This window comes from Uloborus diversus, chromosome 10, assembly GCF_026930045.1.
Source record: "Uloborus diversus isolate 005 chromosome 10, Udiv.v.3.1, whole genome shotgun sequence".
Taxonomy (NCBI): Eukaryota; Metazoa; Arthropoda; class Arachnida; order Araneae; family Uloboridae; genus Uloborus; species Uloborus diversus.
The window spans coordinates 1,333,388-1,434,787 of record NC_072740.1 but is presented as its reverse complement, the minus strand read 5'-3'; the positions used below and the strand labels follow the sequence as shown (position 1 = coordinate 1,434,787).

Genomic DNA, 101,400 nt, shown 5'->3' with positions numbered 1-101,400 from the left:
AAAATTCAGTAAAGAAAGTGGTATTAAAAATACAATCTTAGGTGTTAATGCTCGAGCGTTTGAAGAGAACAGAATGCATGAGCTTAGAAAGAAAATTAAATAATATATATTGAAACAAATTTTCTGCTTAAAGAAACTTGAAAGATTTAATGCACACAATTGTCAATTAGAATAAACGAATGCAATAGTAGACAAGACTATTTCTCTTATTGAAAAATAGCAGTAAATACTGGGAAAAAAATTATTTTGATACGTATTTAGGCGCATTCTTTTTTGAAACAGTGACAATAATAATATCCATCGATATGTTCAAGCAATGAATGTTGCTGATTATTTATTTACAGTAGACTCTCGATTATCCGGCTCGCGACTATCCTGACTCCGTACTATCCGGCCTGGTTAAGAATGTTTGAAATCGGTCATTTGTAAAACTGGAAGTGCATGGGGAAAATAAAGAATGCTAAAATGTTTTTCATTTTTTACCTCGTCTGCAACTTCCGTGCATTCTGATCCCCCAATAACACAGGTGGCACATTAGTTAGAAGCTGTCTCGCGGTCACTTTTGCACACGACACTTATCTATTAAATAAAACAGTAAGTACTACTTCTGCTTTTGTTTTTTATCTAAAACATGTAATTACATGTGTTTTAAATTAAGTAGGAGATGGAGTTAGAAAATTGAACTCCGTCCTATCCGGATTTTTTGTTATCCGGATTGCCAATCCGCCACATTAGTCCGGATAATCGGGAGTCTACTGTATTTATTTTTCTTTTGAGCAGAAACTCCTAAAATGTTGCGTTACAGTTTCATGTCAAAGATTTTATTTAGTAATTCGAAACATCAGTTCACAAATTTAAATAAACGTTTTACATGTACAGATTGAAACGCCTTGTACTCAACGCAGGTGAATGAAAGCAGAGAGATTTCTCATAACGATGACGTCACGAGTCTCCCTCTTCGATTCCCTCTTTTAGTCGCTCCGTGACACATCCCTTCTATTTTCTACGGCCCCCTTATATTTTATTTTTAAGTTTTTTGGTTTTAAAATTTATTTGAGGTGAAAGTTTTTGAAAGTAAAAATATATTTTCTTGTAACCTATCCTTATTAAGAAAACAGAAAAAAAAAAAAAAAAAAAAAAAACTCTATGGACTTTCAGTTTAATATAAATGTATTACGTATAAAAAAGAATAACTTTTTTTTTTTCATTAATCTATTTTCAGTATTGCGGTTTGTATGCTCGAATTTGAAATTAATTTTGTTCGAGTATAGTGAAAAAAAAAAAGAAAGCTTTTAAAAGCGCCTAAACATACTCGTACATGTAGTACATTGCTTGTTGTACATACTCGTACATTGTTTAAGTTCAGGCTTGAAACTGATCTGTTAAATTTAATGTCAATTCTTTTTTTCATTGTTTATACCAACCTCCTCCAGTCAAGAGTAGCACTTTTGGAAAGTAGCACTGAAATTGATAGAATGGACCTTATTCACGGTTTGGCAACGGTCCCATCAGCTGTCCGTCTGCGGGTATTTTGACCAATTACGTAGTGTCAGTAGTGCTAAAAAAACTCGTTTTATTTAAGGATTACTGGATTTCATGCGCATAATGAACATGTTAAGGGCTTAAAAAGACTTACGAATGCATGGAAAATGCCGAGAAACAGGGAAAATAAAAAGAGAATTCGAGTTTTCACCATGTTTCTGATAAGAAACCAAAAAGCTTAAACCCATGAAAATACGATAATAAACAGAGTATTTCGTATCAAATGAATCGTTCATCATTCTTTTACAACGTTTCTTAGTTAAAAACGTAAAAAACCTCCCATTTTTAAATATAAAGAAGACTTTATAAGCCACACAAAAGCAAGTGTTATTATACGCTGTAGTGCCGGATTTTCGTCTGCTACAGTTCCCACAATGCACTGCAGTGAGGGGTTTTTACCTGCAGTGACGTCAGGTGAATACTGTCCATTAGCCAAAAAAATAACTTGGACCCAGAAAATACTTTCATTTTCCCATCCGTTACTTTTTAATTATTTTTTTTAAATGTCCGGTTTTTCAAACAAGGCGTGGTCTTGATGACGTCACAAATGACGCACTTGCCGCATCTTTCACCACGTTTCCACGTTATGATGATCAAGAAGCGAATTAAAATTGCGCTCTACGCTTACTATCAACCATATCGTTGCCGATAACGTGAGTAAAGATGCGAATTAAATATTTTGCTCTGAGAATGGCAACACGAAATGGCATTTCATCATTTGTGACGTCACACGACAGAAACGTAAACAATGAAAGCGCAGCGATTTACGTATTTTTTTTTAAATATTAAAAATATTAAAAACCCATTCAAAACCGAAAGCAAAATGCAGGATTTGACAGACAATGTAAGTTAAGAAATAACCTTTAAATAAACAAAATATATACATATTACTCTCACATTTATGTACATGAGCGCCAGCAAGGGGCTGTAAGGGGGTGCATTTTCACAACCAAGCTTTTTAAATTAAAACTTAATTAACTTTTAAAAAGCAGTATTAATTTTATACTTGTTGAATATAATAAAAAATATGATATTAAATTCTGAGATTATAAAATAGTGACAACAAAAAGTTTAGAAAATTATCTAATAACTTTTGATTTAGGGGTCAAACCTAATTTTGTTGTTGAAGTTTTGTTTTTTCAGAAATTAATGTTTATTAATTCTACTCGGACGTAAAGCAATTTTCAAAATATTGCGCGAGCGACTCAAAATAGGTTCGAGATCGACCGGTCGAAAAGCAGTTTTAGTGCATCTGTAATGGTGTAAGGCAAAAACGAAAAGTGGGGTGGGGGGGGGGCAGGATCCTCTCCGGAAAAATTTTAGAAATTAACTACAAAATTACTACCCGCCTTGTCTAGAGGTCAGAGGAGTCTGATTGCGATGAGGTGGTCCTGGGTTCAAATAACGGCTCGGACAAAATCCATGGATGTACTTTCTCTCCCATGTCCTTGTCCTTCTTTGTGTGAATGTGTTGTTTTGCCTACCCTGTAAACGGGTCCTTATGACATGTGTGTACTGTGGAAGTCGGATTTCACACCAAATTACTGTACAATTGGAAAAGTGAAGCAGCGCACCCCAATTACCAGCCTAGCTGGCACAAGACAACAACAACCACAAAAATCGTAATTTTCGCAATTTATTTGTAACGTTATAGCAAAGGAAGGGGGGATGGAATAACTTTCTTTTTATTTCTGAATTAAAGTCGATTTTAGACCTATGTTTGGTCAGCTTAGGAGTTCCGGAGATTCATTCGAAAATCAGAAATTTTAAGAATTCGGAAGTTTTTTTTTAGTTTTCTGAAAATTTTAAAAAATACAGTTGACGGGTTTCTGAAATAAACGATTAAAATTTCTTCCCATTTTCTTAAATCTATATTATTTTGCCCATTTTATATTCTTTGTCTCACATTAAAGCTCTCTACAATAAAGATCTAAAGACAATCTACCTAACTAACCCCGACTTTTGATTTAAAAGAGGCAAACGATAGCAATAAGCATTTCTTATACTATGTCTACACTGCTGCTATGTAAAACTTGCTCTTTTATAACTAAGTTTATAAGCAACCTAAAGTTGAGTTTTTTTTTTTTTCTTTTTTTTGAAAATGTACTGTAAAAAAATTTTTTAGAAATCAGCGGAACCTTTCCTATTTAAACACGTCATTAAATATATGGCCAAAAACTCAGTTTTTAAGCTTTAGTGTTGAAATTTTTCCTAAGAAATTCCCGAACCTTCCCTATTTTTAGTCATCAATAAAAAAAAAAAAAAAAATTGAAAAAAAAAAAAAAATAGAACCGATTTCAAAATTGCTCTAAAAAATGAAAAAAAAATTTTTATTCTTTAAACACCATCGATATTACTTTTAAACATAATTTTTGAAGTTGGCGCAAAAACAAAAAGTAAAACCCAGTGTAACCATGCTTCGTTCATATTTTTTTCCAGAAAATCATCCAAAGGTAGGAACGAAACATTTATATCGTTATTCAAATATGCTGTTATCAATGCAAAATGTATGTGGTAGTGAAGAAACTAGGACCCGTTAAATTTATAATTGTAGTTGAGTTATGGTTCTGAATGATCTTATCTATCGTTTTTGCGCCAACTTCAAAAATTATGTTTAAAAGTATTATTGATGTGTTTAAAGAATAAAATTATTTTTCACTTTTTAGAGCAATTTTAAAGTCGGTTCTATTTTTTTTTAAATTTTTTTTCATTTCAATCTTTTTAGTGTAAATGTAGATATTTCAGTAAAAGTAAGAAGTTACCATCCCGAAACTTTACATTATTTTTTTCATAAAAATGTTCCATACTAAAAAAAAACATATAAGCACGCTTTAAACTGTAAGCGATTGGCACTAAAAATTTATCTTTGTTTCTTTCTGGAATTCATTTGTGGGTTAATTTAATTATAAACATTTAAATATCCCTAACTATTTGCATTTCTGTATAGTTGAGGCAAACATAACCTGTTAGTATTGTGAAGGCTAAGCAGATCCTGAGCACTGCATCACCTCGTTTCCAGGTTAGCTTTACCACCACTATGGAGCAATGACACTGATGAAATTTAATGCTTGCTTCAGAGAAGCCTTAATTCAAAATTATCATTACAATTACTATTAATGTTATTGTTATATGGCACCAAACTTTTATAACAATGGGTTCATATAATTTTAATCATATAATAGGGAAATTGCATTAAATTTACTGTTTTTTTGCCCATAACTGTTTTCTGAAGAAGAAATATGGTCAAACAAAGTAATGGGACCTAAGTTAACCCATCGCCTATCCATTAAAAAAAGAATCATCAAAATCGGTTCACTAGGTGAGAGGCTGTAAGTAGACAAACAAAAAAAAAAAAAAAAAAAAAAGAAAGAAAGAAAGAAGAAAAACATACATGTGGTATTAACTAATAACCGCCTCCTTTTTGAAGTCGGTTAAAAATGACCGGAAATTGCATTTTTAAAGGTATGAGAGGATCCAAGACCCCCAATGCGCCCAGATACAGCACTTATTTCCCAAAAGCGACGACCGACGAATTTTTAAAAATGTTGGTTTAGATTTTTAAAAACTTCTTCGTAAAACTATTTGAAGACAGAAGGGAGCATGCTAATTGAGTTATGGGAATATGGGAACGGAGAAATATATGTAGGGGCAAGCTATGGAGTAGGGCCTTGAAAAAGTCATTCGTGATGGGCTCTAAAATTTCTTTGAACGGCCCTGAAAGAAAGGAGTTAAAGAGTTATTTCTCCGGAAATTTATTGAAATCGATGACCTGGAAATGACTTTCAGGCAATCTTTGATGACATTTGGAAAATGGTCAGGATTCAGGGAATATTTACATTTTTTGATATTGTTTAAAAAGCAGCTTTAGGCTACATCTTGAGACGATAATGCAGGGAGTGGTTGCTCTTCCTCGAACATTTTTCTAAATTCAACGCGTAAAAATGTACTTAGCTGTTCTTGGTGAAAATAGTTACTTTCAAAAACTATTATTTCTCGAGATTTTTTTTAATACAACTTTTGAAATAAAGTGGAAGAAAGAAAAAAAAAACTAATTTTTTTTTATTTATAAGTTTTACTGCAACAGTAACGAACATTTTGGAAAGGACCCGGTGGTACCCCCTTGGCTACGTTACCGGCCTCAGGGGGTGTTTAATACCCTCCTTTACTGTGTCACTGGTTTTTGCCTTGTTATTGTACCTCCTGAGGTAAAACTAAGAATATGAACTCCTCAAACTACCACTCTAAGAGGGAGTACTATTCAAGGAGCGAATAACAAAATATTGAATAATATAAATTGATAAATATGAAGAAAGAGCAAAGAAAAAAAATTGTATTTTGATCGCTATTTACCATTTTTGCTCTGCTCACTAACATCTTGAACCTTTCAAACTCTCACTGGGAGGATAGCAACTTAAGAGTTACAGTAATATTATGGAATAAGGCAGATATATATTTACTGTTTATTATAACATAAATTAGTTTTAAATGTAGAACAAGAACAAAAGTAAGTATTTTTCGTTTAAAAAAATAGTAATGTTTGATATCAAAACAGCAAGGATTAAAAATTGTTGCATTACCCAATTACCAATTAGCACTATGCATTACCAATTAGCACGATGTTTGGAATTGTTTAACCTTCTCGAATGTTTGTTGCGTTACTAAAATAACAATTCGGAGGTGTGTGGAATCATTCAATTATGTAAACTATTTTATATGACCCCTTTTATAGCATGAACTTTTAAATTGTATGCATGTGCTTACAACAGCAGACATTTTTGAAGTTTCAAAAAATATTCATTTCACAAAAACATGACTCAATATTGTAATGAAAAATGTAGATTTTTATCATAAAATATGGAATTTAGCTTAGAATCTCGACGGCAAGGTTTCCAAATCCGTAAACAAGGAAAAAGTCGTACAGCGACTTTCAGAGAATAAAAAACACATGTTTTTTACTCTCTGAAAGACGAATGCGTCACTCCACAACTTGTTGCTTTGACCTTTATGAAGGTCAAACCGCTGCCCCCTCAACTGGCCAAAATTCACAGAAACTCTCCAAGACAGATAACATGGAGTAGCTGTGTGATTCCACGAAAAACGGTCCTGGCACAATGAAATATTTTTTTCACATAAAATTAAAAGGAATCTTATTTTGAGACTGAAAAATGTCTCTACTTTTCAATTTTATTATTAGTTTTAAAATTTAAAAAAAATCGTAAGTTATCGTTAATTTCATCTTTAGTTGCTAATTTTACATTTATATGAACAACAAAAAGTCACGTACTGCCGAAACGTCAATTTGCACACGGATAGCCAGTTTTTTCTACTTGTATGTAGATTTTATACTAGTTTCACTGAGTTTCTCTGTTGGATGACTTTCTATGATATTCAAGTTCTATTAATTGTGCCTTTATTTCATTTAATAATCATCATGTAGCACAATCACTAACACATCTTCATAGCTGCAACACATGCCAAATTCATCATTATCTCCTTACAATAAGCAATATTAATGCTTTCTATTGGTAGGTCATTCAGCGGTTCTACCACCACAGTTTTTCCAAAATACTATTTCAGTCGATCAAGCTTTAACAATTGTAAATTACATAACATTTGAATGTTATGTAAAACTTTTTAAGCTAAAAAAGTAGAAAGAAATGCAAGTGTTTAGATCCAACTGAATTGAATTAGAGAAATAAATTACAGAATTACTGAGTTAAATTACAAAAAAACTTCAGAGAGAGAGAAAAAAAAAAAAAAAAACGCTGAACGCCGACTTTCATATTAAAGTAAATTTAAGTCAATTATTTTCTTCATTTGACATATATTTTTTTTCCCAGTGGGAGGGGTTTAACTCATAAAGCCCTCCCCTTGGAAACGGCCCTGTGTCAGTAAGACTAAAAGAACAAACTGAGCTTAAAATTGAAAGGACCATCTTTCCCGCCTTATTCTCAATTGCATTTGAAGTCTGACAGAAAATTTAAAGAAATTTGCTTTAACCATGAATAAGTATATTTGATAAAATACGCTCATTCGGCCGTTCTGCTGTGAGGTTCATTAAAACACAAAAAGATTCCTTTGGTAACGAAATTCATGTATTTTATCAATTTTGAGTTTATTTACGAAAACTGTAGCCATAATGCCCTATATTCTTACAACATTTGGCAGCTGTCTAAAGTTCCTTTCATTTAAAATTTTGTACCTATATGAAGTAAAAAATCATACTTTTTACAAAATGTCTCCAAGTTGAAAACTGATTTTGAAGACAAGTAAGTTTAAATACAACTTCAAATGTAAAATATTTCTTTTATGACACTTAGCCCTTTGTTGGATATTAATTTCAGCAATCCTAACACCTAAGTCTATGTACGCTACTGCATTTCATAATCAAAGATATCTATAGATGAGAGTACGGAGTTGAAATGTATATGCTAATAATGTGTCCATAAACACCCTATTGTAAAATAGACTGAATTCATAATTTTACTAATAGTTCACTTTTAATGCCAATGTTTTCCTCGTTTAACCAGCAATTTGTTGCATTTAATTTTTAAAATACCTCCAAATGAAGCCTTTTTAATGGATAAATGAAAATTAACAAAGAGCAAGTAAATGTAATTGAATATTGTAATGCTTTTAGATCTTTGCATGAAAATTTCTTATTGATGATATTTTCCTAAGGAAATCTGAAAAATGCCAAGTACCATTCTGCAAATTTTGTTTTGAAAATAGGCAGATGTCTCTTTACGAGAACAAAATTTCCTATAAAATAAGACCAGAACAAAGTTTCTAGAATGAAAAGTTTTAGTTTTAAAGAGGTCAAACTACGATTTTTCGCTAAAAATCGCTGTTTTTCGTAACTTAACCTCTTTGCGGCACGCGCGCGTGTTAATATTATCGGATTAAACTGAAACATTGCAAATTGTGTGGCACATTTTAGGGGGGGGGGGTGCAGCGAAAGAAATTCGAAAATTGATTTTTTGGGACTACTTTATCGTACATACTTTAAAATGAACTAAAGATTTTCGAACTGGAACAAAAGACATTAGTTTTCAATGTTTTGCATGAAGAGTGTCGGCTGTAAAATCAGCACATCTTGACGACATTTTGTTAAACTAAACAAAGTCCCTATTCCCAAGGGCTTGCACAGGAAGTTTGAGGCCCATAAATGTAGATTTTTACGGGCCCCTTTCATATCGTTTACTCCTATACGTCCCTACATACATGTCACTCCTCATTTCAACCGATTCTACTTATTACAAATGATGATGTTTTCGCTTCAAGGTCTTCCGCCATCTCTCCGTGGTCAAGCTTTAACGATCATTTAACGGAGAATCTTATATGTACCAGTAAACGTCTCTCTTGGTTACTGCCGCCACGTTATTTTCGGATCGAATGCAACTGAACTTATTTGAATTCGGGCTCCTGAGAAATTAATAAAAGTAATGTTAGGTTACTTAACAAATAATGGTCTGGCTGTAAATTTTAGTAAAACAAAATCAACATCATGAACTATTTCTTATTTAAACAATGTAATGTCAACCCTTCCTATCACACGAAGTTGGAAAATTGAAAATTGAAATAGACAACACAATCTTTTGATCAGTGTAAAATTACTGGTGATTTGATTAAAACGCAAAGGGATATCTTAATTGAACTATCTCACAAAAGATTTCTGAATTCCTTTATAACAGGGGTCGGCAAGTAATTTTAATTCAGATTCGGATACTTTTGACAATTTTCATTGAGGTCCAAGAAAAACAAATGCCTTACAATTCTTTTATTTGAATTTTCAGTCCTAAATTAATATTAAATACAATCATTTACAAATCATTTGTATTCAAAAATTAATGGAAGAATTTATGGTTCTGAGATTTGCAAGCGAGATTCACGCAAAAGCACTTTGTTTATGCAGAGAGTGTTTAAGGTGGGCGCCTAAAGTTTTGAGCAATATTAGATATCCAAACGTTTTTCAAACGTATGTAAACCTTACATGATGATGGTCCAGTAAATGACTCAAATCAGTGAATTAATAAGTTAGAAAACATGATGAACTAGAACTTAGAAAACTTACAGTTGGTGCAAACTTAACCTGGCAACGTAATGTTGTGATTAGGAAATGCGTTGCCTTCACAATGCTGCCAGGTTAGGTTTGCTCCAGCAATAGTATATTAAAAAAAATGGTGAGAGTGGTTCTCAAAGGTATTGTTAGCCACATTAGAATATTTTAAAAAGTACTTTAAGTGCCCAAAGGTATTGTCACCTGAAGACATAATTAACTGTGCAAGTTATACGTCCAAAGTTTTGGTGGTCCAATTTCTGACCGATCGCGTTCTGGATATTGACCGCGGTTCACCAACACTTTATCAATTCCCAATCAGAGTTTAGAATAGAATGGGGGTGGAGAGAGAAAAAGAGAAACAGAAAACTATGATGCGCAATCGAACAAACATGAATGAATTTAACAAAAATCTTTTTTAAAAATTGTTCAGGAACATTTATCTGAACAAGGATTCTAAATCAGGGGTGCGTGAGAGATTAAAAAAATACAATGAAAAAGTAACTCTAGTTACAATTAGCTCGACTAGCCCTGACCCTTTTCTTTTTAAAGTCATTTTGATATCAATACGAATACATCAATTACTGATCTTTTAAAGCAAGTGATATAATGAATAATCATTGGGGCATAGAAATTGTTTGCTCAAATATATTGAACTATATTTTCCCACTAGAAACTAATAAGGAAAAAACAGTATTTTTCTATTTGGAAAATCCCTCCCAAAAAATTCTTCTGGTCTCGCAACTGCGCAGACTGACACAAAAACGGGATCCGGACAAAACGTCCAAATCCAAAACGTCCACGGACATAACATCCATGACCAAAACGTCCAACGGACAAAATATCCGAGGGACAAAACGTCCGACGGACATAACGTCCAGCGGACATAACGTCCAACGGACACAATGTCCGACGGACAAAAGGTCCAAGGACAGAACGTCCACATTTTTGGACAGCTAGGACATAACGTCCAGTTTTCTGAGCAGGCTGGGCAAAACGTCTGGATTTTAAAGTTTTTCCTTTGTCTCATCTAATTTTGTTAAATTATTTGTGTAATACGTCTTTTTAATTAAGATTGAGTCTGTATAGACCCCCCCCCCCGTTTCTCCCCACACACACTGACAAAATGGAAATATAAATTAAGTAATAGGACCCCCCCTTTTTAAAAATAAAATGTGTTTTACTGCAAATGTAGCGTAGAGATGGCCCCCGTATTTTCACGTGATTTTCCTACTTCGCAGATGTGGGTGAGAATTCGGAATTTGCCCTGGGCGGGGATAGTTACTGCGGGAATAGTTACGGATACATCATGAAGGTTTTTTCATCCTTTCTTTCAGGAAGACAGGGCAGTTGAAGGTCATTGATCGGAGTGGGGGAGAAATTTTTGCTGATGAAAGGGGGTTCGCGTTTGCTATGCCTTTTCCAGCGCAGAGGTGGAACCAGTGGAACGGGGGAACAAACCCCTTTCAGTATTTGCTGCTTATGCGCGTTGCTTATCTTCTTTTTTCTGTCTTCTTGTATTTATTATTGTTATTTTTCTTTTATTGTTTTTTCTAAAAAAGGTTTTATTCATTTATTTTCTAGGCAATTTATTACCATTATTGATTTAATTTTTTAATTCGCTTTTTAGTATTCCGTATTTTTTTTATTAATTTTTGTCATGAAATTTATTTGTCACGATTTCTAAAGATAGTAATTTTCTACGAAGAATTTTCCTTTCTTTTTATTTATCACTAGGTCTAATTATTGTAGTTTTCTATACAGATTTTTTTTATTATTATTAAAGAATATTTTCTTTAAAAATTAAATTGATTGGCGTGAACAATGAAGTAATATTACTATAAAAAAAAATAAATAAATAAAACTTTTGTTCTTGTGCGATATCTTAGTTTTCCATATATTACTCAAAAATAAAGATTTTTTTAATGTTAAGGGTAAATTTTTCAATATGAGCAAATTAATTAGGCCGAGAGGCATGAAAAATGCTTCTTACACAATTTCTGCTGGTTCTCCATTGTTTTTGTGTAAAGATTTTATTCATTTTTTTATTCATTTATTTATTGCCATTATTGTTTTAAGTTTTCCAATACCCCATTTAATATTCCGTACTTTTTTATTACTTTTTGTCATGGATTTATTTATCAGGAGGTCTAAAGATTGTAATTTTCTATATAGAACTTTCTTTTTCTGTATGTATTTTCTTTTTATATAAAAGATTTTTTTTTAAATTTAAATTGACTGACGTAAACAATGAAGTAAAACATAACTATTAAAAGAAAAACTTATGTTCTTTTGCGATATTTAGGTTTTCGCATATTTCTCAAAACTAAAGAATTGTTTAAAGTTAAAGTTAAATTTTTCATTGTGAGTAAATTAATTAGATTGAGAGGCATGAAAAATGGTTCTGACACAATTTCTGCTGATTCTTATGTAAAATGACCTCTTGATCCAGAACCAAATATGACAACCATTTCCCCCCACTTCCCACCACTTTTTGGAAATGCCCCCCCCCCCCCGTTTCCACTCTCCTTTTTCTATTTTCAATTTTTTCATTCAAATTCAAATTAATTGCAATGGTAACAATTTATCCCTCTAATAACACAGTGCGAAAAAAAAAAAAGAGACCAAAAATTTTATATTCAGGTGTAACAACTTTTCATTTAAATAAAAAAAAAAAAAAAAAAAAAATAGCGCTTCAAATCTTTTTAGTTTTAGTGCATATTTTAAGTATTTGTAGTGCATATTTGCATGCATATCTTAATAATTTTCAAGTTATATAATCCGGAATGTAAGTACACTAAAAAATTATACAAAAAATGTTCACTTAAGTGAAAACTTTGGGGGAAGGGGTAGGGGCTCTCTTTGCACCCCCTCTAGGTACGCCACGGTCCCACAGTTAGTGTTGAACAAATTTTATCTGATAAAACTTTAAAATCTACATGTTTAATTCATTTTAACTGAATATGCCACTAATACTTAGGGCAATAGTTACTGTTATGTAATAGTGTAGCTTTTAAACTAATTTGGATGAGTTGATATAAAATGTTGTCTAAACTGTTGGATGCTCAGATATAAACATATCCTTAATCGTTCCCCTTAGAGCAAAAACCTATAAAACCCTAATGTTTGCATTAATATGTAAAAAAAACAGGAAATTATTTAATTCTTATAGTATATGTATACATCATGAAAGTTGGTGTCAATGAGACTCACCAGCATGTTTCCACTGCAGTAACAGACCTGAATATCTGTCATCCCATTTATTCGCTTCATGACAGGCAAACTTAAAACATGCACAGGAACTGGGTGATAGAAAAATTCTGATTTGATATTTGAAATCACAGTCAATAATTTCCTTAGGAACACTAACTTTATAAATAAATGTTTCATGTGGGCAAAATCTTTTCTTACCAGTGTAATTAAATGACTAAATAATGCTATTTCAAGATACAATCAGAAATTTAAATATTTAAAGAGCTACCAATCATTTACTCAAAGACGCAAAGTAAAAACATAATCCGAAACACAAAGGAATTTAGTTGGATCTTATGAAAATATTGATAGAGTTAGCCATGTTATACTGTATTTTGAAAGAAACTCTTCGTATGCCTCCAAAGCTTGACCACGTAGAGATGGCGGATGCCTTTGAAGCAAAAACATCATTTGTAATAGGTTGTTTGTTATTATTTCGCAATATCAGCGAGAACACGCACCTCACTGCTCGGCACCTTCTAACTGATTCTACTTATTACAAATGATTTAAAAATTGATGTTTTCGCTTCAAGGTCATCCGCCATCTCTCCGTGGTCAAGCTTTAACAATCATTTAACGGGAAAGCTTATACGAATAAACGTCTCTTTTCGTTACTGCCGCCAGGTTACTTTCGCATCGAATGCAACTAAACTTATTTGATTCAGAGCTCCTGAGAAATTCATAAAAATAATATCAGTTCACTTAACAAATATAGATAGGTCTATTTGTAAATTTTAGTAAAACAAAAAGAAAAAAAAAACATTATGAACTCTTTCTTACTTACTAACAATGTAATGTCAATCTTTCCTATCATACGCTGTTAAAATTTCTTGGAAAATTGAAACTTGAAAAAATAGATAACAAAATCTTTCTGAGTAAAATTACTGATGATTTGATTTAAACGCAAGGGAAGTTCCGTAACTGGTTTTTTGGGGGCCCAAAGGGATAAATTAACTGTACTATCTCACAAAAGATTTTTGAATTCCTTTATAACAGGAGTCGGCAAGTAATTTTAAGTGAGATTCGGATACTTTTGAAAAATAATTTATTGAGGTCCAGGAAAAACAAATGCCTTACAATTCTTTTATTTTAATTTTCGCTCCCAAATTAATATTAAGTACAATCGATAGGTTCATTTGTATTCAAAAATCAGTGGGAGAATTTATGTTTCTCAGATTTTGCAAGTGAGGTTCAAGCAAAAGCAGTTTGTTTATGCAAAGAGCTTTTAAGGTGGACGCCGTAAGTTTTGAGCAATATTTGTTATTCAAAAGTTACCCAAACGCATGTAAGCCTTACATGACGGTCAAGTAAATGGCTCAAATCAGTCAATTAATAAGTTAAAAAACATGATGAATTAGAATTTAGAAAACTTACAGTTTTCTAACCTAACCTGGCAACATAATGTTGTGATAAAAAATGCCTTGCCTTCATAATGCTGCCTGGTTAAGTTTGCTCCAACACTAGTATATTTAAAAAATGGTAAGGGTGGTTCTCGAAGTCATTGTTATCCACAGTAGAATATTTTAAAAAAGTAATTTAAGTACCCGAAGGTATTGTAATCTGAAGACAATTTATTTGTAGAAGTTATACTTCCAAAATAGTTTTGGCGGTACAATTTTTGACCGATCGCGTTTCGGATCTGAACCGCGGTTCGCCAGTTGCCGACCGATATACTATAACATAAATAAAAATTGATAACAGTTATTTTTGAATCTACAAAGCGTAGTGGAATAAAAGAAGTTCTAAGCGTTTCGTTTCACAACACTTTACAAGAGTCAAGCATTGAAATTGAAAAAACGGTGGGAGGGGGGGGGGGGGAGGGGGAGACAGTCGAACAAACTTGAAAGAATTTAACGAAAGTCTTTCTTAAAATTGTTCAGGAACATTTATTTACAGCAGCGATTCTCAACCTGGGCTGCTGTGAACGATTAAAAAAATACAATGAAAAAGTAACACTAACTACAATTTCTTGACTAGTTTATCCCCTTTGCTCCCTTTGAAGTCATTTTGATATCAATACGAATGTATTAATTATTGATCTTTTAAAGCAAGTGATATAATGAATAATTATTGAGGTATAGCAATTGTTTGTTGAAATATATTGAATGATATTTTCACATTAGAAATTAATGAGAAAAAAGCAATATTTTTCGATTTAAAAACCCCTCCCAAAAAACTCCTCTGGGTGCGCCACTGCACGGACCGACGCAAAAACAAGGTAGAGATATTAAAAAAAGATGCTGTGGTGACATGTAAATTATTTCGACATTACCTCGTTTTTTTTTTTTTTTTTTCTTTCTTTTTCTTTTTTTTTTTTTTTTTTTTGAGGTTTTACAGTGTTTATCCCAATAGTCTTTAAATTTAGATTTTCAGAATAAATACCAGTCAAAAAAAGGACATTGAAATTGATTTGAGGAGTGCTTTGTAACAGTTACAATTTAATGTTCATAAACTTGTGAAGGACAAATTGGTAATATTTACTCCACGTACATGTTGTGAAAAATACTGGTATTACAAGCCAATTTCACCTAGATGCTAATTTACTTGCACTTATAGTTCTTTGGCTATTTGATTTCAGTTGCTCTAATAATAATATTATTATTAAAAGTTTAAAAATGCGAATCAGATTTTGTGCACGAACTTATCTATGTTTTCATTTAGTATCTAGCTTCAGTTTTGAAGTCTACCATACACTGTAGTGGTGTGTGCGTGGGGTAGAGAGGGGGGGGGGGGGGTGACCTAACAACAGGGTTCAAAGGGGGCACAGAGCCTGAATGGTTGAGGTTGAGAACCCCTGTACTACGGAACGTACAAAATAATTTTCATTCATTCAAAATTTGATTACGTTATATCGGAGCGATTTGTTTGTCGTAGAAAAAAGTGTCTGAGCTTTGGAAAAAAAGGGGGGAGGGGGGGAGGGGGTCAACGATAACTTCTTGAGACCGTCTGACCGTTTTCAAAAACCAACGCAATTGCCGAAAACAAATGTTTTCAAGCAATTTTACTCTTTTTAAGGCTGTGCCTTTAGCACTATTGCAACATGTATGTAAAAAAATAGACTTAGCGCAAATGAGAGACTTTGCATCTTCCGGAAAAAACGGCAGATTTCTGTCTACATATCTTATTTGATTTGAAGCAAATCACCTGAATCATCACTATACATCATCAGGCAGCTTACTACCAAACGGCACGAACTTGAGGGTCACAGATCTGGACGAAATTTTGGATTTAGGTTAATTCCTACTAGATATGAACCCAGGTGAAGCGGGTTTGACTGCATAGGCTCTAGTTCGGTCGTAATGGGGGTCCAAAGTTTCTGGTTTGGCTCTGGCTCCAGAAAAGCAATGGTTTTTTCTTTGAAATAAATCGTTTCTTGATATTGCATTGCAGCATTGCATAACTGAATGCATTCACAGTACAGAGTAAATTTCACTGCCCCTACGTTGTACTAACAAGAGACGCAACACGCAACAGATGTTAGGAAAACAAATATTGTGCCAAGTTTAAAATTCCGAAGAAAACGCTATCGCAGTTTCGGAGCCAAACAAGCACATTTAGACTCACCTTGGTACCAAACTAGAGCCTATGCACTCAAACTATTTTACCTGGGCTCATATCTAGTACGAATTGACCTAAAACCAGAAGTTTATCCGGATTTGTGACCTTCAAGTTTTTGCCGTCTGAACCACACTAATTGGCAGGAATCCAGAGAATTGCAATGGAGTTTCATTGAAATAGGAAACTTTGGGACAATATCTACCTTCCAAGACATTCGGCGTCTCTTTTCAGTACAACAAAAGAGGGGGAGGGGGAGACTTATTCTGTGTTGTGAAAGCATTTAAATGGCTCATACTGCAATACAAATGCCAGAAAAGACTAAAAAAAAGTTTTAATTTCAAAGGAAAAACCATTGTTTTTCCGTACTCAGATAACAACTTTGGACTCCCGTTGCAGCCAAACTAGGGCCTATGCAGTCAAACCGCTTCACCTGTGAACATATCTAGTGGGGATTAACCTAAATCCAGAATTTCGTCCCAAATCTGTGACCCTCAAGTTCTTGCCGTTTGGTAGTTAGATTCATCAATGTGAATTGGTTTCAATCAGGGGCCGATGATGCCAAATTGATGCCATATGTTATGGTAATAGTTGGTGCCCCTTCACACGAAAATCCGTATATTTTCAGTTGTTATGTACTATCAAACATAAATACTAATTCGTACACTAACCCAAACTAAAAATTAAACTAAAATCGTTATGATGTGAGATATACCGAAAGAAAAAAAACTGAAACACAAGAAAAGAAACCTACTATATTTTTGTGCCCTTAAAAACTGGTGTTATATAATACTTACCAGCTTCATGTGAGCGCAATTATTACCCTTCATCGCCATATCATTGCCCTTCATCGGCGGTTTGAAGTATACATTATAATTGGTGTAAAAAGCCCTACCAAAATAAATAGAAGTAGGGACTTCAGGGCAGCCGAGAGGTTTGGTCGTTTTCCCTCTCCTCTCATACAATGCACATATAAAATTTATACTGCTTCAATTTCGGACCGGGCCCTAGTTTTCGACTAGGCTGACATGGTCTCTCGTTGGGCCTAATTCTATATTTAATAGCTGTAATCAGAGACGTGCACAGGGTGGGGGAGAAGAGACACCTGTTGGACTGGGCCCCAGCCAGAAGGGGCAGAATATTTTTGAAACTAGGGGTGAAATGTAGAAGTAAACAATACGGAGGGGGACATGGAAAAGTCATTTGTGACGAGCCCCAAAATTTCTGTTCACGCCCCTGGCTGTAATAAATAAATTAACGTTTCAAATACACTTACCTGCAAATTAGATGGTGCAGAATTTTATAACATTACTGGAAAATTAACAATGATAATAGCTATATGGAGGTACTAATCGCGAGATTTTATAGCTATTCTATTTAGAGATATTTTGTGTCAAACTGCTGCTGTAGAAAATGTTATCAAAATTTTGAAATTCAATTGATTCAATCAACTAAATACTAGCATTAAGAGTGAAAAATAGTTATAAAACGCTTATGAATGTTTGTGCGTGTGCGTGTTTGAAGAATGTTTAACAGTATGGTTAGTAAAATTAAAAATAACGTTCTGTTGCACAAAACTGGCAGATTACTGCAGTGCGGCATATACGTGTTTCCGTGTTACAAGGAACGCCTTTTTCAATGCAAAAAAACCGAGCTTATGGATAAAGAGATATCCGACAAAAAGCGGCTGATAACTGTTTGCAACAAGCGGTAAGATTTCACTTGGTAACCATGCTTCACCAAACATAAGCAATAAAATCATACTACTTGTACAATTACGATAGGCGTGATAGCTTTTGCTTTACATTAAAAAACGTTTTGCGCGATATTTATTGTAAACTAGCTTACTACCCGGCGTTGCGCGGGCGCTTTTTAATGCAACATATCTTTTGGATAATCAATTGAATGAATTCTATCTAAATGAGCGTAAAAAAATACATTCACAATGCTTTCTAGGCTCAAATCTTCAAAATACTTTAAATAACACAGAAAATCAAGCATTTGCCGAAAAGGTAGCATCAACTTAAAGCAAAAAAGTACGAGGAATATTATTTGGGCTCCGTAGTCTCCACTGGTACGTTGTCTGAGGTTAAATCAGACGGGCGGTACGTAAATTGTCTTAATGCAAAGACAAATGATTGTCTTTTGCAAATCTTGTGGGACAACCTTTTACGCGATGCGTTGAAAGAAAAGCGTTAGGCGGCCTTTGTAGGTTTTGTTTTCCCCAATACATCAAAAAATGCAACAGTACTTTTCACATACATTTTATTCGGAAATAAATCATTGAATGTTTCCTTAGAAATAGTTGTGAGCTTACCAAAAAATGAAAGTCAATCCCTATTATCAGGCACAAAATATATACAAAATAGTCTTCTCGGACACGGTTACAATATTTTCAGATTAATTTGAAATCATCCTCAATGTCCAAAAGCTAAACAAATAGTCCACCGTACAGAAAATAAAGAATTCAGTCAGTGTTTTTAACAGACGATAACACTCCGTTTTGCGGATTTTTTAGCGGTGTTTTTGAGAATGAAGGTATAAAGTGATAGGTTATTTTGTATGTTTTTCAGGCAAGCACATTTTGCAGAAAAAGTTGCTTAGTATAAAAAAACGTTATCAAATGTGTCTGCTCGCTCTTGCCATGGTGATTTAGTGTCATGCCATAGAGTAAAATTGCATAAGTGTAACTTGCCTAAAAAGACGCACGTCAGCTACATTTTATTTTCTTATATTGATGTCAAATTTCTATTTTCGTAAGCAAAAATGACAGTTAGACAGTAATATTAATGTCTTGTAAAGATTTAAAATTTGTCAAGATTTAAGTTCTAGTTCAAATTTTTAAGACCTAATACTTGCCGTGAATGTTATACATGATATTTCACACTGATGCAGGTACAGAGAGCACGTATTTAAGTTTGTTGCTTTAGACAGAGTAATCCTTAGAGAGCAGCAAAATTTTAATTAAAAGGGATACAATCGTCGTGAGGGGTGGGAATGGGTCCACCGACTACATTAGTCATTATTTTAAGGTATGTAAAACATTAAAAATGGAAGTAAGTGGACGTGAAGTTATTGAACGAACTATTTAAAAACCGTCAATTAAACTGCGTTATAGAGAAAAAAGTAGGCGTGTGCATTTTGGTCACTATTCGTGTTAGGTTTTGTTTTTTAATTATTTGCAGGCCGTGAAATTTTTTTGAAAAATAAATGTCTTGTTTGTACTTACAATTGTATAATAGACAAATCTTTTGTTTACATTTTACAGAATCTTGTTGCATATTTTGTTCCCCTTATCCACAGCTGAAAAGCAAACGAAATATATTTCACGTTTCGAAAAGTAGTTTAAAAATTTAAAACTTAAATGATTCAAATTTTCCTAATCCATAAATTTAATTCAAAACTTTCTCCTATATATTGTTCTTAGTCCCCCTCCCAGCAGCTTGAAGAATTACATTTGTGAGTGAAACCAACCTTGAGCAAGTAACATAAAGCTATATATATCGAAAATAGTTACATCTCAAATACATTTAAAGCACTTAATCGTCCAATGTGGTTTCACGTGAGATAGAAAGTGTTTCACCTTATCCCTATACTGTTTAAGTAGGTTTAAGCTATTATAGTAATAATTTTCTATTCATATCTCACAGCACTTCTTCAATGACGGTTGAAATGCTTAACGGTAGCTACAAACTTCCAATATTTTTCGATTGTTTACAATAGCAGTTATCGAACTTAGCTTTTTAATTGGGAATGCAGCTTTTTTCAACTTATTTTACGATGACGAAAAAACTTCATATTGTGGAGTAATATTTCATCATGCCTTTAAATAGTAATCTCTGTGTGTCAAAAGTTGCATCATACCTGCAAACAGATATGAAATTATTGCTAGTCGGCGAAGATGCTTCATCAGATGTACTATTACTCGAGCGTTAAGGCAATATAAAATTTCAAATGAAGAAATTTGTTTATATAGAAAACGTAGCAATTTTTTGCAGTTTAAAACAGTTCAAACATAAATTAATATTTATTTGCATTTTTTTTACAAACTTAAAACTCCAACCCTCCCAAAGTGTATGAATTCCACCGAATTATATTTCCGTGTGGTTTTACGAGTAAAAAAGTGCACAACCTTTAATTTTAGCACATATTGGCAATTCTAGTATGGTAGCTTATGTGCATAAAAGAAACGTCATGACCATCCCCACCCCCTTGACAAACAAATTCCAGATACGCTACTAAGCACAAATATGATTATTTTTCAATTTATTTGCGAAATTAGTATTTTTTACTCTTGTTCTTTGTTAGCCTTCAGCGATTAAACTTAGTTGAACCGAATTAGGTAAAGATCTGACGTAAATCATGGCATAGTATAAATAACATATGCAGATTGGTTTAAAGACCATCCAACATTAAATTGTTGAAGCTTGTACATGAATAATGAATGAATTATTGATACCGAGCTGGTTTTCATATTTTCTGGGCTGTTCATGTGGAAATACTGATCTAAAATTTCGTTCTACCATTACTGCAGCAGAAATACCAAAAGAAAGCATACAAAGTAAGTAGAACCGTCGAAGACCGCAAAGCATTCCTGTTTTGAAGGATGCTATTCAAAAAACGCTAAACATCAGCATTTCGATTTCGTTCGTTTTTCTTGCTAAATATGCTTTACTGTAATCGCGAATCGGCATAAACGGTCAATGTTGAGAATAACCTTTAGTTTTGATAGCATTTAAAATATTTCATGGTGGTTATGAGTTTCAAATCATTTTTATTAGCCTGGAATCAAAGTTCCTAAATTTAACGATAGTAGTTAATCTTTGAAGAAACTTCATCTAGGGCAGTTTATTACGGGCTTTTCATTAAGACCAAATTAATGACTATACACAAATTCGTTCGTGTAGAAAAGAGCTAAAAAAAATTTATGACTCAAAATATGAATTTAGACCATTTTGGGTCTTTTTAAAATTTTAAAAACCTGCCTATATACACTCCTGAGCAACAATTTACCTTTGTGCTAAATTTGGAAGAAATCCGACGAAAACTGGATTTGTAGAAGGAACATACACTCCCACACACCCACAAACATACATGTTCTTTGATAGCCTGGAGCGACTTCTATTTAACCGAATTAGGTTATTGGTTATAGTTGAACTGAATTACTTAAAGATTCGACGTAAATCGAGGAATAGTATACAAAAAATTTACACATTGCAAATTGATTTGGTAAGGATCATATGAATGAAATAGATGTGGTTTTAATAAAAGTATTCTAATGCTGAAACAGTCGAAGATAATACGTCAATCTTGAATGTAATATTAATACCTTACTAAGGTTTGCATTTTCTTTGCTATTAACGCGGAAAACACTGATAAAAAATTACACGCAACCCTAACAGTCGGGGATTTTTTAATTAAACAGTATTAAAAATTTCAATTCAACGGTTGCATCAATGGATCCCTGGGAATACGAAACGATGTACAGCATTATCCCGTATATCTACGGCTCTCTTACCACACATGCGTTTCGCTTGTCGCTAAAAGATATTGCCGGCCGTTGTTTATGATACTTTTTGTGTTTATTGTGTTAAAAATATTTCCTGGTGGTTATAAGTTGCAAATCATTTTTATTAGCTTGGAATCAAAGTTCCTAAATTTAACGACAGTATCTTTGAAGAAACTTCATCTAGGGCAGTTTTTTACGGGTTTTTCATTTAGACTTAATTCATAACTATACAAAAATTTGTTCGTGTCGAAAAGAGCAATTTATGATTAAAAATATGAACTTGAACTTCCTAGGATCTTTTTTAAATTCCAAAAACCCGCCTATATAAATTCCTGAGTAACAATTTACCTCTGTGTCAAATTTGGAAGAAATCCGACGAAAACTGGATTTGTATAAGAAACATACACATATACCCACACACCCACAAACATACATCCATTTTTATATATATAGATTTAAATTTATTTAGCGAGCCTTCTCATTTAGCAGATTTTTTTTACATGTGCCATGCACTATAGAAATCTAATTATATTTTTCTCTTTTAAGCATAATGAATTAATAAAAGTTATTCAAACTTTAAAGTTAGAGATCAAGAAGTTTTGGTTCATTTTAATACTTATCATTAAAGCCAGAAAAAGAAACATGTCAGGAGGAAAAAATCAAATGAAGTTAATATATATTTTTCCAGTGTGGGGTGGGGGGGGGGGGGGATCTTTTACATTATTTTTAGAAATCTCATTAGATCTCTTGAAAATGAAAACAAGCATCTCGTAGCATTTACCGTATATACTCGCGTATAGGTCGATCTCGCGTATAAGTCGACCCCCCCCTTTTTCAGAGAAAAAGTCCAGAAAAATCTAAAACCCGCGTATAAGTCGACCCCCATACTTTCCAAAAACATCGCGAATTATTTTCAAAGAAATTTCAAAATAATGAACACATTTATTTACAAATTAAATAGGAAAACATTTATAAAAGCCTTCAAACTCGGATTCCGAGTCGGACGCAAAAAAAAGTTCATTAAAGTCCGCTTCCGTCACCACCGCGTCATCCTATACATCGGCGGCTGCAGAATCGTCAATGATATCAAAGGATGCGTTCGACGAACCTCACCGGTCAACCGGTAAGTAACCAGTTACTAACCGCGGCGTTCTAACCGGTCGCTCCCGGTCGTGCTCGTCGAACGCACTCTCAGTCTGAATGGCGTGACTGTTGACGATAAATATTTTAATACGTTTCACGATATTTGTTAATTGCTGATTTGATCCTTAATAAAGAGGAATAAAATTATCTTTACTTATGTGTATTATTTAGGTTTTTTTAGTTATTATTTTTGAATAAGTTTACTTTTTCACACTAGCAACTTATCAGCGACTACCTGTAACCGCACATCGGCATTTCTCGTAGCTTCCCAGCTCTCGTTGATCGGAAAAAAATTTTCGGAAAATTTGACCCGCGTATAAGTCGACCCCCCTTCCTTTGATCTCATTTTTTGGACAAAATTTCTCGACTTATACGCGAGTATATACGGTAGATAGTGTGTAGGGGAAACTGGGCATACTTGATACCCACTTTAGTTCTCAATTTTTTTCTCTAACGCAAATTATCAATTAAAAAAAAACATTGCGTGAACAATCGTAGTTGTTCCCTCTATCTGACAGTATTTATTCCAGTTGAAATTAAACATGGTTTTGATAGAATTTTCTTTTTTTTCAATATTTTTATAAAAGGATCATGTGTCCCCACATCAAGGGATACTTGATTCTTTCAAGGGGGATACTTGATCCCACTAAGAAAATACGTAGACGTTTCATTAGATCAGCAATTTACCTATAAATTTTAGTTTTTGCATAATGTTTCTAAAAAAAAAACAACGTTTCTAATTTTCTTTCTAAGATAATAATAATAATATGAACAAGAAAAAAAAAATAACATTGTTTTAAATTCAACTAGGATATTTGTAGAAAAATGTGAACAACTTTAATGAACTCAGATGCTTTTGATCAGTTACTTATTCTCCAATACAATTATGAACAATATATTTCATAAATAAAACTGATAATGCTTTTAAAAGTAGCGTAAAGATACTAAAATTACAACAAGTAATAAAAAAATTGCGATGAAAACTACGAAAATCAACTTATTTGCTTATAATAATAAAATTAAGAGTTTTTCAATTGAATTAATTTTCAAAAAAAAGAAGAAAAAAGTAACTATCTGTATACTTATGAAAAAGAAAAGAAAGCTTAGCATATGTTTTCAAACCCTGAAAAATCAAATGCAAACATTGTAGTTAATGTAGTTCTTAAAGTTCTGCTAAACCTAACTGAATGTGGCACTTAACACATTCATTTTCATGTACTTCACTTTTGTCAATTTTTCAAGAAAAATGGGTTGATTCAGTACATTACATTTTCGTTTTAAAAAACTTATTTCAAATTCTGGAAATCCAATTTTGCATTCTATTTAAATTACACAATGGGCAACTTTTTTTCGTTGTAAATCTAACTGTAGGAAAATCATTTTATTTTTTTAATTCAAACAAGGGTAATCAATTTCAACTTGTTCATGCTCATTCGGCTGATGAGTGGCATAACTCATCAGTAGAGTTAGTTTATTTTCATATGTTTGAGGTGTTATGTGTAAATGAAAACCCTGAAATTGGTAACAAAGTGCGAACTGAGATTTCAATTATTCAGCAGATATACTGCAGCAGATATACTGTTTATACACTCTGTGATAAATATTATTGTGTTAACATGGTTTTGAATCTTTAAAATTAAATTCAACTAAGGAAACTACAGTTATATTGTTTTCATTGTGTTTATATTGTTATACCGATACTCCCTGGGATCATGTATCCCTGAAACCAAAGGTATCAAGATCCCTAATATGTCTTAATTATTAACGACTGTATGTACTTTAAAATTACACTTTGCTATTTTCTCTAAGTTGTATATAATAGATAATGTAAGCTTTAGAATGCTTTTCTTAACAAAAAAAAAGTTTCTTTTGACACATTCAGGCAAACATTTCTTGAGCCAAAAAAAAAAAAGACTGAAAAAGACAAAGTGTTGCCGTTTGTATGTACGAGAGAATTATTATATTGTGGTCAGGTTTCAAAGCTCTACTTAATGAGTTTGGTACGTTTTTGGCTGAGGGATCATGTATCCCCCGGGATCAAGTATCCCTAGTCTCCCCTACAGTACATACCTTCTCCAAACAGTGAATCAATAAGTACTTTAAGAGATGTAGGCAGTATAATAATAATAACAGTAACAATTAGAAAAGTAAAGAAGAGAAAAATTAACGTAAACCTTACAAGTAAGAGATAGAAGCACAGTTAATTCCTGTGAATTATGAAGGAAAATAAGTGCATAACACTAATAAACGCCATATAGCATAGCAGTTGCACAGTAAGAATTTTAAGAAACAACCTATAAGAAGAAGTATCAAAAATAATTGAAAATTTTTATTCTGATCTGTATCACATCATGCATTTCTCTCATATGCCCCAAATTCCCCAGTTGTTATGAAATATTTTTCACTTTTTACAAAAATTTAAATTAATCACAAAAATCGTACTTTTTGTTACTGTTTCGGAGAGGAGACTTCGTATCACACAAAATAAATAAATCTAAAATCATTCTTCTGACTGTTATTAAATTCACTTGCAAAATTTCCCGTAATTTATGACATACTTATTTATAATCCCAGAGAAAAAAAAAGATGAGTTGGAAATTCAAGATAGTTGTCAATTCATAACAGCAAGATATGAAAGAGCCCAATTTCATGTTTTCAATCTATAGAAAATAATATATGCATTGATATAAAGTTGAATTCCAAGAATTAAACAAGTAATTTGATTGTGTTTTTGGTCTCGTTTATTAACTGAAAATTGAGATTTTGAAAATCATAAGTTTGGGACACGTTGCAACAGATGATCAAGGATCAACGTGAGAAAAACGCGAATGTACTCAATACTCCACTACGCGCACGCTAATGTACTCAAGCTTCCGAGCTCTGAAAAACAAGGACAATAAAATGACACTTCACATATGGAATTGGTGTGAATGTCAATAGACATGTCTTGGGGCGACCGCCAAAATCAAAGGAAGTAGCAAATCTCCGTTTCCCTCCCCCTCTCGCCTCTCATTACCTTGCTCAAACCTTTTTCTTGTAAATTGGTCTTTGTATAGGGTGGAGAGGGAGGAAGTATTTAAAAGAGAGATAATGGCGTCGATTAATAAAGGTAGATGCACTGCAGCCAATTTTCTTTTCCCGTACTTGATATTTTTCAGTGACATTTTATTTTAATGATATAGCAAAAATGGTTTTTAACATTTTAAAGTGTTTTTACTTCTTTAAAAACAAAAATCAAACGTTATTCATAAAATCAAGCCTAGGTAAACAATAAAATTTGTAAGGGTTGGTTGAAGTAAGTGGGACCTCTTTTTAGAACAGTTCGTTTTTGAAACCTTATACAAATATTTTGAAGCAATAATAATAATAACTTCCTGACATATTTTTCATCTTAGATATTGGTAATAACCAAAAGTTCATTACTATTTTATTAAAAGGGCTTTAAATTTTCTTAACGATTACATTTTTTTTAAAATCACATAGGTTACTTACACCACATACTTACATACATGCACACTTACCCCATAATAAAGGGACAAGTGGGTCACCCCACTTTTATTTAAATTTAAATCAAGCACATCTGAAAATGTGATAAGGGGGTTTTTCTTTTATAAATTTAACCATTTATGAGATATTTACTACCATTTAAACCTGTATGATGGAGGATTATAAAACGAAAAACAAAACAATTATATCTATGAAATTTATTGAAAGCATATAGGTATATAATTAACTTTTATATGAAAAGTGTGTTAAATGAACATAAAAAAGTTGAATGAGATTAATTTTTGGAAATTGGCCAAAAAAAAAAAAAAAAAAAAAAAAAAAATCGCAAGTAAAAAAAGAAATTGGAGAGACTAAATGGCGACGACAATTTAAAGTTGGATAAGCGTGAACCATTATCACTTCATCCTCAGTAATAATTCCAACGTCATTTGCATCAGGCCAATAAAAAGTTTCACTATTTTTATCCGTTCTTGTAAATTCAGCACTATTTTTTTTTCTTTGAATAACATTAGAGCTATATAATACTTCATGATTTTCTTTGATGGAAGTTTCATTAAATAAATGTTCATTATCTGTAGCAGTTTTTGTAGCTAAACTATCACTTTCTACTAGGTCTTCATAGTTACCTATTATTTAATAAATAGTCTTAATTTAATCAGAATTGTTTTCGATATCAAAATTGTCACTATTAGGGAGAACGCACTCACCTACAGTGAGGGGACCAACTTACCTTTTATAAAAAAAAATTACCGGGTAAGTGGGGCCCCTCCTCTTAAATACTTAATAAAAATATTTGATGCAAAAATTTTGAAAATTGAAATTTGGAGCTTCCTCCTTTTTGCATCAAGCCCTTTAATTGCAATTTCAAGCCATCTCAGCTGACGTTCGGGCTCTGGTGATCTCACAAGAAATTTGTTTGAAGTTAACATCTTACGCTACTCACTGTTTAAATTTTGCAGGCGTTGTACTCAAACCTTTAAAAGAGTCATTTGCATCCCTTTGCTTCTCACTGCCTCATATACTTGTGATAAATATGTATCATAAAATAAGGTGTCGTCAAATTTTGCCTAGTTGCAATAAAAAGTAAACATCAAAAGTATCTATCATTTCAAATGTAATAGTAACGTAAACATACTGTTCAGCTTGGAGTAATATACAAGTTGTTAAAGAGTTTACAATTTTAAAAGTCTTTTACTCTTCTTGATATTTACGCCTTCCTGTAGTGCGATATAAAATTACTTGATTTTTTAAAAATTTAGCTGCAGATTTGGTACACCATGTGCCTATGCCTTCATCTGATAAGGTAGGGAAAGGGCGGGGAGGGGGGGGGGGTGCTTATGATGGCAGTGTAAAACTTTCTTGCTACCAGTCCCTGATGTCTCTCTAGACTGGCAGAGAGGTAGGGTACATATATATTGTGTGAAAAAGGTTTAAAAAATTTTTAAAAAAAGCTTTTTTTTAGAAACATCGAGTTTATTTTATTTTATTTATTTATTTTTTTTTTTTTGTCCAGTTCAAATTTATTGAAATAGTTCTTTTTCACCCTAAAATTCTAATGAGAACTTTAGGCCGTGTAAAGAATTTCAAAGCGAGAAAGTGTCATTTTTTTTTCTTTTATCTTTTCTCGCCCTCGCATTGTAATGAAAACTTCCCGTGTACCAACTAATTCATTCAGAATGTATGGGTGGGATTGTTCGGGGGTTAACCCCTGAAAACGCTTGGTTTTGAACCATATTATTAATCTCATCATAGAGTTATATTTGGTGGAGGGACTGCTTTACCACCCCCTCTCCTTTACTCAGTAAGTTAAATTCTGGCTGCGCTAGTGGCAATATTCAATCATTTAACAGCTACTTTCGAATCAAACCTTTTTAACAAATCATTAAACGGCATACTTCAAAAACTATAAAAAGTTGTTCTTAAATATCTTTTTCTATCATATAACGTCCATCAGGTTTTATGTGACGAAATAATACATAATAAACTAAGCAGAAAGGATTATTGAAGTTAAAAGAGGCAAATTATACACTATGCATTTTCGTCGTAACGACTTTTTTTTTTTTTTTTGAGAAATACCAGACTCATCATAACTTTTATGAAACAACTTCCTCGTGAATCCTTTATATTGTCAGATATCCCCCCCCCCCCTTCCTTCAATGGGAAAAATTTAACCTGTAAAACCGTCCCATTGGCCCGTCTTGTGAATTTAAAATGTTTGTTATTGCAACAACTGATCTTATTGTACTCTATCAGATTTAGGGATTGCAATACCGGACAGAAAATTCAATACCGGTATTCGGTATTTTAAAACGTAATACCGTTATTTGAAATTTCTCAAACAATTCTTGAAAGCATATTGTTCCATTTGCCACACTTCATAATTGTGTGCAAAAGTTATATTATTTACGAAAACGTATTGTGGAAAACATAAAATGAAGGAACAAATGTCATAATAAAAAATCGATAATAGTGAAAATCATAATGCATTTATTGAACTGTCTAAGCATGGAACTCATTTTAGTGCTCAACTTTCATATAGTTAAAAGTACTCTTTCTGATTCACGCAGGTCGGTGGTACTATTAACAATGTGCAATTCATCTCCTCTAATTGTCCTTCATCTTCAAATAATTTGGTATCTTGCTTATCCGTTTGTGTGTGTGTGTGTGTGTTTTGTATTGTGTGCATTATTATTATTGTTAATTACATTTATCTTTATGGCTAGTTGTAATTTCTTTGCGAGAGACAATACGTTTCCAATATTAACATCATTTTCTCTTGAGAAGGAGAGGTTTGTGTTTGCTTTTGAAATTTACGATACGTAACTAAATTAGATCTTGTTATTTTCTCTTATTCGTTTTCGCTTTCTTTTCAAAATTCTTTACAATTATAATTGTGCAAATATATGAAAGTATGTTTCAGTTGGTTAGGTTTTACCTGTATGCAAATTTTCAAGCACTATTCTATAATTTCTAAATATTATCTATCAAGTATAAAGTCAAATAGCGAGACAGGACAACAATACTGATGATGGTGACAACAAATTACCTATTTGTTATGCTAACAAGAAAAAGGTTTTGTCAAAATTTAGTACAGTTGAAACAATTTTTTTGTAAAAAAATCATAAAGTATTACTGCAATTGATAGTTGAAATAAATTTTTCACAGAACATATGCATTCAAAATTACACTCGAAATTTAACTTTCACAGAAGGGAAAGTGATTGATCAGGGAAATAGAAAAAATACAAACATGGTGCACAAAAGCGCACGAAAATACGATTCTGCTCAACATATAGTAATGACAGTATCATTTTGTAATTTTTCCGCTATTTGTGTTAAATGATATTCTATTAGTTCATGCTTTTGAAACCAAATGTTTACATCAATTGATTGGTTTTGGTTGTTGTATCACGGACAAAGAAATATACGTTTAAAATATAAAGTAGATATATTTAATAAGTTGGAAATTCTTTAATTGAAGCTATTGATTATTTTCAACTAATACCGAAAATACCAGTATTTTACCTCCGCAAATACTTGTATTGTAAAATTGTAAAGTTGCTCTTTATACCGGTATTCGGTATACCGGTAATGCAATCACTAATCAGATTCATTACAAGTATAGCGCAGCCTGAACTACCTCCTGAAGGGGTTTTTTTTTTTTTTTTTTGATAAAAACTGTCTGAGAGAGAGAATATATGTATAAAATACTGAATTAAGTTTTACAATATTGTTAAGGTAGGCGAACAACCTAAATATTTTTTTCTTTAATATTCATTGTAACTTTTCTAAACCTTAACGCAACTTAAAAAAGGCGGTTATGAGAAAATCAAGAAAGAAAAAGTAAATTTCAGTTATAAGCAGTGCATTTGAGTTTAGTAAATTTCTTCCAGTTTTCTTAATAATTCAACGTTTACCAATTTAAAAAACAATTGCGGATTTAGAAAGAACTCTCTAAAACACTGGGGGCTCTCTAAATTTTTCAAAATCTCAAAATCGATAATTTTTGAAAATAAGGGTGGTCGCCCACCTTGTAACCAAGGCATCTAACGGAGAGATGACCCCCCCCCCCCCCACACATCCTTCTCGCTGCACCTACAAAGAGGAGATTTGAAGTTTTATATAACAATAGCTTTTTAAGCATTTTAAATAATTCAAAATTACAACTCGAGCGGGGAAAAAAGGAAAGGAGATGGAAATAGAAATTATAAGGAGGATAGATTGGAAAATATTAAGAAAAAAAAAACTGCGAATGATTAAAGGAATTATTTTTACATTGGTTTCGTATTCCGTTAGCGGAAAAAATGTTTTATTTTCGATTATATAAAGTGAAGATTTATGAATTAAACAAACTGTTTGAATAAATTTTCATCTATCTTTCTTTATGTTCAGTATCAGTTTTATTTGAAAGGTTTGTCTGCATTCCGATAAAGAAGGATAGGGGAAAGAACATAGCGATTAGCCATATGGAAGTGCTTGCCACCTGTTTTGACAGGCTTGCGGCGACCGCCAAAAAGCCCCATATTCCCCCCTCCCCCCTTTCTTCTAAACAAATCACAATAAACCGGTCTCAACCCAGAGGGGGTGTTGAGAGAAACATGTACCCTCAAGATTTGTTATCGAAATTGAAAATTGGTGGAATGTTTTTTAAATTATACTTCAGACCGGATAAAATGGCCTAAAATTCATTGTCCTGCAGTGGCGTACTAAGAAATTAATTTTGTGAAGTGCATATATTGTTCTTGTAACAAAATATGGCATTTTTAGAACTACCACTCGCTGAATATAATTTTTTACTACCGTATTATAATTTTTTTCTGTTTAAAACTGACTAAGGATTTTTAAAAATTAAATTATAAAAAAAACAAATATGAATTATTTAGAAATAATAAAACTACCACAAGAACAAAATTTGCACTATAGCCAAAATTTGGGAAATCAATCATTCAATAATTGATAATACAGTCACATGAAAAGATCAAAGCAGTGAATGTGTCGAAAATAAAAATTATGTACACATTTGGTTTTATAAATTTGCATCTATTCGCATTTTTTGTTTTACAAAATTATTAAGATTTCTTCAGCCACGTAGAGACACATCTCCATGTAGTTTTATCCTAATATAAATAATAGCGGATGATCGAGTAACTCGCGTGTTTTAACAGCGAAACTCGCGCCACGGCATGATAATTTGATAATACGTTTTGGTGATGCAGAGAAAGACTAAATGGTTAACAATGAACTCTATCTACTGGAGTTTTGATTTAATCCACTGGAGTTGGGTTTAAAACTTTAACTGTCAAAATATCACCAAACAGGCAATTGCTGAGCTAAAATGTAGGAGCAAATTTCCACCCATCATACCTTGACGGGCGATTTTCTAGTAATATTATAACAAACATTCCGTTCACGCTTCTCAAAAGTACTAAACATTATAATTTTTTTAAAAATAAAATTACGTTGTTGGAAACGATTTTTCAGCAGTGCATTAGGTTAGATCTTAAAAACCGCGATTTTTTTTTTCTGTTTTTTGCAGGCCAGTTTGAATAATGCATTAAATTATTTAGAGGTAAATTAACGGAATCAAAGCTTGGAAGATAACCGAAAACAACGATTTCTCGAAACTTAACAAAATGTGTTTACAATTACCGTATAAATTCCAAAATTTTTAAACATTATTGTACACATCGACTTAACTTTTTATTTGAAATAAAAAATGTATCATTAATGCAAAAACTAAGACTTTTGTCTCTACTAGCAATATACTTTGACTTTCAATAGCTTGTAATAGGAATTGATGTTGGTTTACACCACTGGGGGTTAACCCATTGTCTCCCATAAGAGCAATTTTCACATTTTGTTTATATGGCCATTTACTGTTTCTAGGACTTTAATTATGTCCTTTATCTGAAAGTTATCCTCCTTACTCTGTTAAATCTTCCAGATTACTTCCAAGATATTCAACAGAAGAAAATTCCAACAATGGAAATAATATCATTGACTCATTTGTAACAAAGTCTTCTAAGATTTTGTTTTTAATTAAATTCAACTCAACACTGATTTTTTGGTGTAATTTCTACTTTAGCAGAAACTTAATTTTACATATCATTCACCACCAACATCAGTCTTTTTGTTGATATACTGACAACTATCCGATGAAGTTAAACACACAAGTCCTAATAAATATTGCAAGTGATTTGAAAATTTATTTGAATTTGATTCAGAAATGTTGAATTATTGATGAAAATTCAAGTAGCGATTTCAGAAACAGATAATTGTAAGAAACTCTGGAAGCTTGCAGTGCAGACATCTGAGCTTTCAAATATATACAAACTATGAAAAGGTGCATTGGACATTGTCCTTCTCCTTTTGAATTTAATATAAATTGAGTTTTGGATGTTCGGAGCTTGAGGAAATATACGACTTAAGACCATATATGGTAGAATTGCTCCCTGTGACAATAGCTTATAAATGTAATTATACTAAGCTGGACCAACAAAAAAAGATGTTTATAAGTTCCAGAAATTCATTACAATCTCCTTATCTTTGGTTTATTTTGTTTTAGGTATTTGTTTGCATAGTCGACGAAAACGACCCTTTAAAACGGTGACTCCTTACTTGGACCGAGGTTACCCCCCACCCCCCTTGCTTGAGTGCTAGATCCGCCACTGAAAAAAATCGAATGTTCGGCGTGGCCAAATATTTCAATATTCTGCAGTGGAATAGTAAACAAGTTTAAATGATCCATAATTAGAGAGCAAACACATTTTTTATGCATTGAATAAAACTTAAAACATTGTACCAGAGTATAAAATTTGTTCAAATTGTTACTTTCTAATTTTATCAGATTCGAAGTAATTTTAATGTAAAAGAAAATACTCGGTTGTTGATCTAAATAGTTTTGCTTTTCAATTTTTCTTAAATCTTATGAGAGCACGTTAGCCGTCATATTACAAACTCATTTAAATATGACACAGTAACCAGAAAAAAAAATCATTATCTTAAGTAATATTAAATATATAAAGTCCATTTATTGTTACCTAACATTAACTGCTAATTTTTCATGTAAAATACGTAGTTAAAAAATGGAAAATCACCTGATATTAAATTTAGCAGTAATTTAATTTCTGAAGTTTTACATCAAATGATAGAGTAAATATTGTTTAAAAACAACCTAATTAAACTTAATCGTTGTAATCAAAGTTTGATAATCCTTTGCAATAAAGAGAAAAAATGTAAAATGCGTGGCAGTTTTAAATTCCATTCAACAATCAGATTAACATTTTAGAAACTCACATGAATAAGTCGTAATTTGTAATGATATGCTAAGCAACTCGGGTTTCTTTTTTTATGGAAGAAACACCAGATTCTTTATTTATTACACAAAATGTTATCGTACTTATCAGTTATCGAATCATATATAGGAAAGAAATTAACTATACATTTTTGCAGAGTTTCAGATAAACATATACCACATTAGCCTTTCGCTATATTTGTTTTTTCTTTTGGAATGATTTATTTCAAATTAAGAATTATACTTAATATAGATAAGTTTATGTTGTTAAATGCAAATGTATTTACTTTTCCGAAAAAAAAATCTATTTTAAATTAGTGTAAAATTAAAATCTTGCAGTAAAAAATTTTAAGCAAGTATTCTGCTGAATATTCGGTTTGAATTTTAACCGAATATTTGGGATCCGGAATTCGGGAAAATATGGCATTCGGTGCATCTCTAAAAATAACCATCATATATTGCTGCCAGGAATAATAAGCGAGTTAAAATTTTAATTTGCAAAATTTTAATCCTTTATTATCTAATATTTTATGTATTTTTTCCCAAAATTTGTTCTTGAATTCCCACTTTATTTGCTCTAATAAAACGACTGTTCCCAGCTATGTCGTTTTGGAAATACGTTCCATATAACCAAAAATACGCCTTGATTTGGAAGCCGCAGGACACCCAATGTTTAGTACTCAATGCTAAGAATACTAAAGTTACACCATGTGTCGATTCTTCCACTAAACTTAAACTTCTACTAACACACTAAGAAAAATTCAATAAAATTTTACTTATATTTTTTTATTGCTTTAAAAATTAAACTTTTACATACCAATAAGAACGATACTTGTATTCATTTTTTTTTTTTCTTTTTCTTTTTTTTTTTTTTTTTCGTCAACTTTTATGGGACAAGAATTAAAATGGCTAAACATTTATTTGTTAGAGTTCATTTGCTGAGTTTTACAAGAAATTTGGAGAGAATAACGGATGGATTAAGTTAAGTCCTCGTTCTGCGGTAAAAACGCACATTTGTGTATGAGGTCCTCGTTTACATTGAAAAAAAAAAAAAAGTTTGAAATTTTTTGAAAAATTGAAGTTCTTACGCACTAATCAAATAATTTTAAGCATAAAAATCAAAACGATGTTCTTCTGACATAACGTCTTCAGTAGGTCCTCGTAATTAAAAAAACATGAGCGTTTAATTAAATAAATAAAAAGCCATCACTTTTATATATTAAACGTTCTTTATAAGTGCTGCATATTAAAAGTCAATAAAGAACTGCACTCTGAGGCAGTGGCTTATCTCAAAAATATTCGTAGTGCGCTTAAAATACAGCAATAAAGCGCGCAGACAGATTCATTATTTTGCGAATCGCTGTACGGTTCCGTTTTATTTTTAAAAATTTTTTTCGAATTTCCGAAAGTGATTCGGATAATCGGAGTTCGGATGATTGGAATTCTACTACTTGTTAGAGTTTATTAGCTGAATAACACAAGAAAACCCGAGAGAATAATGAAAGGAGAGCAAAGTCCTCGTTCTCAGGTACAAACGCACATTTGTGTATGAGGTCCTCGTTCTTAGGAACAAACGCACATTTGTGTATGAGGTCCTCGTTCTCAGGTACAAACGCACATTTGTGTATGAGGTCCTCGTTCTCAGGTACAAACGCACATTTGTGTATGAGGTCCTCGTTCTCAGGTACAAACGCACATTTGTGTATGAGGTCCTCGTTCTCAGGTACAAACGCACATTTGTGTATGAGGTCCTCGTTCTCAGGTACAAATGCACATTTGTGTATGAGGTCCTCGTTCTCAGGTACAAACGCACATTTGTGTATGAGGTCCTCGTTTACATTGAAAAAAAAAACATGCTTGGAATTTCTAAAAAAATTAAAAAATTGAGGTTCTTACGCACTAATCAAATGATTTTAAGCATAAAAATCAAAACGATGTTCTTCTGACACAACGCCTTCAGTAGGTCCTCCAAATTAAAAAAACATGAGCGTTCAATTAAATAAAAAGCCATCACTTTTATATATTAAACGTTCTTAATAAGTGCTGTACTTCAGAAGTCAATAAAGAACTGCACTCTGAGGCAGTGGCTTATCATCTCAAAAATATTCGTGGTGCGCTTAAAATACAGCAATAAAGTGCGCAGACAGATTCATTATTTTGCGAATCGCTATACGTTTCCGTCTTGTTTTTTAATTTTTTCCAAAATTTCCGAAAGTGATTCGGATAATCGGAGTTCGGATAACTGGAATTCTACTATTTGTTAGATTTTATTAGTTGAGTAACACAAGAAATCCCAAGAGAATAATAAAAGGAGAGCAAAGTCCTCGCTCTTCAGGTACAAACGCACATTTGTGTATGAGGTCCTCGTTTACATTTAAAAAAAAAACATGCTTGAAATTTTTTTTTAAATTAAAAAATTTAGGTTCTTACGCACTAATTAAATGATTTTAAGTACAAAAATGTAAAAATTGTTCTTCTAACACAACGCCTTCAGTCGGTATGACGTGCGAAAACGTAGGGTCCTCGCTTTGCACCATCCTCACACATTTGTGTATGAGGTCCTCGGTTACATTGAAAAAAAACATGTTTGAAATTTTTTGAAAAATTAAAAAATCTAGGTTGTTACGCACTAATCAAATGATTTTAAGCACAAAAATCTAATAAGTGTTCTTCTGACACAACGCCTTCAGTAGGTCCTCGGTGTGTCGGTGAAAAAGTAGGGTCCTCGCTTTGCACCATTTGCACACAGTGGTGTGTGTGTGTGTGTAATTATTTTTCAAATAATAATATCAAAGATATTGCAATCTGAGTAAATGAATACAGAACACTAGTTCAACCTTGACTTAAAGTAAGTTTGAGAAAAAAGAAATCTTTTGACAGAAAAAAGTTTTAAAAATGATGTTTGCTTGAGCGTTAATCATTTTAAACTAAAGAAAATACAGATAATACTTTAGTAGCTCTTACTTTGAGACATGATGCCCTTAGCTCTTTACAAATTCCAAGAATTTTTGAATGATATAATTTAGCACATCTTTCGTCTTTCAAATAAGTCCACACAACTTGAACTATTTGATGAATAGCTAAAAATTAAAAGAACTTTATAAATGAATCTAGAACAAGAAACTTGGGACAAAATTTCAACAGGGTTATGCAATTAATACTGCATAACAATATACAGCATGTCCCTGTTTAACCACCAACACCTCTATTTTCAGAACCGTTAGTCCTAGATGAATATTTTTAATTACAGAAATGGTCAAAATACTGTGCAGAGTTAAGATATTTAAAAGTTGAAGATAAAAAGCCAATCAGTGAAGAAATATGAAATCTAACAGATTATATTACTAATCTTCTAACTTACATTTAGGGAAATAATCTCCATTTAAAAAATAATTCTAAAACAAAAAAATATTTCACAGTTACAAGCAAACTCAAGGAGATACAAATACAAATGTGACGACCAGCAACAGGCTCTGGGCCCAACAAGGCTGGTCCTCAAGGGAGGATTCAGGGGAGGGTCAAGGGGTCAGCTGACCCCCCTGTGATGAGAATGACTTATGACTAGTTCTTTGGGGTGGCTCAGAGAGCAATAGCACTGCGACCAATGATCTATCGTACTAACTCTTCCCCCTCATTATGCTAAGAATGACCCAAAAGAGAGGTCACCGGCCATATATCTCTTAGGATAACAAGAATAATCGTTAAATCTGAAAGAGACCAGTTGCAGAGGTGAACTTCAGCAGAAGCTTAACCTGTGATGAGAAACTTTTCATTAGTTTATGCACCATTAGCAATAGGTAGGAGATGGCATAGGGTAAAAATGTTTCAGTAAAATAAATTTTAAATCTTTTTCTTTCTTTAGTTATAATAGGGAAGTATTCGATTTTCTAATTTTATTTTTATATGATAGAGTAACATACATGAACATCATCTGCGAAAAAAATTTTACGATACGACTAATACTTTTTTTAAAAATAATTTTTTAAAGTTCACGCGCGAGTGACGTCATTTGCTTGTTCACGAAGTCAGTCCTTTGACTGACGTCACTGCCGCGCTGTGAGGCGGTGGGGTTGGCTAGGACAAAGAAGTGCTTGGCGATCTTTTGGGGAAGGCGCGGGAAAACAAGAGCCTTCTAACCAGGGCTGCGGAGTCGGAAGGAAAATGGCCGACTCCGACCCCAACTCCGACTCTTGGATTTTGAAACGCCCGACTCCGATTCCAACTCCGACTCCGGATTTTTTTTTAAATTTTTTAATTGTATTTTTTCAACTCCCTCTCTCCATTCAAGGGAAGGGTGAAAACGTCTTAACAGAGATTGAAATATTAAATTCCTTTTTATGAAAATTTCGCATTTTATTTTTTATTGTAAACCCAAGACGCCATACAACGTTAGAAATTCAATTTAAAAATCAAACTTTCCAATAGTTACGAGTTAAAAAGTGAGATGACTTAAAAATCCCTTTTAAAAATTTTGAAAAGGATTATCTGTAATTTTCCCCCCTTTAATATTTAACAAATAGATATTGATCAAATCGTGTGCTTTCAATTTTTGAAAGCTGTAACTTGAGAGAAAAAAAAACCTTTTCTTCTAAATCCAAGTTCTTGAGAGGGGGTGGTTTGCCCCGGGTGAAAACCCATCTGATAGATGACACCCAAAGTTAATTTCAGAGTTTATAAAAAATATAAATACTTTAATTCTGAAAATTTTCGCGAATATATTTTAAATTATATTTCATCAATAAAATTTCAACGAAAATAGGGCACTATACGTCAGGAGCTAATTTTACACAAAACGCGGCGGTATACAAATTTGTACGGATACCTTTTACTATACCTATATTTCTTCTTCGCTAAATTTTTAATTTAAATTTTATTGGCTGCTTTAGAATTAACCTAAATATGAAGATTTTAAGATTAACTGCAGTTCTTGAGTGTTGTAATCAAGAAATCATTTACACTTATTTTGTTCCATACTTTTTAGTGAGAACCAAGCTTACAGAAATAGTCTTAATAAAGAAAAAAGCATTAGATTATTTCATCGAATCTTTTGGATTCGTGCTTTCGCGCCAGAACTTCTTTGAATTTGCCGATCACACTTAAACGTTTCAACTTTAGCTACGGGCGTCGACTTACTAATTTGTTACGTTTCTTTTACTATTTTATAACTGAGATAGAACAAAACACTATATTTCTATTTTTATTTGAAAGTGATTACTTGAAAATGTTAGGCAACAAAACCGTTTGCTGACAGTTGCTATTAGTTAAGTTAAAAAGCAAGCTAACTAGGAGACGGCTATAGAAAGTTCGGTAAGCATTCAAGCTAGCTGATTGCCATAATGGCAGTTATTTTCTCATTAGTATCTTTTTATACATGTAATCGAACCAATTGGTAATCAGTTTTTAAAAAATGCAAGGAGAGTCAGTGAAAAGGAAAGAAAAAAAGAAGCCCGGAGTCGGAGTCGGCATGTTTTTTAACGAGTCCGACTCCTTTACCCCAAAATCAGTCCGACTCCGACTCCACAGCCCTGCTTCTAACAGCGCGCATAAAAGGGTAGTGAAAATCCTTTGCTGTCTGTAGGTTTTAATGCATTCTGCGATTGTTTTTAATTTGATTTTCTTTGTCATGGCTAGTAGAATCAATTACAAGTATTGCTTTGTTCTTGGATGCGTATCTACATCTAAAAAAACTCCTCACAAGCGATTTGTTATTGTTCCGTCCAGCAGGATCTTTGAAAGAAGTGTTTTCAAGTGTGTTTATTAATTAAAATTTGAAAATATTGCACTGCATTTTAGTTAAAAACTATGTCAAGTGAGAAATACAATTTGAAATATATGTTCATAACTGTTCATAAATAAATGTTTAACAAGCATATGAGATATTTTTTAAAAAATGCAAGTAAACAAAGGAATTTAAACCCTGCACAATAAACTTAAATAGAAAGTAATTGATGCATTACTATTAGCATTTTAATAACAATGCAAAAACTATTAATACTTTCTTTTTAACATTCAAACTATCTTCAAATTTTAACTAATACAAATTGATAATTTAAAAATGCATTTTCAGTTCATCACCTAGAAGCGTTTCTATATTTACAAGACCTTTCTCACATGCGAAAAGGTACTGATTTTATGAAATGAACACCATTTTCAAATTTATTATTTTGATCAAAAGTGCAAAAAAATATATTTTTCCTTTTTTTGCTAAGTTGCACAAAAACTCAAGGATAATAAACATGTATTAATGGATTTAAAACAATTTTCCACACACACAAAAAAAAAAAAAAAGGGAGATCAACTTTTATCGCCAACAAAGCGAAAAATTTTCATGCGAAAACTGCTCTAAAACTGAGTACTGGAATCACTCGCAGTAGGGTTGTTACAAAATGCGCGCCTCATTAAAAGCCGCCAAGTAAGAACTGGAATAGCGCTCTTACATTGTAATTTATATATTCAGATTTAAAAAACCATCGACACACAAATGGAAATGATCAATCTTGATAAGGGAAAATAATGCGAATAATATGAACTGCAAACATAGACGGATATGTACGTACAATTTTAAAGAATAACAATGGTGAAACTTTGTTGTCTCACACTCCCCGTACTTCTAGGGCATTAAATCTCTCGTCCTTTCAAAAAAAGTCAAACACCATGAATGACTTTACTTGAGGAAGGTTATTGGATTGACCTTTCGTGAATCCTGGCTCCATGATGGAAAAAATGCTGGTTAAAGGCTTTAAAAAGGCTGAAAAAGACAGTGCTATTCACCTCCTGGTAGGCGCAACACGACATGGAAATGGAGCTCTGATCGGAACAGGGAAATGACGTCAGTTGCTGACGTTTTAGGCCACACCTCTTTTTTGCGCATCGCTCTTTAAAAAATTCATAAAAAATCAATCGTTGGTTTTAAAAATCCGGCCATGGTGAATTTTTGTGTTTTGTAAGCCTGTCAACAATGTGCAATAGTTAAAATAGGAATATTTGATAGGTTGATACTTCCCTATTATTATTGTTGAACTTCAATTTTAGTGCTTTTCTCAATTCAAAGAGGCAGCTAGCTCAGTTCTTTGGAATACTGTTGTTTTGTGTTTTCGCTCATTCCCAGAAATTGTTTTTTTTTAGAGTATTCTTCTAACTCTAACCATGTGCCATGCTTGTTTTTTTTTTAATTTCCTGTGAAGTATTTTATAGTTGTAATTGATGGGATTTTACAATGCAAACTCCAAAATATGTGTCTGCAATGTTTTGTTTGTCTTTCAACGTTGTTGGATAAAATTTCAGTGAAACTATGTTGTGCCTCCCTTTTTTCCATTGAAACAAAATTTTTCTCGACACATTAAATATAAACAATGCATGCTTTCATTTATATGAAGAATTTTTTTTTTATTTCAATATGAATAGCTTACCATACAGTTAATAAATTGTTATTTATACTTGAATTAAATTGTTACAATGAATTAAAGAAAAAAATTTTTATTAGAATGCATATATGTGTAGGTCACATTTTAATAGTATATCACAAAAAACAAAAAAAATCAATTGTTGTGCAATATATCCTACATTTTGAAGAAGGTCCAAATTATACTTTGTTTTTCTATCATTTTACTGACCATTGAAACTTGCCCTCCTTACAAAGATTTCTGAATCGGCCCCTGCTGGTCCTAGTCAGTTTATGAGTCCTCAATGAAAATCAACGACCTTCTACCCCCTCACTCATTTTAGCCTCTTCGGGTACGCTGTTCCAAGTCCCCGCAACTCTACTAAAGTAATATAGATTATCCTGAAACTTCAGTAGCTTAAAACAAAGACCCCTCCTGCTTTCTGTGCCAAAATCTAACCCACTAACATCTTTCATATTGATAAATTTAAGCAACTGAATCATGTCCCTTCTTTCTCTCATTTGTTCCAGGCTATATATATTAAGACTTTTTAGTCTGACTTCATAATCTAAATCTGAAAGTTCTCTCACTAACCTAGTAGCCCTTCTTTGAACCCTTTACATGGGTGCAAGTTTGGTGATGTGTTCAAGACGGAAAATATTTTCAGCCCCCCCCCCCCCCCCCGCATGCGGGCTTACGGAAAAATTTATATGCATAAATGTTGTAGATTTTAACAATGCCAGTTTTGAAATCTGTGTTTGATTTAAATTTTAAGCCTTTAAATTATTATTTAAGCGTATTGACATCATGATTCCAAAAAACTTAAAATCCGGCAATAAGGGGGGGGTTGGGGGGCTCTCCTCCAGAAATTTTTTCAAATTGAAGTCTAAAAAACGTTATGGCAGGCCATTTTGGTAAAGTTTAGGGAAAGGAGGGATTCAGGGACTCTTACATCAATTATTTCAAACTGATAGTCCCAAACTCACAATATTGGGCAACCTTCAAAAATATTAGAGAAAGAGTGGGGGGAGGGCGCTCCTCGAAATTAAAGCTTTAAAAACAAAATTGTACTCCATCTTTCATAACGTTTATACGCTTTTTGAATGCACTTGAAGGGATGGAGTTCAGGAACTTTCCTTCGGCAATATTTCCGAATTGAAGTTCTAAAAACGCAATTTTAGACAATGTTGGATAATATTAGGGGTACAAGCATTCGCAGCTCCCCACCATTAGTTTTTGCCGATCGTAAATATTTTTATTGTAGCAATAAAATCTCATAGGACATAGGATTTTCATTTTTGCAATATAAATCAGTTCTGATCGGAAAGTCTACCCAAGGTAGCACCAACAAACCAGAAAAGAAGGAAAGGTGGGGGAAGGGTACGGCCGAATAATGATAATGAACTCGCACCATTACCCCTCAGTCTTCATTTGAAAAAGAAATTCTTTTATAAGATAGCTGGTGGTGAAATTAGCAATAAAAAATCGCTTCAGAGTGAAGTAGATATATTTTTTAAAGAAGGTACCCTTTACAATATTCATTAATTAAAAAAAGAAATACTGGAACTGAATACTAACCCCAGGCAGGGTCCCCGAATGACATCCCTCTTAAGGCACTCAAATATAGCCTAAAGTGGCATTTTAAATATTTCAGCATCAAAAAATTTTCGGAAGAGAACTCCCGAACCGCTTCCTCTGAGTTCACACAAATGTCAATTCAATTTTTAAGGCTTCAGTTTCGAAAATTTTTTGTAGGAATAATACCCCTCTTACTTATAAACATGACTTATGACCGCCAAAAAATTTTAATACTTTAATTTTGGAAACTTTTTGAAAGAATCTTCCTACACCCTTCCCCCGTAAGTCATCCAAAGATAACCCAAAACAAAGCACCCCAGCCCAAAACGGAAATATTTCGGGCTGGGGTGCGGAATACCCTCTCCCCTCTCATTGAGTTTACTAAACGCAGTGTAATTTTTTGTTTAAGATTTATTTTTCTATTGAGAGAACAACTCTCCTCCACACATCGCCAAAGACAACAAAAAGTTTTAAGACTTCAATTTCGAAAATGTTTCGAGAAAGACCCCTGAATTCCCTAACTCTTATCTCACTCAAAAATAGCCAAAATAGTATTTCAATACTTCAGCAGGGAGAAATTTTTGGGGAGAGAGACTCCCCTTCCCGAACTCCTTCCCCTAAGTTCACTAAATTAGACTTAAATTTGTGGTTTCCTCTTTTCATCACCGAAGATTTAAGAATTTAAATTTTAAAACTTATTGAGAGAAAGTCTTCGAATTTCCTCTTCTTAAGTCTTCTAAAGATTACCTAAAGCTGAGTTCTGAATACTTCAGCTTTGAATATTTTTTGGAAAAGGGGAACCCCGAACCCCAAGACGGTCTAAAGTTGAGCTTTTAAAAATTTAGTTTCGGAATTTCGCCTAAAGAGAGCCCCGCCCTCTAGACATTGCCAAAGAGAGCCTAAAGGTTTAAGACTTCAATTACAAACATTTTTCGGGAAAGGGTTCCAAATGCCCTTTCACTTAAGTCATTTAAGTATAGCCTCAAATAGTTTTTAATACATCAGCTACAAAACATTTTCATGTTAGAACACCGAAACCATCTCTCATAAAGTCATCAAAGATTGCCTAAATTAGTGTTTTTAGACTCCAGTTTTCGATTTTTATTTAAAACCTCTCCCTCCCCACTTTTACATCATTAAAGACGGCTTAAAAGTTTTTGACTTTTAAATTTTTAAGAGTTTGCAGAGGAGAAATATCGAACCACTCCTAGCTTCAAAAATGGCTTTAAATTCAGTTTTTCGATATTTTATATTGGAGTCCCCTTTAGTAGTCCCCCCCCCCTCTTAGATTGTCCAAAATATAAACGTTTTAAGACCTCAGTATCGTGGGTTAATTTGCGGACTTATCTTTGCAAGAGCAGCGTTTTTTCGCAAACTTGTGCTCCCGTTCTTTTTTTTTTTCCTTTCCTTTCTCTCTCTGCTCCCTCCTCCCCATATTCCATTCTTGATTCAATGATATTGGACTTTAGTGATTCCTCAAGTCTTTGTCAAAAATGCAGGAACGGTTGCCCATCGGTGTTTCCAACCAGCTTGAAATTTCCCCCCGATTATTTCCAAAATTCCCATTTTCATTAAAATCTTCAAAATCCCTGATAGTTTCCGTTTTACCTGGTATGTGGACGCCCTTCATTTTGTCAGCAATCACTCTCAACCGGTGATTCAGATTCAACTCTTAAGACATTTTAAGAGCGTACATTATTTTCATTTATGCGTGTAAAGTTTGCAAAAAAAAAAAAACCCGCAAATGAAAAAAACGAAAGGATGATCAGTTAGAGCCGATTATTTCGAAAAATCAGGGAGAATAGTGAGCAACTGCGCGGTCTGCAATGCAGTGAGTTGGAAATAACAGAGCTACATCTAAAATAAAAAAGTCAAATGGCACGAGTCTAAAAGCCACTCCTCTAAAACCACGTTGCAAACAAAACAAGCCCATGGCGGAAAACCGAGAGAACGTCGATGTAAATTCGTGGTTATGGAACGGTCCAGTAAATGAAGCATATTTTTCAAACACTGAAATTTTCTTTTTTAAGTAAAAACTGAAAGGAAGTCATCGAATTTCTTTCCGTCCCGACCTCCGTCTCGGAAATTTTGTCCAAGACGGAAATCCGTCCTGGGACGGAAGGTCTTGCACCACCCATGACCCTTTCCTATAAAGAACTATCTTTCAAGATTAGATGATGTGATATTAGTGTTCAAAATTTTAAGGGACCATGCAAAATATGAGAGTGGAACCCATCCCCTTTCAGAAAAGTTGTCAAAGTAAGAAAAACAAAATATTTACAGTTTTCTTTGCTATTGAAAAATACAGTTAAATAATGTTACACCTAATACCAATACAACAAATTTCCATTTCAACTAAATGAATTTTCACTCCCAATGTAATTGCCATTACATTGCTTTTATTCCGTTACAATGATATTCCGCTTTCAGGGAACAACATTTGTGGCCCCTTGAAGTACATTGTAATGAGAATGAACATTATTCAACATTAATGCTTTTCATGAGCATTGTAATGTAAATGAAAATGTTATGCTATGATATATAAAAACAAACAGCTCGTACAATTTGAAAAAAACTATATGCACACATATATTTTGAAACCCTTGTTAGCCACTGTATATTTCGCCAGTGGCACACACAGGAGTTTTTCAAAAAAGGGGGGAGGGGGGCAGGATGGAAGGTCCACCATTCTCATATCATATTCCAATACTCATCCAAACATATTCTTTTGATTTTATACATTATAACCCTGATTTAATGATTCTCAAGGAGCTGGGAAAAAGTATCATTAAATCCAGGCTGTTGTTAAATCAAGGAGCATAATCATTCAATGCAGTTAAATCCAGACCAGTTAAATGTATCATTAAATTGAGAAAACTGCTAAATCTGGTATCGTTAAATCGAAGTTATACTGTACATTGACGGGAACAAAAACATTTTAATAAAATAAATTTTCAGATACTAAATTTAAATACCAGAAAGCATAAGAATAAATGTTTTCTCATAATTGAAATAAAAAACAATGAAGCAAAAGCATCATTTTAGAAAAACTTTTGTTCACATACAGTTTGCAGGGGGGGAAAAGAGAGAAGTGATTTTTTTTTTCAACTTATTAAATCTGAAATTATTGTCATCTTTGCTTGAAATTATTTTACGCAGTACATAAAAAAGAGAAAGTCATTTCCAAAATCAATATTTAGTAGCCAATAGCGAGGGCAATACTTAAGCCCTGTGATTCCCATCGAAAAATTTTCGTGCTGCGGGCGAGGAATTTATGTTCAGCTCTAAAATTCGTTACTTGAAGAAAACTCACGCTATAGCCATTTTGGGTAAGTCAAATTGCATTGTAGCGTGTCCGCTGTATAGGAAAAATATTTTAAGCCACAATACTTGAAACAGGTAGTTTGATTGTTACTTATTAGTTTGGACCCAGTTTTGTTTTTGTAAAACAAACTGATCACCTTTTTACGTTAAAATATTTATTAACATTCTTGATAAGACAAAAATATATATACTGTACAATGTGCATGGGTTTTACTGTGAAAATCAAACTTTATTTGCTAGAAAACATTGAATCTTAATCTGTTTTTTATTTCAACAACATGGTGATTTTTATAAACGATCTCAATCTGTATTTATGAATATTAAGTATGTTATTTTAGATTGTTTTTATCTGCAGCTTTTATACAAATTGTTTTCAAACTATTAAATGATACTCAAACTATCTATTAACTTAGAAATGTACACATGAAACTAAATTTAAAAAAAAAAAAGAAAAAAACATGATTTTTATTCAGTTGGGTGTTATTGAACTCATCCACAGATTTTTTAAATGCTTCTATAGTATGTTCAAACCTTTTTTCTCTAGAAACATGAGGTTTCTATGGAATATATTCCTATAAAATATTCCATGGGCTTTCTATAGAACTTTATAGCGATATGAAACATTTTCTACGGGTTTTATAGGATTTTTTCCATAGGATATTTAAATGGTTTTCTATAGCAAAACTTCCTACAGAGCCCACAGATAAATAGGTCATAATTTTATGTGATTCTATGGATGAAAAGATCTATAAGTGTTTTATTATGGAATTCTACAGAAACATTTTATAACAGAGGGTTGATAATAATCATCAACACAAAGTTATTAATGTACAAACAGTAGATTCGCATAGTAGACAGAAATCAACAAGTGTTACAGAAGTGGATGCGATTGGATTTGGAAACCCATAAAAATTAAGAGCATAAATAATTATAGCTAAACTATGTTTATTTCTTATCAAATGCACAAAAGTTGGCAGATATGTAAAAATAAATTCTACATTGCACTATTGGAAGCATCAAATTAGGTTTTAAATGAGGGTTATTTTACTTGTTGCTTAAAAAGTTATGTAAAATTATGCTAGTATTTTTTTTACTGGAATTGCAAAATTCACCATTTGAGAAAACATGTAATTCTGAAGTAGTCTTGGAAGTTTCACCAATGAAAAATATAATAAATAATACTACAGAGCATTGACAAGAACAAGTGCTTAAAACTTACCATCAAAGAAGTCATGTGGATCCTTACTTTTAATCATTTCTTGAAAGTCTCTCACAGGATTAATAGTGCCTATCTATATATAGAACAAACATCCAAATATATTTTTCTTGAAAATGAAAATATCAACTACATTTCTGACACACAGCATTAAGGGGAAAGTAAGGTTAATTCCATTAAAAAAAACATAGATTCAACTTTTTTTGTATCCAAGAAAGGAAGCGCATACATTATTAGTCACCATATATCAAAAAAGATATCTCTTTTGGAAAGGGTCCAGAGTCTTTCAAGGTCTTTCAGATTTAGATTATGATACGAGACTTAAATGCTCAATATGTACAACCTAGAGCAGCGTTTCATAATTTGTTTGATAAGAGGAAGCCTTTTGAATGTTGACTTTTTTCAAGAAAACCCATTTTTTCCTCGATAGTAAAGTTTGCGTGCAACATTCTAGGAATTGTTTATTTTCAACAAAAGCACTTTCTTTTGTTAAGAAAAAATTCTACTTAAAAAAGATATTTCAAACAAAGCAAAATTTTCTCGAAATGTATACAACTGGTTTTAATTAAAATTTCAAAGTTTTAATTTTAACACCTTCAGGTCTGAGCAATTTCGATCGCATATCTTCCTCCAGAGCGGGGTTTTTTGGCGCTTTGCATGATTTTTTAAAATATACTTGGAAGAGGTGTATTTTAGTAATTTTTATTGCATTACATAGTTTAAGATGTTTTCTTTTATATTTAAGAAACTATTTGAATGAAAAAAAAAATTTTAGTAAGAAATTGTCGAAAAAAGCATGTTTGAAACTTAAAAAAAAAGTTCCGCATAGGAAAACATAATTTTTAACCATAAAAGTTTACCAAGACTCAAATAAACTCCTACCTAAATCTTGAACAAATATCTGAAAATAGGTTTAATTTGAAAATAAACATTATTTAATAAAATTTGTTTTTGTATAGTACATTTTAAAGCACTAACTTGAATTTAAACCCCGATTCTATATATATATATATATCTATATATATATATATATATATATATATATATATATATATATATATATATATATATATATATATATTTAAGTAAAAAGTTTGTAGATAGTATCTAAAAAAGGTTAAAAACTTATAGAACTCATACTTTTATAGCTAAGAGAGTAAAAATTTGACCCCGAGAGAATCTCGCGCTTAGTTCCCTTCACCAAAAACCGCAACCCGAGTGACGCTTGGGCATAAACCTCAAAGTGTAAATGATATGAGTGGTATCTGTTTCTGCTACGACAGATACAACCTTTATGGATGAAAGTTGCATTTTCAGATCAGGTTCAGCACTACATCTGTATGATATTTAGCTTTTATCAACAGATAAGTTGAAAACATAAATTTAATTGGAAATGGTAAACCTTTTAAGAAGGAATTTCGGGACATTTGGGAATATTTATTGAAAACATTCATCTTTTAAATTGTACCAGAATTTCACTGAATGACATAATTTTAAATTTCTGGTGTAAGGCAGAATCAAGTATCATTTCAGTAAATAAGTCGTATTCTAGGGCTGACATAATTGATGGCTATACATTGAGAATAAATGGGTTTTTAATCCACTATTGATATTTTTCAGCCATTTATTCAGAAAGTACTCATTGAACACTTCACTCAACCCACTATTTTTTACGTGACTAAATTGAAAGTTTTGAAAAAAGAAAAATGTATGTTTCATGGAACCCTTGAGCCCCATGAAATCCCGGGGTTCCGTGGAACACCATTTAAGAGGGGACTGTAGAAAATGAAGAACAAGCAAAACAGCTGCAAGAGGATTTAGATCATATTACGGAGTGGTCTAATAAATGGGGTATGGCTGTTAATGATGGGAAATGTTAAGTGCTACATTTAGGGCATGGAAATAAGTGTACAAGTTATTATTTGCAAGGTTCAGTCATTAGTCAGGCAGACAAAGTTACTGATCTAGGGGTCTTAATAAGTCAGGATTTAAAGTTTAGCCAACAGTGCAGCATTGCTAGCAACAAAGCCAATAAGATGCTTGGGTTTATCAATAGATCTATTTCAAACAAATCTAAAGAAGTTCTTCTCCCCTTATATAGAAGTTTGGCAAGACCCCATTTGGAGTATGCAGTTCAGTTTTGGTCTCCTTATCTTAAGAAAGACATTAATGTATTGGAAAGGGTTCAAAGGCAGACTACAAGGCTAATAAGTGGACTTTCTCACTTAGACTATGATTCCAGGCTTAGAAGGCTAAAAATGTACAGTCTTGAGCAAAGAAGAGACCGAGGAGACATGACTCAGGTGTTTAAATTTATTAAAATGAAAGATGTTACGGGGCTGAAGTTTAGCACTGAAAACAGGACAAGGGGTCATTGTTTTAAGCTATTTAAATCTCAGGCTAACATGGATGTTAGGAAAAACTATTATTTTAGCAGGGTAGTGGAACCTTGGAACAGTTTACCGGAAAAGGTGGTAATGAGCAAGGGAGTAGATAGTTTTAAGAGGGCCATTGATCTTCACTGGGGATTGTAAATTGACTAGGATCAGTCTAGCTGGGCTCAGAGCCTGTTGCTGGTCGTCACTTTTGTATTTGTATTTGTATAGTAAAAATCAGCATCAAATGAGTAAAATTGACGATTTTGTGAGAGAAAGAAAATTTCATGACTCCAAAGTAAATACTTCCTTCATTTTTATTTCATTTTCTCTCTATGTATTTGTAAAACTAATCAACTGAATTTTATTTTGTTACATTAAAGAGAAGTACTTTAAATATTTTGAGTATGAGAAAATAATGATAGTGCATCTAGATTGAGCACCATTTTGGTTTTTCTGAAACCACATACTGATTGTACCTTGGGACAGCTAAACATATTCTACCTTAGGCCATGTTCCAAGGTACAACATATGCATGGAACAATGTTCTAATCTTATGTAGTCTTTTAAACACCTTTGATGTTTGATAATAATTTATAATTCATGATTTAATTCACTACCAAGAAAAATAAGTCTGTTTTGGTATAAGTATATGGTTGTTTCCTGAATCATGAAGACTTTCCCATATTACAACAGGATGTGTCCCAAGGTACAATAGGATGTTGTACCTTGGGGCAGCTTGAAAAACTTACTTTAAAAATGGCTGGCAATATTTTATTTTCAAACTGCCTCAATTTTTAAAAATGTATTTAAATATGTTGGGGTATTTTAATATGACATTTGGATTTTAAATTTGATTCAAATAATCAACGTTAAAAATTAAAACATGAAAGGTGTCCCAAGATACAACACTCTCCCTGATTCATTATATTTTTATGAACATATTTACAACAAGAAATGAGAATGAATAACTAGTAACTGAAGTGATTACCTATAAGAGGCAATATTTTTTATATACCTCACTAAATTCAATTTTAATATTTACAACAGATATGTGGAAACAAAGAAAGTAACACAAATAGAATTTTAAGGGGGTATTCTAGTCTAGAGGCTTGATTTTGAGGCAATTTTACGGCGTAATAAAAAAAAAACTATAACCATTTTTTCTATCAATTTTTTTATCAGTTTTTTATTGATACTTGAGAAGTATAAAAATGTATAATAGTGGGGAAAAAATCAAAATTGAAATCAGTTGAGGCCAGCAAAATCGGGACTCAGAAAAAAAAAAGGTGTCTACTGGTTGAAAAGATTCCAACCCTCCTGGTGATCTAAAACATGAAATTAAGGTTGATTCTTATTAATCAAGGATGCAGAATTGTCTGGATGTTGCCGATTTGGGGAAAAAAATGAATACAATGGCCTCTTTTTGGAAAAAGCAAGGTTGTTTTTGCCTCATTTTTTCATTTTTAATAATTTTTTTAAAATAGTAAAAAAAACAAAAATACAGAAACCCCGACATGAAGACAAAATTGATAGTATTAAAAAAGTCTGTACCAAATTTCAAATAAATCAGTGCATTAGAAGTTGAGATATCTTGTCAACCATATTGAAAAAAGTGATTTTGAGATAAACTCGTTTAAAGTTTAGTTGAATTTCGGGCAGTCTAAGTAGTTTAATGGTATGCTATACTTATATTATTTTGAACGACCATCCCTGTCTTATACATTGTTTCTTCGTACACCTCAAAAGCTTCCTTTTTTTTGCAGATCTTTCAGCCATAAGAGCAGTTCTGCCTTCTTTTGAAGCTTCAGAATCTCGTACCTCAGAGCGTTTGTCACTCTGTTGATCTCATTTGCTGGCTTCTTCTTCATCTTAAAAAAATAACTATAACTCCAAAAATAATTCAAATTTCCATAAATCCTCTTAGAGGCTTATTCTTGAAGGTTTAAACTTAGATATTTTAAGAAATTGTTGACTACTTCACATTAGTGCAATGCTATGTTACAGAAGGAAGATACTGTTTGTAACTTTATGATTGTTTAAAAGTGCCCCCCCCCCCCCATCATGAAAATTCATGAGTCACAAAACCCAATTATATGCAGTCTAAATAAATCAAGGGATGATTGTGAACTTGTTTAAATGTCAACTATCAATGTATTTCATAAATAAGGTTATGTTTAAGAAAGAAAAAGGATTTAACTTGTTTTAAGAAGGATTTTAAAAACTGACATTCCATTTTAAAAGTAGATTACTCTTGATTAATCAGAATAAACAGGATACGGAAAAAGTTGAACAGCAAAATTTTATTTAAAATCGGATACATACAATATTGAAACAGTAGTTAGAAGACGAAGAAAAAAAAAAACCTTTATATAGGAAGATAAAATGATAAAAAACAATATCAATGTAACATAAGTTTTAAAAAATACACTACAGTGGGTTACACTACAGTGGGTATTTTTGAACTCACTATCAATTCATAAAGATGTCCTGATATGACTAACTATACACATAAAGGGATTTGTGAGATTCTAAAAACACCATAAGAAGTCCAAAACCCTTATACACAACATTTGTTAAAATTAATGCTAAATAACAAAGAATTTGTAAGCATAGACACTAATCATTTCTGGTCCAAAACCGTTTTTTTTTTTCCCGAGCATGCATGACATTCATCTGTGTGTTAAAATAACGGCAAAAAAGGCAACTTCCACAGACAGTAAACTTAGACTGGTGGGAACATGGTACTTTTGATGAAACAGAAACTTTGTTTCATAAAAAAACAAAGTTTCTGTTTCATCAAAAGTACGTATAAAGGGAAAAGTCAGAATTAAACACCTAGCCAATACACACGAGTTAAGCTAATATGCCACGTTGACAACTCTTCAAGGGATACTGGAAGTGTACATGGTCAGTTTAACAAGCAAGGCACTCAGAAGACTGGTGTGATACCACACTCAAATCATTATCAACACTTTATCATTATCAAACAGCAAAGAACAGGGAAGATTGAATTTTCTGGGTAAATTTAATTACCACCTGCTTGGAGCATCTTGAATGGACATGTGATTCCAGCTATGCTCAGAAAGAACCGAAGCAATCAACTGGTATGTAACTGAATAGTTAGAATGCTTACTTTTGTGACTGGATCAATAACATCTTCAATAATGCTAAGCTTGCTGTCTATTCCACTATCATCAGACAATTTTCGTTTACGTGTATTTTCAGATTTTCTGAAAAGATACATTTGAAAAAGAATATATGTACCAGCATTGCTAGGCCTTTCTTTTTTTTCAAACTGAGAGAAAAGACAGAACAATTAGGATTTTTTTCCTTTATTCAAAAAAAAAAACATCAAGAGGAAATATTTTTATAACACTGGATGATCATTTTCTCTCAACATTTATTTTTATGTAACATATTTTGAAGCACAAGCTACTTTAAGAGATAGTGACAGTGTCTTGAACACATTTCTCTAAATATAATTGTTTTTACCATTTATAATCCATAATTTTTTTTCTGATAGTAAAGTGAAATTCTTACTTAACAGACACTCCTTCAAAGCAAACCCTCCTCATAACAATTTTCTCCTTTTTATTGTTATTTATGATTAAACTGTTAACTGTCCCATTTTCAGCTCATAGGGTTCCCATTCCAAAATTGAAATTAAAATGAAGCACTTTTAAAGCACTCTATTTTTTTTCCAACTAGGGTGTTTTCATCGGGTTCTTGGTACATTATAAAATTTTCATATTTTATTTATTATCAGAATTCATGCCTGGTTCCAGGAGATCCCCTTAACAAATAGGAAACCCAAAATTTAAATTTTAATAAAGTAAACTGGAAAAAGTAGGATTACACCATCAAAGCATGTTAAGAACAAAAATGCTAAACTTAAGCTTTATGCAAGATTACTAACCATTAACAAATGATTTGAGAATTATGTACGGTGGTTTTGAGAAGCATTTTATGATTTTTCAAAGCAGTTCAAAATGATGTATAAAACTTATTGAAAAAATAAAACCATGTACCTAAGGCTTCTGTTTGTACTTTGATAATGATTTAAAACATTAGCATAAAAATAATCATAAATAATTGATTAATAAAACATTTATTAAGTCATACTTTCATAGATGTCACACAATTACTTGAAAATGCTTATTCTACACATTTTGGTAGAAATGCAAAGCAAGCTTCTATGCTGTCTCTTTTGTTATTGCAGAGAAAGTCTGAAAAATATGGAGTAGTTGACAATTCTGTTAATGCATAAAAGCGGATAAGTGTGCAGTTATTACCTGTTAATCGAACTAAAACAAAGACAGGTAGTTTTCCTAAGCCATTAAAAATATTTGATTAGTTTTAAAACAGAAAACAAAAGGAAACTAAGAAATCCAGAACACAGAACACTTAAAAAAAATTTACTAAACATTCATTTTGGAAAAAAAAAATCAGTTCAAAACATAAGCAAAGATGGACAGCTTTCCTTAGCAACTAGCAAGCAAAATGTCTTGAATATGTTCTGTACAAACAGTAGAAAATTAATCATAAAATGGAAGAAAGGTTACAGTAACAGTACTAAAAAAAGTTTTGTTCCTAAAACAAAAAGTAATGATCGACGGAATAGTATTAGAATGTAATGATCTAAGTAGAAGACCTTACCCATTAGATAGCAGATTAAAAGCTGTATCTGGATTCTTTTTCTGTGATGTCTCTCTCAAACTGAAAACAGATTTCACCCTATTCAAAGCAGAATCGGCAATTTTGAGCACCTAATATAAGATTAACCTATTAAAATACAAGCTAATGAAATGAGACAGTCACATCTTTCAAAAATGATTCCTTAGTTCAATTATCTTTTAAAAAACTAATTTTTTGAAACATATTACTGATTGTGAGCGTTCGCTGATTAATAAAATAAAGAATTTTTTAGTATTTAAAGTTGTTGCTAACAGTTAAAATCAGAAAGTTAAATGTAATTTGTCAACACATGATACGTCAAAACCTCTGTAAGTCAAGAAAACTTTCATTGAGTCCCAAATTCTTGAAAAGGCAGGAGGAATTTCCCATAACTGGAAGATTTTAGCTGGTAATTTGAAACTTTGAATAATCAAGAGTTAACTGTAAAGTATTTTGTACAGAGTGATACTAGTTAATCAACTTGTGGGTCCTGATAGGATAGCTCGTCCACTTGACTTGTACCAAACTAATGCCCAACTGCACATGTTAAAGCTCCCCTATTGTCTTGCAGTTAAACAGGCATTGTGATTGAATTTGGTGCAAAACTGTACACAACATGAGTTTAAAGAATTTGGAAAACACTTTTTAGTTGAAAAATGTCCAAACATGACACTCTGTCAGCTCCAATCGAGTATGTTCATGTTATTTTGAAATTTTTTGCTCATTTTGAAAGGAATTTTTGAAACTAACTTCCTTATCCAGATAGATAATTTTGAAGGGAATGTCGATATTATTTGAAAACTGTAACCCTTATTTTCACAGGGATTTTTTAGAAACAGATGGCCTTGTCCTAATAGGGAATTTTTAGGAATGCTTTTCTTTTTCAAATGGAGAGTTTGGGTGACTAATGGGAATTTTTAGGGGCTGCTGACTTTACTGATAGAGATCTTCAAGGATTAGTGTCCTCACTGAATAAGGAATGCATTAGAGACTAATGTTGAGATGGTATTGAAGAATTGAGGGGGGGGAGAGGATGCATTGTCCTTATTCTAATGAGGATACAAAAGGTCTGTTGGCAATATCGTGGGACTGTTGCTTTAATTCTAACAATCCTTTAGTCTACATTTTTCTTCATTTATTCCACTATTTTTATTTTTAGGGAAATGTACACCCTATTTACTAAGTTTTCTCATTAAGATGGGCAGTTTTTGGGATTAAGGTTTAAATTTTAGCAGGGAATTTTCGGAACTGTTGCCATTCTTTAAACAAGAAATAACACATTATTTTCCCCCTTTTATTTAACACTGACATAAACTTAATGAACACACTTAATGACATGACACACTTAATGAACATGCATTATTTGATGTAACTTTTATTTTTGAAGTTGACCATGCAAAGCCGGACAACCCAGCTAGTACATACAATAAATTCAAAACACAATGCTAATGCAGAAATATATTGTCATTCAAGTTGATTCTGTATTAATATACTCCTAGTAGATACATGAAAATATTTCCATATTTTTTATCAATATGCAATTGAATATGTTTGATCACATAATTGGACAAATATTTTCCAAAGTAACATGCCCGACAGGGCACATAAAAAATTTTGCATGTAGATTTTTGAGGTCTTGGTGAAATTTCTAGATGAATCCAACACAACAACATGTATATGATTACGAGGAATTTCCTGCCTGTAGTTTTGAACAGCTGAGTCCACATAAAAATTGTTTACAGCCTATAAATACTATCTTTGAATCTAAAATTATGAATGTTTCGAATGGAGAATTATCAAAGTAACTAATTAAAATGAACTAAAAAAAATCATGATTACACAACTAATATTACAGATGAGTGAACAAAGTTAATTAAAGCTTTAAAAAATGTATAAATTAAAGAAGAAATGAATTTGTTAAACTCGCCTGCAAAATGCCAACTTGTAACAACACTTGCACTTACCTTTTCTGATGGATTAATAATGGCTTCAATTTGGGGAGAGATATCCGGTAATGGCTTATCAGGATGAAAAGCTTTAAATTGCAAACACTGTAACAAAATAAGCATTGCTCACAAGATATTTAATTTCCAGAATTACATGGATATTACTTAAAAGCTTAAACAAGTCATACTTGATACAATCTTTGCAAATAAGGATTAACTGTATACTTCGGTTTCAATTCTTCACTTTCATTACCATCTTCATCACTAAAACAAAGAAATATATAAGTATGGAATAACACTAAAAGTAAAACTTAGGAACCAGATATCACAAAGAGCTAATTTTATGTGCAATGTTTTATAAAAACTTGTATGAATTTAAAAAACTACACATTGTAGCGTCAAAGCTAAACATTGTTGCGTCAACTGTAGGATATTTTACTGTCATTCCTGAGATTAGATATCTTTCTGTTGCTCTAAGCCGATGATACCTTGTATACATGTTTATGCAAGGTGACTAGACGTCCCACTTTTTAACACTTTGTCACACATTCCAAAGCATTTAAAAAATGTCCCATTTTTTTAAAAGGTGCATGACAAGATACAGAATGGCAGGAGGATGGAAAGTTGGTTTCCGGCAGCCATGTGGCTATTTTGCAAGGACATGATTTTTATACTATTTGTGTCACTTATATAATGCTGAACTTAAATAATAACAAATAATTGCTGAGAACTGCTTATCAAAGCTTGCATTCTTGAACAGTTGTAATAATATGTAATATGAAAAAAACCATTATTTAGACTTACTGAACAATGACATTTTTTGGCCTTGACAAAAACTAGTAACTATACATCTCTTTTTGTTATTTATTTTGTTGTAAATTGTACAGTGTGGGACCCTAAATCCAGACTGCCTGGGACTGTGAATTTTCCGGATTTTTGATTCTGATTCACAAAAGAGTGAAAACTCTCTGGTATTTGCCATGTTTTTCCTAGTTTTTCAAATGTTGGCACTAAATTTCTTTTATTTTTTGATCAATCTGAAAGGAAGTATACTTCATTAAGTACAACAAAAGTCGAAGATAATTTTTAACGGCATATGATCTGTGGATGTTGATTTTTATTACTATGCAATATGCTGATTGATAAAATAAATACAGGGTGTAGCAAAAAAGCTCGGACAAAATTTGCATCATCAATTGGGAGTAAACTAATTTATTTTTACTGAGTGTCTTTATTTAGTTTTGTCTTGCACTTTAATTAGAAAATAATTTAAAATATTTTCCTAGTTTATGTATTGTTTTTAGTTTTCTTGTAATTTCAAGCAAAAGACCAGCTATTTTAAAGTTGTTTTACCAAGGAGAACTACGACTTATTTGCTTGTTGAGCCTTGGAAAACAGTATTCGATGCAATATGAAATTTCAAGTAGCTTGGAAATGATAGTCAACGGCCAGGAAGTATTCGAAAGTGAATAACAAACATTTCCTTAATTGTCAGGCTACCCAAAGGTAAGTTCAATGAAATTCTGGTGTTTCCGTGAGAGAAGTTGGTCAGGCAGAAGCTTTACAAGTTCCAAAAAGTTCAGCCTTTTGCTGAAGAAAACAAATTTGTATAACTTCAAAGATGCCAGAAATGTTTGAGACGTGCCGCAAGTCCACTCTGGAAGCGATACCTTTCACTGATGAGCAACTTCTTGACAGTTCAACTTAACTCATGAACAATATGATTTGGTCTGAATTTCAAGTATTCTGGTTGACATTCCAAGTACCTTAGCAAATGCTGAACATTGCCATAATCCAAAGTCATGCTTTATCTGAGATTTAATTAGCACAAGCAGCAAAAAATCTTGATTTTTGAGGATAAGGGTGATAAAATAAATCAAAAAGTGCATCAGAAAGATATTTTAAAAGCTGTTGTACATCTGTGGGCCTAAGAGTACTTTGGTTAATTTAGACTGGATTTTTCAATTAGACTCCACACCAGTTCATACAGCCAAGGGTGGTGCCAGGCGGATTTTCATGACATGATATCATCTGTAGAGTGGAAGCTCTTCACTGGACCTCAATCCCATAGATTACACTACATGGCCAACCTTATGGCTAACTCGCTAGACCTCAATCCCATGGATAACTGTATTGAATATTTTAGAGGCTAAGGTCTAGCCTAAACTACATAAAAGTTTGGACTCTCTAAAGCAATTGCTTTTGAAGGAATAGGATTGATTAAGGGTAAAAGAATTACGACCCTTGGCTGAAAATTTCAGTAAGTAGTAGCGTCTCTGTATCATTGCAAAAAGATGCCAATTCGAAACCAATTAAATTTACTCATTGCTAAAGATCTACTCATATTATTATTTTTTATGTTTTGCTCATTTATTTTTAATAAAGTTGCATGGAAAACTGTTTGTCTGGATTTTTTCGCCACACCTTGTGAAACAATTTTTTATAAATTGATGTTAATTTTGAACTTCTGTTCAATATGCTTTGTATTGCATACTTATGAAAAGAATTATCGCGAACTGAACATGGATGCTAAAAGACTGCTGCACAATAAAAGCAAAACGCCTATTTATGCAACGAAATATGTAGCATTGAAAAAACGTTTGAAAAACAGATGAATTGAGGGTACTGTGTTTACAAGTAATTGTCGAACATTAGCAATTTTGAACTTTTAAAACTGGATTTAAAAAAAAAAAAATTGAGTAAAATAGGTTCTGGATTTTGGGATTCCAAAATTGGAATCCCATACTGTACTTATGTTAAAATTTAAAACATATCTATAACAAAACACAATTTTTGCATTCTGCAAAAATATTAGGTGCTCCATACAAACCAAGCTTTTAACCAGTAGCCCCCCCTCCCCCCAGCCAAAGGCGGCTTTATCAACGTTAAATTCTGGTGCCCTTTTCAGGGGTTTCAATAGAAATTTTCAAAATCTTAGGGGAATTTCAGGAACTCTTTGGTAAAATTTTAGCAAAATTTTAGGGGTAATTAAAAATTTTGTTTGATTACAAAAAGGTAGCCTGACCATAAGTAACTACATAACAACTGACTAACCAAGCTGAAAATGCATTTTATCCCTTATAGTACTTTCACAAAGAGGGAGTCAAAACAAAAGTGAAATAATAATTTTTTGAACTAATTTGTATTGAGCAGCCAGAAAGCACTTGAATTTAGAGTTATCTTTTCAAAATTCATTCTTTTCACTTTCAAAGATGTGCAATTCAAGTTTTTGCAATTGACCAGCTATTGCAGATATTAAATTCTGTTCAAAAGTCATTTCCATAATGTCTCGCCTACAGCAGCTCACTAGTTTTTTCATACCCTCTTTTAATTTATTACATAGAGCTAAACTTTCATTTTTTAAAAATCATTAATATTTTTGTTATTTCAATAAATCTGCAAACCTAGATTTTTTCCCCCTAGTTGATTAATTTTCAAGTTGATTCTTTGTCATTTTTCTTTTCAAGATTCAATACAGTGGTGTGGAAACTAGGGATTGAGAAGTTGACCCATGCAGTCTGTTATGTTCATTGTTACGACTCTTTGAAGCGACAACAATTTTTAGTTTGTATTTTTCTTCTCTTCCATAGTTTCAAATGTTATTTAGAAATTTAAAAATAAATAAATTATACACATGCTATGGCCAGTGAGATTCATCTTTGTAATTGTAGGCCAAAGGTTAAAAGAAATATTCGAACCTATTGAATTAATGTATTTTTTGTGATATTTTTAATAATCCTTCACTAGAACTCCTTCACTTAATGCTAAGATTTAAGAAAGCTAATGGTTTGAATCAATTCAAGTGCAATAGGATTGACATTTTTGAACTGGAGAAATTGATGAGTTTACAAGTCCTCTACAGGCCACAGAAAACTAAGCAAGGTTCAGACTAATGGTAAAAATAAAATAATTGATTTCCAAACGTTGAAATTACAGAGTAAATTAAAATGAGCGAGTTTTACAGAAGAGAATGCAAATGGCTTCTGAGATTTGTAAATGATCAGGATAGGCATTTAAGAAAGTTAAAATGCTAAAAATTTCAGGCATTGTATGTTTTGTTCAGGTAGAGTTATAAACATCTGTTTTAAACATAAAATGGTTTGTTTTTTCAGAGGAAGAATTTTGTGTATGGTCTGTTATGAAAGGTAAAATATTGTGAAGGGTCTGATTTTCAACAAAATATTTTATGAACTGTCTATTCATTAGATTAAATAACTAGGGAAAAGTTTGTAAAGTTTGTTTCGTGATAAAATATTTTGTGAATTTCTCCTCCTCCTAAAAGACCACTTAAATTCTCCTAAAGAGATCATTGTGAAATTTTCAATTTTTTTTGAGGAACACCAACAAAATTTTAGTACCATTTTAGGAGGTGATTTTCTTTTTTTTTTTTTTTTTTGAAATTTAGGAATTTTAGGGGGAATGAGAACCCTGCCTTTTGTAAATGAAGCATTTTCAAAACAGTAAATTAGAAAAGATTTTTTTTTTCTTCAGTTCTAAAACTAGAAATTACATTCATAAAAAAAAATAAATAAATTAAAAAAAAAAAAATTGCAATCTCTTTGAACGAAAAAAAAAGACTTAAATCAATCAAACAATATCATTCAACCAGTATTTCATTCATTAATACAGTTGCAATTTCAGGCTAAACATATTTTATTATTTTAAAACAAATTTTGATGTGATACTACAGACTAGCACAAGACATAGAACACTAGGCCTTTTTTTTTTTCAAAAGCAATTTTTAAGGCTAAAAATACACATGATTTTAAAATATTTATAAATATTTAACTTAATAAAATTTTATGCTTATATTTTCGTTGAGTCTCCGATAAGTGCGTACTTCATGCATACATTAAAGGGCCAGCAAATTTAACCTCAAAATGTTATAATAGATCTTCTGAAAGCACAGATATTTTTTCCTACCATAGAAAAGAAGCATTTATAGTTTTTTCATTATACAGGGTAGGGTGTCCACCCTATTGGTGGACGAATAGCTAATTTCTAAACCGTCAGAGATAAGCATGTAGCTCCAATTGGAAAAAAAATTTAAATTCGGTAAAAAATCAAAATTTCTGAAATTTTTGTCAAAAAATCAGTTTTTGAAAAATTAACAAAATCTAACTTTTTATACAGTTTCCCAATCCTAGCAATTATGTTTAGTAAAATATTCTTGACATAATAACATTTAAAACTTTTTAAAAAAAATCACTCTTCTATCACCAAAAAATGATATAGTTATAAAGTTTTGAAAAATCAGTTTTTGATGATTTATGATGTCAGCGAAAGAGTTTTTAAGGGCATGTATGTGAATTGACAAAGTGTGTTAATAGGTTTAAACTTATTTTGGGTTCTTGTCATCAGGAAGCAATATTTAATGGTTGAAAAGACTCTGCAAGTACTATTCATAGGACAAAGATATATTTATGATTAAAAGCTTTTTTTAAATCTTATTTGTTTCAAGAATATCTAATTTTCATACATGAATTTGATTGGACAACATGTTTTGTATCTCAATTTAGGTAAAAGGTTATCACTGTATTTAAATTTACAGAGTACTGATAAAGGAAAAAATAGTATATTTAAAAGAAAAGGAAAACCATAAAAGTTTGAATTATTTAGAACTTCTGTTATGGTACTTCAGAGGATGGACGATAATTCTGTAATGTTAAAAAAAAATGTTTTTTTTTTCTTTTTACATATTTTATTTAATGGTTGTAACGAAAGTTTCTAACCAAGAAAGAAAAAAAGTTGTGCAGACGATAAAAGCATTGGCTTGTATCTTTCGTTACAACATAAATTCTTTTTCCAAAACAATGCTAGACAGGTGCTCTTAAACTTAAATGTTCTCGTTAGTCTTATTTTCCTTATTCTTTTAGAAAAACTGATTTGATTGCTTGCCGTGTTTCATAAATTAATTAAAGGGTGCAAATTTTTTTTCTCATATCCGTCCCATTCCATTTGTAGAACCAAAGAAACTCAACGAGTAGGGTCCTATCATAATTCCTGGTGGTGAGGAACATAATTTGAAATTAAGATGTTAAAAAAAATGAATTTAAATTTTCTGGAATTTAAATTATGTTTTTCACAATCACAAATTGCAAAGGCCTATTTGTTGGGTTTCTTGTTTCCACAAATGGAATGGAATAGAAATGACTAAGAAATCTGCACCCGTTATAATATTATGACTTAATTTTCTAGAATAGGTAATAGGACGTGTATCCGTAAAAAAGAAGTGGTGATTAGGATGCAGTGATAAAGATTTTATAAGCCGATATACACCAGTACGCTTATTATAAAGATTATTTACATCATAAACTTTCATGTACTTTTGTTTCTGATCAATCATAAATTATGAGAATTGGTAATCTCGAAATTTTGTATGAAGATGAAGTGTTGCCGTTTCAGTTCATCTATGAAGGTGTTTATTCTGAAAAAACGTAATTTTACGCACAGAAACCTTTTAATTTTTAATGTAAAGTCTGCTTGAGTTATGCTGAAAAAAATATGAATAAAATCAAACCACAGATGATTTGTAACTATGACGATGAGAATTTTACTCCCTAAATAAATATTAAAAACAACCATCGTCGTGGCAATCTGAAAAATCAGAGTATCATCAATTTTGGACAAATGAGGACAGTAAGCAACTCGTGATTGTTCAAAAAATCCCCTGACATCAAACAAAAATACTTTTTTGAAACAAAAAAAAAAGAATATAACTGTTTAAAAAATATTTGATTTGAATTTTTTAAAAAAAAAGTCCATTTACTTAATGATATTCGGGGGATGGAATTTAGAGGGTCTTAAAACAAAACAACAAACCACTTTGACACCCCCCCCCCTTTTAACGATAGACTTTGAGCTTATAAATAGCACTTGCTAAGTCTTTTCAACCGTGAATATTGCCCCCTGATAACAAGAACCAAAATTAATTTAAACCTGTTAACACACTTTGTCAATTTGCATGCCTCCCCTTAAGAGCTATCTTACTGGTGTCATAACTTTTCTGAAAATCATGATTTTTCAAAACTTTATAACTCAGTCAATTTTGGTTGTATAAGAGTGATTTTTTTTAGTGTGTCAAGAATATTTTACTAAATATAGTTGCTAGGACTGGGGAACTGTATAAAAAGTCAGATTTCATATTTTTTTCAAAATTTGGTTTTGTGACAAAAAATTTCATAAATTTTGATTCTTTACAGAATTTAAAGATTTTTTCCAATGGGACTATACGCATATCTCTAACAGTTTAGAAATTAGTTATTGGTCCACCAACAGGGTGGACAGACATCCTTTATGAAATTAAGATCTTCTTTTAGAAGCTTTGAGCTCTAACAATGATACTAGTATTTAATTTTTTCATTTCTTGGCTCAAAGTGATGCCTCAACACTCACTAAAAGAATTACTCAAAAACCAAACAAAAAGTAATGAAACTCAAATTTATAAGCCGTCGGAACATACACTGCAGCACACTGAATGTTTTAAGCTATTCGTCAGCTCTTTCAAATAGTAATAAATCAAATGAAACAGAAAAAAGTTTGTCAGCTTAAATTTTGAAGATGCAGCCATTTTAATACACTTCAACTTCATGAACATGAAACTCACAGGACCATGAAATTATTTTATGCTAACAGGATACCATCTTATTTGATAAATATATAAGTGGGCTAACTCACGGTACCAAATGAACATTTCATGTTAAGCCTAATTTGATGCTACCCGATTTCACATTATCAAACTTCATAAAGAGGCAATTTAAAGTGAAGTTGATAAATAGTTTATCATATAGGATATGTTAATGACAGCTACTATTCATTTTTTTAAAGCTAGTAATAACATTCACTAACAATGATAGAAATTCTTAAAATAGGCACAAATGCCAAAAATATTCCTCAAAGTGAAGACTGATGATCAACTTAAGGTAAAAATACTAATTTTTACTCACTAAGTTGCAGTTAAATCCATTGCAGTAATAAGTTCATCAACAGCATTTAATTGCTCATCTGAAAATTATGCAAATACAAAGATAAACATCATTCAAAATGCCTGCGGAAAATCATAATAGAAATATAAATATTAATTAAAACTTACCGTACCTGATGGTAAGTTGTTTGGATTCCCATCTAATGGCGAAAAAACAAAATGTCGAAGATCTTCCATAAATGGCAGTGTTATAAATACAAGACACTGAAAACATATAAAAAATATATAACATAGAATATTAATTTCCTTTTCAATACATATCAAGTTTAAGCAAAATAAGGAGTATGTTTTATTTACTTCATAATGTTGCTTTATTTTAGGAGCCAAAAATCCAATCTTTGGAGCAGACCTAGCTGAATATACATATCGAACAACAGCAACCATTTTCGTATCATGAAGTGCATGAATAAAAGGAGCTAAAATTACACCTGCAAGCTGGTAAAATATAAAAAATATTTTATTATTTCATAATTTAAGAAATCAAAGCATGTTAAGATTATTTTTAAACATGGTATATAATTTAATAAAATGTTTACTGTTGTGTGATAAGTTATAAGCTGAAAAACAATGCTATTTTTGAAATTTGAATTTTGTTTTTGTGCTAGTGGTAACAGAATAGAAGGCTATATAGCTCCATTAATTACATAACGGACAAATGCTCTTTGCACACAAAAGTTGTGTATGTATACATAACTTATGTTTGAATTTGATTTCTTGTGCCTCTAACCTTATTATTAACTTAAAAATGAACCTGCATTTTCCACCAAACTACCTATGTATTTTTTGCAGTTACCTTAAGATGAATTTTTCAAACTTTTTATTGTGTCTAAATTCTTAACAGTAAGCTTTAGTAGACACATCTCCCCAGTCAACTATAGCAGTAGAACCAAACTCAGAAATACCTCAATGCTTTTTACACCCGTTTTGTAAGGAAAAGCAATCATTAATGCATTTGGGTGAGGTGTGGGAATTAAGATTAACATTGAATAACACAATGAAATATTTCTGTTGCAGGAAAAATCATTTGCTCCTTTCCCTTTCCTTCTTTTTTTTTTTTTTTTTCATACGTTGAAGACATTCTTTTGTTTATTTTGCAGCAGCCCATTGCTATTTTATTAAACACATATTAATGCTGGACTCCAATGTTGTGATCAAAGCATTCTTGCGGCAAAATGATATTTCTTAAACAAAAGGTCTTACTTCTAACAAAAAAAAATTTGATAATCACATGCTTTCTAAACTTCATTCATACACATAACCTTCATACTTACTATTTAGTTCAGAACAAAACCAAAATGTAACTTCATGCAATTGTATTTATTATTGTAAAGAAATAGTCAAATCTTTAAAATAATGTTTCCTAAATATCACACAGTGTACATGGAAGCAAAGCAGGGTTGGCCGGGTTGGACCCAATGGGTTTTTTGGAAAAAAAAAAAACATTTAAAAAAAAACCCATTATTTAGCCCACTTTTGGGTTTTTTTAAATTTCCTGAGAAGTTTTTTAAAAAATTAATTAATTTAAATACTTTTTCAATTTAAACTTCTTTTTTATTTGTTCTTCACCACAGACAATGGACACAAAAAATGAATTTTGAACTTTGTATTTCTTAACTCTTAACGGCATTAAAAAAAATACTTCAAAGATTTTAAATAAATGTATTTAACTTTTTCTTAACTGGTCTATAAATAACTCAAATTATCTTGACTTAAGTCCTGTTGCATCTGATTTTCTCAATATTTGTAGATTGTACAGAGGAAACTACTCTAGCTAAAAGGCTTTCATGTGAATTATTTTCTGCAAACCCACACATCACAAATCTCGAATAAACAAAATGTATATTTTTTTAGAAATTAACAGATTTTTGAAACGGTCGACAGAAAACAGAACAGGATGTACAGTATTTTCATTATCTTACGAAAAAGTTGAATATCTCTTACTCTGTACACAGAAATAGAAAAACAGGCACCATAAAATTCAAAGAAATGTCTTGATTAAGCTGAAATTCAGTAAAAAGGGATTTAAAGTACTTGAGGTTCTACAGTAGTTTTGCATAACAAAATGAAATACAATAAAGTAAAATGAAAAAAAAGGTAACTTTTGGGTTTTATTTAAACCCAAAAAAACCCTGGATTCATGGGCTTTTTAAAAAAAAACCCGGGTTTTTTGCCAACCCTGAAGCAAAGATAATGATGTCAAGGATATTTTGTACCATGTCTTAAGTTATCATTCATACTGAAAGTCATGAGTCTAGGTATTTCAACACGGTTGGACTCTTACTAATGGGGCTACATTCGAGGCATAATCTTTTGAAGACCTAGGGCAATCCTCTGATACAGTATCCATCTTTTCATGCAGCACCACTATCAGTGGATGCCAATACTAGGATAATTTTGACGCCCAGTTCTCCCACTAGATGGAGACATCTGGGTACTCTTTGATGCAAAACTGCACTAGGAATTTAATATTGCCAAGAGAACTCCAAGCTATACAAGTACTCCAGGGATCTTTGCCGCATAATTATATGACATAGATGCTGTCAATCTTTAGCATCTTGAAAATCTACCAACTGTCCCCTGGTTCTAACTTGCTCCTTTGGGCATAAGAGACCAGCGCTTAACCACTACACCACTCTTTTGAGGGTCCTACGCTCTTACTCTAAGAAGAAAGTATTCATAAAAAATGTTAGTAATAATTAAGAATATAATACACAGAAAAATGCTTAGGCTATCTTGACTCCGTTATAATTTTCCAGCTTTAGTTTACTAATGTGAAATGGAAACAGAAAATTTAACTTTTTACCCCTTCAAGTACGAATTTCTTTCAAAAAAGTAGCAAAAATGGATATTTTTTTTTTTTTTGGACAGAAAATTTATGCATAGGTATAGTGTAAGTCATTTTGAGCAATTTCAGTAGTGTGGGGAGAAGGGTGACTAGGAAGTAAGGAGAGTGGTAATAGTTATTTTTAAGAACATGGCATAAAAACAAAGTGTCTGCCGGTAACTTTCACCATATTGGATATGGGCAAATGCATTAAGTGGTAAAAACCTAAATATAACTACAATTGATCCTATGGAAGGATCAGGTCTTCACGTTTTGATATGCCAAGTATTAGGAGTGAATATCCTAAGTGGTATGAACTTTCATCTTAAGTTTTATCAGGACTATTCTATTTTTAGGCATTGGACTCAAGGTGGACTAGCGTTGACTAGTTCGTTAAGTTTTGGAATTGAACGATACTGTATTATGATATGTGTTCCTATAAATGTTCTTGTGTGTGGGGGGGGGGGGGGGTTACTTTCCATCAAAATGTTTGTGGGTTTAAAAGTAGCTTATTTACCCTTCCTGATATTACAAGTTTTAAGATATATTTATCGCTATTGAATAAAACTGTATTGAATAAATGTGTTTTTAATTCAATTTTCCCCCCGAGCAGATCACTCCACAATTTCTGTTGGGCTTCCAACAACCCCGTTTTAGTTCCTCGAACTTCGAGTATTTCATTCACGGTAGCACGCGAATCCAACAAATACAGGATGGTATTATTGAGTACAGTTGTTTAGTTATCAGTAAGTTCTATCGAGTTTTTAGCTACAAGCGTAGGTGGTATCATGAAAAAGAAGGGTTTACTGTCGATATCTGATATTTTGTCAGCTGAGTGGAATACCGAGTTTCTGAGTCTTTGTCTAATGACAAAGAGTTTGATGTTATCTACTGATGCAAACAGGGGATATAAGCTCAATAACACAAAATGGGTATGGGCCATAGAATTTGCATTAAGTTAGTAGAGTCCTTCTATTAAGAAGATAGTTCCACAGTAGAGCTTTTTTTTAAATTATTTTCTTGGAAATGTTGTATGCATACTTACCAACATCTACTGAAAAAAAAATCTAGCAGATGATTCAGACACACAGCAATATCACATTTTTCATTATATTTAGGGGAAAATAGAACTTTTTTACTATCCATCAAAGCACAATTAAATGCAAGTCCCTTACATTGCATACACAATCGAGAGAAATGCTTAAAATGAAGGAACCTCCCGGAAAAACCAGTAGAGTAGGCAGGTATGTGTATGAAAACAAGGTATCTGATGCTAAGTTTAACAAATCCCACAAGCAAAGTACTTTCTATGTGCCAGCAAAGTTTTAACTTTTGCCTCTAAATAATATGTATGTACATAAAAATGCCACAAAAAAAAGCTGTTTAGTTTGTCTCCCACCTTTTTTTTACTTATCTTGGAATTGTTTAGCAGGTCCAGACAATCACTATTTTATGGTGGATTTACCCACCAGCATTAAACATTTACAACTGTAAACTTATTTCATACATTTCTTTACTAGCACAAAACATAGATGATTTACCTCTCTGTTTTTCTGTCCATATACATACATAGTTTTGTCCCCAACATGATGAAATCTTTGAACCTGAATAAAATGAATAATAAAACTCAGAATGAAAACCAAATAAATGATTCAGTTGCAACTATTCTTAAATTGTTACAAAAAATAAAGCAATCTGTTTAACAACCAATAGAATTGCATATTTTTGCTATCATTAGTAACTTTTATCAAAGGAATATAATACTAAGTTATTGCATTTTATAGAAGAATTACACATGTTGAGTTATAAATAAAAACATAAAATTATCCGAAAATCTCAGCAAGCATTTCTTAAAAGTTAACAAGTTAATTGAAACAAAATACTTCTTGCAAGGTGGCAAACTAGCCTTGTTACTAAAAATTTCACACAAAATTCTACAGTTAGATTTTAGCCGCACCAACAAGAGTTTCTAAAAATGCTTCTAGGTATCCAGAGTTCCAAATAAAAACACACAACACTGTTATAGTTGTGCTTACAAATACATTTTTTCTGCTGTTTTGGGGGCAATATACATTTTTTGGAAAATGCAGATGTTAACTTCTTTGGTATAAGTAAATGAATCTAAACAAAACTGCTCTATTTTGAAAAGAGTCGAATGAAACTAGCATATTTTATATAATTATTCTAGGTCTCTTAGAAAATTATCTGAAGTTATTTTATTTACTTATTTTTGTGAAAACATGATAGATCAAACACTCTTACATGAACTGACATTGAACCTCTGAACACATGAAGAATTTTTTTCCAGTCTGTCTACAGCATCAGTCACTGGCAAACAGCAATTGACTAAAGAAGTAGGTCGCCTTTTTTTTTTTTTTTAATTTCAAGGAAAATGAGGGAACAACTAGAGCAATGCTAATGCATCTTATTTTGTCAGAAACTGTGTGATGGTCAAGAGGAAAGCATTCGGAAGAGGCTGACAGCTTTCGATGATGATTTTCTGGCACTTTTTTCTCACGTGATTTAGCTTTCTTTGCTGAAAAAAAAGACTCCTGTGGTTTAACAGACTTTGTACTCTACTGATATAGCCACCCAGGACTTCTGACTGTTTTCTGAACTCAAGAGGCAATTGAAAGGAACAAAAATTCAAACAGGGGAGGACATTATGGTTGCAACAACAGCCGAGCTCTTCTATCAATGGATAACTAATAGAAGAGCAGAGTCACAAGGTGACTACTTTAAAGAGGATTAGGTTTACTACCCTCCAGATTTGTCCAATAAATGAATACTTTTCTGTATATATAACAGATCTTTCACAGGTATATCTCTTAAAAATACCTTGATGAAAACCAATTGCTATAGTTGCTACATAAACCTCAAAGTGTATTAAAATAATGTTGGTCCAATAGTCTGAATGCAGTAAAGTTTAATTTTTAAGCTGTAAAATAATGGCCTTTAATATAAAATTTTGAAACCCATTATGAAAATTTTAAATACCTTAAAAGAATCTGGAATTGATGTCAATTGGCATCTTGTTTACCAAACACACATGATGGCTAAGTCTCACCTCTTCTCCCCCCCCCCCCGTTCCCAGGAGTGAAAGGAAATTTAAAAAATAAATCTTTTAATCATGTTTAAAGCTTTTGAATATGAACTAAAGCCTTCTAGAAAACATTTAGTTTTTTGTTTTCTCAAAGCAAATAAGGATCCTGCTTTAAAAAGAAATTAAATACAGACTTATAGAGGTTTATTTAAGTGTGTGGGGAGGGAGGGGATTCAAAGGAAATTTTTCCATCTCAATTTAAAAATGAATCTAATGTATATACAATTTGATGCTAAATAATTTATTTATTCAACATCATACAGGGTGTTTCTGAACTCTTGGGCAAAACTTTAAGAGGTGATAGTATATATCACAGGACAAACAATATAAAGGTAAAAATAAGGGTCCCAAACTTCTTCCGAAGGAGATAGGCGCCATTAAAGTTTAGGGTCCAAAATTTCAAATGATCATAAAAAACGGAAAAATTGGTTGATTCGTTTGCGGTTTTCGTTAAAATTATTCTTTTTGCCAGTATTTTTTTTAAAATAAATTTTGAAGAAGTAGTTTAAAAAATGCTGATAGAGGGCGCTTTAGACTTTGGAGTAATGAACAATTATTTTTTACTGCTATTTTTGAATCTCATTAGTTTTCTAATGCTTGGATTTAAACTTAAATTTTCAGCTTAAAATCAGAATCATTGGGAGTGATTATGTTGCGCAAACAAAAAAAAAAATGTATGCATCAAGAATTGATTAAGATGCAACCAACAAACTCTGCAGGAATGTAGTTTGGTAAGAAATAATTTAAATTACTTCGCCAGTGAGGAAAGGTTAAGCGCGCAATGTGCATACAGGATGTGCAGATAGGTATGATTGAAAGTGGGTAAGTTTGTGTCAAAGGGCACCTCAAACGAAACTATAGAGTTGTAAGGACGCTATTGTAACAAAGACGTCTTTTTAGAGGTATACGAGCTATTGTTGGACTTTTTAAAAGGACATACAGTAGGTCTCAGAGAAGCAGGTTAGTTTAGCGAGCGTATTTGCCATCACCTCGGTCGGAGCGATATGGTAGTAGCTTAGTGTAGGTGAAAATAAATGAGTCACTCCATTGCGGTCAGTTAAAACATTCTAGAAACAGAAATAAGCGCGAAGATCGCACATCATAAGAATGGACACTACCATATCAACAAGGTTGCTAACATAGTTCCATGCCGTCAACCCCTTCCAAAAAAATGATCGTATGAAGAAAAACAATCCGGAGTCGACTGGAAGATTCTGGTATCCCGAACTGCTGTTTATTGAGATAGATTGGATTTCGCTGCACTTGATTAGCCGAGTTATGACAGACAGAAGATGTGTTACCTTCAACAATAAATCCTGATTTAGTTCCAGTGGTCATAAGTAACCTATTTCACTCCATACCATAACGTGTTTTGTCTTGTATAGCTGTTAGAGGAGGCTATACTACTTCCGGTTTTGTAACCTTTATCGTGTCATAACTTCTTAATAAAACAATATTTTGTTCTGAATTTAAAATCATTTCCATATCTTCTAATGGAGTACATGCATTTTAAGTTTCCTTAAGATCGTTCGTTTCCTTCCGGGTGAATGTTTTTTTTTGTGACAGAGTGTATTTCAACTTCTGAACACAGTTCAATTTGTGCAACTTAATCACTCTCAAGGATTCTGGTTTTAAGCTGAAAATTTAAGTTTAAGACCAAGCATTAGAAAACATTTAATGAGATTTAAAAATAACAGTAAAAAATAGTTGTTCATTACTCCCAAGTCTAAAGCGCCCTCCATTGGCATTTTTAAAACTACACCTTCGAAATTTATTTTCAGGAAAATACTGATAAAAGAACAATTTTATCGAAAACCTCAAACAAATTGACCAATTTTTCCATTGTTTATGATCATTTGAAATTCTGGACCCTAAATTTTAATGTCACCTATTTCCTTTAGAAGAGGTTTGGAACCCTTATTTTTACCATTATATTGTTTGACCTGATATATACTATCACCCCCTAAAGTTTAGCCAAAGAGTTCAGAAACACCCTGTATTCGAGGGTAGATCAAATATAAAACTAAATTTAACTTAACGCTGTTGTTAATTATAAATCTGGGGTGGAACTTTGCCAATTTGGGGATGTCTGAAGAAGGGTTTTTGAGTTTGTACACACTTTGGAGATCTGGGCTGCTTCAGTAAGCCATGAATGAGCAAGAATTCCACACCACTGTTGCACAATGCATAATTAATTAAATTTCTCACAAAAGAAGGCACCCAACCCTTTGAAATTTGGAGACAGCTTCATGCACAGTTTGCAGAAGAAATACTTTGCACACTCAAGCGTATGAGTAGGATTATAAATACATGGCAGAAAGAGAAGCTGTAAAAAATGAACCTGATGGAAAGAGACCACCGAGAAGAATCACTGTGGACAACATTGTTGCCATTTGTGACATTATTGATGAAGAACAACTAATGCAGGCTATTAATGTCACCTTTTGGATAAAGCCGAAGTTGCATATTGCAGCAGACAAGGACGCCAAGTGATAAGTAATGTGATTTTTCTCTATGAAAATGCAAAGCCACATACTGCACTTTAAAGCGAGAAATTTTTTAGAAATTTCATTGGACACCTCTGAAACCCCTCGGTACAGTCCAGATTTATCGCCTTGTGACTGCCATTTGCTTGTAACACTTAAAAAAAGACCTAGGAGGACAAAAAAAATAATGATGATGCAATTGTATTGAGGAGTTCGTGTGCAATTCGCTCTTCACATGTACCTCTTCTTTCTATCACGACAGCATCAAAAACTAGGCAATTTTATAGGGAAAATAAATGTGTATCAGAGAAAAGACAATATGTAGAAAAAAAATAGCTGGTGTAAAAATCTTTTGGTTGATACAAACAATTTTTTAAAAGAAATTCCAGTTTATATTTGATTAACCCTTGTATTATTAATAAATAATTTTAAAGTACTTCAGTTTTTAACTCAATTTTTTTCCAAATAAAAACCGCATGATATACTTTACGTTTTCAGCTTTAGTGAACCCAAGTACTTTCATGCCTTTTTCTCCAGACTGGTACTCCATATTCATTTTATCTTCTTCTGTGTATGGTACTAAAGTAGTACCATACCTGTAAGCTAAAAAAAACGCAATTATAACAATGAAACAAATTATGGTAGAAAAAAAAATCAGAATTTGAGACGGAGGGACCTGTGTGGCCCCTCGCGTAGTTTGTTGTTTAATAACTCGGATAATATCTAACGGAACTTAATGGAATTTTCTGACTTTTCATTATATGACACTATATGAATGCTTGTTTAATCATTTGATCATTCGCCTCATAGTACTGTTAATATTGATCCTTATACCTAGAAAGACGGGAGGGGCCACAGTGGCCCCTAAGCATTTTGACAACTAAAAATTTTTTTTTTCTTTCTCCTAATTGTTGTAGCATAAAAAAATGCCATTCACTCTAGTTTAACCTGTAACTTCCTCTTTATGCAGCCGGTTGGATATCCAAATGCTATAAACAGTACCGACTGCTTACCATCCTAACAGTGGCCATTGCTCTTAGAAAGGAAAACTAATTCAACCTTTTGCCCAATATAGAGAGAAAAACTAAAAATAATTAAGTACAAAGTTTTTATTTAGTCATGAAAGAAGGTGTATCAGGCATGTGGACTCCCTCAGGAAGAATTTTTAAAAGAATTCACTCCAAAAATGGGTAGGGGCCACACTGGCCCCTTCAGTCTTTCTAGGTATACAGAAAATGTCAGTCGTTCTAGTGTTAATAAGTAATGATTTCAACTTATGCTACAGTGCACTTAACTGAATTATGCATCCATTTTTTGGAACAAGTGAATATGGCAAGTGAAACTCAGTTGAAAAAATCTGATTAAAATTATCAGTTCAGTTTGGAGACTTAATTACTGAATTATGATTATTTCTAAAGTTGCAACTACAAACTGCCAGGCAGTTTAAATTGAAATTTGGTGTGGAGGAAGAAAATCATAATTCAGGTTTTATAGTCTGTTAGAAAAAGGAAAAAAACAGAATTCCAGATTTCTCATCTTATTTTCAACTTTTCAAAATTTACAACTATTTTTGGCTTCTGAGTTTGGTGATCAAGTATTTCAGTACATTAAAATTTATGTGCTGTGCATTTTAACACTTTCTTAGACACTCATTATTTGTTTGTTCATTCATTTTATTGCAGCTCCGAGCTATAATTGGCCAGGCATGAAAGGAGATTAAAATATCCATGGACTCCATGTTATCTTAATTAAAGGTTTATTAAGGTATCAAAAGGTATCAAAAAAGCAATTCAGAATTGTTCCTTTGAGATTGGCTAACTGTAACCCTCTAACTGCCTAACAAACGAAACTTGCAACTGAAAGTACAGGTTGTGAAGGTGGTAGGTAGATGTATTATGTATTCTAGAGGACGACCACATGCAAAATATGGATTTGCTTTTATGGTTTTCACTCTTTGGCTATGTTTATTGCTTTTATGTTGATGATTTGGACCGCTACTGATAAGATGGACATGTATTTACTTTTTGCCTGGAACTTTACAAGTAAGTGCTCTTTCTTGGTAGTGGAGTGATCCATTGGAGTCTTTGCTACATTTATCCATTTGGATGTAGCAAAGCAGAAGAAACCCCCACTTACATAGATTTTTTCCTTTAATTGAATATTTCCCAAAATCTAGTGTATTAAACCCACACTGGACACATTCAACTTTTTCTTTTCAAAATTTGGTTTGCCTATGCAAAGTATGCATTCTTTGCATTTTGTAGTGTGTCAGCCTGATTACAATTTTATATTGCTTTGTTGATCTGGTATTTGTTACTTTGAGATTTTCAATGCTGATGAGTTTGATCTTAAAGCAGCCTTCTCTTTGTATTTGACTTTTTTAATTCATCTCCTCCCTTTTTCTTTTTTAAGTGTACTTTTTCTAGAATTTGTTTCTTTCCATTATTATACTTTGTTTTGTTAATTGCTGCTTTGCGCATTTTTAAGATAAAGCTCCTTTATATGTCTTTTTTTTTTTTTGCTTTAATTACGTTCCTTTTTTTTTCATTTTTTGTTGGCTTAAAAATTGCTTACTTCCAGCATATATATATATATCTACTAGCCACCTTCGGCGACCAGCTGGCTCGTCTTTTTATGCTTAGTGTGGTCCCTGAATGGCAATACTACAGGTTAAAATACCAGACTGACAAACAAATTTACAGTCAGTGTGTTTGGAATAACCAGGAGCGTGCTTCCGCTGTCATAGGAAATCGCTCCCCGGTAGGTATAGGTCCAGTGAGTCTAGGCCGAAGACAGTTTGGTTGCACGCTTCTTCTGACCAAACACAACCATCACTTGCATCAAGGCAGAATCTGCGTTCATCAGAAAACACCACGGGTCTCTACTCCGTCTTCCAATGAGCTCTGGCTTGCAAATGACACTATCTTGGCATCAGTGGAATACCCAGCTGGAAACTGCCCATGAAGTACCCGATTTCTGACACTTGATTGAGTCACTGTGATGCCAACTACAGCTCGAATTTCTGCTGGGAATGCAATATAGTGTGCCACAACCGTACACCGAATGTGCCGTTCTTCTCTCTCAGTAAAGGCCATGTGGCCGCTCAGAACCTGATCTTCTTGAGGCAATACCATCCCTGGACCATTTCTCCTAACGATCATGTACAGTAGATACATTCCGGGAAAGTCTTTATGCATTATCGCAGAAAGAAAATCGCCTCAATCAAATTCGGTGAGCTGATGATAATAGCTTTTTCGTCTTCTTAAACATATTCTTGTCAAACATCAACTTAATACGTCTAATTTCTTAGAAAAATAACAATCAAGAACTCTACAGTATGCATTTAAAGAAACCATATTGTAAAAACTATCAGTGCGGCTACTGTCAGCACCACAGTACATAAGGAGCACAAAATTTTAAGCAATGTCTTTTTTCAGATGCATAAACATGCCTACTAAATTTGCTTTGTCTAGCACAAGTCTTTCTTGGTGTTGGGATTTTTCTCTCGCCAGTGTATATACAGAGAGAAATTGAAACTAACGAAAAATCAATATAAACAAGGTGCAAAACACAGTGCTTAGACTTACAGTGGGTGGTCAAATTATTAGGGATACTTCTCAAATTCTCTATTTTCAAGTTTAGGCTCACTTTTTGAAGAAATAAACCACAAACAACAATTTTTTTTTATTCTGAACTGCTGCTGTTATCATTATCGTAGTTTTTTAGAAGTGACAACACAAAGAGTCTGGGTCATTTTACAAATATTTGATGTTATTCTAGTTTTAGTCTCTAATAATAAAAAACTGCTGTTGTCGTGAGGTTATGTTAAGTATTTGAGAAGTATTTCTTCAAAAGTTTTGGTGTCTATAGTTAATATGTAATTAACGCTTATTAATAAAGCAATGTTACAACAGTTTGAGATTAAATTTCAATATTTGATTTATATTGTTGCTTGATATTGTCAAAACTGTTTTTTTAAGAATGGGCAAAGCTTCAAACATGTCTCCTAGAAAATATAGGGAAATACAAGCATTGCTACTTCCTTCCACACCTACCCAGAGAGTTATTGCAAGTATAACAGGTATTTTTAGGTCAATAGTTGGATATATCAAAATTGAAATTGTCCAAAACATGCCACTGGAAGTGGATCACTTAGGAAAATGAGGCAGAAAACACATCATCAATGCTTGTACCCCAGCCACAGATAGTGATATTTCCCTCAAAAATCACAAAAGGAGTGTAGTCTCTTATGAATGAACAGGGCATTGAAGTTACCACCAGAACTGTCCAGAGGTGATTGGTCAAAGAGTAAAAAAAACATGCCACACCAAAGCTGTGAAAAAGAGAAAACAACCCAAAAATCGTCTGATGAGGACTGGAATCGCATAAGTGCTATTAGTAAATAGTGCTATTAACAGAGAATGTTATTGTTTTGATTAGCTTAATGTTTTATAGGCATGCTTCTCTGACGACTACTTTTAGCATTTTGGTTGAAAAAAGCTTTTTTTATCAGTACCCCCAGGCCACGTGTGACACCACCTGGGTGAGCTACTCCATCCAGAGTGTTTTTTTAAAGAGAGTTAAATATCCCCAAAAAAGCACATATCCCTGATTCTACGGCCAGCACAAGGAGCAGTGATGCATTTTCTGTCACATTTGTCTATGCGATCTGTTTTCAGGGATTAGTTTTGGTCAATTTTTAGTTTTTGATGCATGCAACTACTGACTTAAAAATATCTGTTAAATTGGCATTAGCTTTCTAGAAATGTAAGGAAAGGAGTAGTAATGCTATTTCCCAACATTTTCTAGGGGACGTGTCTGAAGCCTTGCCCATTCTTAAAAACACAGTTTTGACAATATCAAACAATAATATAAATAAAATATTGAAATTTAATCACAAAATGTAGCAATATTGCCTTATTAATAAATCTTACTTATGTATTAACTATAGCGGACACCAAAACTTACAAAGAATTAATACTGGAATACTCAATATAACCTCACGACAACACAGCAGTTTTTTCTCACTACAGACTAAAACTGGAATAAACTCAAATATTTGTAAACTTACACAGTCCGGTATTTCTGGTATTCATTTGGTTTTAGAAGTGGTAACTAGCCACTTCTAAAAAACAATAATCATGATACCAGCTGCTATACAAAATTTTTAAAAAATGTGGTTCCTGATTTATTTCTGAAAAAGAATGAGTGTAAACTTGAAAATACGAGAATATTAGAGTAGTGTCCTTAATAATTTGACCATGCACTGCATATCAAATATTTTATTTACATAAATATATATATATATATATATATATATATATATATATATATATATATATATATATATATATATATATATATATATATTACTTACCTGGGATAATACCTTCTTTTGGAACTTCAGCTTGTGCATCATCATTTATGAAATATGAAGTGCCTCTTTCTAACTTTGCATTCAGTTTATGGGCATATGCATTTTTCCATGATTTGGGCTTGAACTCATTAACCTAGAACATTTTGAAATGTCATTTCCTTCAGTAGATTTCATTAGTTCATACAAAAGTGAGACTGGATTTCACAAGCTAAATAATATACATATGTTATGGGATCAGTAAGAAACAATTTTGAAACTAGTTATTGTGGTGGTCCCAGAAACAAGTTTTCTCAGGGGTCTGTCCAGGATTTTTCACAAGGTCCGTTTTTTGTGAAAAATAAAATAATTTTGTGAAAAGTGAATTAATTTTGTGAAAAATCAAATAATTTCGCAAAAAAAAAAAAAATAATAATAATAAATTGTCAAGTCGAAATTTTAGAATTTAGAGCGGGCACAAACTGCATCATTTAAACTTAAAGGTAGAGTGTTTTCCTCTTCTATGTTGAGAATATAATTCTGGGGTGTTTTTCTAGTATTTGGCGGGGCGGAAGGGGGGGGGGCGGCATCGCTCCCTCAAGTAGCAATATTTTTCTACCATTCTACATTATGTTAAATTATACTAGAAATATTTCTGTGCAGCATTTAAAATAAATGTAACAAAAAAAATAAATAAATAAATAAATAAAATTTAGACGAGGGGGGGGGGGGGGGGGTCAGCATTTAACTTTTTGACCCAAGACACTCTTAAAAAAACACAGAATTTGGTTTAAAACTTATAAATTTCGTGAATTTAACAAAAATAAAAAGAGATTTAATTTGTTTACTTCTTAACAAAACAGACTAAACATCAAAAATTCAAAAAATCGGAATCCCATAGCAGATGCAAAGAGATCGCAATTCTCTAAGTGAAGGAATCAAAGGCATAAAAATGGCTTGTAAAAGAAATATTTTTTATTAATTATTTTTAAATTGCATTTCAGAGTCCTATGATAATCATGTCATTAATATCTGTGGACACAGTTAAAGCAAAAATAAAATTAAACCATTGATTCAGCATTTTAATTTTTGACTCATAAAAGAAAATGGAATTTTGCTTTAAAAACTTGAAATGCGTGTTCTAACAAAAATAGAGGCTTTTCATTTATTTGCATCCTAATAAACGAAGTTAACTTGAAAAAAGAACAAAACATGATTCTTATATCGAATGTTAAAAGATTGTATTCTTCAAAATGTAGACATTTAAGAAAAAAAAAAGGCAAGTAAAAGTGTTTATTTAACGGAAATCATTCTTGTTAGCATTGAAAAATCAAACCCATATAGTTTTCTCCCAAAATAACAGTTAAACATCATACAGCACCATAAAAACACAAATATTGACAAGCTGGTGAGATGATGAGAATATTTTCTAATCAAGTCGTTGTAAAGGTTTAACGCCAGACGCTAAATGGCGATAATTTTGAAGTTGGTAACCCTATCTGAAGCGATCATATTTTTTCCCACCCTTCCCTTTGCAGTTCTAAGTTCATTTCGCTGATATATATTATTATTGTTTATTAAATCATCAGCCGCTGCGAGAAAAGTGCTTACCAAAGCTTTTTCAGAAAAGTTTACAACAACACCACTGCTAATTAGCAGTGATAAAACAAACAAAATTATTTAAAACTAAACTTATTTTCAGCTGTAAATTTCTTTCCAAGAAACAAATAACAAGCATTATATTTATTTGGTGGCAGTAGCAATTTATCGCTTGCAGTAGCATCACAAGAGTGCCGATTTTTTTTTCTTTGCAAAACTAGCAGATTTTATATAAGCTGATCCCTCTAATTTGACTTTAAAAAAGGTTTAAAAAACTATCGGTTTAATACGCATTATTTTGATTTCAGATTTGCTCTTTCAATAAACAATTTGTGAAAGATTTGTTCTTGTTTATCAGAATTTTGTGAAGGGTCCGTTTTGGTTGATCGGGATTTTGTGAAAGGTCCGTTTTGTTTGATCGGGATTTTGTGAAAGGTCCGTTTTGTTTGATCGGGATTTTGTGAAAGGTCCGTTTTGGTTGATCGGATTATTGTGAAGGGTCCGTTAACGGACCCAAATATCCTCTGGCCAGACCCCTGTTTCTAGGCATAAAATTGAAAAATCTAGACTCAGTTTCCACAAAATGTTTAAAAGAAAGAGTCCCCAAAATGGAAAAACAAGTGTCTCATGCGCTGAACTGTGATTTATTAATAGGGCATCAGTAACTTTATTGGAATTTTCACTTTTAAGTATTTTGAAATATATATTCTAAAACACATGGCTTGGTACTAAAATACCAGTCAGTTTTAAAATAAGCATAGTACAAGACACGAAAAATTTTGCATTTTCTCAAAAAGGCATGAGTTGCAGACTGATGCTGTTTTAACAAAATGTGATCAATAGCCTCATGAATGATTAAACTAAATGATTTAACATAGCAGCCAGCGTGTAAATTTTGTTGTGAAGAATAATTTAATTAATCAAGACTTTTTCTTTTAAAAATTAGTCATCCATGTACACCAAAAATACTTTGTTTCTGATGACACTCAGAATACTTGGAAGGGGGGGGGGGGAATGATAGCATCAGCAACTGCTCTTATAATTTTATTTCAATATGATGCTATCTCTCTTTTAGAAGTTTTCATTAATGAGTTTCCAATAATGAACTGTTTAATTAAGAATATTTTTTCACGAAAAATAAGATAGGGCCATTATCTCCCCCTGAATATTGAATTTGAAAATGGTACAGTGGCAACAAAGGAAACAAAATAAACCGAATATTAAGAAAGTGAAAAAACTACCTAGATCTAAATTTTTCACAATTGAATGAAGAATTTCAAAAACACACACACACACACACATCCATTAAATAGCAATGAAAATAACAGCTCAGAAAAAACGACATAACATATTACTACACATACAGATAGGCTAGAATGAAAGTGCCTTAAGTCACAAATTTTACAGATTGATTTAACAATGGGTTTGAATTGCTCTTTAGTATTTCCATTAAGTGTACCAATGACTTGGAGAACCCAAAAATATTCCACTAACCGAAACACATACCAAATGTTTCTACAAAAGCTACAATAAATGACACGATGACTTATGCCTCTCTCATTATAGCGACAACATATTATTTTTATATACAGGGTGATTATAATTACAGTTCAACTTTCAAAACCCTGTAAAAATATAACAACTGGTCAGAATGGCCTCAAATTTCAGCGGAATATTATCGAAGAAGGGGGAAAACGCATGGCAAAAGAAAAATAAATAGTTGGAATTTTTAGCAATAGATGGCGCTGCAAGTGTCAGAATATGTAAATCAAAACACCTGTCATGCACCCGACTTATTGAAGTTGTTATAAAAACGCCAAATACACGTTTTTTTCCTCATTTCGCATCTGAGAAGTTCACTATGACTGTCTCAATGAAAGACCTGGCTGTCCCGATCACCTGATCTTAACCCATGTGACTTCTGGATATGGGGCGTTGTGTTCAGTGCTCCGATTGCAAACTTTGCTGAGCTGAAGGCATGCATTGCACAACACATTCCAAACGTGATCCCGGAAACACTTCAATCAGTCGTGGAACATGCTGTTTCTCGATTTCAACTTGTTACAGAAAACGGGGTACATTATATTGAACATCTTTTGGGCCAGTCTCACGAAAATTAAAGACCGATTTGATTTTTACTGATGCTTTTTATGCGGTTTTCGGCTTCAGGACAATTAAAAACCAATTTTTCCCATCCGATGTGATATGACCTTTCCGTGTTGGATGGGCTTACTTAAGTAACAGTATCACACCAATACCCTCGTGCACGCTGAGTAGTACGGTGTTTTAACGTACAGTTTACACCTTAGGTAATATTTTATGATTTATTTGTCATTTGTAGTCGACCACTATTTAATTATGATGCTTATAGCGCCATCTATTGCTAAAAATTCCAACTATTTATTTTTCTTCCGCAATCAAGTTCCCCCCTTCTTCGATAATATTCCGTTGAAGTTTGACCTCATTCTGACCAGTGGTTTTATTTTTACAGCATTTTGAAAGTGGAAATTTAATTATAATCACCCTGTATATATATATATATATATATATATATATATATATATATATATATATATATATATATATATAAAATATGCAAACCAAATAACAAACATTAAATAATTTATACAAAAAATAATGATGAGAAAAAAGGAAAATTGCAAGCAGCTATTTAATAGGAAAAGACAAACTATGAATCCAGAGCTCATCAGCCGTGGAGGATTCAATAAATATGATCAAAAGACCAAAAAATTTAACTATAAACTAAAAGAGAGTGTCTAAGCTCCAGTATATGAAATACAGAGTAACATTGGGCAGAACGCACCACATGTTCAACTATAAACAATAAACAAGAAGGCCCTAAAATTAAAAGCAGGGGGTTTCACCTTGACAAATTAGGAAAACAAGTTCCGAATAAATAGCCATCCATGGGACAGTACATGCCAATAACTAAAATTATCTTACCTTGAGATCCATTTATAACAGAACCAATCCGATATTCAACTTGATGACTGGAATGAATTTTGTCAAGTTGAATATCGGATTGGTTGTGTTATATTGGTTCTGTCCCGTGGATGGCCTGTGAACTACTATTAGTCTAAAATTGAAAAAAAAACTGATCGAGAAATTGTAGCATTAAAAATCCAAATTATCTTCTGACAATTAATATCTGATAGGAAATTGGCGAATTAGCTTATCGGTGCATCCCTAGTTTCTAATCTGTGGGATGCAATCTCCTTAGCTTATTGTAATGGGGTATGCAGTTGTTACTGAAACTGAACAAAAGAAAAAAAAATGTCGGGGAAAGCAAGAATCAGCTAAATGTTATCCCTATGGCATTGGGGTTTGAGTGCCTGCAGCAAAGAACAGCAATGCCATGCATATGGCACTATGGCTCGAGAAAATTTGAGCCTAAAAATAAGTCTACCCATCACATTTATATTCCATTAATATTTCACTGCTGTCATTGAAACATCTAATTATACCTCATTTAGTACAATTTATCAAATGTAGTAAAATATTAGTACTCTGTGCCATGTCGTAACTAAATATGTTTTGGTGCATAAACTCTTTTATATAAGTCTAATCCATTAAATAAATTATGACAATGAGATATCAGTTTTAAAATCAGATTATTTCAGAAACTGAAGGAGGGAAGGGGGCAGAACAAGTTTTACATTGCAAAAAGGGGGTCATGAGCATAAAAAGTTTGGAACTCTATGTAGCTATATTAAAACAAATATTACTTCCCTCAGGGTTTGACTATCATATTACTCATGTACAAATTTATGCACAGGGAAAATAAAATACTAATAGTTTTCCTATTTTTAAGGACTTTCCTAACATTTTACTATAGAAGGAATTTTTGATAGTTATGACTAATATGCTTTATAATTTTAATTAATGTAAAAAGAAAAATGAACCTTTAAAGCGAAAATGAGAAATTGTAGAAAAGAAATAGCTGTCATGTTTAGTATATGCAAGAAATTGCAAGTAATAATGATTAAATTTTTCTGACATCCAGATTTTTTCCATTTTTTTAGGGCAAAGTATAAATACTATCAAACTAAATTTAGAAACTGAATTTGTAAATGCGAAAAATGAGAAGTTTAAGTTACCTTTATGTATGCACTTATAGGAATTGTCAAATTAGTTCCTATGTCTAAGTTTGCATTCCATGGAATAGGCTGAACTTTCTTCTTTTGATAATATATTAAAGCAGGAAGCACATCACTATATAAAACAATAAATGAAAGATGTAATTACCTGAGTTGGAGCATCAAAAATCAAAGTAGATTAATATATAGATAATGGCACAGGTATATGCTACATGATAGCTAAATGCCTCAAGATCATAGTAAGACAGGAGTTGAACACTTTCGGACATAATATAAATTTAATTAGTGACTTTTTAGAATTTTAACTCTTTGTTACTGTAAATGCTTTGATTTTTTTTAAATTTTAATCCTCCTCCACACACATACAAACATTGTAGACAACTGACAAGATCTAGATTTCTCTCTATCTGATTCTTTCTACCTGAAATGCTGTTTTCTCTCTATCAACTCAGTACAGTTTTAAATCCAGTATTTTAAATCAAGGAAAATCACTTTCCTACACAAGATGTTAGGTATAATTAGTTCAGAAGAGATATTTTTAGATTCAATTCATATATTACTTATATATTTCAATTAAGTCATACTTAAATCCAAAATGTTAATGGTTGAGAAAAATATTAGCATCAAATAAAAATTTAAGAGGAAAAAATGCTAAAACTCAGTTTTGTCTGGTTCAACCTTCAACATCTATAATTCCTTTTCACTTGTATAACATTCCTAAACCTAAACAAAATAAGGTACACTACTGCTCATTAATTTCAATACACTTTCAAAAAAGTGTTCAAATTATGTTTTTGATGTGTTCATCCTCTGCAATAATAATTCTGTTTCTGTAAAATGCAGTGGTAGGATTAATCTCAATCCCATTTTGTTGGGATTGATAAATTATTCACTCTTAATACTTTAAAAAATGAAAAAATGTAAAACAATATTTAGGAGAACACGGTATAAACAATTAACACACTTAATTCTGTAATCAATATGAATTCCAAATAACAGAAATCATATTACACACATTTAGAATTGTATACACTTGTGGTGACCGGTGGGGTACACCCAAACACTCATGATAAATACTTAAATACCTTAATGATCAAAAAAGCTTTGAGCTACAATTTGAATAAAGTGAAAAACCAAAATAAATACTGAACAAAATCTCAAGAAAATACAGCATTTAGCTGTTTCAATTGTACTATTTCAACAATAGACCCTCTACATCAGTGCAAAAACTTAGCACACAAAAAGAAAGTCTTGGGAGGACTGAATACCACAACGTGGACAATGGTATTTATACCAAAAGGATCAATAGGAATTCCCGACAAAAGATAACATCCAATCAATGAACTGCAAGTCAACTCTTGGCGCATAGTCAAGGGGATGCAACCAATTAGAAGTCGAGAAAACAAGAGTGGTGTAGTATTGTTACAATGTGAATGGCAACACTGAATATTGACGGAATCTGTGTTATTAATAGTTTAGAGCTGGGTTTGATTTATGCTTAGATGCTGAACTAATTTTATATGCTATATTTTGGTGATGAGAGTCAAATAATTTGCGAAAAAAAGTTAAAATAAGTTTGTTTTGAAAGAGATGGATAGATTAGATGAAAATATTCCGAAATTTCATCCATTGGGCGACAAAGGAACAAGAGTTATCAGATGGAGGAAATGGTTGTGATTTTTTCAATTGTTTACAGAAGCCAAAGGTATTACTAATGTACATTGCAAGAAAGTCTGTTTATTACATTATGCTAGAACAAATGTTCAAAATATTTTTGAAACATTAACAGCACATGAAGAGGATGAAACTGACCTGGCTGATGAATATATAGTTGCCATTTTTATGCTAACAAAGAAATTTGCGGTTTCTGGAAGTGAAGCGCTTGAAAGTTTAAAATTCAGAGATATGTCTACAAAGGAAAGAAAAGTATGGATTCATTTATAATTCAACTTCGTCAACAAGCAGTTTTAAGTGGAATAGTAAAGAGGGGAATTGATTGACATATTCCAGATAGATTCAATGTAAAATGCTCGTATAAAGAACTGAGAATTAAATTGATTGATGAACGAGATGCGTTATCGTTAGAAAGAGCTGAAGTCTGTCGTTCCTATGAAGTCCCGTTTGGAGTCAGCTGCTATAGAAAATATTTCATTGCCAGGAGAGCACCTCAATGGATTGAAACTGAGTTCAATTCAAAAGAAGAAAAGTAATTTCCGTGAAAATAATAATTTAATTTTTTGGAAATGTGGAAAAGAAGGCCATAATTCAAAATCACTAAACTGTCCAGCTAAGGGGAAGAAATGCCTGAACTGTGGATTTTTCCAATAGTTTGTAAAGCGCCAAAGAAGGTTAGAGATAAAGAAAAGATTGTAAGAAATCTTAATTCCTCTGATAATAAAAATGAATTTGTGTTTTCACTTCCAGTCACATAATAATAAAAGTGAGTGTTGTAGGAAATGTTAAGATAACTATGATTATTGATTAAGGTGCTAGCTGTAATGTAATTGGAAAAAAAAAAGAATGGGAGAGATTAAAATCATGTAAAATCAACTGCAAAAATTATTTAGTTGATAAGAAGATATATTCCTATGGAGATAAAAAGCCATTTATAGTGTTGGGTGATTTTAGAACTAGTACAGGGTCATACACTTGTGGTTAAAAAAAAATTCCCTGACTTTACCAGGTTTTCCAGGTTGTTTTTTTTTTTTTTTAGAAAATTCCAGGTTATTCTTTTCATTCAAAATTAAGTTAAAACAGCAGTATTTTCAAAATAATTAAAATTGTTCAAAGTGGCAATGCGGAAGAACTGAAACTTCTCCCCTTAGATTTAAAAAAAAAAAAAAAAAAAACTTGGATTTTTTTCTTTCTTTTCTCTCTCAAAATTTTACGTTTTTTTTAACATTGTGTTCAAAATCCTTTTAATTTGTTTACTACTTGTTGAAAACAGAGTACTTTCAACTTAATTTAACATTTCTTTGATGCCATGTGTCATGCGTAATATTATAGCGTTTTGCTGTAGTTGCACAGCAATCTTTCAGCATCTGCTTTTGGTTTAGAATACTTTTTTTTATTTTCTTATTGGTATATAACACTAAACATGTTGAGCAAAATACAAAGCTAAATTTCAGTATAAATATGATTAACTTGTTGCATCTATCGGCATACCATATAATGCATAATAACAAAAATCAACATCTGCTGATCGATCATAGGCCAATGCCAGTAACCATTTTTTCCCCTTTCGTATATTAACACTAGAAAGACGGCAGCGGTCATTTTGACCGCAAACGATTTTCAAATGCTCATATATTCCGCGTTTAATTTTCAAACTCTTTTTCCTTCATTGACTTTTCCTAACTATTTATTAAGATCTTACAACAGTAATTTTTTTGTCTTTAGGATTATTATTACAGTCGCTATAAATGTTTATACCTAGAAAGACTGACTACGGTCATTTTGACCGTTAAGTGAACCTTTCTTTGTACATCCGTTTTCTTTTTTCTCTTATCAGTTGTGTGTACTATGGACTATTGTTAGTTGTCAGGGTGAGTAATGTTCTTTTGAGCTTGAGTAGTACCTGCTGGTCAGGTTTAATTCTTTGAACTGTTAGGAAAATGCGAAACACCTGCTGGTTGTATGGTTTCATGATTTCAGTTTTCTGCTATCTGCACAGGGAGCAAAGTTGAGAAAGGTAAATTTGAAAAGCATGTGACTAGACACGTGAAATTACTTTGGGTCTAAAAGGAAGTAAATATAAAGAGGTATATTCCAAAAATGTTTGCTGGAATTCTTTTGTGCACCAAAACATGTGCTTTGCTTGAAGCATTGACGTTTATTTTCTTCGGTGATAATGAAGTGCTCAGTCACATAATTATCTTCATGATGTCGAGACGAACCGTTGACAAGCAAAACTTATAGGAACATTAATTCCTGAAGCTGTTGCAGATTTATCTAAAACAGATTATGGTTCGAATGAGCAGTCTGAGTCTGACTTATCTGTAGAGAAATATATTCCTAGCGATGGGTATAGTTTGCTTTCATGAGCTTATTGCGAATATTTTTCGGAGCCTAGATTTGCAAAAAAGAATTGTTCTTCTGAGTTAGAATCAGAAGAAACCTCGCTAATAAAAACTGATGCTCAAATTATAAAAAGAAGAGAAAGGGAAAAGGGTCAGACGCCGAAAAAAAGGGGAAATTTTCAAAAACAGAACTCCTATTTCTCCAATTTACTCCAAGTCACCTCAACTGATCAATTTTGCTGCATATAAATAAGTATCTACCTCAGGAAAAATATTAAGATAGTGTGAAATTAAACTATGCGGAAATAAATCTACAAGCATTTGTTCTGATTGCCGAAAAAAAAAATATTAATGGCTAATATACAGGTGACGTGATAACATAAGTATTTCGAAATACTGTAAAAGATAGTAATGTACGATATCTTGCGATATTTACATATTTTTTAAACCAAACACATGCATGGTTGATTATAGTACTCGTTAGTTATTACATGCTAGGAAAATTTCCTCTTTTTTGTACTAATTTGCTCTTTCTCAATGCCAATTGTGTAAAGCATGTGTATTTCACTTGATCGAACATAAAATTAAAAAAAAAAGCTATCTAAAACTTATTTGAAGACTATATTACGATTAAATTATTAAATTAAACTCTGAAATGTTGAAACAAATCTTTTCTATGGTTAAAAATCCCGAAAGGAGGAAATTTCCAATCTTTTAAGTATGGCGGTCAAAGTGACCGCTGCTAGTCTTTCTAGGTATACGCCAAACGCCGTCTTTCTAGTGTTAAAGGATGCTTATATTAAAATTTTAATTTTTCTTTTTCAGAAAGTAATAGTTAATTTTCAAAAAGTCATAACTTTTTGCACATTTTATGTTACTTTCAATAGTTTACATTGATATAAACATCCAATTGTTTTTTTGGAAGTTTAAGTCCACTTTTAAGTTGGAAGTTAAGTCTCTCATTTATACATTTGGAAAAATGTTTTGAACTGGTCACAGATCATAAGCCTTTGCAGACAATATTTGGTATTTGTCATGGATCATGTGCAAGAATGGAAAGATGATGTTAAGACTCATGAGCTATTCATACAAAATCATCTACAAGCCTGGAAAAACAAACATAGCAGATCCATTATCAAGTTTATTGGATATTTCTGAATTGATAGAAGATGAAGCAAGATCTAATGAAGAGCACAATTGCATACCTAATATTGTTGAAGTTAATGTGCTCATAGCTCTTAAATTAGAAGACATAAAAATTGCTACAAGTAAAGATTGCCATCTTCAGAAATTAAAGAACAGTTTACGAACAAACAATTGGGTTTAAGACCAGAGACATTATGAGATGATAAAAGATGAATTTTGTGAAATCGATGGAATCCTGTTGAGAGGTACAAGAACTGTATGTCCAGCGGATATTCAAGAAAAGTGTTTAGAATTAGTACATGAAGGTCATATGGGAATGACAGTAATGAAAAGGTTTCATTGATTATTATAGTAGATATTTTGAAGTTTTAATTACAAGGTCTTTACATGCACAAGTTTTTTTATTAATCAAGTGGAAGAGTTGTTTGCTAGATATGGTTTTCCAAAACATGTTATGTCAGATAACAGTAGAACATTTACGGATAAAATTTAAAGAAAATTTTACTAGAAAGGGGTGTTAAACATCATTATACAGTTCTGTTATAGACACATGCTAATGGTCAAGTTGAAAGGCAAAACCGAATGATTTTGAAAAAACGGAAAATTGCACATGCAATGAGAAAAACTGGATGCATGAACTTCAAGAAATTCTATTTGCGTATTGCATCACACCACATTCTACCACCGGTGTTAATCCAGGAGAACTAATATTTGGCAAAAAAATCAGAAAGTAAACTACCTGATATACAGAGTGTCCCAAAACGACCGCATAAACTCTGCACAGCTGGATTCCATGTTGAGAATACAAAAAACAACCCAAAAGAAGCCTTCCTGTACGATCCATAGTTTACCAAGAAAAATATGAAAAACAAAGCATGACGTCACTCATGGTGCAAGCGAAAACGACTTTATTGGACACATCAACAACAGTATTTTCATATTTTTCCAGACGATAATGTTTCAAACGCCATTACACGAATTTGTTGTTATACCTAATGCATGTATACTGCTGTTGATGTGTTCAGTTAAGTGGTCTTTCTTGCAATTGGCAGTGACGTCATACTTTATTTTTCGTATTTTTCTTATAAACTATGGATTGTACAGAAATGTTTCTTTGGGCAGATTTTATGTACTCCCAACAAGGAACCTAGCTGTGCAGAGTTTATGTGGACACCCGTATAAGACAATACAGTAAAATTCACAGATGAAGAAATCAGAGATAAAGATAAATTTCTTGAAGATAAAGTAAGACAATATGCACATCAGGAACGCAAAGCCAGAGAGAGTAACATTAATCCAGGGGACATAGTAATTATGAAGCAACAGATAGAAAATAAATTGACAACTACATTCAAATCAATACCGATGACTGGTTGGAAGAAAAGAAAATGCAGTTACTATAGAAAATCCAAATGGAGTTTGCTACCGAAGAAATATAACACACGTTAAGAAATATATCAGCCATAAAAGTGAAAAAAATCTGAAAACTGCAGCTGGTATAGAAGGCGTAAATGAAGATGAAACAACAGATGAATGGGAAGATTGATAACCATTAATCATTGATTTAATTGCTTTAACATCAACAATGTCATCAAATATATCTCTACCGATACGATATAGACAAAAAAACCAATGTGCATCAGGACTATATTTTCACGTAAAAACTGTACATAAGTGTATCTTTTTTTTTTTTTTTTTTCAAAATTTTGCTTGTTTTCAGTTTGAAAAAAAAAAGAAAGAAAAGAAGGGATATAATACTGTTACAATGTGAGTGGCAACATTGAGTATTGATAGAATGCGAGTTATTAATAAATAGTTTAGAGCTGGGTTTGATTTAAGTTTAGATGCTGAACTCATATATGCTATATGTGAGATAAGGCAGACGACTCAAAAAGAGCAATAATTAAAAATTGCTTCGAAATATTAGGAAAAAATGTGGACTTGGTTACGTTGGTCAGACAAAACATGCTCTCAAGCATCGTCTGAAAGAGAATGAAAATCATGTTAAACACAGGGAACTTGCTCGTTCTTCCATTGTTCAACATTTTTGGACTTCTGGTCATTGTTTTGATTTTTCATCCGCCCGAATTATTTGCAAATATTCTTCTGTCCAAGACCTCAATTGATTGGGAAGCATACTATATTTGGAAAAATTCCCATTCTCTATCCAATGATTCTTTCTAGCACTCCATTTTGTCCTGATATTTGGAAGCAATTTTCATAATTGCTTTTTCCGGATTGTTTTGTTTTCTCCCACTTTTTGTTTCTCGGCTTTTGATTGGTTCTCCCCTCCCCCACTGCTGGATTATTTTAACTGAAAATTGCAATTTTCAACAACACTTTGAGCTCTTTATACAACTAAATTGATAAGTAAAATCCCACTTAATTATAAATGATTTTGTTGCCTAATTTATAAGTTTTGATCTTTGAAAGATTACAGATACTGGAAAAGTAATTTTCCCCAGTTTTCCTCCCCTCAGATGAAGTTTTGCATGAAAAGATCAAGCACTTAAGCTTTGGATTGGACTGGGATGTCTTGAATTTAAAATTTTCAACTAAAATTGCTTCTAAGAACCCTGATGCCGAGATAAAACTGCAGAAAAGCATTATTAGGCATAAACTAGTCAGGAATGCAGCAAAAAGTTAGCACCCTCAATGCAAGACCATTGCAAAGTTATTTCCACAGCTTGCAGAGGATTTAATAAATACTGAAGTGTTTATCACGGGTGTATGAAACGTAACTGCAGTGTTTAAAAGTCAATTGCAAAGATGAAATTTTAAGAAATATTAATTCTGATTCAGTTGCAACTGGAAATTATTTAATTGCTGGGCAACTGCTTGAAAAACAGAAAATTAGAAATGCATGTCTTAGAAAATTGTTTCATTCACAAAAATTACGATAATCTCATCAAGCAATTGCAAATTTAACTTTCAACATTGAGATCTGCTCTGAAGTTACTGTACATCATCAGTGAAATGATAACTGTTTATGCAAAAGCTGAAAAAGTGGACAAAATTTAGAAGTTGATGGGAATAGGAATCAACAATTGATAAATAAGCAGGGGTCAGAGTTCAAATTAAAAAATTCCAGGACATAATTTTAATAAAATTCTAGGACAATTCCAGAACATTAAGCATATTTTTATAGACAGCTTATGGAGCACATCTAACCTCTAATATATTTCCATCAAAATGCATGTTTAAAGAATGAAGAATTGAATTAATAATAGTATTTTATATTCTTTCATAAAAGTAAAAATGAAGCTTTGAATTGGACGGAATGAGTCTTACTGTGGGCCTACTGTGCGATTTTTGAGGTTGTATCCTTAATGTTTTAGAGAAAGTCCTTTAATTAATAATGAGGTTAAAACTCAATAGTGCAATTTTTCAAAAAAAAGTCAGCATTAGTGGTGCGGGAAAACCTAGCCCCTCCCCTCCCCACCTCTCCTTTCAACACCTACCTTTTTTGTGCACCAATTATTTATAAATAGCACACAAATTACATATGAGGCAGTAAGAAGCAAAGGGATGTAAGTGGACATTTTCAAGTTTTGAGTAAAACGCTTTTAAAGATAACATTCTAGGTAGGGTTTCATTGACTTTTTTTTCTAAATAATGCTGCATAGAAGCAATACCAGGGCTACTAGTACCATCTCTTCCCCCAAGACAGAGGACAGGTTCACCTACCATGTGTACTGGTTATCTTCAAATTTTTAATTTTGCCACTTACATCCCTTTGCTTCTCACTGCTTCATTTGCAAAAAAATCAAAATAAAATCCTATCTCTTTTACAAGTAGGATTTAAGTATTATAAATATTACCCGCAGAAATTAAAACTACTGATCCCAATTATTTCAATTAAATTTAATAATTTTGGAAGAAAATTTTTTTTTATTTTCTCATTTTTGATTCATTTATTATTCATCTTTTTTTCTTTTTTATTTATTTTTTTTTTTTTTCATTTTTAGAATTTATAAAAAATTTTATGGGTAACTAGCATTTAAGCGGATGTGATTTCTAATATTTCTTCTAACGTCTAACTAAACAGATTGAATTCTTTCTTTTAAAACCTTCACATATATGAGATAAATATACAGGTCACCATTGATTTTGCTCTATCACTCAGTAATAGGCACCATCGGACCACCTGATCAACAAACGCAACTTTCTACTGTGAACTATATATCTCCCATGCTCAAACAGTGCGAGCCTCAGGTCCAGATGTAACTGGGCTGTGGGCATGTACTTGTACTTATTTATATTTTCAAAATACAATTTGAAAGTACTTACTTAAAAGAATAAGATTCCCCATTTACTTCTTTCAGAATTTTTTTAATAGTATTTTCAGCCTTAATTTGAGTTGGAGTTTTGGTGGAGTACGTCGTTGAACAACTTTGGCTAGTTTCTTCATCAGCATAAGAAACAGGTCCTCTGAGAACAGAAACAAAAAATGAAATTTTTTTAAAGGAATGCCAGTGATACAGTATTTAGAAAGAGACGGCTAAAAAGTGTTTAGAAATTTCTTGTTTACTACATCACATAAAAGTTTTATTTACACAGAAATGGTAAAAATATAAATGCTAAGTACAATCTGTTTCAAGCAATGCAATGATCTTTACAAAAACTACAATTTTTTAGACATTGAATATCTACCTAAATAAATATATAATCAAATTAAATGCTTAAACAAATTTTAAGAAATAAACATATCTTGAAATTTGCGCTAATAACGCACAAAAATTATTTTTGATAATTAAAGAATGAAGTAAAGTTATATCAATGTAAAGAACCTGTTTAGGTCTTAAAAATGAACTGTACACAAAAATTAGTCACAAAAACTCTTATTAAATGATTGCAAATTTAACAAGAGACTTCGAAAGAATTTTGAAAATTACAAATTAAATCAATAAATTGAAATAAGTATGAGATATTTCATTACATGCAATTCATATCTACAAGTAACTTCAGTACTTTTGACTGCATGGACTGAAAAAGGTATTTACATTAGAAAACTAAAATTATTTGCTACAACTTGATACAATAATTCATAAATGAAAAATGGAACTGATTTTTTCTGAGTTTAGTTATAAAATAGAAAATGAAAAACTTGAACCAAAAAAGCTCAAACGACTCACTAAACATAGCAGTTTTAAATCTTTTATAAACACTGAAAACAAACCTAAAAATTGCCAACCATAGCTTAATTTTCCAGAATTAAGCTTAAATTATATTATGAGTCCATTTTAAGAGATGAAATATACAAAAAGACAACTTCAACAATTACATGCAAAAAGCGGATATCAGGCAGGAATCTTTTTTCTTTTGCAATGCAAGTTATAGGGGCCAACCACATTGTTTCATGCAAAGAGGAAAACGTCAGAAACCAACAGCTGCAAAGTAAGTTTTTTCCGAAGCAGACCAGCCATTTTTAAAAGAAATATAAACAGTAGATCTTACTTTGAAAAATAGCAGATTTTTAAAGAAAAAAGCATGCATTGAAAATATTGTAAAAAATTAAATTTAATGAAGTTTTTATTTTGTTCAGCATTTAACTGATTAACAGATATTTGAAAACTTGAAATGATTGCAGAACTATATTTATCTAAATTTAGATTTTAATGAATTAACAAATTTTATTCACTATATTTTTTCAAAGCTTAAAATTAAATTTAAAAAAAATCTCCAAAAATAATACAAAATTTCACATTTTCTATGAGAAGTATGAAAATGGCAAATAAAAGAACTTTATAAAAGAATTTAAAAAAATTAGAATTATTTTAACCCAGCCATGGTGAATAAAATGTAATTATTACCAAGATGATAGTTGGAACTTTTTGAGTAAATTAAAAAATAAAGGAAAAAAATCTCTAATTTGGACCAATTCTTGCAAATTTTACTTGCCTAAACAAGCAGGGGGTAGGTCCTATGAGAAACAGTAGATTTGGCAGGTATGCCACAGTAAAATATACTTCAGGACTTTCTTGCTACCTTAGGCTGGACAACAAAGAAAAATATTGGGTGAGTGGCGTTAGAACGGGCGTAACGTGTTGTTATTAATACCACTATCTACGTAAGTCAGATCGTTGGAAAGGTGACGTGTGCAGCTTTCATTCCAATCAAAATAATTTGTGCAGATACAAACTGCTTCGAGAAAAATTACTTTTAAAATGAGTGTTGAGAAAGTGCATTTACGGCATGTTACGCTTTACGAGTTTCGGAAGGGAATAAACGTTGCAGCAGCCGTAAAAAACATTCAAGATGTTTATCAAGATCAAGCACCAGCTAAACGAACTGTGGAAAAATGGTTTGCAAAATTTCGTTGCGGAGATTTTAAGCTGGAATACGAGCCACGCTCAGGTCGACCTTCCGACATTGATGACGACGTTTTGCGTTCTTTAGTTCAGAATACTCCGCAAACTTCAACAGAGGAAGTTGCTACAGCACTTAACGTTGACCGATCAACCGCTTTTCGGCGTTCAAAAAAAATCAGATTTGATTTAAAGCTCAATATATGGGTGCCCCATTTGTTGACCGAGAGCAACAAAATTTAGCGAATTTCTGCTGCCGTATCTTTACTCGGGCAATTCAAAAACAAGCCGTTTTTGGATCAATTAGTGACGGGCGATGAAAAATGGGTCCTGTACAACAACGTTCAGCGCAAACGCACATGGAAACAGTCAAATGAACATGGTGATGCAATGGCAAAGGTCAGTTTGCATCCGATGAAGGTGATGCTCTGTGTTTGGTGGGATTGCAAGGGAATAATTTATTTTGAGTTTCTCCTCACCGGCCAAACGATTGATTCGAACAAGTACCGTCGTCAATTAACTAATCTGAACCGAGAAATCAAACAGAAACGTCCAAGTTTGTCAAATCACAAAGGCGTAGTCTTTCATCTAGATAACGCTAGACCACACGTTTCAAGACAGACGCTACGCAAACTGAACAGCCTGAAATGGGATGTCCTAACTCATCCAACGTATTCTCCCGATATCGCACCATCGGATTATCACTTATGCCGGTCATTGCAAAATCATTTAAATGGAAAAAACTTGACTCTTTGAATGCCTTACAAAACGTTGTGTCTTTGTTCTTCAAATCTAAACCACGCAGTTTTTATGATCAGGGCATCCGTATGCTGCCAGAAAGTTGGAAGAAGCTTGCCTAATCACTGTATGACTTTCTTTCACAAACTCCGCACAAACTTTTGCACTCACCCCATATTAGGGAGCTTCAGAAATACTTATCTAACTAAAATAATCAAAGGTTGGCTAAAATTACATTTTTGGAGCTTCAAATTTGAAAATTGCCAGTCCCTTAACATTAGCAAACATGGGTCTACAATCACTATTATTCCATTGGAGAATCCCCAACGTTCCCTATTCTTCATATCATTGGAGATTGTCTATAACTGCATTTTCAGAAACACAATTTTAAAAAATTTACTGGTTAGGGGCTCTGAACCTTTCCTCCTCCAACATTAACCAAGATTGTCCAAAACTGCATACTTAAAGCAATAAGTTTGAACAATTTGCAGAGGAGAAACCCTTGGAAATTCTTATTTCTTAGTGAGTAGCATACTTATGATTGGGTCCAGATTGCTTATACTTCGATCTGATAGTGACTCCTTCCTAAACCAAAAGCTGAACCAATTCACTCTGTACATACACATATTTCTACATATGCTTTTAAAAAAATAAGAGGTCACCAAACTGAAACACCCCCAAACTTTTTTTTTGTAAACCTTGTCACACTCCTGATGATCAAAAGGACATTTTTCTGTTGCAATGATATGCGTGAATTTACTATCAAATTAGCATTTTGATGACAATCAAGAATTTATTTCAAGATGAATTAAGTTTAGTTTGGGAACCTCCACTTTCATATTACTTTTGGAGAACAGAAAAATAAAGATTTAGGGAACTAAAACTTAAGAGATAGTTGAATAATACAGAAGACTTGACCAACAGTTTAAAACAACACAAACTTGTAATGATTGCAAATAAAATCACATTAAAAAAAAAACTTATGTAAGAAGTACAGTGATCTCTCGCTTATACGCGACCTCTGTTATACGCGTTTTTCACTTATGCGCGTTTTTCTCACGGGCCCGGCCAGCCATTTAGGAAAACAATGTTAACTCTTGTTCATTTATGCGCGAAACCTAAAATGCAATTTTCATTTATGCGGGATAAATTTTTTTCAATTTTAGTTAAATCGCCTAATTTACGCTTTGCTTATCGGAGGATTTGTACCCTTCTTGTTCTTTCTCTTGAAATACATTCACACGACGTTATTCCATTGTTCCGATTCTTCAAAGAACGTGGGTTTTTTTTTTTTTTTTTTTTTTGCACAATTGTGCAATAGGGGGTGGCATTAGTCTTGTGATTGACTTCGAGAGGGGAGAACAGGTTACATACAGAAAAGTTGACGTCACTAAAAATTGTGCTCAAGCGGTATGCATTGACATAGCCTATCGAAAATCTTTTGCATCCTCGTAGACTATAGCACTGATCACGCGACATTTTTTTAGGTTTTGGGGAATTCGCTTACGTACTGTACAGTGCATAAAAATGACAAAACGTACAACTTCAAATTTGGCTTTTTTATTAAATCACAATGTATAAATGGAAGTTATGTGCGAATTTATTCATTAGTATTAGTAGTATACTATTAGTATTACTATAACTGATGTTAACTTATTGCATTTAAGCTAATTTTTGGGTTTTTCACTTATACACGAATTTCACTTGTGCGCGAAAATTTCACTGTCCCGTTTGGTCGCGTATAAGTGAGAGATCACTGTATTTAGTAATCTGCTGTAAGAAAAATACCAAAAGACATCCTAAGTGTTACCTCAAGCATTAATAATAATCATTGATATTCGAAGTATTGATATTTAGTTAATAGTTATTTTTTCAAGTTAGCCAAGTGGTTGATTACATTTATTTGTCGATGAAACTCTGCTGTTTGCAGCTTTTGAAAGAAAAAAAAGGGCCAAATCAAAAAAAAAATGCAAAGACAGTACAGCCTTGTTTCTTTGAACTAACTGCGATCAAAGGCAATCCAGACAAACAAAAATGTGGATAATCCACGTAATATGGATATTATGTAAAACACATTCATAAATAAGCAGACTTATCTTTTATTACAGCAAAAAACGATGCTATGTAATAAAATTACAAAAGATTATTACTTGCAAACACATTTATACAGCTACAGTGGTATTGGACTGATACACCAAATATGCCATGCTGTTTATTAGATGACTATAATTTATTGTGCCACCTTTGCAGGAGTTGTACATTTAATCCAAACAAAGAGCAAATATTTAGCACAATTATAGTACTACTCTTGCTATAGCAATTTCGAGTTGTAATTTAAGTAAATTTCAATTCTTTTAAACTTTACAAATTTGATTTGGTTAAACAGGGGCTGTGTAAACAAGGCCTACTAGAAAACCAGACTGTACTTGAAAACCAGAAAGTCTTTCAGTTAACAATAAGAACTTTTGCTGTCCTTAAAGAAAGAGTCTGTATAAAGAACAAAAAGTTTTAAAAATTTGGACAAGTTCATTAAAAAAAAGCAAAATTAAATTCAGTATTTTTGAAAGAGTGTACAAACTATGCTGTCCTACTGCAATTAACGCCAGAAAAAAAGGGGGGGACAGTGATTTTAGGTTCCAAAAACTAAGAAATAAGATTTTTTTTGTCAGTTATTTCAAACATACTTACATGACATTTAAATCTATCTTGTTATTTGTCAGTTCTTTACATAAAATACATACACTCTCATCACTGAAAGCCCTTAAGAAGTTAGAAAAAAGGAGGACTCTTCGGGAAAAAAACTTCTTTTCATTTGAAGGACTTTTCAATAACTCTACTGCAGCAAGAAGTGCTTTTTCCATGATAACTTAGATTAGTGTTAAAAGAACTTTTTTGTAACTAAGAAACATTTAAATTCAGTTGAATAATTAAAATGTAACCATCAAATAAGTTTGCTTGTTTGCTTCATTTTTGACAAAATAACAACATACATTCTAAGAAGAGTACTGCAACAATTTCTCAGTTCAGTTTCTGTACATTAAAATACATATTCAAACTGAGGCTACATAAATAAGGTTCAAGTAAAGAAATATATCAAAACAAATAACATAGAAAACAGGAGACACGTGCATATTAATTGCATTCATTTAACTGAAGATGAGGGGGGGGAACTATATATACACATACGTTGCTGAGGGGGATATATTGTAGCTTGAGAGAAACAGTAAGACATTGAATCAAAGGAAAGACAGTAAGATATTCTACTGCTGCTTTAAGACAATGATATATCGTCATGTCAGAGCAACAGTAGGGTATCTTAGTTTTATTCCTGGGACTAGATGTTTTAGTGTTGCTCTGAGGTGACAATATACAGTAACCTCTCACTTAGGCATATCTCAGTTGTATCCATTTTCACAACCTCCAGTCAAAAGCATAAAAATAAATATTTAACTTTCATTCATGCATCAGTTTTAGAGGTATTTCTCAGTTTTGCTCTGGTGAAATGTTTACACTACGCCTTCTTTGTACTCATTATTTATTTATTTTTTTAACTTTAGAATTTCAAAAATAGTTTTGCAGAAAATATTGATGTATGCTTAAAAAAAGGGCTCTCCTACCTACGGCCTGCAGGCCAAATCCGGCCCACGAGCAAATTGTTAACAACCTGCAGGAAGCTTACAAACCATGAAAAAAAAAGTATTTATGACAAAAAAAATTTAAGGAAATTTTAAAAGAAAAGAAAGCCGAGAAAATCTCAAAACCCATTATTGAGAATAGGCATAACTGGAGGTGGGCAGGGAGAGGCAACTGCTCCTCCCTAAACATGTCTCTGACATCCCCTTTCATCATTAAAGTCACCAATGGTAGTTTAAAATTTGCATTTCAGGGACTTAAAAAAAAAAACAATTATTGAGGAGAGTCGCTTACCTATCTCTCAACTGACCCAATATACCCCTCAATATACCTCAATCAATACCCCTCTATTGACTAAAAATCATTGAGAAGGAATACTAATGGAGGGAGCCACCTCAAATGTCTCAGTGAAATAAGCTTGGGACCCAATGTTTCCCAGGTCAGGTGACTTGTTTGGCGGGGAAGTTGTCGCGTTTTAGCACTCAATCGCTCTTTTGGCATTAAATATTTTTCAGACGACGCGACGGCGCTTATTATGAAGTCAGGGCTACAAATCAAAGAAACTCTGGCTCCAACTCCTTTACCGCATAATAATAAATAAATAAATAAAGGATAAAAATACAGGCCTATCATTCAAACTCCCTCTCCCCACTTCTTCCCGGATTTTAAAATATAATGTAACTGCATTTTTCATGTATTTTGATGTCTATTCCTTCAAATGACGGGCATGTACAAATAGTTTAAAGTGCTCTGGCTCTGTTATTGACTGAAAATTAATGGATTCATATGTATTGTAATCAATGTTTTGAAATGATTTCATACGCAGGCATACTAGTATTTAAATTGAAGCATAAAAATAGCAAATCTTTATTCTTGCGCATCTGCTGTTCACAGGACCTTGGCGAGAAGATACTCGCCAACAAAGCAAATGTACACAAAATGCTTAAGAGCCGTTAAAATAATTACTATTAAGTAAAAAGTGTTTTTATGGAACTAAACTGTTATTTGCACTCAAGATGTACAATGTTTTATAACTTTTATAGGTAAAATAAGTACAAAAATTTAAAAATTATAGGCAACTGTGGAATCTGTACTCGTTAAATGCATATAAATGTTATTTTTTCTTTATTTAGAAGTAAAAAACATTTGTAAATGCTAGGGAAAAGTTAGTGGACCTCCTGGTGTGGCTTTTTCCTCACAGTTTACAATGCTAGAATATTGCACTATTACTATAAATCTAATTTTTCCCTTCTACAGTTAAAGGTTGTTATGCATGGCTTCAGCTAATGAAAACTTTTTCAGCGGTTACGGTCAACTTGAAATTGCTCCCCATGTCACATGGACTGTTGGCGCATCAGGATAGCAGGGTTGCACTCTCTCCATCCATTCCTTCTCAATGCTAAAAATAGCTTGAAATTGTGTTTTAATGATTTTAATGTCAAATTATTTCCAGGGAAGGTCACCATCTCCTTCTCAAACATTTCAACAAATATAGCTTAAAATTGCATTTATGAAACTTCAATATCAAAGAAATTCTGGAAGAGCTCCTGAATTCTGACCATTCTTCTTAACATTGACAAAGATATCCTGAAATGTGGGTTAAGGACTTCATTCCCAAAAAGTTTCCGAAGCCATTATCTTATCTTTCCTCATTCTTTAAAATCACAAATGACCAAAGATAGTCTAAAATTGCATTTTTAAAACTAATTTGTAAGGGGAAAAGCCTTTGAC

The 101,400-nt window shown here is 32.4% G+C and overlaps 1 protein-coding gene across 1 annotated transcript; it reads right to left on the bottom strand.

Moving 5' to 3' along the window:
• Positions 1-25,342: 25,342 nt before the first annotated feature.
• On the bottom strand, positions 25,343-98,897 carry LOC129231618 (X-ray repair cross-complementing protein 5-like). Its single transcript, XM_054865984.1, has 16 exons — positions 98,725-98,897; positions 93,281-93,421; positions 83,826-83,940; positions 78,133-78,265; positions 73,246-73,358; positions 68,708-68,770; positions 64,640-64,777; positions 64,456-64,546; positions 64,305-64,362; positions 56,547-56,622; positions 56,377-56,463; positions 54,395-54,504; positions 52,872-52,968; positions 47,364-47,436; positions 36,825-36,940; positions 25,343-25,354 (listed from the first exon to the last, which is right to left on the bottom strand). The coding sequence occupies exons 1-16, from the start codon at positions 98,895-98,897 to the stop codon at positions 25,343-25,345; spliced, it is 1,596 nt and encodes a 531-aa protein (XP_054721959.1).
• Between the last annotated feature and the right edge of the window lie 2,503 nt (positions 98,898-101,400).

Coding starts and splice junctions, on each gene's coding strand:
- LOC129231618 (XM_054865984.1), bottom strand. CDS start 98,897: ATGGAAAAAGCACTTCTTGCTGCAGTAGAGTTATTGAAAAGTCCTTCA. Junction 56,623..64,304: donor ATGGATTTAACTGCAACTTA/GTGAGTAAAAAT, acceptor TCTTTGTTTTAG/TGATGAAGATGGTAATGAAA. Junction 54,505..56,376: donor TTATTAATCCATCAGAAAAG/GTAAGTGCAAGT, acceptor ATCTTATATTAG/GTGCTCAAAATTGCCGATTC.